Here is a 133,707-nt window from a genome sequence, read left to right as displayed (position 1 = left end):
TTCTGAATGAGTGCAACAGAGAACTGTTCCCAACAGATATTCAGGAATGCCATGTTTTTGCACCTTGACCTTCCAACAAGAAACTACTTGGGGACTCGGGAGGGGGTGGGGTACAGGGATAGATCAGTGGTAGAGCACTTACCTAGCATGCACAGGCCCTGGATTCCATTCCTGGCAACACACACACACACACACACACACACACACACACGCCACTTGGGTACAGAGACCACACAATTCTTCAGTTGCAGACCCCCAGCCTCTCTGAATATTTCATCCACACACCAAAGTACATTTTGCTTCTTTTCCATTATAAACCACCTTTCCATCAGAGCTTCTCCAACCTCTGACCCAAATAAAGATCAGCCTCCCTCCCTCTAACCCCCAGCCCCAAATATGGCCTTCACAAAGAAGACCCAGGGTCCAGCCAAAAAAAGCTGGCCTCCAAAGTCCTGATGTGCTGACTGAGGAGGGTGTCTGAGGCTAACCCAGAAGGGCACATCACTCGGGGGCATGTGACAACATTATCATGGCCACTCGGAGGGCCCAAGGGAATGGCAGGGGATCCAGGGGTGGGGCACAGGGATAGAGATCAGCTGGTAGAAGAGACCTCCCCAAGCCCCATGCACATCACAGCTTCTCTACCTCAGTGGCTGAGATGTTGCTCCACCTCCTTGGTTGCTTCCTTCCTTGAGTGCTTCCAGTAACTGCCCTGAGGACAATAGCAGCTGCCCAGCCTGCTTGGCACAGCCACGTGGAGGCCTGGGCAGCAGCCGGGAGCATGCAGCCACAACAGAGTACCCAGACAGACTCCAGTTTCACCTCTTCTGGGCAGGAGGCTTGGCCCAAGGTCCAGAGCTCCAGGGTGAGGCCGGAGGCACCTTGGGGTCAGGTGAGGACAGAGGAAGCCAAGGAAGGAAGGAAAGGCCGGCCTCCCCTAGGGAGACAGGCCCACAGAACAAAAGGAGCAACAGCTGCCCTCTGAATTCTGAAGGATTGGAAAAGGGACAGCTGCTAAAATGAACATTTCCTGAAGCCCTGAGTCCAGGAGCCCCTGGAAGCCTGATGTGGACATGAACTCCACAGCACCCAGTCAAAAGAAACCCTGTGACTAACCACCCAGAGAAACTAAGAACAGCTACTCACTACCTTCTTGCCAATTATTGCTTTCCCTGCAGGAGGAGAAAAACCTCAGGATTATGTATCTTATTCTAAATAAATTATTTTATAGTCTTCTGCTATAAAACTTTCCTTGTATTAGAAAATGCCCAAAGGCAGAAAGAAGAAAAATTCCCTGAAGTTTTACTACTGAAAGTGTGCCTCCCACATGCTAGGAAAATGCTCCATCACTGAGCCCCAATCCTAGCCCGTACTTCAGCATTTTTTTAGGGTAGGTCTACAGACAGTTCTCTTAGTTTTTAAAAGTTGACCACACTTGGGTTCCAGTCTTACCTGTGCATATTTATTTTGACTGGATTGTGATCATTTTGTGTTTGCACTTTCATATTTGTTTCTTCATATCAACGGCAGTGGTTTGCCACCTCAGTACCCATCAGGGCTTCCCTGGCTTTGGGGGCCCCATTCACATCGTGCTATGAATATAGCACCTGGGGAGCTCTCTGATTTTGTGCTCTCTGGGAGAAGAGATGACAGTGTTCACATCCACTACGTCCATGGTTTGTATATCCAGCTTTTACAAACATAACTGGTGGGTGTTTTTCAGTCAAATTTTATATCCCTCGAGGGTGGGACTATTTACTTTTACATAGCATGGAGCCCAACAGGGAGCTAGATATACAGCAGGCATATGAAAATTTATTGAAACAGTGATGTGATACTGCATTGCCATGTTGTTTAAAATAACCTGCATGCATGTTATAAATGTGCTGTACACCAGAATATAAACTCCCTAAGAACAGACTCCTGCCTTCTTCCCTGTTCTATTCTTGGAGCAAGAACAGGGCTCCATTCAGAATAGTTTCTCAGTAAATATTTGTTAAAGACATGCTGTTTTAAACATTTTCGGTAAGTTTTGTACTCCTGTGAGGAATTGTCTAAATGCACAGAGCATATCATACTTCCATTCCTCAAAGAACCTCAAATATCATTTTACTCACACTATGAAAGTATAAAACTACCTACTGGGACACGGCCAGTCCTTGAGGATCATTCACCAAGCAGTAGGTGCTTCCACCATGGATGACTTTTTGGTTTCCTGCTCCTCTGACAGGAAAACTTTACTAGCCAGACCAGTGACCAGCTAATCTGAGCACAGAGAACCTGAGCACCTTTACCAGTCACAGAGCTTTGACCCTTCCTCCTTGCTATTTTCCATTAGAAAGTTTTTGTGGGGGATATACTAACTGGAGCACTGGGAAGAGAAGAGAGTCTTTGGTTTAATCTAAAAGCAAGGTCTATTGCTCAGTAGTAGAGCACCCCAGAGTTCAATCTCCAGTACTGATAAAATTTTTTTTGGCTTCAATTATAAAATATGATTTAGAAAACTCAAGAGGAGAGGAAAGCCTAGTATTTGCCCATATTGTTGCTTATTATTTCTTTCATCCTTTCTGACATTCGAAGGTTTCTTTTTCATGATTTCCTGTTTAGAAAACTTTCTTCAGCATTCTTTTTTTTTTTTTTTTTTAGTTGTAGATGAACACAATACCTTTATTTTATTTATTTATTTTTATGTGGTGCTGAGGATTGAACCCACTGCCTACCACATGCTAGGAAAGTGCTCCATCACTGAGCCCCAACCCCAGCCCATACTTCAGTATTCTTTTAGGGTAGGTCGACAGACAGTTCTCTTAGTTTTTAAAAGTTTTTCTTTTCATTGAAGAGTCTTGATTTTTCCCTTCATTCCTAAAGGATCTATCACTGAATATACAATTCTGGGTTGACATTTCCATTTTTTGGGGGGGAGGGTGAAACTTGGGAAACGTTGCGCCACTTCCTCTGGTCTCCATGGTTTCTGATGAGAAATCTGCTGTCATTCTAATTGTTTTTCCCCTCCAGGTAATGTGTTGTTTCTCTCGTTGCTTTCAAGATTATTTTGCCTTTGGTTTCCAGAAGTTTGACTTAGAGGTGTCTTGATGTGGATTTATGTTTTTAGAATTTGCAGCTTCTAGAATCTCTAAGTTCATGTCTCTTGCCAAATTTATGAGCTTTTCAGTTGTTGTTTCTTCAATTACTTTTTTACCACTGCCTCTTACTCCTTTCAATATAGAAAGCTCAAAACAAAATTATTACCTATATGTTGTATGCAATTACTTTTTTAATCAGTGAAGAAAGGAAAAAAAATATGCAACCCTACTTTTACAATTATCTACCTATATCAACATTTTTATTTTTCATGTGGATTCAAATTTACTATCTGGTGTTATTTGCTTTCTAAGAACTTCCTTTAATATTTCTTATAAATTAGGACTACTAGCAATAAATTCTCTCAGATTTTCCTTATTTTGGAATGTCTTTATTGATATTCTGTATTGGATAAGACATGGTCATTAAGCCTTTCTTTAATTCCTTAAGCATGATTTCCTTTAGTTCCTTGAAGATATTTATAATGATTACCTTGAGGTATTTGTCTGCTAAGTTCAGCATCTGAGTTCCTTTGAAAGTGGTTTGTATTGACTGCTTTTTTTTATATGTCACACTTTTCTGTTTCTTTTGAATGTCTCACTTTTTTCACTGTTGTTAAAAACTGGACATCTTGAGATAACATAGTGTATCACTTCTGGAAATGAAGTCCTTCTATCCCTTGGGAGTTGATTTGCTTTTGTCATTTGCTTGGTCATTTGTTTGGTTATTGAGTTGACAAGCTAATATTGTGCAGTGCACTTCTGATATCCACACTCAGATTTTTGTCTCACTTTTATCTTTTAGCCTGACTACCTAGAAGTCACCCTAGGTCAACATAAGCCACTTATTCATCAAAGGTTGTGCTTAAGATCTTTGGATGGTTTGATTTTCTATTCATTACCATTAATGTATGGTTTGGATGTTGCTACCAGTTTGGGATGTATACTTTTTTTTTTTCCTTGTGCTTTATGTTCAATGAGAGAGTAGTAGCTTGGATTTCCCCCCTCTGATCACTCCTAAGGCTATCATTTTAGGCATTCACACAGTCTTCCAGATTCCCAGGGATGTATATGATTTTAAAGCCTGGCTTTCTAAGAGTAGCTTATTGTTCAACCAGTGTTTGGTCAGAGGGTGAACTTAAACCCCTTGTGCCAGTGAGGAATTCCTCCCTGTGCTGATGAGTCGCTGTGCAGCCTGGGAAATGTTTCCAAGTGTACCCTACATCTTGCTATGACTTCTCCAAAGTAGGTGAAGCCTAATGTTTGTACATAGACTTCCTGTGACGCCAGGAGGGCCCTTCCTAGGCTTTCTCCAGTTCACTCTATTACATTTCTGATTGTTCTGCCATTCTGCTTGTTGCTACTGATATTGTGGAACTATTAGCACCCTCTTGATTTATTGATAAAATATCCATTTTCAACAACACCCTTAGGCATGGAATTTTCCACCTTCTGTTCCAAATTTTAAAAGCCCCCTTAGGCACAAATGGGAGCTCTTCATCCTTATGGCCTGACTCTTCCCTGGGCAAAATCTATGTGCCATTGTAAAGGCCTTAAGTTGGGGTCAGTGACCAACTTATCCCAGAATGATGCTTCTGCTCTACAAGTGGGCACTGGGGTGTTGGTAGTTCCTGGTCCTCTTGGCTCACCCCTCTTGGTATGAAAGCTAGAGTGGAAGTGGTTAAGGATTGAGGTCCCATTTTTCTCAGCCTGCTTCTGCCCTACAGCTGGGACTGGGGGCAGAGCAGAGCTCTCCTTTTCTTGCATCAAGTAGAGCACTTGTAATAGTTTCGGTAAGATGGAGCTGGCAGTAGAGGGAGTGAATCGTGGCTCATATGCCATGTATTTCATACTGAGACTTAACAGATTTTCTTTGAATGAATATTTTTCTACTTGCTGTATGACCTTAAGACAATTTCCAGAGATGTGTTGTTTTTAATAATTTCCTCCAGCTAAATGGAGAATGTTTTATTAGGGAAAGAATCTACCATATCCCTGCCATTCTCCAAGTAGGCTACTGCTGGGCTATATGAGGCTTCACGGTCTCTTAGCTACTGTCTGCACCTCTCCAGCAAATGTTGCCTGATAACATACACTGTAAGAGGTTCTACCAGATTTATCATCTCTAATTCTGAAAACAAATTTTGTTTCTTATATTATTTAAATCATTCAATTTATTTTTTCAAAGTGAATTATTGGCTTTAAAGTGATAGTACAATTTAACTGGCACAATATTACTTCAGAGTGTTCTATTGTATTAGATACAATGAACTAAATTGTTAACATTGTAAAACAGAAGGGACTAGACAACTAAAGAGATGAGTTTATTCCGTCTATTGCAATAGACAGAAGGTTCACTAATGAAGGACATCTCAGAAAAGAAGTGACCAGAGGCTTTGCCAGCCCAAGTAAGTAAGGGTCTTGATAAAGGGTAGAGCTGGGTCCAGTCTGCAAGCACAGGGAGTTCACCAGCTCTAAGAACATAACCAACTTCCATAATTAAGATGGAGCCTGTCCCTGCCAAAACTCATGTGGAAATTTAATTGCCAATGTAACAAAATTGAGAATGTAATCAATTGTGGGCTGTTGAGAGGTGTTTGAGCCCAGGGCAGTGAAACACACCTTTAATTCCAGCTGCTTGGGAGGCTGCGGCAGGCAGCTCACAAGTTCAAGGCCAGCCTTGGCAAATTGACAAGACCCTGCCTCAAGAGAAAAAACGAAAAACATTTAAAGGGCTAGGGATGGAACAGTGCTTGCCAAGCACACATGAAGCCCTGGGTTCCATCCCCAGTACCACTAAAGAGAAAAAGAAAAAAGAGGTGTTTGGGTCATGAGGAGGTGGCCTTCCCTATGAAGATATTAATGTAGTTCGCCCAAGAGTGGGCTACTTATCATGAGATAGGGTTGTTATAAAGCAAAAGTTATAAAGCAAAAGTTCCTTTTGTCCCCAGCTTTCTTTATATACACCTGCTTGGCCTTCTACTTCTCACCTTGTAGAAGCTAAGCAGATGCTGACACCATGGTTTTGGACTTCACAGACTTCAAAACTGTGATCCAAAACAAACCTCTGTTCTTTACAAATTAATCTCTGGTATTCTGTTATAGTAATAGGAAACAAATGAAGACAAGTGATGAATTTTTCAACCATCACAGCTTTCTAAGAGTACAGGGCTCAAATAAAATTCAATGTGCTCATTCCCCCTCAACTATCAGTCCTCACTGACAACCCCCTGAGTGGGTAATGTGTGGACTAAAAAAGAAAACCTCAAGAAGGCTTGCTGACATTGTGCCTGTACAACCAGGTGAAGTGTTTTTTTGAAGGTCAGATATCTTAAGAGTGGTGCCCAAAATGAAAAAAGGGAAATGTTAATGGAAAAAGTTGCATCAGAGTAAAAAACCAGGAGTTGAACCCTGGAAGTGTCCTGTTCAACAGGTCCCAAGAGGTGAGGAAAGCTGGTATACAGCAGCTGCACACTCAGTTTCTGAAGTCACTAGCCAATGTCACTGTCCTTAGTGAGGTTCTCACCATCCTGGTTACCTTCCACATAAGGACACATATGACCCAAGCCTTCTTCCCCCTGTCCAGGTAGAAATGTAGCTGTCAAGAGTCTGTTGGGGTGGAGAATCCTTCAAGGTTAATTGTCAGACTTTCCTTCACAAGGCTTCTCCAGGTCTTGGGAGAAAGGTCCAGGCAATCAAGTGGTTGGGTGGTCAGGCTTTTTTTTGTTTGTTTCAAGTAAGGTAAGAGGGAGAAAAATTGGGAGTGTTCTTTTGGATGGTTATAACCAGCTATTGAGAGAAACTGGAAGAATTTAAAATTTGATAAGAACTGATACACATTCCAATTTGCAACTCCAATTGCAAATTCCAATGAACAAGTGCAAACTCAATTGCAATTCCAGTTAACAACCCATTCTTGTTATCAAATGCAAGTCCATTTACTCACCGCTTAAAAAGGGCCCAATTAATAGAGGACAAGTTGTTGGGGTGAGGAAAAAGATTTATTTAATGTGTTAATCAGCTTTCTTTGCTATGACCAAAATATCTGACAAGAACTTAGAGGAGAAAAGATTTATTTTGACTGGTGGTTTTAGAGGTTCACTCCATGGTCAGCTGGCTCCAAGGCAGAAACATCATGACGGAAGGGGATCATGGAGGAAAGCTGCTCAGTTCATGGCAACCAGGAAGCAGAGTGATAGGGGAGGACCAGGGAGAAGATAAGCCCTTCCAGGACATGCCTCTAGTGACCTACTTCCTCCAACTAGGTCCCACCTCCCAGTAGTCCATTCAGCTGTCAACAGATTAATTCATCAAACTGATTAACCCATGGATGAGGTCAGAATTCTCACAATCCAATCACTGTCTACAACCCCACCTCTGAACCTTGCTGTGTTGGGCAGCATGCTTTCAACACAAGAGTGTTTGAGGAGGACAGTCCAGATTCAAGTCATAACTAAGAAAATGGTGAACTACCATCCTGAAAATCATCTTAATTCCTTTTGTAAAAAGAAATGAATCACTTGCTCCTTTTATCTTTGGGAGAAAATGATTGAGGAAACCTGGTAGCTGATAATCTGTTGATCTGCATCAGTCTTGAAGGGCAATGACAGATTAGGGAAGATTTGGGTACATCAACCTTGTGCGTTTAAATGATTAACGAGGGCTGTGTGCTCAGGGTAGCAAAGGCTTTTCCTAGTAAAGGACAGCCATAAGTGTGACTACATTCTTCCATCTGGGAGTTGTCTTCATCAGACAAAAGAGCATATCCATCAGTTACCTGCAATTTACAAACGGATGCAAAAATAGCTCAAAGACAATGAAATCCAATAACCTAACATAATATGCTATGAATTATGTGCACAGTTTTCTATTAAAACGATATTTTCCCTTCAGTCTCCCCCATTTTGATAAAAAAAAAATCTTGAAGAAAGATAATTTTTTTTTTTTGGTACCAGAGGTGCTTAACCACTGAGTCACATCCCCAGTCCGTTTTTATGTTTAATTAGACACAGGTTTCATTGAGTTGTTTAGGGCCTTGCTAAGTTGCTGAAGCTGGCTTTGCACCTCGATCCTCCTGCCTCCCAAGTCACTGGGATTATAGGCGTGTGCCACCAGGCCCGGCAGAAAGTTTATTCTATTCCATAAAATAAAACTGTTCTGATTAGACTTGGTCTAGTTATTTTCACAGGCAGAGCAAGAATGGTCACTTACCAAATGGGCATCATGTGATTGGGCACTCTATAACCCCAGATACTTGGGAGTCTGAGGCAGGAGGATCACAAGCTCTAGGCCAGCCTGGGGTAACATGAGGACTTGGATTCTATCCCCCATCTCCTTTCTCCCCTCGCCCCTCCCTCCCCCCTCCCCCACTCTTTCTCTTTCTTATGGGCATACCTCTTCAAAGTTTGCTTGTTAGGAAGTTTATATAAAGGTGTCGAATTGGCAACTCAGGGGCAGGAGGATAGGAAGTTCAAGGCCTGCCTCAGCAATGTAGCAAGGTCCTAAGTAACTTAGTGAGACCCTGTCTCAAAATAAAGAAATAAGAAGGGCTGGGGATGTGGTTTTGTGGTTAAATGCCCTTTGTTTCAATCCTGGTTCAAAAAAAAAAAAAAAAAAAAAATAGTGGGATTGGACTTTCAATAACCACTTAAGGCCAGAAGTTAGGAACCTGCCACCAGATCTGGTGAGGTTCTCTTAGGTCAGGAAAAACTCTTCTCCTCTTTAGTTTCCCAAAATGTACTCAGGCCCCTGGCCTACCAAGAAGGCACCTTCATTACAATCCTGAAATTGTGGGAATGATGTAAGCCAGATACCAGCCTGGTTTTCCCAAAAGGGCTCTGTAAGCATTGGCTCCATAAAATCAACCTTAGCTCCTTAAAAGAGTCTGGTATATCTGATTAAATGAGCAGCATTATCAGACCGGGAGCGTATCTGACTGGCTTGCTGAAGCCCTAGGCTCCATCCCCAGCACTGAAAACAAAAACAAGTAAAATAAAAACCATCATTCTCAAATATGACCTTCCAGGTAAGGCCCTGTTGTATAACCAATGTTACAGATTATTCCCCATTAACAAGAAGGCGAATTTATGACAATAACTGGTATGCCCATAACAATATGAATACTCAATAAGTTTTGAAGTTTGGAATGGTCAGACAAAAGAAAATCATTTAAAAGTGATTCATTTCTGTTTACGGAAACAGTGTATAAAATTATTATAGGTATAAGCCAAAATATTCTAAATGCATTTTTTAATTTTAAAATTAAGATGTTAAACTCTAAAACAGCTAAGTTTTAGATAAAATTTTAAAATGAAGTTTTTGGGAATAAATTTAATAATATTGCCAAACAAGAAAACAAAGTGTACCTATTTCCTGTTTCCACTTAGGTCAAGGAAAATTCCAGGATTTCACATAACCATTAATTATACAATAATGAGGTCACAGAGATTGTAGCGGGTATGCCTGAAGAGATCTAGTAAGAGATCTAGTAAGAGCTCAGCCCCCTGAGTCGCTGGATTACATAGGAGACTACTGAGACAAATAAAGTTACACATACAATCTACTACCTTAGAAAATTCTAGAAACACACAAGCATGCCCCACCCCCCGGGGATCCTGGAGTGGGAAAGCAGGGGTTTGTACAGCACTGGCTCAGCGGTTCCTGTCTGCCAGGCCTGGGTCACAGGCTCTCTGTGACCCAAGCAGGGGCACTCCTCTTGCCCACAGGAAGCTTCCCCAAGCCCTGTGCCCGGGCCTGGCAGGTCAGACGACCACGCAGCCATGACCTCTTGGAGCGGTGTGCTCCAGGTCCCACCCGGCGTCTTGGGAGCTCAGAGAAACCCCAGGGCAGTGAGGGCACTCCAGCGTGGGACCGGGAATGAGCTTGGAAAGAAGCGCAATTAAATCATTACCTCCAAGCCCGCCTGCAGTGGCAGCCTCGCTTGGCTGCAGTCAGAGGAACCCGGAGCCGCAGCCCCGAGGTCCCCAAGGCAGCTTTTTAAAAACAGAAAGGAGCAGCTGGGTGCAAGAGGCCTGCCCGCGGTGCTCAGCTTGGCTTTGTATTTTCCTTTCAAACAGACCGACCCCGAGCGCAGGGTGCTTCCGAGGCGGAGATGGTGCTGGAGGTCTGCCCGAGGAACCCAGAAAACGGTTCAGGGATTCCTCATCAGGCAAGCCGCTAGAAAGCCTCTGCGAATAGTGAGAAAACCTGGGATAAGCTCTCGGTTAGGCACCCAAGGCACTTCTGTTTGAGGTGATTTGTTTACTCAGTTTCCAGGAAGTTTAAGGAGACCTCGCAGGGGAAGTGCCCGGATTAAAACCCTCCCCCAGAGCCCCAGAGCTGACTGACCCCGCTGCTCTCCAGCGCCCCTTGTGGGGAATCAGCGCTTGCTTAGCCCAAGTGTGCGAACTTCACCAGTTACCGCCACTGTGCCCAAGACTCTACTACTAAATGCCAAGAGCGTACCCTGGGCACAGCGACAGCCCAAAATGCCCTTTAAAGAAGCTAGAACATATCACCTCAATATATACCTCGCTCATATAAATATTTTGAGCTAAATACAATTAAGATGAGCTGGGGATGTAGCTTAGTGGTAGGGCCTGTATTTAGCATGCAGTTGTAGGTCCTGGGGTGGGCAAAAAGAGATCATAGAATAGCTCTCTCCTTCCCCTCTCCCAGCTCAATACAAGGAAGGCAGGGAAAGAATGGTCTTGGGGAGCAAATAAGCCAAAGATCTGCACAAGAGAAAACTACTGGGTAACTTACCTGTAACTGCACCTTACAGTTACAGGACCTCCATCCATCACATCTCAAATCCACAACAGCCATTTAAAACTTCTACAAATTAGGTTCGGTTTTTCAATCAATGGATTAAGGAAGTATTTTCAAAGCCTTTCAAGCATGTACTGCACTAAAATTGTCAGTTGTGTCTGTTCATTCCAGATTGTTATCGTATCCTTTGTAGCTCATTTGTCAGATCCTAGGGAAAAGACCAATGAAAGAGACCCTGTCCTCAAGGGTAAAGCTGTGAACAAATACTGTCACTTGGAACCAGCGAACACAGAAAGTGAGGGAAATGGAAAATAGGCCCCAGGGAACTTCCCTTATCTACAAATGTTCCCCTACCCAGCCTCCTGCCATGTGTGTGAGGAGATGTGGTAAATTGGAGCTTTTGTCATTGCAGTGGGATAAAGTAGAAGCCCAGGTCTGAGCCAGAGGGAAAGTAGGAAGGAAAAATGCCGAGAGCGCAGAAGGGACTCGCACCTGGTCCTCACCTATAGCTGAACCGGCTGTCCCCAGTAAATGAACAGGCCCCAGGGAACTTCCCTATCTACAACAGCTTCCCTGCCTCCCCCGCCCTAAATGAACCCACCACCAGGCATCCACAAAATTACTCCTACGACCTGGCCCTGCTAAACCCTATAAATCTTAGACCCCTGTTGTAGCCCTTCGCCATTTTCTCCTTGAAAATATGCTCCTCTGTTGCTTAATAAATCATCGCTGATCCGTTGAGGTGTGCCTCTCTTTCTCTTTTTGTATTCCCTTTTATTTGCTTTCATTAAGTACACCTAAATTTAAAAGTAGCAGAGGCTATCGGAAAGCAGCTGCCCTAGGAGGCCTGGAGGGGTGAGGCCTGTGTGAGAGGAACCCTCCAGAAAGCTATGAGAAAAGTTGCATAACAGAAGGAATGGACTAGAATGCAAGCCACCCAAGCAGTCAGGAGATACGGCTGAGGCACTGGAGAGGCAAACCAGATAAGGCGGGGGACAAGGGGCGCAGATTAGTCGAGGATATTGCCAAGCCTCTGGCCCAAACCAAGACCAGAAGAGAAGCAGATTGGTCAGGGTGGGTGTTAACCCTTCGTTTATCAACTTTGACCTGGTTCCCAGGGAAATCAACTAAGCTCTGTAGGTCTATACGTTTTAAAAACTTTATTTTGAGATAACTAGATTTGTGTGCTGTTGTAGGAAACAAGAGATCCCTCTACCTTGCAAAACCATGGCACAGTATCGCAGCCAATGACAGTCAAAACAATATTTCCAGAGGAGTCCTTTGTATGCCTTTTCATAGCCACACACACCCCAACTAACTTTCAATGCTGACGGGGCTCATCCAGCGGCTAAACTACAAAGAACCAGTTCAGGCGCTGGGAGAACGACTGGCAAGAGGTACGCGACGTGCCCGGAGACTTCGCCTCGAGACTGCTCAGGTCTGCACGGGTTCTGCCTCGCACTGCCGCGAGCGCCACGGGCCCCGCCCCTTCCGCCGAGACGACCAACCGCCGCCATCAGGCAGACCAACTTCTGCAGCAAACGAGGAAAGCAGGAAGCGCATGACAGCCCTCCCCTCCGTCCTGTCGGAGATGGCAGACCTCCATCGCCAGCTGCAGGACTACCTGTCGCAGGGAAAGGCGGGCAGGCAGGCGGACGCGGAGCCTCTGCTCGCTGCGGGGACTGCTAAAGAGCCCGCGGACGGGGTCGGACCGGCGGGAGCGTGGCTTGGCCGCGCCGGCCTGCGGTGGGCGTGGACGCGGAGTTCCTCAGAGCCGGCGGCTGCAAGCCAGGCGTGCTTGCCGAGCGTGACGCGCGGGCAGCAGCTGGCCGCGGGCGGAGCATGTCTGCTACTGGCCACCCTCTGCTTCGGCCTGGCGGCGCTCTACGCGCCAGTGCTGGTACTGCGCGCGCGCAAATTCGCACTGCTCTGGTCGTTGGGCTCGGCTTTGGCTCTAGCCGGCGGCGCGCTACTGCGGGGCGGAGCGGCGTGCGGGCGTCTGCTGCGCTGCGAGGAGACGCCTTCCAGACCCGCACTGTTCTACGCGACCGCGCTGGGAGCCACGCTGTACGCGGCGCTGGGTCTGCGCAGCACGCCGCTCACGGCCTTAGGCGCCTGCGCGCAGGTGGCCGCCCTGCTGGCCTTACTGGCTAGCCTGCTACCCTGGGGCGGTGGCACTGCGCTGCGCCTGGCGCTCGGCCGCTTGGGCCGCCGCGCAGGTCTCGCTAATGCGCTCCCGGTGTGAGCCCGCGACAGAGAACGACGTGGACCCTCCCCAGAACCCGGCGCCTGCGGAGCCAAAGACTGCACCCGTCGGTTCCTGGACTGTACCACCGCAATACGTCCTGAGGACACTGCCGCTAAGGGTGAAGGCGTAATCTAGACAGTGCTGGCGAGTGTAAACCTTGAGCAGCTGTTTCAAACTGAGACACCAGCAGTTTCGGATGGTCTTGATCTCATCTTTTCGTGCTATAGTGGGTAGCATGTGCTCTGAAAAGGAAGTTCTGCGGTTGAATTGGTGACAGTATGCTATGAAGCTGCCATTAGAAGTTGTTTTTGCACTGTGGTTTTAGATTAAGTTGAGTAAAAAGGGAATGGCTCTTTGCATTAGCTGTTTTTGTGGTTTTTCTCAGGCTTAACTTTTTCTTTTGTTACTTTTTTTTTTTAATCCAGTGGTAGATGGAGTTGAGCTACAATAGCTTTTTTTTTTTTTTTTGGCTGTACCTAAGACTTGTAAATTATTTTCCCTTAATGTTCAGTATAAATGAATCTCAGAAGAGTATCAGATTAAGTATTACATCTAATCACTGGATTTTAAAAAGCAATTAGTTAAGATGGTTTACCTCGGTTTTTTCCTTAAAGAGAAATTATAAATTTGGTGCCTTATGTAACATTAAAGGAAAATTGGTCCTGAATTAGATATGTAAGCAGTGGAACAAAATACTTTTTTTGTATATCAGAAATCAAATTGCCTGATATCCTGTAAGATGCCCATAAACCCTTGGAGGGGACTCGGTGCAGAACTGGGCTAGCAAATCCTGGGATCAGGAAGGTAATTATACATCCAGAATTCCCATATTTGATGGAAATGATGAATTTCTGCAGACTATCATTTCTAATTGTATTTCCTTTTTAAAACAGTGTACAATTTCTTTTCTTCTACTTTAGTTGTAGATGGACACAATACTTCTATTTATTTTTATGTGGTGCTGAGGATGGAACCAGTGCCTCACACGTGCTAGGCAAGTGCTCTAGCACTGAGCTACAACCCCAGCTCACAGTTTACAATTTCCATGGTGATCCTAACACAGTGTAAGATGCTTTTCAATTGTAATTGTTGTATTTCCTTCAATTTAGGCTCAGTGCTTACTTTTACTTACCTTAGTTTATTGCCAGAAAGTGAGGATCCAGAAAAACTACAGGTTTTGTCAATAGCTATAAACTAGTAAAATATACTCTGTGCCAGTGGTTCTCACACTTAACTGGCACATCAGAATTACTTGAAGAGCAACACTTCAGATAAATTCATTCAGAATCTCTGGAAGTGGGATCAGGCATTGACATTTTATTAAAGCTCCCCTGATGATTCCATGTTCAGCCAAGGTTGAGGAAAGACCAAAGGTGCATTGGCTTGCACAGTTTGAAATAATTGTTTTTTGGGACTGGATTCCAGTGTTGCCCAATATTGTGTCAATCAGCAAAAGAGCCCTGCTTCTTCCTCCAGCCTGGCTAAATGTACATTTTCTGCCCTAGTAATGCTCTGAGCCCTTCCCCAAGATGTGATACTGACTTAAGTGATCAACAGGTGGACTTGTGAGCTACCACCCTGCTTAGAACTTAGTAATACCACCTCTTCCCCTATTAGTACATAGGGTTACCTACCTCAAAGGGGTACTTTCGAGTTTTCAGGGGTAAGTTATATTTTTAGTGGGAAAGACCTATGCCATTGACTGTTCTTTCTAGTCCCCTAGTTAAATTTCTGTTCTAGTTCTCTACAATTTGCATGGATGAAGATTTTTGTGTTTAACACATTTTTATGTTGATGCTATTATAGTTCTTTAGCCAGGATGTTACAAATTCTTTTTCCATCCTGACATAGTAGTACATGCCTGTAATCTCAGCTATGCAGGAGGCTGAGGCAGGAGAATCTCAAATTCAGGGTCAGCCTGGGCAACTTAGCAAGACCCTGTCTCAAAATAAAAAGGAATGGGTAGTGAGGCCCTAAGCAACTCAGTGAGACCCTGTCTCTAAATAAAGTACAAAAAAGGACTGGGGACATAGCTCAGTGGTAGAAAGCTTGCCCAGCATGCCTGAGGCCCTGGGTGGATCCCTAGTACAGCCAAAAAAAAGTTTCCAGCATTTTCTCAATTCATTGAAAATCTAGTTTTTAAAAAATTCAAACCACCATATCTTGTATTTATTTGGACAGTGATGTTTTAAAATGCCATATATACTATATTTCTGAGTATTTTAATAAAGGTATACTGTCAAGATTTCTGCTTTCTCTAAATGAATTCATTCTCAAAATGTGATCTGGTTATCTGCTTTCCCAGGAACTATTTTTAAAGTTAAACTCTAAAATGTTAATAATTCCACATGAAGGAAAGGTACTTAATCTCTATAAGGATTTGGTCTCTGGATCCTTTTAGCTTCCTGAAATTTGATTATGATTTCTTTTTTTAATGCTATACTAGTGGAGAACAAATAAAATATATCCACAAACCTGAAGCAATCTTGATTCTCCTAATAGTGTGTTAATAGTAGGGTACAGATAATTGTTTTTAATTTTGAAGTAAAATGAGATTTACTTGGAATTTTTAGGTTGTAGTAACCCAAAAAACAGTGTAGGTACTCAACGTTTTCTCATGCCACAGAAATAACTTGACCTTTATCATTTTTCCCATTAATAGAACCAGTTACTATTTCTGTATGCCATCCAACTATGTCAGTATCCCTTTCCTAAGCAACCATTCAGACTTCCAGCACTACTAAGTCTGCCAAGTACACCTGTCTCCACTGCCAAACAAGCTAGCAATGTAATGAAATGTTAAGGCAGCTACAGGACTGCTTTTAGTAATAAAAAGCTTACTTATAAAATCACCAGCATAAAAAGGGATATCTAAAACTGAATTTTTGTCTTAATCTAAGTTAGATCTATTCTCTACCTTAAACATTAGTATTTCCACAAAGCTAGTATGGAAGAATTTACGTTTTGTAAAACAAATTTCAGTCCCTTTTCAACTTAGTGTGTGAAATGGTTTTAAAGTTACCAAAAGGGTATATGACTTATACCAAATTCTCATCAAATAAAGCAATTCAAATCTAAAGTGTGAATACCAGATGTGCCCCAGAGCCCCTACCAGAACAACCAGATGAATTTTTTTCTTAAAAATATAATAATTTTCCATCTGCCAAATCACTTAGGCTTCTGAACTACATTAGTTTTAAACTATTCCTCACTATACAATAAAAACAGTGTGAGAGAATATCTAGATGAGAATTTGTTAAAAAACACAAGTTCACAAATGAAATTAGATGACCTACCAGTTCCCATTAAGTCTGCTCATGAACATCAGTAATAACTATAAGCCTCAACAGATTAGATACAATGGATTACCAAAGATTCCATTAAGTCAAGCACTTCACGACTGGTTTTCTGTTAATTCTTGCGTAAATCACATTCTGTATTCATACAAAAACAACAATGCTTTTTCTCTGACAAACTGTACATATATAGAAACAAATTTCCAATTGGACATGAACTTAAAGTTGTGGAGGTGCTCCATGTCTCATGACACTTAAAAAAAAAAAAAAAAAAAAAGGTTTCCAGCTTTATCTTCACAAAACAACATGGGAGTTGGGGCAATGAGGGTGGACAGGACAAAACAAGTCTAGCTACTCTGGGTAGCTGGCAGCAGTCTCTTCATCTTGAAGACCTCATGAGGGGCTCCTGGGACTCAGCTACCCCAGAAGAGTTCAGGGCTACAATGATGCGGGCTTCCTTGTGTTTCACTTGGTAAGTCCACAAGTTCTTAAATACTGTCCAGAGAGGCCTAGTGGTACTCGGTCCCCACTTCTACCGACCCCTTCCACCACCCCTTGAAGCACCTCGCCTTGGAGGGCCAGAGTTCATGTTGCTCCCTCTACCCCAGTTACTCCCACTCCGGCCCCCTCGAGAGGGGGTGCCACTGCCCGGAGGACCCCCAAAAGGTTCGTCTCTATGGTATCCATCGTGATGGTCTCCATCCAAAGAGCTGGAACGCCCAGATTTTGGCACTCTCTGAGAAGGTCCCGGGCCACCTCGGCCTGAAATGAAACATTGATTTCACACATGACTTTTTGTATTAGAGATTGCTTATCAATAACTCTAGTATAAACTTTCACTGTATGATGATAGTTGACCACTTCAGGAAGATCTAATGGGTATGCTTCTGCCTCTTCATGATGACTACTTTATCCCATCCTGGCTAGAGGTCATGGTCCTCAAAGCTGTGTGGCAGATGACAGGAAGCCAAGAGATAATAAGCACAGAGTACCCCAGGGAAATCTATATCACACTGGGCCATGCCCCCCAAACTATGCAAGGTGTATTTTCGTTCTCCTGTGCACTGGGGTATTTGAGGAAAGGTTTCAAAAGCAGTGACTAAATCTGGAAGTAACTAAGATACAGAAACCATTGCTGCTTATAATAACAAGGGCTCCAGCTAGACTCAGTGTTGACTGATTGTTCCATAACATTTGGCACTTTGACTTCCTTTTACATAGTTTAATAAAATAGAATATTTCTTGAAAAATGAAAGCACAAGAAGAATAATACTACCTTTCAAAATTATTTCTCCTAGGGATGGCTTATTTCAGACTTGGACACAAATGTTAGATTCTATTAAAATTCTCTTTTAAAAACCTTTTCTCATGAAATGATCATTCCCAGCCCTTTTTTATATTTTAAAGACAGGGTCTCATTGAGTTGCTTAGGACCTTACTAAGTTGCTGAGGCTGGCTTTGAACTTGTCATCCTCCTGCTTTAGCCTCCTGAGCTGGGATTACAAGCATGCACCACTACGCCTGGCTACATAAGTTATTTCTGAGGGTTTTGCTCTGAGAAGAACCAAACAACTGTCAAGAACAAAAGGCAGAACTTTGTAATGGATGGACTGCAAACATAAAGCAAGTGAACCTGGGGCATAAAGCACATGTTAGAATACTAGGCAGCTGTTTTTCCAGCAAACCACACCACACATGCCACTGCTCAGCCCAAACTGAGGTCAGACTTGTGGTTAGCATTCAGTATACTCCTGACTTAAAGTTCGTGGCACTTCAATATGATAAAGATTCAATGTTTTGAAGTGTAAAAATAATCTATTGCCACCCTGGAAATACCTCCTGCAGGCCATGTTCCCCGAAGTCTTGTGACTTCGAGCACAAGTGACATCCCTTCTGTGCCCAAGCTGAAAAAAGCAACACTGAACTTGTTCCTCTCCCACTGAGGACACACGTGAAGGCTCCAAGCAGCTATAAGCGGAGGCCACAACTGTCAATCAGATCAGGAGTCACCAGAAAGCAAGTCTGGCAGAGGGAGAGTGCCAAGGCCCCTCAGCAAAGAGCTGAAGTGGAAACTGTGACAAACCACAGATTCCCAGAAACAACTGGAGACTGCGAGATTGAATTTGCAGTCACCAGATACTGCTACATCCATCTGTGTTATGAACCCAAGCAAACTGTATTTGTACCACATTTGGGAGCATATGCCTCCATAAAGCCTAGGCCCGGCGGTCAGAACAGAGAACAAACCTGAAGTACCCTAGTAGGGGCACGTGTGACAGGCATAGACTAGGTCTCCCACTGCCCCTGCAGCTCCTGAACTGGAATCACTAGCCTCTCTTTACCTTTGCCTCCTCGGTCCTCAGAAGGGCCCCCTGGGGCTTCCATCTCTCTGTGCTCAGAAGTGCCTGGCCCATCATGCCAGGGGCGCTTTCGGGGTGGCAGGGATGCCATGTCCATGCCTTGTAGAGAAGAAGAGCGTTCTCTGCTGGCTGGGGAATGACCGTCATGAGGGGGATGATCAGGGCGGGGAGCATCACGGAAATGTTCATGACCTGGTCCTGAAATAAGAACATAGATCTGATAATGACATTTCGGTAGACTGCGACCAAAACCAGATGGAAATGATACCACTGAGAACACGGAGGAACTTGAGAACGACCATTCATTTCATGTACAAAACATCTGCTTAATAGGCCAGGTGTAAGTCACACCATGACTATATAAGAAAGGGCAAGATTAGAAATCAATGCACCTGCAGGTATGGTCCAGGTAAGTGATTCTCAGATGTTTTAGCCTCAGGACATCCTTACAATCTTAAAACTGTTGAGGGCCCCAAACAGATTCCCTTGAAAAGACATATTTACTGTATTTAGTGTTATCAATTAAAACCAAAAATTTTTTAATTCATTTAACTTTATTCTCCAAAAACAATTAAGTGAAAAAGAGTGTTATTATTTTATATTTAGACAAGCCCCTTTCCTATTTGACTTAAGAGACAAAAAAATGGATTCTCCCAACTACTTCTACATTCTATCTACTAAGATAAGATGGGGGCTGGGGTTATAGCTCAGTGGTAAAGCACTTGCCTAGCATGTGTGAGACACTGGGTTCAGTTCTCAGCACCACATATAAATAAATAAAGATCCATTGACAACTTAAAAGAAAAAAAAAAGCCATGTTGGAAAGAAGGGAAGGCAATTCAGCCTCCATGGATATGCAAGTTGGAAAAGATAGGACCTGGAGGGCCCTGGGAGTGCCCTGGGCCCCACTTTGTGACATTCAACAAGCACTTCTTCCATACCTGGCTCTCGGTTTCCGTCCCAGGAGTCTGGCTTCCGTCCTCCTTCAAATCGAGGGAACTCATCAGGGGTGGGAAGTAAGCCTTTCCTTCCTCCTACACAACAGAGCAAACAACACTGTGCTTACAGACTGTTCAGCTGTGCTCACAACTGCCTGTCCCTCCAGACCACAAGTGTCCTCCACACTGCTCACCTCGTGGGGCACCCCGACCTCGGCCTCGGAGATCTCGTGCTCTGGCCGCCTCATCAGAAGCATCAAAATTCTCCTCTGGACCAAAGTCTTCAGGACCAGGAAAACCATCCCTTCCTCTGGGTGGGGCACGGCCCTCATGTCTCGGTGGTGCTCCTCTTCTGAAGCTGTAAAGAAAAACAGAACGTCCACCTCCTGGAATACCCTGAAACTCTGTGTTGGAGAAATGTGATAGGAGAAGCCATGATACAATGTTAACAGTGAGGGGAAAAAAAAATACAACCATATTTTTAAAAATATTCATTTTATAATCCTGATATTAGAGGTCAAAGCAGACAGGAAAAAAACATTCCAGAATGTGGGACTACTTCAAGATGGTTTTAGGAATAATAAGAGTGATCACTCTATGTTTGTGAAGCAATACCCAAAAATGTTTAATAAAATGTCTTCAGGAGTGATCAGCGTTTCTTAAGTGCTTATATCATACCAAGTGCTTTCTATATATTATTTGGTTTCAGTTCTTCCTTATAACCACCATCTGAAGCACTTTTCCTCTGGTTCTTTTCTTCTGATGAGTACACTGAGGTCCAGAGAACTGAAGTTATTTAGGGACATACAGGAAATAAAGGCTATGCTCTGAACTCAGACAGTCTTGATGCTCAGTCCACATTCTTTATCACTGCCTCCTAAGTACTTTTCATTATCCTCTACATTTTTGAGACAGGGTTTCACTATGTTGCCTAGGTTGGTCTCCAACTCCTGGGGTCAGCCTCCTTCCTCAGACTCCGAAGAAGCCAGGACAACAGGCACTCGCCACTGTGCCTAGTGATCATCTACATTTTTATGATTATATAAGTAACGTGTTATTATTTAACATATAGTAACATGTGTTACTTATATAATAAGAAATAAGGAGATACAGATTATGCTAGCCAACTGTCCTGGACATGTTTTGGAGTGCATCCTCTGTAACCTGCCCACAGCCTCCACCTGGGGCAGGCCTAACTGACATGAGCTGCCCCAGGGGCCTCAGTCTACTGTTGACTGGCATGCAGAGGGCACCAGGTCTGCAGGCAGCCCATGAACTGGCTGGATGACAATCTGGTGCCCTGGTGAGTGGACAACTTTCCCTTCACTCTCAGGAACCTTGCAACTGGAAGTCTAAATTGGCTGGGAATACTGCTGAAGCAGAGGTCACAAAGAAGCCTGTGGGGCAACAGAGAGAGTAACCTACAAGCAAAAAAAGGTGTGTAAGCACACCAAGAGAGGCCACAATCACTGCCAAAAGGGCTGGAAGGAGCTGGGCACAGGCCAGTCTGCATGTGCTGCCCTCCCTGTGTAGTCTCCTCTCAACTAGGCCTTCTGCTCTTTCTTGAGTTTCTTCAGTTATCTTTTGTTTTGAAAGTTTCCGTACTAATAGTAAAGTTGAAAAAATAGTACAATGAATGCCCTTCAGCCCTTAGACCCTTCACCTAGATTCATCAGTTAATATTTTGCTATGAGTGCTTTATCTTGTCTACTTACAAATGTGTTTTCTAAACCATTTGAAAATCAGAGGCCAACAACATGATGCTTCATACCTAAATACTGCAGTGTTTCTTATAAGAGCAGGAACTTTCTCCTATCTAACCATAATACCATTGTCATTCTCAGTAGTATGTGATATTATTTAACATATAGTCCAAATGTAACCCCCCCACAACTGTCCCTAAAACATTAATTAGAGCCAGTTGTTTCTCAACAGAATTCAGTCATGACTACATGTTGTTATTTTAGTGGTCATGTCTCTTTGGTCTCCTCTAATTGTCTCTGGTATTTTGTCTTTTATGACCTGGATCTTTGTGAGGGTCTGTCCAGGTGTTTTCTGAATCTATGTTTTCTCATGATTAGATCCAGGTTCAACATTTTTGACAAGGATTACTTAGACCTCAAGATATCAGTTTGTCTCCTTGTTGATAATGCAAAGGTGGTGTGGTAACCAGATTTTGCTGCTAGAAAGGTACATTTTCTCCTTTGCAATTGATAAGCAATCTGTCGGGTGATCTTGCGTCCCACAATCTTTTCCCCAAACATCCTGGGTAATGCCAATCCTTGTTTATATCACTTACAACACTGATTGCTCCTAACAGAGGTGATTTTCTAATTCCATCACTCCTTCTACATTGATCCCTGGCACTCTACTTAAAAGAGCTTTCTCTAGAGCCAGGCACAGTGGCACATGCCTGTAACCCCAGTGACTCCAGTGCCTAAGGCAGGAAGATCACAAGTTCAAGGCCAGCCTCAGTAACTTATGAGACCCCTGTCCCACATTTAAAAAAAGGGGGGGATGGAAAGGAGCTTTCTCTTGCCCTCCACCTTTCCCTCCAGCTTGGTTTTTAATAACTTTTTTGGCCTGAGGTGACTTTACCAAAACGTGCTTCCCAAAGTAAGGCAGGTGTGCCTAAGACACTGGTGGAGCTAACAAGCCAGGGTCAGGATGTGACTAGACAAGGTGAGGAGAGGTGGGTGGGCTAAAACAAGTCAAGTAAGGGGCACTGTTTCCCTGAAATACAGCAGGACTCTTCTTATGTCTAGGCATCTGCTGTACCACTGCTCTAGTTACAAAGAGATTCAGAGTCTAATTCCCCTTACTAGAACATACCTCCTGTTGTGGATTAAATATTTGTTCTCACAAAATTCATATGCTGAAGCTCTTAACCTCAGCATGATAGTATTTGGAAGTAATTATATTTGTATGAAATGATGGGTAAAGAGCTCTGGTAGTGGGAATAGAACCCTCAATAAGAAGAGAAAAGAGGGGGCTGGGGAGATAGCTCAGTCGGTAGAGTGCTTGCTTTGTAAGCACAAGGCCCTGGGTTTGATCCCCAGCACCCAAAAAAAAAAAAAAAAAAGAAGAAGAAGAGAAAAAAAGAGAGATTTCCTCCACTCACTAATGTGAAGATACATAAGATTCCAAGACAGGAAGAGGGCCCCAATCAGAAACCGACCCTACTGGACCACGATCTAGAACTTCTAGGCTCCAGAAATGTGAGAAAATAATTCCTGCCACTTAAGCCCCCAGCCAGTGGAATTTTGTTATGATAGTCCAAGCAGAGTAACACACGTTCTAATGGACTGACCCCTCTCAAATCACTCTTCTGATAAACAAAAAGGTGCATTAATTGAAGATGGTCACTGAGCACCTACATCATGCTGCTACTACTGCTTTAGGTACTAAGGACACAGTGGAATTTGATGTGCTTACAAGAGATATAGGCAATAAAGAAATAAATACAGTCCATCCTCTGTATCTACAACTGTAGATTCAACCAATCATATATTGCAAGTTTTTTAAAAAAAATTTTTTTTTTGGTCATTGTTCTCCAAACAAAAAATACAGCAACTATTTACATAGCACTTACATTGCATTAGGTATTATAAGTTATCTAGAAATGATTTAAAAGTGTTTGGAAGGATGTAAACAGTTGTATGCAAATACTAGCCCGTTTATATAAAGAACTTGAGCATCTGTGGATTTGGCATGCATGGAGGGAACCAATGCCCCTCAGATACTGGGGGACAAGTGAATATTACTTAAGGTCAAGCACTGCTGTGTGTTACAATGAAATATAAAGGGAAGAAAACTGAGCCACAAGTGTCTGGGGAGTGTGTTCCTGGCATAGGGAAGAGGGAGTACAAAGACCTGGGGGTAGGAGCATGTCTAGTGTGTTTGAAAATCAGCACAAATATGTGACAGCACAAGAGTCTAGGTTGTGGGTCTGTCACTGACAGATAAAATATGACATAAATTGAGACCAAAGGAAAAAAAAAAGGTGAAATTTTATACAAGATCAGAGTCAAGAAATCAGTGGAAGTTATGTAGATGCCAAGTTCTTATTTAAAAGAGAATGCCTAGACATTATTAAAAAAAGGGTCAGACGCAGTGGTGCAAGTGTGTAATCCCAGCAGCTTGGGAGGCTGAGGCAGGAAAATCATGAGTTCAAAGCCAGCCTCAACAATTTAGCAAGGCCCTAAGCAAGTCAGTGAGACCTTGTCTCACAATAAAATACAAAAAATGGCTAGGGATGTGGTTCAATGGTTACAAGCCCCTGAGTTCAAACCCTGGTACCAAAAAAAGATCTTATATCTTTTTTTTAATTCCTCCTAATAGCTGCTTCCCTTAGCCCTTGCCATTTTACCCTTCCTGACCACATTATCAGCCATTCTTGAACATATACCCAAAGTATGAGGATGGCCAATACTTCAGGGGTGCACACCTATAATCCCAGCAACTCAGGAGGCGGAGGCAAGAGGATAAAAAGTTTTGAGGCCAGCCTGGGCAACTTAGTGAGACCCCATCTCAAAATAAAAAAATGAAAAGGGCTGGGTGATAGAGCACCACTGGCTACTATGCACAAAAAGAAAACAAAAACAAAAAATCCCAGAGAAATGTAATGAGAAGACAAAGGACAATGCCTGAGGGACAGTGGAGACAGAAATGCTGTACACAGGGGCCTGAAGCCTGGCTCTCAACACTCACACCTATGAGATTCAGAAAGTCTAGCCCCACCTGATTCTGTCTGATCCTTTGTTTAGGATGCTCAAAATAACACCTAGCTCACAGATTTCATGTACCAATCAAATGAGGTGACAGTGCCTAAACAGAGCAAACATTCAATGTCATCACAGATTATTCTGACTCTTACTTGAGATTACCCCAATTCCTGTTTTTTTTTCTATTTATTTTATGCTCCAAAAGGTTAGAGTTCAAGCCTGATCTAAGTTTAACAGAAAGATTATTTTTCAGTTCCACTTGACTTTGCAATTACATAAGAATTGCATCTATATCAATCTCAATTTAGGTATCTGGCTCCCATTTCATCATCTAATCAAGATGAACCTGGAAATTTTTAATCAGATCCAAGACCCTCTCATAGTATACAGATCCTTTTATAGAAGAATTTTAAAAGCAGAAAGACAAAGATTTCTAAGAAGCAAAGATTAAAAAAAAAAAACATAAAGCATAATTTTTTTAAAGCCTAAATGCAAAACCTAGAGAAGACAGGGTTAATAATCAATGCAGTACTCTTGTCCAATAAACAAGGAAAGAGACCTTTGTGGAGAGAACAGATTAAAGGTCCCAGGGAAGAGGTGGTGGACCTGCACAGTATGTGTCCCACCTTTCTTCTCTGCGCCCTCGAAAACGTGGGTCCTCGGGTTCCCGAGGGAAGCGCTCCTCTCCAGGTCTGCGGCCTTCCCATGCCCCTGGAGGACCTCGGGCTGCACCCCGGCCATCTCCCTCGCTGAATTCCCTGTGATCAGGAGGAAACGGAGGCCCAGGGCCCCCTCGCCTCCACTTCTCTTCCTGTGGCAAAGGTCCTCCTCGCCCCTCAAATTCACGTAAGCGGTGGCCAAAGCGCTTGTCGGGGTGGAAGTCGTCAGGTCTGCTGAAGTCATCAGGGAAGTCAGGGTGAGGGCCACGCCTGTCAGGGGGACCCCTGCAGTCCTGGCCACCCCGAAAAGGCCCTCTCTCAGGCCCATGCTCAGGGCCACCACTCTGCTCATGCCGCCTCTCTGACATCGGGCCCAGGTGATGGTTTGGAGGGCCACGGGAGTCACCTGAAGGAAACAAAGCTGACCATTACCACGGCATCCAGAAAGCCTGCCAACACAGGTCTGACCTGCAGCATCTCCATGTTTCAGGATGTATTAGAACATTTTCGCTCTAGGTTCTCAGCATACTTAGAAGACAATATCCTTGAGGCACCATATAATGGAAGGACCATGGGCTTTGGGTGAAGAATTCAGCTTCACCTCTCACTAGCAAGTAGCCTGGCCTAGGGTAAACAACTAATATCAAATGAGACCAGCAATGTCTACCTCCTACTATATACTAGAAAACATCTGAGCGAGCCTCCTAGGCATGAGAATGAGCTTCCCCTCCTAGTACCTATTCTTTCATTTCATTAGGGCCACTGGCTCCACACCCAAGACGGAAACAGCAGGGAAAAGTAAATCTCCTCTGTACTTCCGAAAGCTACCAAGCCCATTACAAAGCTCCAGGTCTACACTGCTACCACCCAAGATGCCACTCCTTCAACTCCTGACTCATTTAACTTAATTCCTTCACTCATACTAGAAATCTCACATGCTACTCTGTGAGGTTCATGGAAACATGGGCCCCTCTAATAACTGCTTGGCGACCATATAGCCTTTGCTGTGCTTGTTTCTGGGTTTACAAGAACATCTTTTCTTCATCTTTTTAGGAAAGATGTCTCTCATTTACAATATTATCACCATTCTTTGAAGACAGGGTTTGGAATCCACTAAAGACAGTACTTGCCTAGCACATGGCAGCCTCTAGGTTTGACTTCCAGCAAGGCAAGGGGCTTAATAAAACTGGGAAAGTCCAATGACATAAATATGTGCTTGTTAAATTGGTCTACCTCCTAATTCTGAAGGAATTGTTTTCCTGTCTATTGAGCTTACTACAGTAGCCACTGCAAATGTATACCAATTTTCTGTCAACATACATTTTAAATCAAACATTCTTTAAAAGGGGTTAGCAAAGGGAATATTGCTTCTGAAACAAGAGTGTTTTTTCTTGCAGTACTGGGGATTAAACACAGGGCCTCATGTGTGCCAGGCAGCACTCTACTAAAACAACTTAAGTTTTTATGGGCTAGGGATGTAGCTTAGTAGTAGAGCACTTGCCTAGCATGTATAAGGTCCCAGCTTTAAGCACCTGTATAGAAAAAAAAATCCAAACCTTAAGTTTTAAAAATGAAATTCCCCAGGGCTGGGGTTGTGGCTCAGTGGTAGAGCATTTGCCTAACACATGTGAGGCACTTGGTTCAAGACTCAGCACCACATATAAATAAATAAAATAAAGGTCTATCAACAACTAAAAAAAAAAAAAAAATGAAATCCCTTGCTCAACTCATGCTTTTTACTGAAGTTCCCTGGCAAAAGATAACCCTCTCAGTGTAACACAGACATAGTTCTTCTTTGCAATCTCCCTCCCTCTCAATTTCTCTTGGCCATTTCAATTCCTCACCATTCAACATGAATAAAAGTTTAAACATTTCAGTAGAAAAATATGCCATTGGAAAGTCTCTCTTTAGCTCAGTTTGTCCCTTCTTTCTCCTTGCTGTCCTCTCCACGCTGAGGCAAGCCCCTTCTAAGATGCTCTCTGTTCCGTCAGTTTGCAAATATCCTGGATCCAATTCCCTCTGGTATATAGGCCACTCAATTCTCGGGGTGTCCCTACAGCTGAGGCATTCTCTGACTTGATGTTACCTCAACTTAGTATAACCTCAGACATGGCCATCCTTTGATTTGAAGAAAGCTGCAAATGTTCCATTTGGACTTACCTATGAGTATCAATCCCCCCATTACCTCTACCTGCTTAAAGTACCCTGCTCTTCCAAGAAGAGAAACCCACCACTACAAATAAGAAGGGATGTGGCCACTGGTGATGGGTGGAAATGAAGGTTAATCCAGTAGGGGATGGAAGGGCCACTTTCTCAGTTCTCCCTTCAACTTTTGGTCCCTGGGAAGAGAAAGAAGAAGAAAAAGGGGGATGGGGGAGGAAGAATAGAGATAAAGGGGAAGAGCAAGGAGAAGGAGACAAGTGGAGACAGACACAGGTAGGGAGAGGAAGAGAAGCAGCTCTCAGTTTATGGCTAACAGTACCTTGGGGGTCAGACTTTCTTAGGGTCCCCAAGTCTCAGAGATTGGCTCTCAATGCTTTCCTTCTCTCCCTATGAGTCACCTCCCTCCTGAATATCCTCTGCTACCACTTTCATATAATATGACAGAAATAAATGCTCTCCAATTCCTTGATCTCACCCTTTCCTACTTCTGATATCTCACATAAACCCAAGACTAAGCTTTAAATTTCCAAAGTTCCAGGGCCACAAATGCCAACAAGGACTTCTCGTAATCTGATAAAATGAAGACAACTGACATGTGCCACACAATGGGCCCAGCCGATTAAAAATGAGAATACAGTGCTGCAAAGTACGATCTCCACAAATATCCTGATTTTGATTTCTCTTTTCCATGAAAGGTGCTGAAAGTAACCATTTGTCTCCTAACTGCCCTTGATTCACACCCCTCAGAATCGTGCCCCCGCTAACCCTCTTAAGAGCACTGCTTCCATTCTGTTCTCCAACTCGGAGGTGGTAGAGGCGAGAGGGTGTAACATGCAACATGTCAGCCAAACCAGGGCCACTGGCATCCACATGGCTCTTTCAATTCTTGGGATTTAACTCTTAACTTCGAAGTAGCCCCACACCTAAATGCTGATTCCTTCACTTTATACAATATCAACAACTGAGGCACCACCATTAGCACATCGTTTTCTTCTTTTCAAATGGTAGAGGAGAACAAAAGCAGTTAAAGAATTCACCAGAGGACATAATTTGGGGGGATAAACACTGTTAAAATCCTGACTTCTTTACCCTGACCAAAAAATTTAAGTAGAAACAGTTGAGCTCTTGAAGATGATGAATGTGCATTTGCATCCCATGAGCTCAGAAGGCACTTCCACTCCACATGGGGACAGGCTGGCCTGCAGCACATGTGCTCCTGCTAAGACCTGTCCAGTGATGACACCACCAGCAACTGGTGGTGAGGAGCTCAGATCCTTTGGCCAGCACTGTTGCCTAACTAAACACATATACAAAAACAACATAAGATAAGGCCGTTACCTGAAACGACCACACCCATATTTTTCCCAGCAGTTCAAATGACCATTCTATTAATTACTTACCAATGAAAATATCTACTAACTTTAAAATATATACACTAGAGGCAGGATACAATCTCTTATTAAGCCAAGCAGATATTTACCTTTGTTAGGGCCAGGTCCTTGTCCAGGATTCAGAGGGGGGATGCGGCCTTGTGCTCCCTGTTGTCCTAAGCCTGGTATGAGGGGTGGGGGGCCTGTACTTTGTCCTTCCTGAAAAGATGTTTTCAAAGTGGTGGTGTGAAATCATAGGTGTCTGCTTCATGAGTAACAAATGCATTATAATGTGACAAGATAAAAACACTAGGTTACCCCAAAGCCTATAGCAATAAATATTCAGTGACATTAGAACAAAATTGTCCCTAAAATGGGGGAAGGAGATAATTTTCATGCCATAATAAAAGGAAGCACTAGTATTTAAAACCTGCTAACGGGTTTTATTTAAAGTCAGATCTTTTTTTTTTTTTTTTTTTTTTTAATGCCAAGGAAGAACTTTAATGGAAAGTCAGAAAACAATATACCATTCTGCAAAGGTCTTCCTAACTTCTGGCAAAAGTAAAGGGCTGCCAATCTGCCAGGATAATCAAACTCTGCTGTCACTTGCATGATTCCTACCCATGAAACAAAGCAAGGAATGTCTCCAAGTAACATTAGAACTGGGCTCTCCTACTATGAGAGTACACAGATAAGGAAGGCATTCCCTTTTGCTTCCCTCTTTTCTCTGCTCTCCAAGATCCCCATTGCTAAACACCCACTGCTTATGCGAGGTAAGTCACCCTTATCCATCGTGCTGGATTCATTTGTTTGCTGCAGCTTCTGTTTGATACAAACCTGCAGCTCTGATTTTCATCTCATTGCTCATGATCCAGAGCGCAATCACAATTTGTGCCTTGTCCTAATATTCTCTATTTTTAAAAAGCCATATCTGATTGCCCACATAGTCCAATGACCTTGGATCAAGTCTCTTGACAAACATATAAATAAATTAAAATATACCTAGTCATTCCTTCTTATAAAAAAAAAAAAAGCATGTTTATTGAATGGATCTACTATGAGAACACAGTTTCAAAAAAAATCAATAGCAGAATTGTTCTCAGGTCCCAAAATATCTATTAGCAGCCCTACTAGGAGGTATCATTGGCAGTTAAAAACGGCCATCAGTATACAAAGAACTCAAAAAACTTCACACACAAAAAAAAAAAAAAAAAAATCAATATATGTGCAAAGGAACTAAACAGGCATTTCACAGAAGAAAAAATATGGTCAAAAAATATATGAAAAAATGTTCCACAGCTCTAGCAATTAGAGAAATGCAAATCAAAACTACTCTAAGATTTCCTCTCACTCCAGTCAGAATGGAAATTATCAAGAATACAAGAAACAATAAATGTTGGTAAGGATGAGGGGGAAAAGGTTCACTCACACATTGTTGGTAGAACTGCAAATTGGTGCAGCCATTATGGAAAGCAGTATGGGGATTCCTTAGAAAACTTGAAATGGAACCATCATTTGACCCAGTTATCTCACTCCTCTGTTTATATGCAAAGGACTTAAAATCAGCATACTACAGTGATGCAACCACATCAATGCTTATAGCAGCTCAATTCATAATAGCTAAACTATGTAACCAACCTAGGTGCCCTTCAACAGATGAATGGATAAAGAAAATGTGGTATATATACACAATGGAATATTACTCAGCCATAAAGAAGGAGATTACGGCATTTGCAGGTAAATAGATGGAACTGGAGACTATCATGCTAAGTGAAATAAGCCAGTTCCAAAAAACCAAAGGCCAAATGTTCTCTCTGAAATGTGAATGCTAACCCACAAGGGACAGTGAGGAGGGGAAAACAGAAGTTCACTGGATTAGACAAAGGGGAATAAAGAGAAGGGAGAAGGGATGGGAATAGGAAAGATAGTAGAATGAGTCAGATGTAACTCTCCTTGGTGATCATATATGAATACACAACTAGTATATCTCCACATCATGTACAACCACAAAAATGGGATCCTAATTGGAATGGGTTGTACTCCATGTATGTATAATATGTCAAAATATACTCTACTGTCACGTACATCTAAAAACAACAAATAAAAAAAAAAAAAACATTAATTGCCAAAACACAATGGCAATGGTAACAGAATGCCAGTAAGTAATATACTGCTTCATTGTCTGATCACTTTTAGCCCAGGAAAGCTGTAATTAACATCTTTCATGCTGCTACTTAAAAGCCCTGAAAACAAGTCCACCACATCAAACCATGAAAACAACTGGTTTAAATAATTGGCCTGGCCAAAGGGAAGAAAAAATAGACTTCAGTATATGAGAAATATAAGCAAAGGTTTTTGATCAGGCAACTTCTGAGATTTGAAATACCTACACCAATGTCAGATCTTCTGATTCACTCTACCAGTTGTATAGGTCAACTAAAATTTTAAAATTGTTATGCTTTTCACACATAAAATCTTTTAATACATGGACAATGAAAACTCTTGTTGAACTGTCCCAGAAATTCAGGCCTATTCTCTTGAATCTAACATGTTTATAATTTCAGTCATAATATACTAGTTAAAGTTCATTTTTAAAATACTCCTAAACATAAACTACCAATTCACCATCAAAAAAAGTAGGAAAATAACCTAGGAAATAAATGTTTCATATACACACACAAATACTCAATGAATTTTAAAAACCTCAAGTTTTAGGGCAATCTAGAATGGCAATTCTAGATTTTATTTAACTCATACTAAATTCTGAAAAGTACCTAATAAAAATCTGAAAATAAACTCAAGTGCCACGAGATTCTTCCCTGCTGTGACATTTTTAAGTTCTGGAAGATTTGAAGAATAACATATAATTTATTTATTTACCTAGTTCATTAAATCTGATGGTTACCCCAGGACCGCAAAAAAAAAAAAAAAAAAAAAATCTGATGGTTATCTTAGATTATAGATTCTCAGTGATGTTTGAAGAAAAAAAAAAAAAAAAACAAACAACCATATTTCCTACAGGAAGTATCTGTAACAACTCCTCTCCCAGGTAATTCAGTGGCATCCAATGACAACTCAAGGAGTTAGCATTAGCTCGCTCACTCACTTTTTCCCCATAACTGACTTCAGGGACAAAATCCAGTTCTCTGTATCCAAATAATGCCTTCAAACTAAGAGCTTTAGAATCTACATAGCCAAACAGTGTTGAACCCATTCATGCCTAAGCAGTCTTTATAACTTGCCCCAAGCAACTCTCCTCACACCGTCCAGCAAATGAGTAATAAAAAGTGGTTGACAAAAACAGTCCTCCTGGCAGGGCACAGTGGCACATGCCTGTAATCCCAGCAACTCAGGAGGCTGAGACAGGAAGATCACAAGTTCAAGGTCAGCCTCATTAACTGAGTGAGGGCCTCACTAACTTAGTGACAACCGTGCTTCAAAATAAAAAATTAAAAAGGGCTGGGGATGTAACACAATGGTAAAGCATCCCTGGGTTCAATCTCCCATCCTGAGGGGGGGAAAAAAAAATCCACACAAGAGTCCTTAGAAATAGACCAAGGAAATGTTCACAGAAATATACCTCCCTGCAAATATTTTAATATGGGAGCTGAAAACCGCCAAGTGCAGTGATGCACACCAGTAGCCCCAGCGGTTCAGAAGGCTGAGGCAGGATTTTGAGTTCAAAGTCAGCCTCAGCAACTTAGCAAGGCCCTGTCTCTAAATAAAATATAAACAAGATATGAGGTTGTGGCTAAGCATAGGTACCAAAAAAAAAGGAGAGAGCTGAAAACAACTTGAAAAGAATTTTGTCCAAAGGGTCACTATTTTGGAATGCTCCATTCTGGAACTGGAGGTCTGTGAAAGTATTCACTGAGAGAAAATAGTGAGATATATGGTTTACGGTATATAAATATCACACAGTATCTTTAAAAGAAAAGCAGAAAGACAGGTCAGACATGGGTTGGTTGCTGGCAGTCCCATGGAACACTGGGCCACAAAGTAAAGAATGCAGAAAGGGGGACATGACAACCTGAGATATATACAGCATAACATATTCCCTCCTCAAAGCCATAGCTCTGGGTTCCTTGGCACAATTAAAAATCATATTTGATTCAAAGCTGATCTTTTCTGGAAAAACCTCTCTTAAAAAAAAATATGATGAAACGTAAAGATTAATATTTAATGATGGTATAACCAAACTCTTCAGTCATTTACTTCCTTCCTTAGCCAGGCTGCTATTATCTTAAGCCACCATCACTTGTGGAGAAATGGTTATACCTAGCTGCAACTGCTTTTCACTATTCTCAGTAGTACTACTTCAAGTGCAGAGTATATTTTCCCAACGTGTTAATGCCTGTAAGTTGGAAATAAATAATACCTGATTGAAGGGGGCCCGGGGCCCATCACCTAGCAGTGGTGTTTTCTGCTGCTGGAATGGTATTGGCCCTTGAGATGGATGTGGCCCTCTTGCCGGGTTCTGCTGTCCCTGAGGTCCAGGGGGCCCTTGCATGCCACCCTGGGGTGGAGGTCCCAAAGAGCCCTGGGGCGGCCCCTGCTGACCTTGTGAGCCTGGAGGACCTCGCAGTTCCTGGGGAGGGCCCAGCATTGATCCTTGGGGTGGAGGCCCCTGCATGCCTCTCATCTCCTGAGGACCTCTCATTTCCTGAGGGCCATGTCCCAGCAGTCCACTTGGAGGGTGAGGTCCTCTCATCTCTTGAGGTGGGTGGCCCATCATCATCCCTTGGGGAGCAGGACCCTGATTCTCTCGGGGACCTGGAGGCCCCTGCATTCCTCTTGGATTCAATCCCATTAGAGGTCCCTGAGACACAGGACCTTGGATTCCTTGAGACCCTGGTCCACCTTGTATTCCATGAGGATGTGGAGGTCCTTGCATTCCTCTGGGACCAGGTGGTCCCTGCATACCTTGAGTACCAGGAGGCCCCTGTGGGCCCAAGTGGCCCTGGGGACCAGGTGGGCCTTGAGGGCCTATGTGACCCTGTGGGCCAGGTGGACCCTGAGGACCCATATGACCTTGAGGACCAGAACTACCCTGTGGTCCAGGTGGCCCCTGAGGTCCCAAAGGGCCATGAGGTCCAGGGTGCCTCTGCATTCCTTGGGGTCCATGCATGTCCTGAGGCCTTGGGAGCCCCTGGGGTGGGCCCTGGGGCCCCTGTGGTCCCATGAATCCTTGTGGACCCCCACCTCCCTGATGCAGTGGAGGACCTTGTGGTCCCATTTGTCCCTGAGGTCCCGGGGGTCTAAACTGTCCCTGTGGACCTGGAGGCCCCATCTGAGCCATGTTCATTGGCATCTGCTGAGATGGATGGGGCTGCTGAAAACCTTGAGGAATCTGAGACATTGGACCTTGTCCTGGAAAGGGCTGGGGTCCAAGGAGAGGGGTGCCAGATGAGGGAGGGGGCTGAATTTGCTCAGCCTGTTTCTGCGCAAGTCTTTCAATTTTAAGTTGCTAGAAAGAAAGAAAAAAAAAAAAAAAAAAAAGAATGCCAAATAATTAAGCCAGAAACCTCAAAATTGACAATATTGCTATCAAGTACTTCATCAAGGAAGCCTTAAAATATACAAAATGCTCAACTTCTTAATGGCCCAGTGGTAACCAGAGTCCATTGAGACACTCAAAATGTCCAGAGGCCACTCAATATTCCCCAGCACTGAGGCTACCAGACTCCCTCAGACCATTTCCTCTTAGGATTACTTGTATCGATCTTGAGCAGGAAAAGCCCAATAATTTATTACTATTTTTTCATCCTTGGTAGCTGTCATAGGTGGGAAAATAAGAACAAGTCATTTGTTCTGCCAGCTGACAAAAAAAGAAAAATTCTTTTACTTACAAATAATAAATGAATCCAAATTAAAACTATGTTGGCCTTATATTTTCTGTTAAAATGTGTTTTTAACTTGGGTACTCACTGCTCCACTGATACAGTTTTAAAAGTCTAAGAAAAAGGACTCTTAGAAACTAGCTTCCTAACATAGCAGTAAGAAATCATGAAGTTTGTCAGACCCACCTGAGAATCTCTTCCCTTTCTTTAAGAGCACATCAGTAAAAAAATATGTTATCGCTGCTTTCTTTTATCACCTAGCACCCTGCTAAAGAGCTTCACGCACCTCCAAAAGCTGTGGATTGGTATATTGTAATGTGGCCATTTCTTGCTCAATTTCTGCTTGTGTTTTTTTCTTCTCTTCCAATTTAATGTCTTCTTTTCTGTCATTCAGCACCTCATTTGGAGCAGGGATGGGTACTTTATTTTGCATCCAGGCCTTGGAAAAGAAGTATTAACATATATCCCAAATCTGAACATTATAATAATAGGATGAGAAAATCATTCTATGGTGTAATCTGCTTAATCCAACCTGCTAAATTGTTCTTATTTCTAATGCAAATTCCTAGTGACTCAGGAATGAAGTGAGACTGGTGCATTACTAGGTGGAAATTACTAAGATGATAAAAGCTGAAAGATCCCACATGTTAGTAAGAATACAAACTTAGCTAAATTCTGTGGCCTGTACCTATAGTTCCACCACCCAGGAGGCTGAGGCAGGAGGACTTCTTGAGCCCAAGAGTTTAAGACTAGCCTAGCAACATAGTAAGACCTGTTCTTAAAAAAGAAAAGTTTGCCAGTCTCTTCAAAAGAGCACATTGCAAAGCAGAAGACAGATGAGAAGAGAGTCAATATACTTTCTGATCCACACCTCTTTCTTTTTCCTCTAACAACTTAGATAAAATAAGTAGGTGAGGAAAAAAGAATAAAAGAAGATACAGAGAAGATTCATGGCAAACACAGTAAAACTGCAAGGCATCAGATGGTAACTGTCTGAGAATACATGAATATGTGAGGAGGCTTCAGAAGAGTCTATAGTACAAAAATACCTTCAATAGAGGAGATGATCCAAGAGAAACTTTTTTTAAAAAAATTTTTTTGTTTTTTTAGTTGTGGGTGGGCACAATACCTTTATTTTTATGTGTTGCTGAGGATTGAACCCAGAGCCTCATGCACGCAAGGCAAGCGCACTGCTACTGAGCCACAACTCCAGCTCCCAAGAGAAACTTAATGCTCAATATCAATTAAACAAACTAACCACAATTTCTCAGTGAGAAAGTGGGTGAGGAGGGGGCCATTTTTAGTTACTTACCTGCTGGAACTGAGCAGGAATAGGTTTTGCATAAGGGACTTTCTTCTGAGGTACTTTTTTCTGATCCTTTTGCATCACCTCCTCCATTCCCCAATCTAAACCTGGAATTGTCATTTCAATTTCATTTGATTCATCCTTCCCTAAAACCATAAAGAGAAGTAATTAGCTCATTAAATGAAAGTAATTGGCCACTTGGTAAATGAACATATTTTTGGAAGATTTTAAATACTATGCAGTTTGTATCCCTTTCGCAGCATTTCTCAACATAAATCTTGTGACATTCAACACAAATAGTCATGAAGGTAAGAAAACAGGAACACGAAAATTTTATTAAAAAAAGAATGTAGAATCAAACAACATTACCCTATGTAAATTTATGATTACACAAATAGTATGCCTTTACGCCATGTACAAACAGAGAAACAACATGTAACCCATTTGTTTACAATTTAAAAAAAAAAAAGAACTCAAAAAGCTGAGCACCAAAAAAAAAAAAAAAAAAAAGAATGTAGGGCCACGGGTACAGCTCAGTTGGTAGAGTGCTTGCCTCATACTCATAAGGCCCTGGGTTCAATCCCCAGCACCACCACCAAAAAAAAAAAAAATGTAACTACTGTAACTATTCTTACCCATCTGCTCTTGTTCCATAGCTAATTTTAGTTGTTCTGGTATTCCCATCCCTGGAATCACTGCCAGGCTATTAGGTTCAAGGTCATCTACAAAGAATAATATATTCATTGTCAACACAGAGTGTATGAAAGCAGTAGACAATAAAAATTAATCCTTTATAAAAATAAATCATATCTGTGGTGATTTATAAACCAATAAACTAAAAAATTAAAGTCAGTTTTGCATAATCTTCCCAATATTAACACTTTTATAATAGAATATCAACATTTTAAAGAAAATAAATGTACAAATCTCACCATATTCTACTCCATCTTCAGACATTCCAGGTAACAGGTTTAGATTATATCGATCTCGCATTTTATCACCTGGTCGGTTTCGAGTCCAGAATTTGCTGTCAAAATAAAAGTCATGAGAGAAGAAAAGGAACATAGTTTCAGTGTTGTTATGGAAAATTAATAGTGTAGGTATATGCCAGTTCCTTGGTACACACAACAAATTTTTTACAATTCTTTCCTTCTCAAACTTTAAAATGTGGCAAATATTTTTTTAATAAGAAAGTCAAACAAAATTCAAACAACCAAAGTCCTGCACAATAACCAATCTCCTTATTGCAACAAAAATACTTATAAAATGCTATAAAAATGATTTTTAAAAACATTTTTTGTTATAGATGGAAACCATATCCTTATATTATTTATTTTTATGTAGTGTTGAGGACTGAACCCAGGGCCTCATACATGCTAGGCAAGTGATCTACATTGAGCCACAACCCTAGCCACTATAAAAATGTTTTAAAGAAAAGGTAAAATACAAATAAACATATCCATCAATAAATAAAAATAAATATATGTAATATTTATTTCTGATTGCTCTATAAGTACAATAATTCCTTGCTGTTTTCACTATAAAGCTTACCTAGTGTGGTCATTTGAGCCTGAGCAGAGAATATGTCCAAGAGGATGCCAGGCCAGACTCCAGATCATTCCTTCATGAGCCATCTCCATCCCACCCACCTCCTTTTCTACTCTGTAACAGCACAAAGAAAGAAGTTACCAAAGACAGACATTTTCTTTTAGCCTTAAAACAAAGCTATCAATCTAGTAAATTCTACATGTTTCAGGGGTATTGACTTGTCATCAAAAATACCTTCTTTTATTCAAAGATAAAAGCAGCAGAGGAGAAAATGCTCCAAGAATTACTTCACCAATAAGAGATTAAGAAAGCTATTTATTCTCCCTTAACAACTTCCACAGTCAAAAGTAGAAGTGCTACATATTTCATTCTAAGCTGCATTTACAGAATTTAAAACTGCAGGGAGACTAATACAAGACATACACTCAGAAAAGTATGAAGTTTTATCATGCTTACACACATTCAAATGCTCTCTTCATGAAATATACTATTTCCTGGACTTACTGATAATCAGTAGAATGTGGCAAAATTTACACTGTATGACTCAGAGACCAGAAGAGATCAACCACTTTCCACCTAAGTCTCTGGATACACTCTTTCTCCAAGAGCTCCCACTCAGGCCCATTCTTCAAGAAGCCTCTGCCACACAGAGAGGCCATATATTCCAGTACACAGTGCCCAAGTGAAGCCCGGCCTTCAGGTCATCCCAGCAGGGACTTCAAACACAAAGAAACAAAGGAACCATACCTGCTGTGCCCTGTCAAAAGTTCTGAACTACCAAATCCCTGACCTCCAGAATAAAATGCCACTTTTATGCCATGAAAAATATAATAATTTTGTGTGTGATACTTCTCTCCTTTTATTTTGTGGTTCTACATGAGGTCTACCTGTGTACTGAGCTACATCCCCAGCTTCTTTACATAATAAATGTTACACACCCAACATGCCAGAATAACAAAGAACCATCTGATCCTCCACTGGCAAAAAGTCCCTCATGAACAGGATGCCAGGCCACAGCTGTAAAACAGTAACAAGGGAAAAGACAAAATTGTTTGGGTATGAGAATTGTTTGGGTAATAATCATCAAAAACCCAAGCATAACAAAGTCACTGACCTGTGGCTTCTTTCTTATGACCTCGGAAGACTTGAAGCTCTTCTTTCAGGTTTCGAATGTCAAAAAGTTTACAGAGATGGTCACGTGATGCTGTGAGTAGCCAATTGCCATTGAGGTTTAATTTCACTTCCATTACAGTGTTTTTATGGGCATGACTAGAAACAAAGCACCAAGAAAATAATCATCGGAATTCAAAACAAGCATCAATCAACGAAATGACCATTTTGGTTGAAAGCACCATGGATCAAGATAGCAATTGGTGTGGCCTAGAAGTAATAAGTATATAAAATTATGGGGCCAGAGTTTAAAGTACACTTGAAAGAATTAGGTTAATAGAAATAATGTCCATTGCTAAAGTGCAGCTCTCACTACCCAGAAAAAACAGCAGCAGAGCTTCAATTGGACAAAATTATCTGTGAAGCAGGGGAAGCACTTGGAACACACAAACCAATATTCAGTAAAGGTCATTCAATTTTAAAAAGTCAATGACATTCTTCTTATTAAGACAAAGCATAAAAGTGGGCACTGGATAATGTAAGGGTTAATTTGAACTAAAGACAATGCCTCTGCAGCCTGTGCAATGTACAACTTCAAGGGGCACCAGTCACAAGGTGTAGCATTGGTCAGAGTCACTGGAATTACACAATAAGGCAGCCTTACTCCAACCAATCCACTTGTGGATGGTTTAATTCCCAATTGAAGGATCAGGATGCAGCAGCTCAGTCAAAAAAGTGAACATATTCATAGAACTGTGAATATTTACAAAGAATTCAAAGAGAAAAATGGTATTATGCAGGTACATTGTAAGTATGAGACAAAAAAAATGAAAATTGGCTCAAAAATGGAGGGAAACCCTATTCTTTTATTTTATTGGGGGGGGGGGCAGTAAGGAGGACCTCCTTTATAAATAGATTAGATGGAGAAGGCTGGGCTATGACTTCTAAGAGGCACATACAGCAACTCCATACAGTGCCAAAAGGTATTCTGATGGGAATAAACAGTGAAACCAAATGGTAATAAGCACTTCCTCTTCCTGCTCCCCCAATATGCTCACCAAATTAAATTTAGGCATATGTGGCAGAACAAATATCAAGTCTATCTCATTAGGGATTTATAGAGAAAAAACAATAAGAAGTCTACAGATCCAAGTCCATCTGGTGTCTAAACTTTTACAGGAATATGTAAGAGAAAGCTAAAAGTTAAAGAATACAGGCTGTGTTCTCCTTTGTTCCAGGACTAAGGGTGGGGTTCCTATCACTTACAGTGTTGCAAGACTCTGCCCAGTCTTGGGATCCCAGAACTTGATTGGCTGTTGACTATCTTTACTTCCTGAAACAACTAACCCTTTGGTTGGATGCCAGTCTACACATTTCACATCAGCACCATGCCCTGTCGGAAACAAGTTAGGATAAAAACCTAATCAGTCATGTGCATTTAAAGCAACTCTTCATTGTGATTTAACCAAAGTAGAGAAATCTACTAAATGTCTTGATCTCATTGCCCAGTCAAGTTAAACTTTTTAAGACTCTTTGGTCTGTGTCTGGAAGTCTTTTGATAGATACAGCAAGCCCTCCTCTTGTGCCAGGATGCACAAAAACCTCCTGGAACTAAGTATATCTCCAAGCCTACTTGCTGACACGTAGGCCAAGTCCTTTTGAAAGTTGCAGTTCTTAAGCCCACAAACAGCAAACTTTGGTTTTCCTACTTTATTATCATTTAAAACTCCTTGGTATATAAAATGAGGGGGGAAAAAGTATTTCAGCTTTCTACTAGTACATTTGTTGAAGTACAGGAGAAAAATAATCTGTGTCAGATTCCCATGTTAAGTTAACACATAATCACAATAAACTGAGTTACTAAAAAACACAAACGTGAAAATCAGGATTAACAAAATGAAGAAATGGGTATGGTTTTTAAAATACGTGGTATAGTACAGTCTCAAGAATATTTTATGCATCAGGAGGCTGAGGCAAGAGGATCAAAAGGTCAAGGCCAGCCAGGGCGACTTAGCAAAAGCCTACCTCAAAATAAAAAGGTGATGTAGCTCAGTAGGTGAGATTTGCCTAGCATGCACTAAGCCCTGAGTTCAATTTCTAGCAATACATACACACACACAGACACACACACACACACACACACACACACACACACACACACACACTTACAAGCCAGGAGTGGAGATTTATGAAGCAGATGCACTAAGAGGCAGGTGAAAAGTTAAGAGAACATATGAAACGGTTTCAGAAAATTTTAGGTGGGAAGGGAAGAATTTGGAATAAAAGAGACAAAGGCAAACAGGGAGAAGGAAAGATGGTCTCTAGGCATTGGAAGTATTCTGCAGCAGTTCATAAAGAGGAGAAACATATCTCACAGAGGGCTAGGCTTATCCCAACACAGTAGGCCATGCTGGCAAGCACAGGAGTGGGCTAATCATCTGGAGAACAAGTATTGTTCTAAAAGCACAAACAAGTGCATATCCCACAACCTAATAACTCCATGGTCCAGATTCTATCGTCAGGAAGTAATGGATGTCCAGAGGGATTTTTTTACAAGGAAATAATTGCAGCATGGTATATGTACTCAAAAGGAATATGATGCACCTATTATAAATGATCCTGTGGATAATTTAATGATGTGATTAAAACATCCATGATACTGTTTATCTTTCAAGAAATTAGTTGTCCCCTCACTGTAAAAGGCAAACAATTCAACATGAGTGACTCCATGTACATATCTGTGCAGAGAAAAATAGCAAGACTAGACACCCAGTTGTTAAAAATGCCATAAAGCTGGGTGAAGGTGGTATTATGGAGATTCCTTTTCCTTGTGTCTTTATATTTTCTTCAATGAACTTTTTTTGTTCAGGACCTCACAAATGCTAGGCAAGTGCTCTATTGAGGAACATATTTTGTAACTCCCATGCCATGAGCATGACTCTGAAGGTGGGAAAGGGGAAAGCAGATTTTGCTGTTGCTTGGTATTTTATTAAAACTAAAGATGGAAAAATTGAAATAGAAACAAAATTCAGTCCTCTGGCCCCTTCCTTCCTTAAAAATCTTTAATGTTATTACCAATCTGACACTGAAAATAATGTGATCAGGAATTTCAAACCTTTATGGCCCACCTAAAAATGAATATTTTGTATAGCTATGTATGAATTTTAACCAAACAAATAGGAATTTCTGGCAAATGCATGAGAATGCATTCTTAGGACCCATTTCAACCTTTACCTTTTCTGGAATACTTTTATTACATAAAAAAGTATACCTGTGTAGTGAAAAGATATATTTATTTTAAAGAAGTATATGCAAAAATAAAACACTATCAACCCATAAAAAACCTATAAAATATACTTTAGCTGCTTTGTTTTCTGAATTTCTCTATAATTTATTTGGGTAAAATTCAAACAAGGAAAGAATGCCATGAATTTACTCACATTCACTCACATCACAGATATAAGTCAAACTGATTGGTACCTATTCTCAAATATTATTTTTTTGGTCACTATTCTTAATTTTATTTTATTTATTTTAACTATTCTTAATTTTAAAAAATAATCATACTAGGGGTTGGGGAGATAGCTCAGTTGGTAAAGTGCTTGCCCTGCAAGCACAAGGCCCTGGGTTCAATCCCCAGCACCGCAAAAAAAAAAAAAAAAAAATCATACTAGAAAACATATATAAGGTACTACACTTAATGAAGAATGTACAGTAATGCTAACTCATCATTGTATAATGAATACTCTAAAAGACTGATGAAAGAACTGGCTCTTGATCACACAGCTGATACATGGCAGAGCAGAGATCTGCATGCAGGGAGCACTCAGGATATATGCATATCTCCAAATACATTCTGAATATATTACAAAATAAATTCAGGGTGTTGAATAATAGAGAAACAATTCCAGAGCCTCTACTCTTAAGGACTAATTATCTTTTTAGACATAAAAAGGTCTGTTTTAGAGTTGCAAAAGGGGAAAGGAACAACAACATGTACTTTCCTATTTGCTTCTATCTACCCAAAGACTCCTAAAGGATGTCTTATCAGATAGAAAATTGGGATAGATAATTATTCATTTTTCAGCCTTTACATTGTTTTATTTCTAAATCATGTGCCTGTATTATATATATTTTTAAAAATTAAGTACAAATAAAGTCACCTAAGAAAATATAAGCAACACGCTAACATTTGTGGCTTCAAAAGGGTCACAGATCCATACAAAGAAGCACAAACTAACACTTGCTCAAAAATGCATAAAATGTATCTTAAAGATTACACAAGAATCTCATACTAACTTCCTCCAATAGAGGGAACCAGGAAGGCTTAGAGACAAAGGTAAATTTGTATAAGCTGACCATCCCTAATCCCAAACTCCAAAATGCTTCAAAATCTCAAACTTCTTCAGTGCTGAAACAATGCCATAGGCACAAAACTTCATACTATGACACTTAGAGAAATTATTAAAAATATTAAACTAAGTCAGGAGTGGTGGTGCAAGCCTGTAATCCCAGTGGCTCAGGAGGCTGAGGTAGGAGGACTGCAAATGAGAGGCCCTAAGCAACTTAACAAGACCCTGTCCCAAAAAAAAAAGGGGGGGGGGCTGGGGACGTGGCTCAATGGTTGAGCACCCCTGGGTTCAATCCCTGATTAAAAAAAAAATTAAAATTAAAAATATTGTATAAAATTACCTTCAGGCTATGTGTATAAGGTGTATGTGAAATAAAAATAAATTCTGTGTTTAGCCTTAGGACCCACCCACAAGTATCTCATTACATATATGCAAATATTCCAAAATCTGATAAATTAAAAAAAAAAATGAAATCTGAAAAACTTTTGTTCATAAGTATTTCAGGTAAGTGATATTCTAATATATATATATTGTTTTGTCAGTTTTAAATTTTGAAACACATAGTCTACTGAGGGAAAATATCAATCAAAAAAAAATTTACTGAGCTGGGAGAAGTGGCACACGCCTGTAATCCCAACAAAAGTGAGGCACTAAGCAGCTCAGTGAGACCCTATCTCTAAATAAAATACAAAATAGGGCTGGGGATGTGGCTCAGTGGTTGAGTGCCCTTGAGTTAAATCCCTGGTACCCCCCCCCACAAAAAATATTCACTGAATTAACTAAGTAACAGGAAAATTACATCAGGAAAGTAGGTGTGAAATCTTTATACTTTATAAAAAACAAAAAAATAGATTAAGCTAGTCCGGAAAGAAAAACTGAACTGGATTTCCTCTGCAGTGACAAAAATTATTTCAAATGATAAAAAGTTACCCTGTCATGCCAATGCCAATACATACATTTAGGTCAAGAAAAGTAAAACTAGTAGGAAACTGTCCTAAGAAAATAATTTTTAAAAACCTATATACATGCAGGTGCAGTGGTGCACACCTGTACTTGCAGCTACTTGGAAGGCTGGGTCACATATGGCTTGATCCCAGCAGTTCGAGACCACCTGGGAAAACAGCAAGACCAGGGCTCTTTAAAAAAAAAAAAAAATGAGGCAGAAAAAGGCGGGAGTGGGGAGGGAAAACTTTCATGGTAGTATCGGAAGCCTTGTTCATAATAGTGAAAAGTAGGAAACAAAGTATCATAGAATGACAGATAAAACTTGCCATAACCCAATATTAAACAATCACACATCTATTAAAATGAAAATGCTGGAAACGAAAAAAAAAAAGGCTTATGAAATAATGTACACTAAAAGCAAACACATTAATATGTTGACAGGATGATTATAATAAAAATCTACATGGTTACAAAACTACAGATAAAGATAAGCAAAAGTGAAAATTATATTGGGCTAGTTGAAACATGAAAGTGTTTCTATTCACATTTCCTCTAGTGTGATATTGTGGTTTTAAGAATAAATAACACAGGTTAGTTTTTGTGTACAAAACTTTTGGTATGTTTTTTAATATGAGAAAAACCACCACTGAATGCAAATTACTTTGCTAGTTCATACTATCCCTACCAAATTAGCATAAATCATGTGGTATCCCTTAGTGTTAGATTAAGAGGTGTTCTCATTTGTAACTGGTTGGAAAGTAAACTGCTACATTTTTGGGAGGAGGCCATTTGGCCATAGCCACCAAAATCTTAAAGGCACATAGCCTATGATCCTATAAATCCGCTGGTAGAAATTCATCCTGTAACTGAAAAGCATACCAGAATTTACGTTCCAAGATATTTACTGCACTGTTTGAATTGTCAAGACTGGAAATAACCTAAATATGAATAAATGAGGGGTGACTAAGGGAAATTAAAGTAAACTCACATAACTGAATGCAATATGGTTATTAAAACTGATACAGGTACCTTTCAGGTGCTGGAAATTTTCTGTATCTTAGTAAATAAGCCTTGTAAAAAATATAGACAAAAAACCAAGGCATTAAGATCCCATGTGTATAATAGAACATGTAAAAGGTAATAACATACTAGAGAGAAGAAATAGTATGGGAATAAGGCAGCATTTTCTCCTACTTCTGTGCTGCTTGATGTTTCTTAACATGTCCTCTTATTGCTTTGTTTAATGACAACTGCCTTTGGTCTCCCTCTATTCAAAAATCAAAGGAATAACATATCAATTATTGACTTTGCTCTGCAATACAGAGCTAACCAGCACTTGTGGTCTCAGGAAGATGTGCTTCAGATCCTCAGCAGGGCCGTAGAATTTTCAATGAGACCTCAGGCTCAGTACAGCTGAATCAGGTTTCGAAGATATTGGTGAACTGGCAAGCCACATATAAAAACATGATCTTATGTAAGTTAGTATTTGATAGAAAAATGACTGAGTACCAAACACATGGTCTATCAATTTCAAACACCATCCCTAAAGAATGCCTCTACATTAAATTTGATCAGTGCTCACTGGGACCCCCAAAAATGGAAATCCCAAGAATGGGGTATATCCAATGCTGAATTCATTCAGTTGTAACTGTTTTTATAGCCTAATGATAGAGATGTTTCAGTACTAAAAAAATTTTGCTAATGGTTGGAGTTTAGGACTAAAAACTTCTTACAAATGAAGGACTATTTTTTTAAATGGTATTTAATTAAACTTATCAGAATCAAGCATGTAAAATATAAAATAAAAAAGGTCAGACTGAGCAACACAAAACTTGCTCTAGCACTACAAAGTCTACTACAGGGACAGTCTGGCTCTAGAGGGGACTGACAGTAATCTACAAGTAGGCCATAGTGTACACACATGATCCTCAAAAGGATGGCAGAACTTTAAAATCAATAATATAGGAACATGGTTACTAAGAATCCAGGATGACTGGGAAAAGTCACGGCACCTTATATACACTTGACTACAATTGGAAACAGAGGATATGCTTGAAGAAAGATTCCAGTGGTTAGACTAGAGGTGCAATTGCAAATTTTTTAAATTTAGAGATTCTAGTTGTCAATCGTTATATAAAGAACCAGACTAACATACATCTGTGTGTGGAATTCCCTTTGAACACAAGTATTTTAGGAACTTAACCTGCATGGTCCAATATGGTAGCTATGAGCCACATATAACTATTTTGAGTTAAAAGTTTAGTTCCTTACTCATACTAGTGGCATTTCAAGTACTCAAGTTACATGTGACTAGTGGCTAGCACACTGAATAGTTCAGATAACAGAATATTCCCATCCTTACAAAAAGGCCTCTTAAGACAATAATCAGCCTTCAAAAAAGTTTCCCTTTAAATTTCCATGTCATATTATTTTTATTCACTATCTCAGTTACACAAAGAAAACCAGCAACAAAAAGTTATCTTTAATTATATCAGAGCTAGGAAGGACCTACAAAATAATCCAGATGTATAATTTTTTTTTTAGTTGTAGATGGACACAATAACTTTATTTTTATGTGGTGCTGAGGATTGAACCCAGTGCCTCACACATGCTAGGCAAGTGCTCTACCACCGAGTTACAACCCCAGTCCCTACAATTTTTGATGAGAACACTGCAGCCTTGAAGGGTTAACCAGTGGTGGGAGATGGCACATGTTTTCTTCTTTCTGATTTAATCCTCTCTTCATCTCACTAAATGTAACATCCAAATGAAGTGGCAGAATAGTTCCAACTGATTGTTCAAATTCTAAATCAACTTCAACTTGCTCAACTATAACTGAGGAGACTGTGTATGACATCTGTTCTCATCTCTCAAAACTAGTTAGGGATAAAAATCTAAAAACAAATATACAAGGAAGAAAAAAAATATGTACAAGGAAGAATTATTTCTTTTAAATATCTGAGAATAACTGGATTGATTATGAAGGCCAGTGTCTATTACCTAACTCCATCAAAATAAACTAAAAATTAATCTAACCACACTGGGTTATGTTTAGGGGTCATGCCTTGAAGGTCATGAATCCTGTACCATTTCTTAGCTAGAAAGTCAGCTAGCTAAACATTTCCTCAGTGTCCTACCAACAACTGATTGATCAATTCAGCATCTTTGGAGACACGGACACAGGTTTGTGTATTAACTGTCTAACAGACCAGACAGTGTTCAACAAATTACTTGCAAAAGCAGCCATTAACTGTGCATTAAAATTTACAGTGAATAGGAAGTAAATGATTTTATTTATTCCACCTGATCATTCTTTCATGCATTCTTTTATGTACTCCTCCACCACTCTTTCCACTTGATCATTCTTTCACACATTCTTTTATGTACTCCTCCTCTCATTCATTAATTCAAAGTAAGTGTGCATGACACCAACATTTATTAGGTTCCTATAATGGGTGCCAGCCTCTGAAATGTGATCACCAAGTAAAACAAGGGCTGAACACTGGGGTAATAGCTGTGGGATTATGTAGCCCTGGAACATTAACTTTTCCAAGATCATTAATACTTAATAATTTAAAAATTTTCTGAATTAAAACTGAAACTTATTTTTAAATGTAATTTTTTGAGACTTCTCCATAAAATAAAATAGAAAAATCCCCCACTTTAAAATATATAATCGTGCCTGAAATAGCTTGGTGCAGAATGTAAACAAGATGATCTTCCTAATGAAAAATTCATTCATGTGCTTTAAAATATCTTAGGAAAACAAAGCAGACTCACCTTAATTATTAACCCTTTAATTGTAAGAACAACACAATAAATGCTCTAGGATTTAGACTCTTTGGTAAACAGAAGTGCTAGACTTACTTTTGTGGATAGTGGAAACTTCCTGCTCTTTATTTCCTATCCCAGAAGCACAAAGTGGAGTGTGGTGAAGGCAAGAAGCTGGTAAGGGGAGGAGCTGTTTTGTGAGATTTCCCTTAAAGAAGGTGGCTCCCTGGCTTTTGTGAAATTGTGTGTAAATTTTGTGTCCCTGTGCATTTTCCCAGAATTTCACCCCTTCTCCACAGCCTCATCAGATCCTAAAGGACCTGTCACCCAATATAACTCTGCCCTAAGACAATGCGTAGAACCCAAGGCTCGGTGAACAGTCTGAAAACCAATAAATAAGTTTTATTTGAAGGTCAGAAATAGTGTCCATTTTCCCATTTTATTTTTCCTGGATCAGGTCATTATATGAACAAATATTAAGAAAAATTTCTTTTATACATAACTTATAAAAAGCACCAAGATGTTCTAATACAGGAAGGAAAAAAAGCAAACAAAGAATTCAAGTGTCATCTTGTACAATATTAACAGTTTAAGAACTGTCACTCAAGAAAATGTGTTAAACATTAACAGCAAACTCAGGCTACTTCTGGCCACAAAAACATAAACAGATCAGTTTAAGGCAAAGGGGTAAGTAAAGCCAAGGTCCATAGCAAGACAGTTCAGAAGATCAGAGAACTCAAGAATTGGAAAAATTAAGAAGGGTAACTTGCACATCCATCAATAAATGTGTAATTTATGAGCATTTTACCTTCTTTTTTTGAAAGGTTCTCACCATAATTCCATCAACATTAAATGTGAGTGATTACTATTAGAACCTTTGTCATTCCAATCTAGAAAGCTCCATTAATGAAAAACTATAAAATTTAATGCTAGATCAATTCCAGAATGGGTACACCTCTAGCAGTATTCAAAGTGTTCCAAGCAACAACAGCACACAGAATCATGGGTGAAGGGTTCTGGTGATCAAGTAAGTTGGTCGATGCTGAACTTTTTAAACGGAAAAGTTTTTTCCCCCGCATCTGAGAGTCTCTGGTGCTTGCAATATATGTTATTAATCTTTAAGAGAATTTAATCATGAGTTTTTTTTCTCAAGATTATTTCTATGTTCATCAGGAGATTGATTTGGAAATGTGAAATCCTAGCTCTGTATGTTTGACAATGATGAACCTAAATTCAGGGAGTGGACACCTCTGAGGAAGGGAAAAGAAGGAGGGGGGAATACACAAAGGGGCCTTCAACCATATTTGTAATGTGTATTTCTTCAAAAACAAATTCAGAAATAAATATGGCAAAATGTAAGGTTTGATTAGGAATGAGTGGTAGCACAGAAGTGTTTTCCAAGTTGTAAAAATCTTGAGATGTCAGAAGAGCAACCAATACGCAAACTTAACACTGCAACTCAATGGAAAAAAAAGAGATGATGTATCATAAACTTGCCAAACTCCTACTTAAATCCCACATTTAATTTGCACAAGCAGGTAAAATGATTTGTTGATTATACCATGTAATTACATGGAAAATTGACAAAGGCTTGCCTAAACCAAACTGTCAAGTAGGTTAGAAATTGAAATTAAGCATACAATGCATAAGATTAATGCCATACAACTAATTAAGTACTTTTAGCATCCAAGTGAACAAATTCTTACGAATGTATGCTGAATATATGTGTGAGACAAGAAACACACAGGCATAAATTTTGCTGAAATGTATATGTAGGACTGCTTAGATCATACAATAACATGGGGGAAGGTATAAACAAGGAAAAAAACAATTTGAGTCGATTTTTAAAGACCGTTTTTCTAACCTTCGGGATATGAAAAGGAGAAAAACAATCAGATTGATACAATAAGAAAACCTTTTCAAAAATACTGCCTAATAGTATTTAAAATGTATCAATCCTCTATATCCTTAACTTACAATGACTGAGAAGAAGCAATTTTGCAGTGTTTTGGCCAAGGAGCAAATTTTCCTGTTAGCTATTCAAAAGTTCAAATCATTTTTAAGGCTATTTTGGAGAGCAGCTTCAAGGGAATGTAACAAATATTCTCAACTTCATTGCTGTTGTTCTCTTCTGATTCCTAGATGTTAACACCAATATCATAAGACACTTCAGCCATTTGTCTGAGGTGGCAGATATTTTTGACCCAAACACAGGCACACAGGAAGAAGCACAAAGTTCTTTAGAAGGAAGGATGAAAAGAGATGCACTGGTTGTGTGTGTATGTGCACATGTGTATAATTCAACAGTCAAATGTTCTCTAGTAAACATTTTAAACATGACTCATAATTCAGTAACAACATACAGTCAAAAAAGAAGCATATAATATAAATATCATTTGAAAAACTAAAAAATTATGAAACCCAAAAGCAAAAACATTTACAAGATTGACGCAAGTCTGGCAACAAGATTACCGAAGGAACTGTACCTATGCTACATTAGTAATAGTTATTAATGTCAGCAGATAAGCTGGACCAAGAATAAAGAGAAACCATGACTGAATCCTCTAATAAGGAAGAAAAAAAAAAACAGAAGCAAGAAGAAAAACAAGAGATTTTAAATGATATATGGAGCCTAGGAAGATTTCCTAGGGTAAACCTTCCTCCTGAAAGCAAATTAAAAAGGTGGACAGGTTCATTTTCAGTTGCTCAGATAATGGCTACATTTCTTTTAAACTGAAAGTTTACGTACATGAAAGCAACAAATAAGCCTAGTCAAAGAAGTATTTAATTAACACCTTGGCAATCATAGCCATTTACAGCATCCACTGTACTTTGAATCTGTTTTGCCAGAATCTTCTTGGGCATATTTGCACATTTTTGGTAAATGTGACTCCCTATAATCTTGTCCTCCTAATGCTGCTACCTACATCTTGAAAGAAAGGTAACAATGGCAGTGACAAAATGTACCTATCAGAATAAGGTTACATGAACCCTTAAAATTTTGCTGGGGGGCAGGGTGTCTATCACATGATTTCTAAGAGACTTTAATTTTACAGCTATCGCTGATTGTTTTTGTCTGTAAATGAGTAATCTGGGATGAGTTACCTCCAACTGGATCTTGACAAATACCCCCCATTTCTGTTTCAAAGATGAAATCAGATAAATGAGAAAAACCTCAACTGTGAGATAATTATATTAGTTAATTCATTAACAGCATATCCCAAAAAATAACTCCAGAATTAAGCCATACTGATTTAAATAATTGCATAAGTTAGACGTGGTGGTACATGCTTATAATCCCAGCAGCTTGGGAGGCTGAGGCAGGAGGATCGTTAAGTTCAAAGCCAGCCTCAGCAACATAGCAAGGCCCTAAGCAACATAATGAGACCCTGTCTCAAAATTAAAAAATGAAAAAAGCACTGGGGATGTGGCTTAGTGGCAAAATGCCCTTGGGTTCAATCCCTGGTACCAAAAAAAGAAGAAAAAAATGCATAAATAAATGGGGGTAAAGTCAAATCTCTCATGCATAAAAATTCCATGCAACTTTTGTCACTACTACACCCTGAGGGAGGTAGAGTACAATTCCCCACCTGCTAAGTGTGGGCTGTGCATGACTTCATTTCACAAAGTACAGTCCAGTCAGGCGCAGTGGCACAAGCCTGTAATCCCAGCAGCTTGAGAGGTTGAAACAGGAGGATCTCAAGTTCAAAGCCAGCTTCAGTACCTTAGCAAAGTCCTACGCAACTCACAGATACACTGTCTCTAAATAAAATACAAAAATAGGGCTGGGGATGTGGCTCAGTGGTCAAGTGCTCCCAAGTTCAATCCTAGGCGCCACCCGCCCCCAAAAGTACAGACCAGAGAAGGAAGGAAAGATAGCCTTAGGCTGGGAAAACCTGACAAAGATGACCTCAAGCAGGTGATCAAGGAGAATACCAAGTCATGCTGGAAGTACCCACCCTTGATAGGATGTGCTGGAAATGATATTTTACTTCTGGGATCTTCCTCCCCCAAAGACCCATAACCCCAAGCCTAACCATGAGAAAAGCATCTGAAAAATCCCAACAGGATCCACTAAACAGGATAAAACCTCTCAAAAACAAGGCAGACTTGATAATGCATGTGTGTGATCCCAGTGACTTGGGAAGTTAAGAAAGGTGAATGGCAAATTCAAGGTCAGCCTTGGCAACTTACTGAGACCCAGTTTTGAATAAAAAATAAAAAAGGGTGGGAAAGTAGCTCAGTGGTAGAGTAGGCCTGGGTTCACTCCCCAGTAATGGGGAAAAAAAGGAAGTGAATGAATCATGAGAACTGATCCTCATTTACAACATACTATGAGAAAGGAATAACCCAGATGACATTAGCTTTATCCAACAGGAGTGCAAGTACAGTATCAAATCAGTTCCACTGGAATCAAGAAAAGAACATGTTAAATATAATTTAAGTCCAACTGGTACAGGGTTCAGTGTTCAAGTAATAGTTATTAGTAACCAGGTATCACTTACTGGTTATGTTCTCATGTAATTTACCTAACCATTAACACTTCTATGTGTAAAATGCAGATTACTACTCAATTATTGGTTTATTACAGGAATTAAATGAAATACGTGAAGCATTTAGGATCATGCCTGGTATTTTTTTTTTCCTTTCTTTTGAGGTAGAGTCTTGCGATGTTGCCCAAGCTAGTCTCAAATTCCCGGGGTTCAAGTGATCCTCCTACCACTACCTACCAAGAATCTGGGACTATAATAGGGCCCCAGTCATTGCACATCGCTCCAGCATACATTCTCAATAATCAACAAACAAAACCTTCTACTTTGATCCAACCTCTGCCCTGAAAGAGCTCATCATGCAGACAGACTTAGTTACGCAGCAATAGCTGCTACTAACTTTGAATATAAGGCAGGCAGAAAATGGCTCAACTTGAGAGCACTTACACAAGGTAAGATTTTCTAAGACTTAAATTTCAGTTTTCAAAATGACCCCTGAACTTTTGTTCAGTGTTTTATCATTACCAATGTCCAACTCAAACATTAGACTTGATATAATGCCCATTATATCTCAACGCTGGAAGACCTAAAAATGGGAGGCCACTATTACCTTCATTATTTTGACTATTTTAAATAACTGAGAAAGGGGCACTGGCAATGTAGCTCAGTGAAAGAGGGTTTGCCTAGCATATGTAAGGCATTAGTTTCAATCCCCAGTGCCACAAAAACATACATAAATAAAATAACAGGCAATACTTTTCGTGTAACTATAGATTCTATGGAACTAAAATGTCATCTCCAACACTAAGAACATGATTCCAATACTTCTGATTTTTGGTATGAATATTTGACAATTTTCTCTATTTCTAAAAATTATGAATGCATTTCTAGGGGAGAAACACCTCCAGGAAAAATACTAGGTTTAACTAAATGTCTTTCAGTTAATCACATAACTCCAAATCCTCCACTGCCATGGATTACCTCAAACTTAAGTATATATGATTAAATTTTAATATTTAAGATTTCTTCAGAAATGGAAAAACAATGGAAGAACATCAGGAGGGAAGTATTTCAAGGTCACAAATATGAAAAGAAATCATGTTTTGGAATCAAGTCATGATCAGGCTCATCCTTGCTTTCAAAGGTTTGCAGAGGATGGTCTTATTTCCAAGACTCATGTACGTTGACCAAATTTTTTTTTAAATTTAAAAAACTGACAACTCAAATGTGAGCCATTTATGTAGAACAGTTGACCTCTGTTACAGCCAGACAACTGCTTTCTTAACAAAGCAAAAATAAGTCTGAGGGGAAAAAAAACCACTAAAGCAGTATGAAGCTTATAGAAATGCCACACTATGACCATGAAAGATGAAAAGGACAAAAGAAAGAAGTAGGAAAACAGAAAGGAGAGGGAAGGAGAGAAAGGGAAGGGTGAAAGAGAAAGCAGTTTGATTGGAACAAACTAGGGCACTTTGCCTCAGACTACAACCTACTTCCTTTGGCAATTTATTCCAAGGCTGCCCTTCCCTACCTCCCTTACTAAACACAGAATCCAGGAGACCTATCATGCAGGAGAGTAAATTTTTATATAAGCAAACTTAAGCAACTGTAAAAGAAATGCAAATACTAATCAAAACAAACTACTAGTCAAAGGATCATTGGAGATTTGAGAAAACAGCAGATAAGAGAAAGACCAGGAAAAAGAAATAGATTAAGTGGCCTTGATAAAAACAAATAGGAACAGGACATCAAACCAAACAATATACACACAAACACTTCAATTTAATATCTCCCTCTGTTCAGTGCTGGAGATCAAACACAGGACCTCATGTGTGCTAGGTAACAGCTCTTCCACGAGCTACATTCTCAAGTCACTACTCCAAGTATTAAGGGCTATAATCATTATAAAAAAAAATTAAAGCCAGGTGTTATGCATGACTGTAATCCCAGCTCCTCCAATGGCTAAAGGTAGATGATTACATGTTTGAGGCCAGTCTGGGTAACTTAGTAAGATCCTGTCTCAAAATAAAATTAAAAGGGCTGGGGATATAGCTCAATGGGAGAGTTCAATCCCCAGTATGGGTAGAGAAGAGGGCATAATAATAACAATAGAACAAGCCATTACAAAAAAACAAAAACAAAACAAAACAACAACAACAAAAACAAAGAATTGTTAGTTCTTGGGAATTAAAATGCAGTTGATAAAATTTAAAAAGGGCTAAATAACAGATTGGGCATGATTGAAGACTAAATTAGTATTCTGGTAGATAAATTAGAAATGTCCCAATACAGAAACACAAAATATGGAGGAAAATGTAACACAAGTAACACAGGGTAGACAGCACCAAGACACCCAACGATCTACTGAGAATTCCATGAGATACATAGAGAAATGGGAAACAAGAATGAACAAAAAAAGAAAGGAATAAACAAAGATATGCTGCAGATTAAATAATGCCAAAAAAGATATAGCTTAACTCTCTGCATCTAAACTCAGTCTTAAAAAAAAGTTCATGTAGAAAAAGAGATCATTTAAAGAATAGTCACACAGGAAAATTAGAATCACATGTGACTTCTTGGTCATCAAACTGCTGGAAGACAATGGAAGCCTTCAAAGTTCTGAGGAAAAAAAGACTTCAAGAATTCACACCCCGGAGAAAACAGAGTCCTATCTAAATTCGATGACACAACACTGAAGACATTTCCAGGCAAAGCAATTTTGAAATTGACTTCCCAAGCACCAGTTTTGAGAAAGCTTTTTGAAAACGTTTTTTAACTGAACTGAAAAAATGAGTGGATGTGGAAGAAGCCAAGAAACCCCAGTATGACTGAAGTCACAGTATAGGACACAATGCAAATCAAAGCAAGAAGTGAGAGAACTTGGTGATGAATGCCTTAAAAAAAAAAAAAAAATTAAATAAAATAAATTAAAATTTTTTAAAAATCCAGTTATTCAAATTGAAAAATTAAAAATCTAAAAATCTACCAGGACAAAGAATTTAGTGAAATTAAGGAAAAAAAAAAAAAAAAAAAAAAAAAAACTATAGCAAAATAAACTGCCATCATCTTCAATAGCGGATAGAGCAAGACTTAAGAAGACAGACTCTTAACTTGACCTTGACAGTCTTCAAGCACAACAACTTTGTTTCAACTGCCACAGGATTATCACTCCCTCTCTAGGGCCTGAGTAAACTACTTTGTTCTGTGATCAAAGTAGCCTTCACAGAAGAAAAATTGTTTTTTTGGTTTTTGTTTCTTAGAATGTTTAAATACAAGAACAGAAGATAATTATAGTTGAAGAGCACAATAAAAATATCTTAAAATCCTCAGCAATGTATATAACTAAAGGGAGTTACAAGGCAGAAAAGTGGTAAAATACTAAGTGGCATAGGTTTCCTTCTGAAAACTAACAGTAAGTAGAGAAATACTGCCTAAAATCGGTGACCCCTCAAACTGAAATAACTACAATTTATAAGAGCAAAAACCAGGAGGGAGAAGGCATAGTTGGTGGTATAAGACCATTAAACTCCTCACTCTGTATAGCAGGAAGCAAAGACATACTGTGCCAGGCAACAAAACAGTTCTGATGGTAACCACCAGAGTAAATACATTTAAAAATAAAATAAAATCACCTCTGGGGAGAGATAAAGGATTGACAGATTTTTACATTTCAAATTCCAACCCTCTATGAAGTCAGAGAAACGATTTTACCATGTGTATTATTTTTTTTTTTAATAAGATTACAGTTTTAAAAGGTGAAGATTCCCCCTAAAACAGTTGATTTCTTAAACTTCATCATTAATACTTTTGGAACAGTGAGGACAACTCATCTCCTAAAATTTTAAGTATCTGGATCCTTTGGTTCACTGAATTTATTGACAAAAGTCTATCCTAAAAGAAAATTTACATGTGTGGACACAAATACAATGCTACAAGGAAGCTCAGAGCACAACTTTGTCTTAGCAAAAACTTCTTGCAAATCCTAAATGCCTTTTAATGAGGAATGGTTAAATAAATTGTGCTATGAAGTGTTACTGAGAAGTCAAAAGGGCTGGGGAGTAGTTATATGAAAGGATGACCATAATATAGAGCATGTAGTGAGAAAAGGCAAATAGCAAAAGAACACGTGTAGTATAATCCTTTTTGTCGTTATTTTAAAAATATTTTTTGTATGTACATAGGAATTCTGGGAAGATCCAAAAAAACTTAACAGGATAATGCTTACCTCTGGATGTGAGATTGGGAAAGGGAAGGGGAAGATATTGACTTTTACTTCTAATTGTGTGAACTTTTAAATCAATGTTTATTACCTTCATAAAAGGCACAAATTCTCTAGGAAAAAAAAAACCTTGTACATTAGTCCCACCCAATTCTTTCCTTACCTTTCCACCCCTCCAATCTCCCAACACTGTTGCATCACAGATCTCAGCTTTCAGAAAACATAGTGTGAATTCACTTTTCAACTCTCCAAATGATGAAAAAAATGCATCTGAGTGTTTGATTTGGTCTTCACCTTGGTCAAAGAATGGTGCTGCTGTTTGAAGCCAGGTTGTAAGTAAGATCACCATATAGGTCAGTAATTGTTTTGCAGTCAGTCTACTTTTATATTCATCATCTGTCATCTTCCCCATCACAGGACAAGACAGGGAAAGACCAAAATAAATCTGAGGCAGTGGGAAAACTTTTGTAAAATATATACTGAGAGTGGGCTTCAATGGCACGGTTATTGCATTCTGAAGAACATATTTGTGTATATGTATGATCAGAGTACATATTTCTTTAACCAGGCCTGCTAAAGAAGAATCACATAATCACACAAACAATGCTTCCCAATGAGAAAATGCTGGCTAACCAGGTATGTGAAGCAGCAAGGACACTCTGCTCTGGGGGACAGTATGACGTTGACATATGTAGGCCACGAAGTTCCCAGTTTCTGGTCTGGACTTCTCATCTTCAGTCATCACAATGAACATAAACTCAAAGCAATATAGCAGATTGAAGGCTTCTCACCCTTCACTGTGCTTCAAGAATGATTTTTCTTTCACTAGACATTTTTAGAAACAGCAAGGATAAAAGGAGGAAACCAAAGACTAAAGAAAAATAGATTACATGAGGAGATATAATGTAACCAAGGTTTTATAAATATTCATAACAATGGAGTATTTAATTTTAATCCAACTTAAAATTATGATATCTATTAAAAGTGTCCAAATAAACAACTCACGCCACAAAGATAAATCAATTTTTGGCCTTTATGTTTTTTAAGACATTGTAAACCTAGTAAAATGAAGCAATGGCCATAATATTCTGCTATAAATCTATTGTGTGACTCAGATAAATCCACCAAGTGTAAGTTTACCTAACTAGAGCTCAAAAAAAGCAGCTAGTGGTTCCCAGAAAAAAATTAAATATATAAGTAAGTGAGCAAGCAAAACAGAACATTGGGGCTGGTCCATGGACAATGTTAGGAGTGAAAAATTTCCACTAAGCCTGTGGTTCTCAGATGACAGTGGAGTTTGTGTAAGGATTTACATAAAGAACATTTAAAAAAAATAAGTCATAGATCATTTCAATACAATGTTATTTATTTAAATGTGACTTACAATACAATTAATTTTATCAATGACATCTCTATTTTCCCCCCCTTTGGGCGGTGATGGGGGCAGAACCCAGGGCCTCGCACGTGCTAGGCAAGTGCTCTACCACTGAGCCAAACCACCAGCCCTGGATGATACTCCTAAACTTAAGAATCACTAATAAATAGGATAATCATGTCATCTAAACTCTTGGTTCAATAACATCCTCCTTTAAATAAAACCTTTAGCACTTTTCCTAATAATTCCAACTTCCTCTTAAATTAACTAAAATATATATTCTTTTTAAAATTCCTGTCCTTTTGTACCTCTCCTTGACATACATAACTTAAACACACACCTGCTTCACCCTACACTGTGGGAAGTGTCTTCTGTGAATGTCTGCAGCTTCGCAACAGCCCTGTAAGGTAGGTATCATTAGCCCACTTTATAAAGGAGGAGACAAACACTGAGAAAATTTGCCCAGTAGAAAAGCTAGGATTCAAAGCCAACTGTTGACTTTCAGATGAATACTGCTCAAGTATCCCAGAGGAAGAATGAAGATTGCCAAGTAGAAACTATGTACCTAGACTTTTGGAACCAGTAGAGCATAGGTTCAACAATATTAAGATTTTCTTCTTCCTTGCCATTTAACCACTGAAACAGTAATTACTTACATTATATTCTTCTATCATTAAATTTCAAAGGTAGCAACATGTCAGTTTGTCCCTCCCCTTTGTATAGAAAGAAAAGGACATAATGAATATACTTCATTCATCTTTGACTATGAAAAGATAATAGTAAACTGGTGACATAGAGGTTGGGAATTAGCTCAGTGGTAGGAGGCATGCTTGGCATGCACAAGGTTTGGGTTCAATATCTACCAACAAAAGAAAAGAAAAAACATAAATGTAAATGTATAGACTATATTACATAATAGGACCAGTGGGGTCATTAAAGTTGGTTTCTGCTCAAATAGATTTTGTTTCAAAATACAAAACCCATTATTATCAAAGCACTTTAACCAAGAAAATATGCATACATTTGTACCTGATTTTTTCCTTTCTTGTTTTGTTCTGTTTTTGCAATGCTGGGGATCAAACAAGATCTTGATCACTGAACTACATTCCCAACTGAGTGTCTGATTATACAAAGATGTACTCTGATGTATTCTGGCAACTACATATAATTTAGACATAGACATAAATGATTATGTAATAATTTCCCTACCAATCCTGAAATCTGTAGTAAGTCTGGAATATGCTAATGCATTTTACATGCAAAATTATGTACTGTCCGTAGTAAGTAAAACTCTGGGTAATAATTATACAATGTTTTAAGCCTAAAACAGTCTGGTGGTGCAGCTTACAGGTAGAGTGTTTATCTAGCATGTGTGAGGCCTTGGATTCAATCTCAACACTACAAAAGATAAAATAAAATTAAATACAACCTAAAATGAACACATTTTTCAGTGCGGAATAGTCATTAGGAGAAAAACCCTGCTCTGCAAAGTTTTCACTCTTACTTTCTTCCAAAACAACATTATTTTAAGGTTACACTGCTTGAATTAAAGAAAAATGTTTTCATAATCTAAAATCTTTTATAACCTAAATAAATTGTTAAAAACTTTCAAAGTACTTGTAAACATTTAAAGCTATCATTAAAAAAAGCTATGAAAGAAGGAGAGAGGGGAACTATGAAGCTGGGCATGGTGGTGCACACCTGTAAATCCAGCACCTCAGGAGGATGAGGCAGGAGGATCACAAGTTCAAAGACTGCCTGGGCAAGTAAGCTAGGACCTAAGCAACTTAAGGAGACCCTGTCTCAAAAGAAAAAATAAAAAGGGCTGGGAACGTGGTTCAGTAGCAAAACACCTCTGGGTTCAATCCCTAGTATAAGAAAGGAAAAGAGAGAGAGGGAGAGAGAGAGAAAAAGAGAGGTGGGGGGAGGGAGAGAGAGAGGGAGAGAGAAGGAGGGACAGGGAGAGAAACCATGAAGATTTCAATGACAAAAATTATTTCTTTGGAAAAATTATATAGATATCAATGACAAAACAGTGGTACAACTCAAAGAGGCCTAACTTCTCCTAACAAAACTACATATGCTGAATTCCCTAATCATGTGACACTACTCAAATGTGCTCTAGTCTTCAAATTAATACTCATGGTTAATGCTTAACTATAAACCTAACTCTTCTAGTTTTAAAATTTACCCAGTCTTTACTTATAGATAAAGGGATTCGGTGCTAAACAGAAGAAAGCCACATTCTATCATCCAAGGTGAAGATAAAATGAAGCCTAGCTTGGGAGTTTGCTAGAAAACAAATTTGTTCTAAAGACATCCATGTCTTCTTTTGTTTTGGTTTTTTGGTACCAGGGATTGAACTCAGGGGCACTTAACCACTTAGCCACATCCTCAGCCCTTTTTTATATTTTAGTTAAGAGACGGGGTCTCATTGAGTCGCTTTAGGACCTCACTAAGTTGCTAAGGCTGGCTTTGAACTTGCTATCATCCTGCCTCAGACTTTCCAGTCACTGGGATTACAGATGTGTACCACTATGCCTGTCTTAAGATCTCCATGTTTTAAAGATTTCACTGGACTTACATGAGCAAATGCTCAATATAAACGTGATTTTTAAACCTTTTTAAATTTATTTTATTTTAATTAATTTATATTTTGCAGTGTTGGGAACAGAGTCCATGGACTTGAGCATGTTAGGCAAGCACACTACCACTGAGCCACAACCTCTAGCCCAGTTATGACTTTTAAAGTCACAAAAACAGGGGTTGGTGATATAGCTCAGTTGGTAGAGTGCTTGCCTTACAAGCACAAGGCCCTGGGTTTGAATCCCCCAGCACCACCAAAAAAAAAAAAAAAAAAAAAAAAGTCACAAAAACAAAATTATCTCACTAATCATCGGGATAGTCTTTTCTATAGTATAACAGGCAGTGCTTATTTGCGCAGCTCACGAAGACAGGAATCGATAATACCCTCCACTCCCGCCAGCCCTAAGAGTGTCAACTCATGGGGCACAGGACATACAAATTATCTGAATATCCAAATAAACATAAAGATTCCTTCTGTGATCTTTGATGCACAAAACTAAACTTAAGAGTAAAATTGTAGGGGCAGAGGTTGTGGCTCAGCAACAGAGCACGTGCCTATCACATGTGAGGCACTGGGTTTGATCCTTAGCTCCACATAACAAATAAAATAAAGGCATTCTTTCCATCTACAACTTCAAAAAAAAAATAATTTTAAGAAGAGTGAAATTGTAAAAACAAGGACTTTTTTACGCTAGGAGTGTAGTTCAGTGGCAGAATGCTCTCCTCGCATGTGCACTTACAGAAGGCCCTGAATACAGTTCCTAGCACCAAGAAGGAGAAAAAGTTTTTTTCTTTACCTACAGTTAACAAAAAATTTTACAAGGCTGGGGTTGTAGCTCAGTGGCAGTGTGCTCACCTAGCATGCATGAGGCCCTGGGTTCAATCTCCAGCACCATATAAAAAAAATAAAGGTAATGTGTCCACCTACAACTTAAAAAAATAAAAAATAATAAAAAATTTAAAAAAAAGAATTTTATAATTCTTGTAAAATTATAATCGTTGTAAGGTATTTACCAGTTCATATCTTCATAGTCTTTAAATTTTTCTGATATTTAATAATATTTAATATTTTATTTTAGACCACATAAAAAATGAACCAGTGATTCCACCCAGCTATAAATAAACAACTCTTAAAGCACTAAAAACTGACAGTGAACTTTGCAGGGTAAACACTAGGATGAACAGAGGTTAATGCAGGAAAACTCATTCGTCTTATTTTTTAAGAAGAACATGTTTGTATTTTGACTACTAAACTTCTTACAGCTAGCTGAACTATGGCACTGAGTGGATAATATGCCACCCCACTGTTGTTTTGTAAGAACATTAACTGTCAGCATTGCTGCAGTTCATTCCAACCTATATATACCCAACAAGTTACTCCTACTCCATCTAGACCAGTCTACAAAGAGTGAGAGACCAATGAATGTGAGTTATTGTTGAGAAAGGAAAAACACAGCTCCCAACCTCTTAGAACCACCCTTATGTGCAAAGTCAAGTCTCATAATTATTATATACTGACTTGACATTTACAGTTTAATCACTTTCTCCTATTGGATAATGTCACTGAACATCTTAAACAAATGAAGTCATACTGAGACCATGATAAAGGAAGACTTTAAAGTAACCATACAACCACAAAATTTGAACTCTCCCATCACCAAATGATAGCACTTCCTTACCAATTTCAGCTTTATCCTAACTCTATAGTCTGCCCGCTACCCTGTAAGGTTTATTAATACCCAATCATAAAGCTGCCTCTGCTTTCTGAGAGCTCCCAATACCAAGTCTTGACTCCCTTAGGCCATCCTTAAATTATCCAATTACAGCCCAAATCCTATAATAGATTCTTTATAAACCTTAATATTGAAACACTCCATGGTTTCAATATGGTCTAAGTTCTTTGCTGCAATTAGTAATAAAACCAACGTTTTCAAACATATTTCTCATTGTCTTTTGCTAAAGGATATTGACACTAGTGAATACTAATGGTGGAATAAAATTAGACTACATACCTAGACTTAAAAAATGACTCTAAAACACGGTTTTAAAAAAATATATGGCTGGGCTGGGGAGATAGCTCAGTCCGTAGAGTGCTTTCCTTGCAAGCACAAGGCCCTGGGTTCGATCCCCAGCACCGCAAAAAAAAAAAAAAAAAAAAAAAAAAAAAAAAGGCTTATTATAATATGTCTCATAATTCACACAGAGGGTAATTCTGGATGATTTTGATATTATTATTTCTTCTATTTTGCTTTTAATGTCAAGACCATGCTAAACATGATGAATGATTCAGATGAGGCATAAAAGAGCTACTGACAATCACAATGTAGTTGTTAAGACAAGAAGAAAAGTGCTCACCTTTAATACTAGAATATTTGGATAATATGTTAACTTTGAGAAGAAAATGAACCATTTATATTCTTTCACTGAATGATTTTTGTTGTTGCTGAGAACTGAAATGCAAGGCCTTGCACATGCTAAGTAAGCACTTACTACTGAGGAACACCCCCAACCCCTGATTTTTTTTAATGAACAAAATCTCCCACGCTGCAGTTCAATGCTATTTTTCTTTTTCATTTTTGGTTTCAGGAGTTTAACCCAGGGGTATTTTAATCACTGAGCCACATCCCCAGTCCTTTTATTTTATTTAGAGACAGAGTCTCACTGAGTTGCTTAGGGCCTTGCTAAATTGCTTGAACTCAAAATCCTCCTGCCTCAGTCTTCCCAATCACCGGGATTACAGGTCTCTGTGACCACACCAGGCTCAATGTTGTTTCTGTAAGTACTGATAACATCCAGACGGAGGTACAAAAAACAAAAATGCCAACTTAGCCCAAATATCAAGTTTCTATAATAAAATTAGTCTATTATAGATACTTAACAAGCATTTGGCCAAAGATACACATTTTAGACCTAGGAGCAGAGCTATATGCCTGTAGTCAAAGCACTCAAGAGGCTGAGGCAGGAGTGCTTGAGCCCAGGAGTTCAAAACCAGTCTGGGAAACACAGTGAGACTCCATCTCATAAATAAACAAACAAACAGATGAAAATATATGGGCCCATATCAGTGAAGCCAAGTACAAAGGAAACTAATAAACTACACTTCCCATTGATTCACGCAAAAATGTTGTATCATTCATACACACATACATCTTAAAGATACTCTATTCATAACTATACGTTAAACACACACACACCAAAAAAAAAAAAAAAAAAAAAAAAAAAAATCCTAGAGGTCTAGGGTTAGGAACGTAGCTCAGTGGGATAGAGTACTTGCTTAGTATGAATGAGACCTTGGATTCAATCCCCAGCACCACAAAAAACAAAAACAAAAAAACCAACCCGGGAGGTCTTAAAGTTCAGGGAACTGATAATCCAAAAGATCTCTCTACTCCAAAGAGAAGGCTGAAAACATGTTTTATGAACGCTAAGATCAGCTTTTTTAAAACCCTAGAAATGAGGGCACAGGGAAAAATCACCATTTCCTACCTTCCAAAAAACGGGAAGGTTGGTTTTTATTTCTAGGGTCTTGAGGGCATTAGTTAAAAGGAATGTTACCCCAAATTCCTAATGCTTCCTCCTTCCTGAGCTTTAGTCTAAGATCCCAAATGCTGTCTTCAAAGACTGATCATTTCTCAGGAACTGGCACTATATGGGAGTTTTGGCTGAGACAAAAAACTGTCACCTTCAATGCCCTCCATCTGAGTTGCTATATTATGACCTGACGTCTCTTGTAAAAACTGCCATTACCACTAAATTTTTATGGATCATGATAACTTGGTAACGTAACCAGCAGAAGGAGAAATGATTTAAATTCATGTTCTGAAATTATCATGAAGTTCAAAACCCTGACTTTGATGTAATAAAAACCAGTTGAAAAAAAATGTTTACAAGTTTGTTCAAAAGATATTTATATAGTTGTGGGTCTCCCTAAACCCATGTGGTGAATTAGGGTATTAACAGATATTTTAAGGAACAAAAGGCTAAGTATTCATAAGCTCTATGTTAAAGATTATTTCTTTCTTTGTACTTGCATTAAGATACTACAAGTAACTTAACAGGAAAGCTGATTCTTTTATTAAATCTAATCTCCCCTGTAAATCTCTTCTTAATTTTTATATTTTAGAAATGTAGAATTATTCCACACATATTTAATTTAGCACATATTTAATTCAAATGTGATACTAAAATAATGATGGAGACACTACAATGTTATGTTGTGTACACTCTCCCTAAAGATGAGATCTCAAGAACTGATAAACTTTGCCATTTACAATAGTGTTCTCAGTCTGCCTGCATATCAAAGTAACTCTCCTCCTTCACACTGTCTCAAATTTCTCCCATTTCACTGGCTTTAATTTTTAATACATGCTTCCTAAATAAAAAATGTATCATATTACTTCTCACTGGTCAAAACTCTAAAACATAAAAGTAAAAAACAACATTTAGGGGTGCAGTTGTGGCTCAGTGGTAGAGTGGTTTGCCCAGCACATGCAATGAGTTCAATCCTCAGCACCACATAAAAAAATTCAATCAATAAAATAAAACACCCTACATTTAAAACAATTCTAGCAAGGTGCAGTGGTTCACACCTGTAATCCCAGCCGCTTAGAAGGCTGAGACAGGAGAACTGAAAGGTCAAGGTCAGCCTTGGCAACTTAGTGAAACCCTCCCTCAAAAAATAAAAAGGGATGGAGCCTGGGTTTGTGACCCAGTGGTATAGGGCTTGCCTGCCACGAGTGAGGCACTGGGTACAATCCTCAGCACCACATAAAAATATAAATAAAATAAAATAAAATAAAAAAGGGATGGGAATGTGGTTTAGTGATAAAGCACTCTGGGTCAATTCCCAATACCAAAACAACATAAAACCACACAAACCAATTTTAAAAGGTTATTTTTTGGTTTTGTTTTTCTGCAGCACTAGGGATGGAACCCAGGGACACATGTATGCTAGGTAAGTGATCTATCACTGAGCTACACCCTCAGTCTTTTTTTTTTTTTAATTTTGAAACAGTCTTGCTAAGATTGTCCTGGCTGGTCTCAAACTTGCAATTCTTCTGCCTCAGCCTCCCAAGTATTTGAGATTAGCGTGTGCTACTGTGTCCAGCTACGTTAAGGTCTTTTATAAGAACTGACTTAGTGATTTCTCTGCTAGAACTGAATAAACCAAATAAAATGCCTAAAAAATATTCTTGAATTTGTTTATATAAATATTTCATCTTGACCCAGAAGATCCTTGGTAATTACATTTGCATGAAACATTAAAGTACTCAAACTGTGAAACTAAAATGTTCTCAAAAGTCAGATTGATAATACACTTTAAAAAACAAAAAGGTGTACATGCTGGGCATGCTGGTGCATGCCTATAATCCCAGCAGCTCAGGAGGCTGAGGCAGGAGGATCATGAGTTCAAAGTCAGCCTCAGCAACTCAGTGACCCTATCTCTAAATAAGATATAACAAAGGACTGAGGATGTGGCTCAGTGGTTAAGTAACCCTGGTACCCCTCCAAAAAAGGATATGGAATAGTCTGTATAAATTTCTGAGAACAAAATGATCTGATCAGACCATTAGAAAAAAATTATAAAATATTAGTAACATCAAACTTTTTAAATACTTACTTAACATTCAGGGCCTACAGAAAGACAATTATAACTGGATACTATGCTCTGTGACCTCAAGAAGGAACCAGGATTTAAGTTCAAAAATCACTAAACTTAAAATTTTCTTTTTTTCTTTAAATTTTTTTGTAGATGAAGAGAATACTTTTTTTTTTTTTAATTTTTTTTTAGTTTTCAATGGACCTTTACTTTCTATTTATTTATATGTGGTGCTGAGAATTGAACCCAGTGCCTCACACATGGCAGGCAAGTGCTCTACCACTGAGCCACAACCCCAGCCCCGAGAATACTTTTTTAAATTTATTTTTATGCAGTTCTAAGGATTGAACCCAGTGCCACACGTGTGAGATAAGCACTCTGCCACTGAGCTACAGCCCCAGCCCCACTCTCCTTTAATATCAATCATCCTAGTTTGTTGGCTTCCCTTGCTGAGACCACACAAAATCACTTGAAGAACAGAGAAATGAAAGATAATTTAATGAAAAAAATCTTTCAAAGTCTAGGAAACTACCTAATAAAATGCTATAGTGGGAAAGAAGAATGACGGAATCTTTGAATTACTTAAGATATTCTGCATATTTAAATGTATATAAATATATTATGCTATAAATTTAAGATTTGTGGAGTTAACTGTATTTGTGTGTAAATAAAATCTAAATACTTTAAAAAATTTTAAAGACTAGGATTTTGAGGCTCACATCCACTATATTTCAAATAATAAGGGTTAATAACATTATATTTCAACGGAGAAGTTGGCAACATCTCCTTATGAAATCAATCTTATCCATTTAATCTGTTGTAATAAAAGTATCCACATGCTTGACCTTCATATGTTAGGCGGTTTCTAAAACAAAACTATCATTACAGACAATCTAATTTGGGTTAAATATTATTGAATCCAATCATTCATCCAAAAAGGTAATGACGTCAATAAATTAAATGTGGCACAATTTCAACAAAGAGAAGCCCAATAGCTCACACAACAGTTCATTTTCTAATCTTTCTATTGGAAAATATTTCTACAATTATTTACAAGTATGATGTCATATATTTTCTGCATCTGTGTTCCAGACCTATATAAATTCTTTAAATCTGCAAAAAAATAACTTTAAGTCTCTTTTGATGAAATTGAACACTAAACTTCCCTTTATTATTCCTCATGGTTTCCAGATCCTTCCCCATTCTAATCAATTCACCTCATTATGAATCTTACTATTCTGAACATCTATATCTATTTAATGGGGAAGAGAGCCCACAACAATTATCTAAAACTCAGGATCTTTTTTATATGATCTCTAATAAAATAAATTGTTGTTAGAAACTAGAATACAGGGCGACTTCCCCATTTATACCAAATTTTACATTTTAATTTTTTATCCATTAAATTTAACATTAAATCTTCTCAAATCCTTAAAACTAGTAAATTTTTGCTTGTCATAAATCTGCAAAGCGAGTTATTTAGATTAATAAATGTCACAGGATAGCCAAATAAAGAATCTTACTGTACTCTCTGTATACTTGCCTCACAGGAAACAAACATCCAGTGGAGACTTACTTTGGAAATGATCCCTCAATTACGCAGCTATAAAACTACATTCCTCTATCATGATCTATTCAATAGTTCAAGACTGTCTATGGTCTAGCTACTGTGTGTTTTTGTCACCTCCAGTTATCCTACAAAAACAGGGCTGCTTTAGCAGGACTTATTCCAAACTACTGGATCTCAATGGAAGCACTAATATGCTTTATGGAGTATTATGGAAAGATTATTTTTCCTCAGAGTCTATTTATTGTGTGCATGTATCTTTGTGTGTTGGTGCCTTTTTAAAAAGCTGTATATGTGGCAATCATTCTAAAGTTCATTTCATATGAGCAGAGATTACAAATTAATAGATTAGTCATCAGGTCTGATAAAATTAAGAACTCTAGCCTTTAAAGACTCATAGCAAAACAAATAACTCTTGTCTAATACCATAAAAAACTTCTGTTGGGAGATACAATATTGAGCTCCTTGGTTCTGCATTCATATTGGTTTCCCTCAGGAGTTTCTAATTATTTCAATGTGGTAGAATACTGATAATTTCTACTTTTAAAAAATCAAACCTGGAAACCGAGAGGACTCCTGCCATCTCTTACAGGCAAAGTGAGAAGGACATGCTAAGAGTGCTACTACACTCAATTTGAACTCTGTTCTTTCAAAGAGATTCACATTAAATACTAAAATACATTCAAGGAAGAAGAAAACAAAGGTCTTACAGATTGGCTTTGAGAGATTTAACAGTGCATTTGGAGAAATTAAGACTATTTTACTGAAAATCGGTGACCTAGAAACATTTCTTGCTTTAAAGAGAAATATTTTTTTTTCAAGTCAACTTATTATTTACAATTACTTTCTTAAGTGATATTTCTCAAATGTATTCACGAAATTTAGTCATTTTAATTAATTCTTTGCAATGGGATTTTAATGTGAACAAAACTGTTTTGGAAAACTATCCTGTGATTCCACCCTATATTATATCTGTTTTTTTTTTTTTTTATTTAGCTTTTAATTTTTTACACACTGCATTTTGATTCATTGTACACAAATGGGATACATCATTTCCTTTCTATGGCTGTACACAATGTAGATTCATACCATTCATATAATCATAATCTTTACCCTAGTCTCTTCAAAACTAAAAGGACCACAGTACTGTAGCTACTTCTTAGACATTGCTGAAATTTTTGTTTGTTTTTGGTACAATATTAAAAACTGCATAGGCTGGAAGCAATAGAATGCCAGCTTAGTGTGTGCAAGGTCCTGTGTGCCATTTCTGGCACCAAAAAATAAATGAATTTTTAAAAGTGGGTAAAGGGGAAAATGTGACTGAAAAAACAAATAGTATGAATTTTGTTACTTCACTTTCTCTATTATTTTTTACCCTAATATATTCTAATCATATACTTTATGAAAGGCCCTATCCACTAAAAATAAAAAAGCCAACACAGTAAATATTATCTAATATATTTTATCAGTCTTTCCAAAGTTCAAAGAAACTCTGTAACAGGGCAACTAGTCAAAATAAAGCAGATAACCACGGGATATTTAATAGATGCAAACATGTAAAGTCTCTTTCTGAAAACTGCTTTAATAATTATTCACAATTTTGCTTCTATCAAAAAAATGAAATCCTGGGCTGGGGACATAGCTCAGTTGGCAGAGTGCTTGCCTAGCAAACACAAGGTCCTGGGTTCAATCCCCAGCACCAAAAAAAAAAGAAAAGAAAGAAATCCTTGTACCAAAATTATGCCAAAACAGTGTCTGGTACTGACTCCTGACTTAATTTACATAAGAGAACCTATCAAAAGTATGATCCAAACTTTTCAGGAGAGCAGAGAGAAAAGAGCCTCACATAAACTCTTCCTCAAAATAAGGAACTACAGATAAAGAAAACAGGTGTATGTAAAATGGATCCTATAACTGAAATGCTTTTAATATTAATACATAATATGTCTGTGGATGGTATTATTCCTCTATGGCCCAAACTTAAAGGAAGCAGAGTATTTTGGGGGAGAAAAAGGATTCCGTGAAATGTTTTATAAGACCTTAAAGAAATTAAGTACTTTAATGAATAAAATTATTTCCAGTGAAAAGCACCACAGTTTTTCAGTATACTGAGGCTTTGTGAATGTGTCTTTGCACAGTTCAAAAACACACTGCTGAACCAAAAGATCTCTGTAGCAGAATTCATCTCATTTAGTAAAAATTACAGTCAAGTATAATCAGGAAGGGGCACAGAGAAACTTTTCAAAAGTGCTAATAGTATTCTTTTCAAGCTGTGTGGTGAGTACTCAGGCTTCATTTCTTCTCTGTGCTACATTTGAAATCAGAAAACAAACCTTACCTCCTGAATAAATCTCAGTATTAAAATCCTTCAGTACAATTATATAAACTAGTAAATAAATACCTTACAGCCCATCTGCAGTATTAACAGTTCACTGTGGTTTAATGTTTTGCAATTAAGTATGTCATATGTTCAAAACCTATATGGATAGTTTTAAAAGATGAATGTTAACTGGATTGCCTAATCAGTTTCCACTGCCCCATACCCTTCTCCATCCAATCAAAATTTTTACTTCATAATCCGGTCAATACAACGTAGGAAGATACTAAATCCATGCTGACATTCCTTTTAAAACATAAAAGGGCTGGAATGTAGGTCAGTGATAGAACATCTGCCTAGCACTCTAAGAGCAAGGCTCTGGTTTCAATCCCCAGGACCACAAATACCCAACCCCAATCCCAAAACACACACACACATACACAAAGTTTAACATAGTGGTTAAAAGCATAAACTCTTAAATATATAATGCCTCTCATTAAATTTTATTTCATTCTGTGGCAGTTTTAAAATTGAGTTGCTATGATAAATTACAGGACATTGTCACTACTTGAATATGAAATATGTAAGAGGAAAAGGAAATAAAACAATGCCTTAAATAAAACAGCATTTAAAATTGGCAAAAAAAAATTTTTTTTCTTTCAGTATTCTTACTGATTCCGTATTTTCAACCTTCTAGTAGGTAGTGATCTGCTTCCCCCTCTAAGTTGGCAAAAGTGTATCTCTAATATGACTCTTCTCCCATGTTTATCTAACATCTTCAAAGTTGGTGAAAATTTCTTACTGTACCTATAAAACTTTAAGAAGTATGAGGTAGGGGGTCATACCTTATAAAAAATCATTTTACCTAGGTAGTTTGCATATAGTACATGATCATAATTTTTAAATATATATTTTAATTATGTTATTTCAAATGCAATCAAATGCACAGATATCAGTAACCTAGTCATTAAGTCTCATATTCTCCTGGTGTTTAAATGTTTTCTGAATCCCAGTCCACAAACTGACTGCTTTAATATACACTGGGGAAAAAAAAGGACAAATATGGGCAAATTCTGGTGACTTATACATGCTTTTACAGTAGCTGGACATACACATGTGCTCTCATGCTACAGTGTATTCAATTTCATAAATGTCTTGTTTTTTCAACTTACGAGTCAACCAACAAATCCTTTTGCATAGTAAATCTCCCAACAATACAACTATGTCCATTTTTAAACTTAGAAAATACTACTTTTGTACAACTTCTTCCTTTTCCAAAAAGTGTTAAGAACAATCTCAGAAATGACACTAAAAAGCAATGGTAAACTGTACTCAAACGTAAGGAACCCTGTCTCCTGCAAAAGAACACTGTAGGCTTAAAGCTGAAAGATGGCACAGAAGACAAGATTGCTATCTTTGCATACTTAATATGCTGCCCCTTATAAAAGAGACTGTGATCCTTTTTTTTTTTTTTCCTGGTGTTCCAAAGGCAAGACAAGTTGTGAGAAGCCCATTTCTGATATAAGAGAACATTCTGAAAATGAGAGCAATATAAAACCAAAAGAGGTGAGTCATATAAGGTAGTGAATACAATATCGCTAAAACATTTTGAGTACAAGACTGGTTTTTAGGGATGCAGAAAAGATAAGCATGTAATAAAGGGCTGAACTCTGTTCTTCAATTTTTTATATACTTAAACCCAAAAGTGAGGGCCTAATGTACAACATGAACAATACAAAGGATATGATTCCCTGCCAGATGCTGAAGTCTATGTGGGCAACAAGCATCACCCTTCGTATAGGGCAACTGACACTTCAGAGGCTAGAACTCCCAGTCACTATTTGACTTTGTGATCCAATCTTCTTCACTTAAGTACAGCCAAGTTTAAGTAGAGTTCCCCTCTAACTATATTTGAAGAGTTTCATGCCATCCTTGAGACAACTATAGATCTATCTTCCTTCTGATTTCCAACGCACAAAGTGGAGGACAGCAAATCTCTTAAGATTCATAAAATTACAAATGGGAAGAAAGAAAGAAAATGGATAACTAGACTCTAACAACTCTTCTACTACAGCAAACTTGCTATCAGAACTACTGGATAAAACAATTAACTTAGTTCAACATATTCATATTTGTCTGACATACTCCTTAAGGGTACTAAGAAACAATTAACAACTATACAGCAAGTATAATATTTTATACAAGGAAGCAAGAAATAAATAAGCTAGAATATAAATCCTAAAAGTACATGGAGATTCATTATTATTTTTGTGAACATAAACACAGTATGTTTTGAAATTTCCATAGTAAAAACCTAAAATAAAGATCCCTTGCCAGGCATGATAGCACATGCCAATCATCTCTATGATTCAAAAGGCTCAAGGACTCAAATTCAAGGTCTTAGCAAGATGCTATCTAAAAAAAGGCATGTAGAGGGAAAGGGGTGCTGGCTGGGAAAACAGCTCCATGGTAGGGCACTTGCCTAGCCCTGTATAAGACCCTAGGTTCAATCCCAGTAATACCAAATAAGAAAAGAAAGGAAGAAAAGATGGAAGGGAGGAAGGGCCCTTATATACAAAACTCAGTACTCATTTAACTAATACAGACATGACTTGAGTATATTTAGTTACATTCAATATTTTTGAATAGGTAATGATTCAACATCGTCTTATATTCTATCTAAATTTATCTGAAATCAAATCTGAAAATATTTGATTGATAGCTAATATGTCCCATATATTCTAAATTTCAGGGTGAAATTCTTAAGTACTCTTTTAAAACAGCTGCATTTCCAAAATTGAATAATTTTTCACTGGCATAAAGGACTGAAAAATGTTATCATATAATAGATTTTCTGCTTTTGTAAATCTAACCTGCAGAGGGGTTCAGATCAAACTTGTTAGTATAGTGCATTGTAAAATTAACTGTTCTGATCTCTTAGAATTACTTTAAATAAAATAATTATTACCTCTGTATTTCTAAAGACATTCAAAACCTAGGAAATGCTATTTGTCTTATTTCTGAGTAACAGCTAAGACTTACTATTAAATAAATAGTAAGAAAACATACATTAGTGTGGTATTAAGATGGCAGTAAAGATATAAAAGATTCTAGTACTGGCTCTGAACCTATTTTACTATCAACATGTCATTTTAAACCTTCTAGGTCATGGAGCTTATCCATAATATAACTCAGAAGGGATGATTTTTAAAGACTCCATCTTGTTCTCAAGTTGTACAATATAATGATGCTCATGCTGAGTACACAATAGGCACACACCTATCATACACATGAGCATATGACAGACTCCACATCCTATAGTGACACAATACTGCGGATGAACCATACAAACATGCAAAGCCAGGAGTGTTAAGGTAAATGTGATCAAAGGCACTGGATCAGAATATGGGTTAAAATATCACTAATGTTCTTTTCTTTCTAGAAATCATCATTATATGTTGCAAATAATGCTCTGAAAAGTTGTAAAAAACTTATAAATCCATCAAGACAACTAACTCTGCTGACTCTAACCAAAGAGGAAATCTCTGAACAGGAATTTCTTGACACCCACTATCTATTACACCTATTCTCCTACCCTGCAATAACATGTCAAAGGAAGATGTTACTTCTGTGGCATATACAACTGATAATTCCCTAACTCTGACACTAAATGATGTTGGTGAACAGCTAATATTTTGGCACTGGCAAACTGTTAATATTTTAAGTCCCACTTTATAAAGTCCAATAAACGAGTACTATAATGTAAAATGCTCCAGGTGAAAATATGCTCCATGGGGAAGAGCAATTCATATAGGTTTATTTATAATTATAGAATCAATAAATGTAAAGAAGCAATCCTTCCCAATATGGGTAATGTAGTACAAATATGTGTTCCACTAAAAGAATCAACACTGAAAAGTGTAGTTGTTGATATCTCTCTTTTGTGAGCTAATTTATTTTGCAAAAAGATTGTCAGGAGATGAATTACAGTGGTGCATGCCCGTATTTCCAGCTACTTAAAAAATAACAAGGGTTGTGGGTATAGCTCAGTCCATATGAGTGCCCCTAGGTTCACTTCTTATTACTGGGGAAAAAGGAAAAAGAAAGAGCAAGACTGCAGTGTCAATGTGTTGAGAAAAGGTATCTTGGGTACAAGACAAGACAAGAAAAGCAATACAGCCCCTAAAAGAGGCATAAAGTCAAGTAAGCAGGGCTGGGGATATAGCTCAATGGTAAAGTATTTTCCTAGCATGTATAAGACCTTGGGTTCACTTTCCAGTACTGGGGAGAAAGACAAATACAAAACCAAGCAAGTAATGATAGAAACAATAGATAGGGGACTCTTGTATTTAATTTAAAGCTGAAAGAATTCTAAGATATTAGTAGTAAAAACCTATAAAATATTTATGAACTAGAGAGAATGCATTTGGGTTTCTTTAAAGAGCCTGACTGAGATGGTGTACATGTGAAAAAATTGAATGGAGATGTAAGCCAGTATTGTGGTATTGTGATGATTTAACCACAAATGCCTTTCCTATTTAAATATTCCAATCAGTACTGTTAGTACACATACCTCGGAGAATTCTTTCCTCATGGCAACGAAGAAAGTCCCAGATTCTAACAGTGCCGTCATCAGAGCATGTAGCAAATTTATTATCCGTGGGTGAGAAACTGTTACGTGAAGACACACAGCAGGGGAAAGAAGTCAGCATTTAACAGATTATCTGTGCTTCTCAGACAGGGAAAAATAAAAACACTGTGCTGCATTATAAATAGGAGAGGAAGTATCCAGTGAAGAGGCCCTTAAAGAGAATGTTGACAACTAACACACGCATCTCATCAAAAGAAGACTTCAACAGAGTAGTTGTTTCAGTTTTCAATCATCAATATTCACACAATTTTAGGAGTGTATTGTTCTAATGCTACCCATGCTCCTCTTAGCATATGTCCTATCATATCAGGGAAACACAGGGAGCTGTTACAGTGTTGAAACTCAACCTATTTGTACAATATTCCTGCATACAGTCATTTAAATCACACAGGAATGCTGCGCAAAAAAATCAGCATCAGTTCTGTCTCAGACACTTTGTGGAATGATAGATAAACTGAAAAACTTAGGGCAAGCTACTGAAGGCCAAATACTAAGCATTCCTACAATGTTGCTCATTTATTTAAAAGGTCTGTGGAAAAACGTTCACACCTTCCTGCCAAGCTAGCAAATGAATGTCATATCCTTGAAGGAAAACTTTAAAATAGGGACGTTCAAATTTGTGTTTAAAGCCAAAGACTTTGTTGCAAAAGAGGGAGCCAGTTTTACTTCTTGGTAGTGAAAGACCACAAGTTTCTCAACTCTAAGAACTCCCTTGAGCTTTTGAATCTCATAGAAAGGATCGATTGTGAAAACTCGAGGTATGACACCAAGGTCAAGACTATAAAGCAGAAGCACATATATCCAACAATTTCTGTGATTCTGAAAATAGAAATAAGTGACTGCAGTGGATGGTGTTTCTACAGAGTCAACCGCCTCTCACACATGGGTGGCACGACCTTAAAGAATGCTGCTTAGCTTTATTCTGAGGCTGCAGCAATTCTTCAGGCTTGTTTTTGTAACTTTTCCCCCCAGTTTTACTATACATATCTCACTGATATGTAAAAACATACAACTCACTGAAATATTAAACTCCACTTATTATACATTTGCACAGCTGATGTTAACAGAGAATCAGAAGAAAAGGTCCTAGAGTCTTCTTGACAAAGGTCTGCTTACAGCTGCAAAGCTTGAAGAACCCATTCATTAACCCATTAATGTTTGCCACGTCCAGAGAGTTATCTGTGAGGGTTTATAGTCCTATACTTTCCTTTTGAAGTCGTGGCATAGCCAAGCCAACCAGGTCTTCACTTAAGCCTTTTTTTCTTGTATTTTGTGTGAATTCTGAAGGTGTTTTCTGTAGGCTTTAGATTTTATTCAGTTGTATGATTAAAGACTGAATTCTTTATTTGGAATGAAATAGTCTTGTCTTACACAGTAGATAATAAAAAGGAATAACGTATACACATTATTAACCATAAATGAAAAGAGAAAACCAGTGCAAAATGCGGCAGACAATACATCTCTAACATATTGCAAAGGCTGATACCAGGACAACACTACTTCAGAAAGGTGCCAGCAAAATGGTGAATGTGTGAAAACAAGGGAAAATATTGTGTTTATAGGGTGCAGAAAGTTTCCCAGAATCTGACAGAGCCCATGCATCTCTGCACCCAGAATACACTTAGAGAATAATTTAACCATGACAATAGGGACTACAGAAAATGGTATATTGTGTATAAACCTGGCCTCTCTAATCGCCTCCTTATGTGCCTGGAACATCTTGACGTTGTTCATGTTCGACTGCCAATATTTCACATATCCTCCGTGGTCTGCTGTCAACATCCACATGTCATTATGTGACCAAGTCATGGCCCTCACTGGGCTATCGTGAGCCTGTGAAAACAGAAAATATTTGTAAGGTACTGTCTGAAAGAACATATGATTTTCAAAGGCTTACAGGAGCATTATTAATGCACAGCAATAAATCATCCAACTATAAAGTTTCACAGGGCCAATAAAGTGACTACATTTCAGATTCCTTACAGTACCATTCCTTACACTACCATCTGATAATCAGTATTACCTGTAAAATTGTTTCAAAATTGAAAGTGAGTCCATTCCACAAGGTGAACTCTCCACTAGAAGCTCCGGTAACCAACCGTCTTCCTTCTGGAGTCCACTGTGGAGGAGGAAAAACAATGACAGGTTACACAAGGGCAACTTCACTCATTTTTAAAACATTTAAAAAGACTTGTTTGTTTGTTTTAACATATCCAGTAATCAATATTAAGTAGACAATACTGACTTTCACTTAAGTGTAGCTCAGCTTTATAAGCAAGTACTTTTGTCAGAAAAGAACATGTATTAACACCACGCAGGGAAAGTACATTATGAGGAAACATATATATATACACTAAATTACAAACACCTATGCACTCTAGAAAGCATTTCAAAACAAAATAGGCAATACTTCATTTTCCTAGGCTACATAGTAGATTAGCATAAATAAGGTGATTGGTCACCAGAAAAATTCAACAACTACATTCATTAAAGATTTGGTGTCTTACAACTGCTATTCAACTAATGTAGGCAGAAAGTTATCAGTGTTTTATAAAAACAAACAAACACAAAAAGATAATAGGGCTAAGGAAATAGCTCGGTTGGTAGAGTGCTTGCCTTGCAAGCACAAGACCCCGAGTTCAAATCCCCAGCACCACAAAAAAAAAAAAAAAAAAAAAAAAAAAAAAAAAAAGATAATAATACCAACATAAGGCTATCAAATGTCTCCTGCAAATAAATGTACTTAAAATGTGGGGTTAAACTCTCTGCCATTCACATAACCAAGTCTTATGCTGATCTACTCTCAAAAAACATTAGAACCAAAACTAATATTACCTAAATATGTTTAATTCATAATATGCATACTTAATCAAATCTGTGATATGCTAGACAACTCAAAACATTCACAATGTACTTTTTTTCCTACTATTTGTTTTTAGTTTCTACAATAGATTATACACTAATTTTCCTTACAATTCTATTTTCCAAAATAAAAAGTATGTCAAAGAACTGAAAAATACAAATAAACCTATAGGAATAGCAGGATAAAATACATAAATTGAACACTATTTGGTAAATTACACAAATATGTGACAATCTAACTTTTCATTGCTTATCTATAGGTCAAGGTTTATGATCATTATGAATGAAACCTGCCTACTTTCCTATTATCTGATATGGATCCCAACCAGTCAACAATGCATACCACCAAACTTTAGACAGAAACTGCAGTGTTCATATCTGAATACCTTTAGGCTATTTGGATTTTATTCATTTCAAAATGGTTTTTTTTTTTTTTTTTTTTTTTTTTTTTTTTGGCGTTGCGGGCAATCAAACCCTGGACCTTGTGCATGCTAGGCAAGCACTCTACCAACTGAGCTAAATAGCCCCCCCCCTTTTTTTTTTAACAGGAGGATATTAAAATTAGCTGTACAGCATACCCCACTGACCAAATCTCTTGAAAAGAAAATTATGCTACATACTGATTGGTTCTATTTACACAAAAGTGTTTCTTTACTGATACTTCTATTGCCTTAGGCTTCTAAAGCAAATAGGAGCCTAAAACCAACTGCAACAATTTCTAGTAGCTCAAGCTGGCATCTTTCAGCCCTGCCCAATTCTCCCTCCTATCTGCATACCTCGCAAATATCACATCTTATTGTGTTCAGTTGCCATTAATGTCTGCCATGACTGTCTTTTTTTCTTCCCTGCCCTTTATTTTTGAATTTTTATTTGCTCAATCTTGACTATTAATTATCCTACACCTCTGAACACTGCTAACCAACAAGTACATTTTTAGGAAATAAAATAATCAAAACACAAAGAATATTATTGTGCTGTTATCTACAGGAATATTAATTGAATGCCTGGGAAACAGGGATGAGAAAATGTTTTCCTGCAAATCCCTCCAAATTTTAAATTTTTAAGCCATTTGAATGCATGACTGGCTGTAAAACTATTTTAAAAATTTCAGTATTGAGCATCCTTCACAGAGCTGACAAGTATGTACCACATAATTCTTTAGCTAAATTCTTCATTTGCAGACTAATGTAGGACTAATTTTTCAAAAAAATAAATAAATATCCAACAGAATACTTACCCTGACAACAAATACTGGACACTTTACTTTATTTGTTGATGTCCGAACAAACTTTGTTGTTACTGCATTCATAGGATTATTCAACATTCCTATAGGTGGAACCAGCTGCAAAACAAGAAAACTGTGTTTTTAGAGCTCCGGATTACGCTAAGGGTAGAAACAAGGGCGATGGCAAGGTAATTATTTCAACATCTGAAAACAAATTCAGGGTAGGCTTAGTGGCGCACACCTGTAATTCCAACTACTTGGAAGGCTGAAGGAAAAGAAGCACAAAATTTGAGGGCAACCTTGGCAACTTAGTGGGATCCTGTCTCAAAATTTAAAAAATAAAAAAGGTTTTGGGTTGCAGCTCAGTGGTAAAACACCACTGGGAAGAGACAGGTGAGGTGAGGAAGGGAGAGGAAGAAAGAGGTGAGGAAGAATTTAGGACTACAAAAGTCTTTTTAAAAACTATTATAACTAGCTTATATTAATTAAAATAGGCTAAACACCAATTATTATTAAACAAATCAAGTCCCAGATTATCAGATTTTAAGTACTTCTCAAAGTCAATGCCACTGAACATGTTCAACAGTTTAAATTTTAAATTTAAATTAAAAATTAAAGTTTAAAATTTAAAGTTTAAAGTTTTATACGTTTTAAACTAACTTTCCTATTACAAGACTTTTAGTTCAATGTTTTGTTGAAACCGCTTTACACCCCAAATCAAAAGTTCAGCCATCATGAGTTTTAATAAAAAGAATATTAAATTGAGATAAAATACAATCCATGGGTCACACAAATGTGTTATATAATCCTTTCAGGAACCTTTTATTTTAATTACAAAAAATGTAAAAATGTAGAAAGAAAAGAATATTTGGAACTTGAATTCACCCATTTTTAGGCTTAATATCACATATCATATTCAGTTTATATGACCCGTGTTATACTTACATCATTATAATAACCTGCATCAGGCTGAATTGCCCTCATATCTCTCTGGTCTCTTTGCCATATTCTATTCTGTTAAAATAAATAAACAGATCAATTAATAAGTATACAGTCTGGTTATCAATGTGGAATTAAAGTAATTATAACAAAATGTAAGGTATGTTAAATGGGGAGAAAACATGACTCAAAAATATTATTTTCTAAAACACAGATAATAGTGATATCTTAAAGAGATTTCCCCTTTTCTACTGACACTGAGAATTTCCCTGCTCCCTTGACTCACATTAGCTCCTACCTGACTCATATAAGATGCTTTTGACTGCAACAATTTCTCACTAACCACACCTTAACAAAAAGAATCAGGATAGCAGGTAGACAGACATCCCGGATTCTTCCAAAATCATCAGCACAAAATGATTCCTCCTATCTTACCCGTGGACTTTCTGAATTTCTCTCAAATTCTATCGCCTAAGGTTAGAGGCTGTCAGCACAAAAGCCTTCACCTGACAAGCACAAGGCTCTGGGTTCGATCCCCAAAAACTGCCCCCCAAAAAAGTTGGGTGCAGTGGCACACACCGATAATCCCAGTGATTTGGGAGGCTGAGACAGGAGAATCACTAGCTCAAAAACAGCCTCAGCAACTTAGAGACCGTAAGCAACCTAGTGAAACCCTTCTCAAAATAATAAAAAGGGCTAGGAATGTAGCTCAGGGATAGAGTGTCCCACCCTCGGGTTCAATCCCCAGTATCAAAAAATAATAATAATTCTATCATCTACTCTAGTTTCCCAACCAAAATTTGTAGAAAAGTCTGAATCTATCTTTATCTCTGCCTGCCTTCCTCACGTGTGTACAGCATACTATTTAGACCTACATGCAAACAGGTCTCAATTTGCAGATCTAAGGTAAAAAGCTGGTAAGATTTTCACAGGAAGCTAGAGCAGACCAAAACTCAAAGAATATAGAAGTAATATTAGAAAGTTAAGTTAAAAAAAAAAAAAAAAGGGAGAAAAGTAGGGCTGAGAGAAGTTTAGGCAGACCCCTACCTTGCCTTACTTACCATCTCAGAGTTGCTTCCACCCTACAGGACTGTAGTAGGATCTCAGTCTTAATTAGAGTCCTTTTTACAACTAGAAGAGCTAAGCGCTTGGAAGAGGGAGAATTCACGTTCCCAGTGCCAGTGTCTCTTGACACCCAAAGTTGTAGTTCTAAATGTGCACTCTCATACAAATATTGTATATTAGTGTCTCATTATTTCACATACACTGGGGGTTTAACAAATACTTTAAGATAGGCCTGCACATTAAAGTACCTTATTTTGATCTATTATGAACTTTGAGAATAAAGTCAATTTCTAAAGTGAAGTTCTATCTTAAATAATTTTTCAAACGATGACTCATGCACCAATTTTTTAAAAAGTGAACCAAGGTAATAAGCCAAGGCCCTTTTTACATGGTCTCATCTGAAATTCCAGTTCACCCAACTAATCTAAGCAATACAAGTATATTTACTTCTCTACATTTAGAAAATCAAAATTTGGTCATCTTACCTCTAAATACTTAATTACAGATGGATTATAGTCTATGGTTTTTCGGTTTACAGCTTTTCTCATTCGTTTTCCATCAAAGGTAAGCTGCTGCATTGCTTGCTGCTGTGCGAAGTCAGGTCGTTTATAAAATAGTTGTCGAGGTGCCTGGTGTTGGAACCGTGGCATATGGAAAAAACGAGGAGGAGAACCAATTTCTGTGGCCATGGTGATGTTGTCCTTCTAGTACACTAGATACAGAAAAAGTACTTTTACTGCAACATCAGCACTCTCTTTCCAACCAGTACTAAGGATCAAACCCAGGGCCTTGCACTTACTAGGCAAGCGCTACCACTGAGCAACATCCTCAGTCCATGAAAACATTTTAAAATGTACATTTTTATGCTTTTTTAAATAACATATTACTTTTTACTTTCCAAACAATCTACTTAAAATAAATATGAAATTAATGGCAGAGACCAATTACACATTTGAAAAGGGTGCTAGATATAAAACACTAACAAAGACCCAATTCAAACATCTTCTGTACAAATATGAGGAAAATGATTGAAGTAAAATGTAAACAATTTGTTGAGTAAAGACTGTACTGAGGCAGGCATGGTGATATACGCCTGTAATCCCAGGGCTCTGTAATCGTAGTGGCTAGAGGGGCTGAGACAGGAGGATCGTGAGTTCAAAGCCAGCCTCAGCAACAGCAAGGTACTAAGCAACCCTGTGAGCCTCGTTTCTAAATAAAATACAACATAAGGCTGGGGATGTTGCTCAGTGGTTGAGTGTCCATGAGTTCAATCCCTGGTACACAAACAAACAAAAAACTTGTACTGAAAAAAGGTTTTTAACTTTTACTTGAGGGCTGGGGTTGTGATTCAGTGGTACAGCGCTTGCCTACCACATGTGAGGCACTGGGTTTGATCCTCAGCACCACATAAAAACAAACAAACAAACAAATAAACTTTTCCTTGAATACCCAAGTACTATCTGTATTCCAGAAATAAAGATTCAGCATGAAAAAAATAAAAATAAAATACAATTGCATTTCAAATGAAGATTCAGCCTTAAATAAAAACAAACCACCTCACCATACAGTGATCAGGCTTCACAAATGTTTTATATGCTTCAGCTCCACATTGTGCAAATCATTAAGTTACATGGCCAATCTGTAAAATGGGACTAATGTAGATAACCTTAAGGATTCTTAAACTACATACAATGACTAACAAAACCTCAACTTTTTTGGGATAACGAATAGAATGAATAGGAAGATATTCTTAAGAGAAAGAATTCAAACTGGAAAAAACACAAGATGATGGAAAGACCTCCCATGTTCATGGAGAGGCAGAATTAATGTTGTTAAAATGGCCATACTACCAAAAGCAATATACAGATTCAAGGCAATTCCCATCAAAATACCAATGACATTCTCACAAAACAACTGGAGGAAAAAAAAAAAAAAAAAAAAAAATCTCCTAAAATTCATTTGAAGAATAAAAGACCCAGAGAAGCCAAAGTAATGCTGGAGGCATCACAATACCTTATCTGACTTCAAAATATACTACAGAGTTACAGTAACAAAAACTACATGATACTGGCATAAAAACAGACACAGTGACAAAGTTGTACCTCTATAGTCATGTGATCCCTGGCAAAGGTGCCAAAAACATATACTGGAGAAAAGAGCCTTTTTAACAAATGGTGCTGGGAAAACTGGTTATCCACATGTAGTAGAATGAAACTAGACCCTTATTTCTCACCCTGTACAAAAATCAACTCAAAATGGCTCAAAGACCTAGGAATTAGACCAGAAACCGTGTAAGCCCTAGAAGAAAACATAGGGTCAAATATTCCAGCATATAAGCACAGGCAACCACTTTCTCAATAGGACTCCTAAAACTCAGGAAATAGTGTCAAGATTTCATAAATGAGATGCCATTAAATTAAAAAGCATTTTCAAAACAAAGGAAACAATTAGGAATGAGAGAAAACCTTTGCTAGCTACTCTTCTGACATAATTAATATCTAGAATACATAAAGTACTCAAAACTTTACACCAAGGGCTGGGGATATAGCTCAGTCGGTAGAGTGCTTGTCCCGCAAGCCCATGGTCCTGGGTTCAAATCCCCAGCACTGCAAAAACAAAAACAAAAAAACTTTACACCAAATATCCCAATTAATAAATGGGTAAGTGAATTAAACACTCTTATCAAAAGAAGAAATACAAATGACCAACAAATATATGAAAAAACTCCACATCATTAGCAATTAGGGAAATGTAAATCAAAAATACACTATTTCATCTCACACCAGTCAAAATGGTAGTCATCAAGAATACAAATAATAAATCCTGGAGAGGATGTGGAAAACAAGGAACACGCTCACACTGTTAGTAGGATTAAAATTAGTATGAAAATCAGTATGGTGGTTCCTCAATGGAACCACCATGACACAGCTATATGACTCCTTGTATTTATTCTAAAGAATTAAAGTCATCATACTACAGTGATACATGCATACACATGTTTACAGCAGCACAGTTCACAAATTATGGGCCCAGCCTAGGTGCCTAGCAATAGTTGAATGAATAAAGAAAATATGGTGTATATATATACAATGGAGTTTTATTCAGCCATAAACAAAAATGAAATCATGTCATTTAAAGAAAAATGGATGGAATTAAAGACCATTGCGTTAAGTGAAATAAGTCCAACTCAGAAGGTTGAGGGTTTTAAGTTCTTTCTACTATGAGAAAGCTAGAGAGGAAAAAGGAAAGAAAGGAGGGATGGGTTTATGAAAATCAAAGGGAGTAGAAGAGAGGGACCACAGGGCGGGGGTGATGGTGCTGGGGAGTGATATTGGTCAAATTATATTGTTATATTGTATGCATGTGCAAATATGTAACAACAAATCCCATCATTATTTACAGCTATAATGCACCAATTAAAAAATGTGGCAGGGGGAACTACTCAGCACTAACTACTTGCCAGGTACTGAATACACCCACCCAGCCACCCCAAGAGCAAGCGAGCGAGAGAGACAAGACACAGAAACAAACACACAAAGACAGAGACAGACTCTGTGTTCCCAAAAATCTAAGTTACCAGTGGAGAAGAGCTCAAAGAGAGCAAAATGAGAATCTACTATTACTTTCACTAGTACGACACATGCATGTCAGCCATTATTACAGGCAAGAGGGGTATGTGTGGAAATCTGCTAAAACACACCATCCTTAAGGCGAGGGGAAAAGAAGCTCAAGGTGAGGGGAAAACGAAATAAGTAAAACTATTTCTCATTTACCCACCATACCACACACAGTCAATATAATCTTTTCCCCAACCAAACATAATCCAAAATAATCTATTCCTCAACTAAAGTTTCAAACTGGTAACTAGCAAAATTTTACCATAGTACATCTCCAACTAAAAACAGGAATAAACTATATTTCTTATAGTAAAATGACCTAGCTAAAAATCAACTAATTCCACAAATTTGATCCAAAATCAATTTACTAACTGCTTCATACAATTTAGTACAATGAGCTTTCAACTAAAATTGAGAAGGTTAGAGTGAGGCTCTGGCTTCAAAAACAAAACAAAGCCAAAAATCCCTGAAGGATCATAAACAGGCCTAAAGTACAAAGCAGCAATTTTTCTTTAAACCAAAAATTTGTATTCTATTGGTGGTTCTCCCCACCTTTGATACCAGGGATTGAACTCAGTGGCACTTAACCACTGAGCCACATCACCAGCTCTTTTTATATTTTATTTAGAGACAGGGTCTCACTAAGTTGCCAAATTGCTAAGGCTGGTCTCGAACTTGAGATCCTCCTGCCTCAAACTCCTGAGCTGCTGGGATTACAGGCATATGCCACCATAACTGGCTAAACTATTGGTGGTTCTTGAAATCAAAAGGGTTGACAAGCAACATTAAAGATTAAAAAAAAATTAACAGAATATATGAACATTGCACATTTAATAGAAAAGAACTGCTTTTGTGAAACTATAAAAGAAACATTTTCTTCAAGAGAATCTGTCAAGGGAAAGCCAAGAACTTAATGTAAACAATTAATTTATATTAAAGGTGTTTCCTTCCCTCTGCATCTTCTGCTTATGATTACTTAATTTCTGCTGCCACTGTACATCAATAAGCCAAAGAAAATCACATATAGCCTCTGCCCAGTATTGGTAGTGTGCCTGACCCTCAGTAGCTATGACATCAGAATTTGGTTCAATTATCAAATCCAAAATTTCAACTACTCAGAGCATCTGGTCAGCACAAGCAAGTTTGTTTTCTAAAACTGAGATAACAGATTTCTAACCAAAAGCAGATTAGTTAATATATTAACTAGCTAGGACAGCAAATACAATTACTGAAGTGCTCTTAAAAATAATGGAAGTTTTGAGATTCACACTAACATTAAACTCCTGGACCCCAGAGTTAGAACCTTAGCCTGGGAACTTCTGATTTAGATTATCTCCAGTACATTAGGTTCTGTGCTAGACAATCTAACATAAAAGAGATTTTTAAAAAATTTCTTCCTAGGGCTGGGGAGATAGCTCAGTCGGTAGAGTGCTTGCCTTGCAAGCACAAGGCCCTGGGTTCGATCTCCAGCACCGCAAAAAAAAAAAAGAAAAAAAAATTTCTTCCTAAAAAGATCTAATACCTAATATGTCACTGAACTTTGGGACTTGGTCAATACAAAATGATCAATATTTTTTTCTCTTCAAAGTCCAAAAATTAATAAATATAAAGGCTGAACAAATTAATAGACCATTTAGTCTTTTAAACGTCAACAAGGAAGCTGTTTACATTTTTAAAAGTTCTCATAATGAAACAGTATTACCCTATATACATGTATGGTTACATGAATGGTATGAATCTACATTGTGTACAAGCATAGAAATGATAAGTTGTACCTCATTTGTGTACAATGAATCAAAATGCAGTCTGTAAAAAGAAAAAAATGTAATAAAAAATCGCATAGTAAACGTTCAATAAATATTAGCTATCATAATTTTTTTTTTAAAGTTCTCGAGGGGCTGGGGCTGTAGCACAGTGGTAGAGCTCTTGCCTAGCACGTATGAGGCACCGAGTTCGAACCTCAACACCACATAAAAATAAATAAAATAAAGGTATTGTGTCCATCTATAAAAAAAAATTTTTTTTTAAAGTTCTCATGATTATGAATCTTGATTACAGTAGTAGATATATGAATCTATGCAAAAGTTACATATTGTATGCTTCCATTTATATGACGTTTATGAAATGAAGAAATGACAGAAATGGGGAAAAGACTAGTGGTTGCCACCAGTTAGAGATGGAGGAGGTAGGCTGGTGTGGTTATAAAAGAGGATCCCTTGTAGTGATGAACTGTTACTGCTAGACTATGGTAACAAATACACAAAGAGTAATAACATACCAGAACATATAATCCATATGATAAAACTACAGAACTATATGCACACACACAAATGAGTACAAGTAAAACTGAGGGAAATCTATATAATCTGTATATCAAATGACTGTCCATACTCTGCTTATAACCTAACAATTTTGTAAGTTATTATGACTAGGAGAAACTGCGTAGGATACATAGAACTCCTCTGTATTATGGATTCCTTTATTATTTCTTACAAACCCATGTGAATCTATAATTATTTCAATAAACATTTCACTTGAAAAGTTAACAGGCTGGGCATACAGTTGAGTGGTAGACCACATGCCTTAGTAATGATCCCCAGCACAAAAACAAAACAAACAAAACAAAACCCTGCAAAATACACATACAAAGACAAGTACCCTTAAAGACTGCCATCATAAATCAATAACTAAACTAGTTTAGATGAAAGATCACTTTTCATTAACCTTAAATGCAGTAGTTTTCCAGCTTTTTTAACCTGCAGCTGCAGCTACAGCTTTAGCTGCATATATAGAGAAAGTAGCTTCCAAATGTGTACTTAGCCACGGAGTTAATAAAACATTAATGGATACCGCAATAGACATCTGATGTATATTACTTTATAATGAGCTTGGGTTTTAACAATGACTTTAATGTGCCATTTCAAAAGCACAACTAGTAACAAATCAGAATGTCTTCTTTTTTTTAAATGTTTTTAGTTGTCAATGGACTTTATATGCAGTGCCGAGAATCAAACTTAGTGCCTCACACATGCTAGGCACTCTACCACTGAGCCACAACTCCAGCCCTGTCTTCTTAAATATAAATAACTCAGTACTTCAAGTTCAATTTTGTGACAGAGAAATCTGTACCATCAACAGTTCTCAGTGGAGATTAAAGTCTAGATTACTGGGTATGGTTTTATTCCCTTTCATCAGCATGGAAAGCAAGGTTTTCCTATTTAACATCATTTTTCTTAACTGGATTATATTTTATCAACTATTTTAGCCAATGAAAATTGGGCAAAGTTGGGCTGGGGATAGCTCAATTGGTAGAGTGCTTGCCTGGCAAGCACAAGGCCCTGGGTTCAATCCCCAGCACCGTCCCCCCACCCCCCAAAAAAAATTGGGAAAAGTGGGCTAAAGATGAAACTTGGGGGTAAAATTTTCCTAACATGCATGAAACCTGATTTAAAAATGAAGCACCACCAAAAAAAACCCCAAACAAAAACCCTGACAAATTAATTGTCAAGGGATTTATGAATTCATCTCAGGAAAAAATAGATAAAAACGATGTAATATTTTCTAAATAAGGTAATAAAACCATAAAGTCACCTCCAAAATCAGGAATAAGAATGCAAACATTTGAGTTTGAGTCAGGCTAGCAGTCCCCAAATTTTGCTACAAACTGCAATCAAATCACAATTCAATAAATAAGTAAATAAAACAAGACATTTTCATTCTGATTTAATGTCATGGGGTATGACTTGGGCAGCAAAGACTTTTTTTAAAGCTCCCCAGGTGATTTTAAAGTGCAACAAATTTGGGAACCACTGGATTAATATAATTTAGATTACTTCTGAAAGAGTTTCCCTATTAGAGCAAGTCATCAAACTTTTAGTCATCTTAGGGACCCTTTTTATTCTTTTTTTTTTCACCAGTTGAGAGCAGAGGTGGAGAAGGTCTGGAAGCCAGGGACTCCAGCAAGATGGGAAAGTACTCTACCACTGAGATACAATCTCAGTCCAGGATTACCTCACCCTTAAAAAACTGAAGATCCCTGTCAAATTTTTGTTTGCTATGGTATTTATAAGTATTTGCCATATTAGAAATTAAAACTATAAGCAGGGTATGGTAGCATACACCTGTAACCCCAGAGACTCAGGAAGCTGAGGCAGGAGAATCAAGTTCAAGGTCAGTCTCAGCAATTCAGCTATAGCCTGTCTCAAAAACAAAAACAAACCCTGGGGATGTAGTTCAGTGGTAAAATGCCCCTGAATTGAAAGAAAAAGACTGTAAAAAAGTTTTGTATTGGGCTGAGAAGATAGCTCAGCTGGTAGAGTGCTTGCATGTAAGCACAAGGTCTGGGGTTCATCCCCCAGTACCGCAAAAAAATAAAATAAAACATAAAAGTTTTTTTATTAATTTATTTTAAAATAAGTCAATTTTAAAGTCTTGAAGAACAGCACTGTTTTTCACATTTTTGTGAAACAATTTAAGGTCCAGTTTAATTAAAAACAGCTATCTTCTCATGACTGGCTTCACCACTGGCAATATTATTTGTATCACATACAAAAATACATGGAGCAGGTGTGGTGGCACACACCTGTAATCCCAGCGGCTCAGATCACTAGTTCAAAGTCAGCCTGAGAAACTTAGCAAGGCCCTAAGTAACTCAGTGAGAATCTGTCTCTAAATAAAATACAAAAAAGGGTAGGGAATGTGCTTCAGTAGTTAGGTGGCTAAGATATTATGGATACTCTTTGCTACTCCAAAAAAAACTTGACAAGTGATAGTTATCAAACATTAACTACAAAATATCTGAAATTTTACTAATAAACTTTTTGCAGTTACATTAAAATCTGCTACTTTTTCTTGTAATTTGAATAGAACTTCTACCCACTCATGATTTTGTTACATCATGCATTGATTATTTGAAAAAGGCTAATTTCAGAGAATTATGCTTACCATTCCAATTATAGTCACATTTCTTCTAAAACACAATCATTTTCATTAAAGTCACCACTAGTCTCATCAAAAAATGTATTAATTATCGGGAACACCAACTTCACAATGACAGAAACAAGCTTTCCAAAAGTCTAATATTGAAAATTCATTTTTTGGGCTGGGGAGATAGCTCAGTTGGTAGAGTGCCTGCCTCGCATGCACAAGGCCCTGGGTTCAATCCCCAGCACCGCAAAAAAAAAAAAAAAAAAAAAAATCATTTTTTTATTGCTGGCAGTTGATACTTAAGTTGTTTCCCTTGAAGAAATGGGACCCCTTCATTCATTTTCAAGAAAAATGTCTGTCATGTACACAGGTCTGAATACCAAAGTTTGTCATTCTTTTCTTTTAAATGCTTTTTATTTTTAATATAAGACTACGTTTTAGAACAGGTTTAGGTTCACAGCAAAACTTAGCAGAAAGTAGTGCTGTGTTACCATACTATCTCCCCAACAAACATACATCCCCCCCCCTTGCATAACAGCACATGTTATAATCAATGTGCCAACACTGATATATTGTCATCACCCAGTGTCCATGGTGTGTATTACAGGTCACTCTTGATGTACATTCTATGAGTTTTAACAAGTATATAATGACATGTATTCACCGTACCATACAAGGTATCATACAGCATAGATTTGCTACTGTAAAAAATCCTTTGTGTAAAAGATCTGGGGGTGTAGATCAGGGGTAGAAGTTTTGCATAACGTGAGCGAGGCCCTGGATTCCATCTCCAACACAAGAGGAGGAGGAGGAGCAGGAAGAGAAGGAAGAAGAGAAAGAAAAGGAAGAAGAGGAAAAGATGATTATAAATTATTATGTAAGACAATGACGATGAAGATGAAGGCAACTACCATCAAGAATTCCTGTATGTGCTGGAGGAGGGGAGACCAAATCCTGTGCACCTACCTATTTATTCCTCCCTCCCTCCACCAAAACCCTGGCTACTTTTCATTTTTCTGTTTTGCCCTTTCCAAAATGTCAGAGGGTTACACTATTTAGCATGCAGCCTCTTCAGATTGCATTCTTTCACTTAGCCATATGCTTTTAAGGTTCCTCCATGACTTTTTTTTTTTTTTTTTTGTGGTGCTGGGGATCGAACCCAGGGCCTTGTGCTTGCAAGGCAAGCACTCTACCAACTGAGCTATCTCCCCAGCCCCCCTCCATGACTCTTTACAGCCTTGCTTGTTTGGCTTTTTCAATGTTACAGATATGCCAGAGTTTGTTCATCCATACACTTACTGAAGGACTCCCGCCCGCCTTTTCTATACTACAGATTAAACATAAGAATTTGTGCATGCTACGCAAGCACTCTACCACTAAGCAACAACCCCAGCCCATTTGCTTTGAGTCAATAAGCTGCCAATGCTGACCTCAAACCTGCCATCCTTCCACCTGGTATTACAGGTGTGCAGCACCTCACAGACTTGAAAGATATTTTGGTTATTTCTAAGTTTTGGCAGTTATGAATCAAGCTGCCATAAACATTCATTTGCTGGTTTCTGTATAATGGTTATTTTCAACTTCTTTGGATAAATACCAAAAACACAGTTACACCATATGATTAGTATGCTTAGTTATGTTAAAAAAAAAAAAAAAAAAAACCCAAACTGCCAAATTGTATTCCAAAGTGGCTGTACCATTTCACATTTTCACCAGCAATAAGTGGAAGTTCTTGTTGCTCCTTATCATTGACAGCATTTAGTGTGGCCAGTGCTTTGGATTTTAGTACATCTTACAGGTTTGTAGATGTGTGTTGTTTCATTCTACAATTCCCTAATGACATATGATGTTAGGTATCTTTCCATATACTCAGGTGACTTTGTGTATCTTCTTTGATAAAGTGTTTGCTCAATCTTTTTCCATCTTATAATCAACTTACTTGTTTCCTTTTTGTTTTAGTTTTTTTTTTTTTTTTGGACTGAGAACCGAACCCAGGAATGCTTAGCTATTGAGCCACATACCTACCCCCTTTTTTTGTTTGTTTTTTTGTGGGTTTTTTTGAGGCAGGGTTCTGCTAAGGTGCTTAGGGTCTCACTAAGTTGCTAAGGTTGGCTTTGAACTTGTGATCCTCCTGAGTTGCTGGAAATACAGGTGTACACCACCACACCCAGGCTTATAAGTTTTCTTATTATTTAAAGAGTTTTTTTGAGAATCATAGCCTTTTGGACAGGAGTCCCCTGTGTTTCTCCTTTGCTGTGTTTTCTTTCTTTGCTTGTTTCCTGTGTTTTGAACCTAGGGGCACTCTACCACTAGTCTATATCCCTACCCCTTTTTATTTTCAGTCAGTCTCAGTAAATTGTCAAACTGTCCTTGAACTTGTGAACTCCTAACTCAGTCTTTCTGAGAAGCTGGAATTATAGATATGTGCCATAGCATCTGACTTTTTAAGCATTCCTTGCATAAACAGCTTGCCCGTTCATAGTACTGATTAATCTTTAAAGTTATATGTAATAAAATTCACTTTTAGGTGCATGTTAAAGTGCATGTACACTTTGATAACTGTACAGAATCATGGAAAAATTACAATACAGATACAGAAGCCAAGTATGGTAGCACATATCTGTAATCTCAACTACTTAGGAAACCAAGGCAGGAGGATCACAGTTTGATGCCAGTCTCAGCAATTTGGCAAGACACGGTTTCAACAAATAAAAAGGGCTGGGGTATAACTCAGCACAATAGCATCCCTCAGTACAATCCCCAAGTACGTGACAATAAACAAGAAGATACACAAAGATACTGTTCCCATTATCTATCTCCTACCACTTACTCCTAAACCCTACCACTTACTCCTAAACCCTAGCAACCACTAACCTGTTCCATAGCATCATAGTTTGTTTTTCTCAAATATCATACAAATAAAACTACACATACTGTAGCCTTTTGAGACTAGCGTTTTTCATTTAGCATAATGCTGTTGTAACAATAATTCCTTTCTTGCCAGGTGCACTGGCACATGCCTGTAATCCCAGACATTCAGTAGGCTGAGGCAAGAGCTTGACAAATTCTAGGTCAGCCTCAGCAACTTAGAGGCCCTAAACAACTTAGTGAGACTCTGTTTAAAAAAAAAAAACACTTGGGGTTGTAGCTCGGTAGTAAAGCACATCTGGATTCAATCTCTGGTAGCCCTGTCCCCCAAATCCCTTCTTTTATTGCTGACTTCTGTGGAGCTATCACAGTTTATCTATTTACCAGGGACATTTAAAATATTTGCACTGTCTCACAATTTCAACAAAATTACTATAAACATTAGTGTATAAATTTTGGTGTGTACCACCCACAGTGATGAACACCCATAATCCCAGCAACTCAGGATGCTGAGGCAGGATTGCAAGTACAAGGCTAGCCTCAGCAATTTAGTGAGATCCTGTCTCAAAATTTAAAAAAGAACTAGGAGTATAGCTCAGTCACAAAGCACCCTGGGTTCAATTTCCAGTACCAAAAATAAATAAATTAAAACACACACACAGAGATTGGGATTTTGGTGTAAATGTGTTTTCATTTCTCCTAGGTAAACATCAAGGTTTCAAAGTTATAAGTCATATAAGTTCCATATTTAATCTTATGGAAATCTGCCAAGTTGGAATTGGAAGTTCCAGTTACTCTGAATCCTAATAATTAATACTGTCAGTTTTGGGGAGAAGAGCATTGTTTGTTTCTTAGTCATTCAAATAAGTAAGTAATGATATCTCATTGAGGTTTCACTTTGTATTTCCATAATGACTAAAGAAGGTTATACATTCTTTGGTAACTTTTCTTGTGTTTATTTGCCTTCTGGATATCTTTTTTGGCAAAAATCTTCTGCCCATTTCTTACCAACTTGCTTCTTTTTTTTCTTTTTTTTTTCTTCTTTTTTTGTACTGGGGATTGAACCCAGGGACACTCAACCACCGAGTCATGCCCCCACTCAGTCTTTCTTTTGTATTTTGTTTAAAGACAGGGTCTCGCTGAGTTGCTTAGGGCCTCACTAAGTTGCTGAGGTTGGTTTTGAATTTGTGATCCTCCTGCCTCTGCCTCCCAAGCTGCTAAGATTACAGGAGTGAGCCACCAAACCTGGTTTACATTGTTTTCTTATTGTTGAGTTTTTAGTTTTCTATCTGTAATCTACCTTTTGTCAGGTATATGACTTCCAAATATTTTCTCTCAGTCTGGCACTTCTTCCATTCTCTTCTTGGTATTTTTTTTTTTCCCCACTTTTGTATCAGGGATTGAACCCAAGGATGCTAAACCACTGAGTCACACCCTCAACTTCTTTTTTTATTTTTCACTTTGAGACAAAGTCTCACTAAGCTGCTGAGACTGGTCTGGAACTTGCCATCTTCCTGCCTCAGTCTCCCAAGTGACTGGTATTACAGCATGCACTACCATGCCCAATTTCTTTCTGGTATCTTTTAAAGAGCAGAAGTTTTTTTATTTGGTTTGATTTTTTGCATGCTAGGGATGCAAGACAATGCTTTATGCATGCTAAGCAAGTATTCCATCCCAATCCTGAAGAGCAGAAATTTTTAATCTTGATGATACTCCAATGTATCAATTTATTTTGTGCTTTTAATTATCTCTTTAAAAAAAAAAAAAAAAAAAAACTTCAGTCAGGCCCCATACGGCCCACGTCTGTAATCCCAGGGGCTCAGGAGGCTGAGGCAGGAGAATCACAAGTTCAAAAACAGACTCAGCAACTTAGCAAGGCCCTAAGCAACTCAGCAAGACCCTGTCTCTAAATAAAATATAAAAAGGGTTGGGGATGAAGCTCAGTGGTTAAGTGGCCCTGGGTTCAATCCACGGGGGGGCGGGGGGAACTTCATTTAAGTCAAAGCTACCAAGACATTTTCCAAGTTCAAAGTCAGCCTCAGGGGCTGGGGAGATAGCTCAATCGGTAGAGTGCTTGTGGACCTCATGCAGCCTGGCAAGCACTCTATCACTGAGCTATATCTGCAGTCTTGTTTTTATTCTTATTTCTGTATCTACTGTTCATTGCCAGTACACAGAAATGCAATTAATTCTTTATTTTAATAATAGCATGTTACATCTGAGATGATGTTAATACCTAAGGAATTAGCCATAAATACCACTTGTTAGACAGAAATGTTTTATTTCAAGAATGTTACTTTAAGATTCTTTTTCTGGGGCTGGGGAGATAGCTCAGTCGGTAGAGTGCTTGCCTTGTAAGCATAAGGCCCTGGGTTCTATCCCCAGCACCAAAAAAAAAAAAAAAAGATTCTTTTTCTGGTTTTTGCTTTGGTACTGAGGATTGAATCCAGGGGTGCTTACCCACTGAGTCACATCCCCGGCCCTTTTTATTTCTTAAGACAGAGTCTCACTAAGTTGCTCAGGCTGTCCTCAACTTTATAATCCTCCTGCCTCAGTCTCCCAAATCACTGGGGTTTTACAGGCATGCAACACCACACCCAGCTGCAATTAATTTTTATATGCTGTCCATATATACTACAACCTTGATAAACTCACATATGAGTTATAGAGGCTTTCTTACAATTTTTCTAAAAAGACAACTATATCATGTGTAAACAAGGGCAATTTTATTTCTTTTTCTTGCCTTTTTACACTGTTCCAAATCTCAAAGAAGAAAGCATCAGTCTTTCACTATTTAGTATGGTATTCGCTATCAAATTTTTTAAGTGACCTTTATCAGGCCAAAAAAAAATCTCTTTTATTTCTAGTTCCTAAGAATTTTATCATGGGCCAAGCATGGTGGCATATGCCTATTATCCCAGCTACTCAGGAGGCTGCTGGTATTGCCAGTAGTTCCAATACAAGCCACTTGTGCTATAACTGGGTGGCTGCCAAATCAAATGAGAGTCACCTTTCTGCAATTAACTGTCAGAATAGCTTGAGCACAGGAGTTAGAGACCAGCCTGGACAACACAGAAAGACACCATTTCAAGGGGGGCGGGGACTATTGGAGTTTTTCTTTTCTTTCTTATTAAAATAACACCAATAATTGTAAAGCAAATAACAGATTACCATTCTAAGAAAAGGTTTTATAACCATTAAAATTATTGTGGGAGGCTGGGCCCAGTAGCTCACACCTGTAATCCCAGAAGCTTGGGAAGCTTGAGGCAAGAGGATCACGAGTTCAAAGCTAGCCTCAGCAACATAGTGAAGTCCTAAGCAACTGAGTGAGGCCCTGTCTCTAAATAAAATATAAAAGGGGCTGAGGGGGTGTGTGTGGCTCAGTGGTTAAGCGCCCCTGGGTTACAAAAAAAAAAAAAAAAAAGTAATTTTAATCATGTGTAATTGATCAAAAGATCTAACTTGCAAAAACTATTGCTGTTTTATTTAACAATGCCTTGTTGCTTTGTATGCATTAAGGTTTGGATGTAAAGACTGAGGAGCTATTCAACAGGGAGCCACAGTATTTAAACTACCGAATTAAATGTTACAATTACTTTGAGGTGGCCAAATATAAACTAAATGCTTTGAGTTCAGTAAATTTGGATTGCCCTGCAAGGGCTTGCACTACAATTTCTTGAATGTGTTTTGTGTAAGGTTTTAGTGCTGGCAAACAAATATGGGTTTATCAACTTAAGAGACAAAATTATCTGGAAAAGTAAAGAGGAGAAGAAATATAATGTGCCACTACAAGCTAATTGTATCTACAATGGTGAATTATATATTTTTAACGCTTAAGGTAATTTCCATGTTGTACGAATCTTTGTAATGTTAACAACTTCCTTGATATTCCACAAATTAGGTTTAACATATTTAACTTTCTTTTGTTAACTCTCTGAATTGTTTTCAACCTTATCCTTCTAAAATATCAAATAAAACTGACTATGTTTTGTACATAAAACTTTTTCTGAAAAACCATGTGTTCCCATCATAAATAAGAGGAATTGCTGGAGTCAGAGAAACAACAAAAAAATCATTTCTTCTTTTCTGTTTTAGTTTTCTTGATTTAGTAATACCGAATGTTTATTGTTTTCCATTTTTTTAAACCATTTTACTCCTACCCCTATGTATACTGTCTTCTCATATTTGCGTGTGCGTGTGTGTTGGGGGGGGTGCAGCAGCTAGCATGAGAGCCCCCCATATGGGGGTGGGAGGAGGATGTGCAACCACACAGAGAATGTACCCAGGGCCTCACACATGCTAAGCATGAGCTCTACCACTTTAGTATACCCCTGCCCTCCTTTGTACACTGATTTGGTGGACCAATCTAAAATAAGGTCTTTGTCATTTGTCTCTTATCTGATTAGGTCTGAGGTAGGTTTGGATTTCGAATAAAAAAGCACACTTCTTATACTCTTGGAGTTAAGCAAAACTGATGTTATTACATATAGATACACATTCCCTCTGTGAATGTAACATGATTTATTTTATTTTATTATGTATGAAGGACTTTGGAATGATTCTTGTTCGAGATTGGAAATAATACTGCTAAAAATTCTTATGTTTTATTACTGCTATTACTAGTCTATTATTAAATTTTAGCTACTCTGCTATAGAGAATAATTAAAGATACAACTTGTACATCTTTGATTCCAAAGGAGGTTGAGCCCCTTTTCATGTTTATTGGTCCATCTGTATGTTATATTTCATGAAGCATCTGTCCAATTCTCTTAAAAAAAAAAATTATTAACAGGAAAATTACTTATTGTTTCTCTATGCTCAAGTGACAGATGATCCTGATTCTAAATTTGCAAATAAAATTTTCACAAAAAAATGAATTGTGAGAAGACTGTCAGAACAGTGCAAAGGTAAAAGGGGAGACTTAAGCCCGGTTGGAGCAGTGGATGTGCGGGAGACCGGCCAGAGGTTTCAGAGTCAGATCACACACCCCAGCCCCTGAAGATGGTGAACTGCCTCAAATCCCCCACCTTGGATGACTGGGCTAGCTTTGGTGAGGGGACGGAGCCAGATCAGGAGCCACTGCCACCATATCAGGAACAAGTTCCAGTTCCAATTTATCATCCAACATCTAGCCAGACTCTGCTAGCAACTCAGCTGACTGAAGAGGATAGCTCAAAGAATAGGCCTTATATAGCATCTGCCTAAAGGAGTTTGTGACCATGGAAGAGATGGATCAGGAAAAAAGATCCAGGAATGTGTGATCTGTATGATGGACTTTGTTTATGGGGACCGAATTCGATTTCTGCCGTGCATGCACATCTATCACCTGGTTGATGAGCTCCTTCACGTGCCCCTCCTGCATGGAGCCAGTTGATGCAGCACTGCTTTCATCCTTTGAGACTAATTGAGCCAGGGTCTCTCGTCTGACTTCAAGTGAACCATCATTTTTCGTGGTTTTGATCTTTCGTCACTGAGCCCGAAGAACCAGGGATTAGGAATTAAGATCATGCACAAAAGTTTCCTAAAAATTCCTGGATGGCTGCAGATGTTGAGGAAAATATGTGATATTTTAGAAACTTAGGGGGGAAAAGGTAGGATGGTATTTTTATGTAAAGCCTTGACCCAGTGTTTAAAAATATAATTGTATTTAGATCTTGTTTTTGCTCCAGTACACAGGAATTGTGTAAAGTGTTAAAGCAGCTGTATATGTTTAAATTGTGTGTGTTGAAGATTAGGAAGAAGATAGCGGTTATTTTTCCTAAATGAAATAACTTTCTTCTCTCCACCAAATTCTTTTCTGAAGTTACTGGCATTTGGGTCAAGGTTTTATTAAAAGCTACATTTTATAACACTGGCACAAAAAAAGTAGTTTTAAGCTTGTTTGCACAGTTCTTTTTTTCCATTGGAAATAGAATTCATTGCCTTAGGTCTTTTAAAATAGTGTATTATCATTGGGGCTGGCTCTATGCTTGAAAACCAGTTTATTTATAACCTGTTGTAAGTGCTATATTCTGTTTGCAATTAGGAAATGCAGAATTTTAAGTGATCTCCTAGCTTGTAAGCAAACTGAGATGCACTATCCCTTTTCTACAAAAATTGAGTTACTGTGTCAATAAATCAACTCAGCAGAGTAGGTTTAATATTACCCTTTCCTATGGGTTTTATCTAATTCTTCTGGTTGTTAATGTGATAAATGAAAGTCAAGGTAAATTTTAAATATTAAAATTTCTGATTTACTGAGCTTGAATTATGCCACCATGCTTATGTAAAACTGAAGGTGGCACCCCAGTGAAACTTTATGAGAAGTAGTTTCTCAGTTGTAATAATTTTGATTTCTCTTTCTTGTGATCTCCTTCCCTATTGTCTTGAACCACAGCAAAAGGATACTGCATCTTTCATTACTGCAGTGATGAGATAACTGAAGTTATATAAATACATCTCAGTCTCTATTTCTTGGAAAGGTATCTGTTAAGTCCTGCTAGGTGACTGACAAGACTAAGTAGGGAGAATAAAGGTAAATGTGCTTCATGTTTTGCACACAAATGCAGAATCTGTATAACCACATGACTTCATAGTTGTGATTTCAAAAAAGGAATTTCTCCTTTAATTTTTCTTGCAGTTAATGTAAGAATACTCTAAATCTCTAAGCTTCTGAAGTGTTAGAGGTAGGGATGGTCTAGTAAAGATGTAGTAGTAATGTTTATCTATTTAGCATGTGTTTATTTTTCCTTATGTACTCAAGGTGATTGATCTGTTCAGCTCAGTGATATTACAGCTAAAAAACATTCATTACCAAAAGGAGAAGCAGTCTCCACCTAACAAAGGAACCAGAAATGTTTGTTTTTATTGAGTTGAATGTTTGACTCTTAACACTTTTCTACATACAAAACATAAGTTCCTTGAAGATTCTTCATAATTGTATTGCAGAAGAATTTAGTATGTCATAAGTACTTTATTTGACATTCAACTGTAGAAGCCGTATGTTGTTTAATTTCCTTATGAGCACCATGATGGAAACACTCAAATGAATTTGAGAAAAATTGAAAGAAATCAGATTATTGGGGTTTGTTAAAATGTTAATGTATCTTGCTTAAATTTCTGTTTGTTAATTTATATCCATCCAATTATATAAAGCAAATTTGGAGGGGAAAAAAAAACTGAATTGTAACTCTAAAATCAATACACACAGTGTTTTGGCAGTCACACAAAGTACCTGCATATATTCACGAATGACTACCAAAGCAGTGAAAACATTTGAGCTGCTCAGAGTCTAAGTTGTCAATGGAGGTCATGCAGGACAACACTTCGGCTTCTTGTTTCAGGTCTTATGCTATAAACAAGCATTCTTTTTGCAGTCTAATGTGTATCTTTTTTTTCCTGGTGATTTTCCTACTTCAAATGCCTCTCCTAGCTAGTGCTAAAGTGCTATCTAGTGTTACCAAGAGCAACAAGGCTGTGATGTGCTTTATGGAGAAAATACATGTGTTAGATTAGTTTGGTTCAGGCATGAGTTAAAGTGCCACTGGGCCTGAGTTCAATATTAATGGATCAACAACATACAGCAAATAAGGTATCTTTAAACAGAAGAACACATAAAACAAGGTTATATATTCTTGTCACCAGAGGATTGCAGCAACCCAACCCTCTATTTTCCCTAGGAGCAGTGGCTCAACGTTTGCTAATTGAGTGTCCACAGTAAGAAAGCATGGTGGCATTGGAGAGGCTTGGGCAGTACTCCAAGTTCAAGGACACCCTAAGCAGCATGGTGAAACCCTGTCTCAAAAACACAAAACCAAAAGAAAAAAAAAAAAAACAAAAAACAAAGCTGTGCGTGGCGACCTTATAGAATTTAATTACTATGAATAACAAGAATTAACTGGATTTGGCAGTACTTATTATCACAAGTAAAAATAATAGAATTGGATGGACACTTTAAGAATTTTCTGTCTTTTAAAATTCCTTCAGCAGAACATCTTCAAGTCATATCAGAATTAAGTTCAAGATAGAGAACATGGAAGAGAAAGAGAGAGAGAGAGAGAGAGAGAACATGGTTAGACTACTCTTTTTACTTCCTTTTTGACTCTCCCACAGAACTAGCATGAGAAAGGAACAGAACCTAATGTCACTGGAGTACAAAGAAATGCAAACTAGGGAATCTAAAGTTTTACTTAAAGCTCTGGTACTTTGTCAGCTTGAAGAAAATTTTTGACAACTCTGATTCTTTGTTTCCTCAATCTCTAAAATGAGGGAACAGGATTGGGGTTTTTAATACCACTTAATATTTTAAATTTGTAAAGCACAAGCACAGAATGGTTATAACTTAAAATATTTTATTTGACACTCAAGAAATCTTTTCTAAATAGCAAAAATTTATAAACCGTGTTACACTGGTTGTGATTTCCAGGAGTATCTTCACCTATGAATAAATTTCCAAAAGTCATCCAAAGACAGTAGAGATTTACATAGACAACTAAAATTTCTGTTTTGCAAAAAGGTCTCTGGGTTCTGTTCATGAACATAATCAACTATACTTCAGTATTTCTGTACCATAAATCACTATGCATTTTGATTTTACATAAGCATTAAAAATGCTTGTAAATTTTTAAACAATGGTAAATGAAAAAAATCAGAGTGTAAAATAACTATTTAAAAACTAGAGGGGCTGGGGAGATAGCCCAGTCGGTAGTGCTTGCCTTGTAAGCACAAGGCCCTGGATTCAATCCCCAGCACCAAAAAAAAAAAAAAAAAACTAGAAGCTCTTTCTCTCTCTCTGTTTCTTCGTACCGTGACCTGAGCCCTGAGCTACTTTCCTTCAACACACTCTTCTGCTGTGATGTCCTGCCTTACTCAGCTCCTGAGGAAAGGAGTTGGCCATCTATGGACTAAGACCTCTGAAACTGGGGAGGGCAGTACCAGAGATGGAACCCTGGGCCTTCAGCATGCTAGGTAGTGCTCTACCACTGAACTACATTCCCAGTCCTCTTTAAAACAGGGAACAGCCTGGAAGGGTGCTCCTTCTGTCTCAGCCTCCAGAGTATCAGGTGTTAAAGGATGTATGGATACTTCTTCATTTTTTATCTAAGAAACTTGGAAACAGAATATGCAAGCATGTATTTCATTCTACATCTTCAGGAATATTTATCAGTTGTACACTAATGAGGAATCCCATTTTCATTTTCATATACCAAATAAATTATTTTTTTCTTTTTTTTTTTTTTGGTACAAGGGATTGAACCCAGGGATGCTTTACCATTGAGCCACACCCCCATCCCTTTTGTATGTTTATTTAGAAACCAGGTCTCACTGAGTTGCTTAGGGCCTCACTAAATCACTGAAGCTGGCTTTGAACTCATGATCTCCTGCCACAGCCTCCCAAGCCACTGGGATTACATGCATGCGCCACCACACCTGGCATATTACTCTATCTTATCTTCAAAAACACATAAATAAAAAGAATGTGTACTTGTATGTATAAGTCAAAAAATGAGAAAGAACACAGTGAAAAATTAAGAGTGTAGGAATATGGCAAAATCTTTGTTATCTTTTTTCCCCACGTTGTCCACAATAAATATGGGTTGTTTTTATAATGAGGTAGGAGATGGTATTTTTCTGGGTTGTTTCACTTTGGTTTTCTTGTGTGATACCAGGGATTGATCCCAGGGACTCAGGCATCCTAGGCAAGTGTTCTGCCACTGAGCTACATTTCCCAACCCTTTTTCATTTAATTTAATTTTATCTTATATTATCTTGAGACAAGGCCTCACTAAACTGCACAGGCTAGACTCAAACTTGCAATCCTCCTGCCTCAGCCTCCCAAGAAGTTGGTATTACAGCTGTATACCATGGCACCTAATTGTTCATCTGTTTTTGAAAAATGTTCTTGCAGCTGGGTTCGGTGGTACACATCTATAATCCCAGTGGCTCAGGAGGCAGGAGGATCATAAATTCAAGGCCAGCCTCAGCAACTTAGTGAGGCCCTAAGCAACTTAGCAAGACCTTGTGTCAAAATAAAAAATAAAAAGGGCTGGGATGTGACTCGGTGATTAAGTACCCCTGGGTTCAATCCCCAAATAAATAAATAAATAAATAAATAAATAAATAAATACTTTTTCGGACTGGTGGTGTAATCTCAGTTATAAAGCACATGCATGAGGTCCTTGGTTGGATACCTAGTATTGCAGAATAAAAACAAAAAAGATTCTGAAACTAACCTTGTCACATGTCCCCACTACCCTTTGTTGGTGCAGTCTTGTAACAATATTCTGAATTACTTTTGTAAATTAAGGCTCATTTATAAGCAGTTTTTATGAAGTTTCACGTCATAAAACATGTATAACATGTAAAATCTTACATGTTATTTACATGTATAACATGCAAAATCTTAAGCAAAGCATTATCATACTGGTAAAAACTATGTCTTTTGTCTAAATTTATGTTTTTGTTCCTAAAAGCAGGAGCTGAATGTTTTAAATCTATATTCCCCCATGCCTCACACATGAAAATGCCTAGCCACACATGAAAATTTTAACAAATGTGTTTTAAAATATATGCTAACAGGGGCTGGGGATATAGCTCAGTTGGTAGAGTGCTTGCCTCACAAGCACAAGGCCCTGGGTTCAATCCTCAGCACCACACACACACACACACACACACAAAAATATATATATATATATATGCACTAACAGAAATCAACCTTGGAATACCCAATAATTGCTATAAGCAAGCTCATCTAATTAATGTTAAAATTATTGGCAGCTAGGCGCAGTGGTACATGCCTGTAATCTCAGCAGCTCAGGAGGCTGAGACAGGAGGATCAAGAGTTCAAAGTCAGCCTCAGCAACTTAGCGAGGCCCAAAGCAACTCAGTGAGACCTTGCCTCTAAACAAAATACAAAAAAGAGCTGGGGATGTGGCTCAGTAGCTAAGCGCCCCTGGGTTCAATCCCCTATACCAATATATAAATAAAAAATTTTAGAAAATTAGTGGGCAAAAGTTTAAGAACAATTTATTTGCACAGTTTCCAAGTACCTCCCCCCACAATACTTATTAATTACAAAGGAAGAACAGTAATTATACAGTGGAGAAGTCCAACAGACACAACATTTGCTGACAGAATAGCAGTAATGTTTTTGTTTCTAGATGACAAGGAATGAGCTAAGGTTTTCACCAAGTCACTAAGAGTATTTTGGGATAATCTAATTAAAATACTGAATATGTGTGAACACCTACCAAAAAAATGATAACTCAGGACAGGATTATCACATGATTCAAAGATATTACCCCTCAATTTGCTAATTTCAAAAAGAAACAGTGGTGAGAGCTATTACCACCTTACCTAACTGATCAAACTTGAGTGTCACCAATACTGGTAAAACTTGACATCATATGCCTCCTGATGTGAAACACTACAAAGTAACTTCACATCACTTATCATATATTCCTTATTTATTTAATTATTTTTTGGTGCCAGGGACTAAACCAAGGACTTCACACATGCTAAGCTACACCCCTAGCCCCTAGCCCTCAGGTATGATATATTCTTGTCAAAAATGTTTGATCTGATTCAAACTTGTGTAGTCCCAACTTCAATTTACAGGAAAAACAGATGATAAAAGTACAATTTAGGGTTAGGGATGTGGCTCAGTGGTAGAACACTTGCCTAGCATGTGTGAGGCACTGGGGTCTACTCTCAGCTATATATATATATATATAAAAGGTCCATGGACAACTAAAAGAATATTTTTAAAAAGAACAATTTAAACAATCAAGCATACCTAGAATACAGAAGAATTATCTGCAAGACAAATTGCTGAAACTCTTCAAAATATATATATATATAAAAAAACTAAAAGCAAAACACTGTTCTAGTTACATAAGACCAAAAAGACATAATTAAATGAACACATGAACCTTGATTAGATCATGGTTTGAATAAACCAACTACCAAAGATCCTCTGAATGTGAACCAGATATTAAATAATATTTAGGAACTACTGTTAACTTTTTTTTAGATGAGATACTGCATTCTGAAGTATTCAGGTTATATATCATTATATTTGCATTGACTTTCAAATGGTTAAGGGCTATGTGTGTTTGAGTAGTGGGAGTACGTAAAGACAGACTATAATGGTTGTTAAGGTTTGAATTATACCATATCAAAATTCACATGCCGAAGTCCAAACTCCCAGGACCTCAAATATAGAGTCCCTGAAAATACAGTTAAAGAAGATGAGATTATATAGGGGTAAGATGGCTCCTAATCCAAAATGATCAGTGTCGTCGATAAGGGGAAAGTTGGATACACGTAAAGAATAAAATTAAGCTAACACAAGTCAAAGGATTACCAAAAACTAGGAGACAAGTCTAGAACTAATCCTTCCTTTCTCCCTTCAGAGAAAACACAGCCCTGTGATCCTCAAAATCGAGGCCTCTAGCACCATGAGACAAATGGTACTAGATGTCCCTTATAAATGTTCCTTATTTAAACTACTCAGCAGGATTTTGTCATAGCAGCCCTAACAAACTAATACAGAGAAAGAGCAAATACAGCAAAATTATAACTAATGTTGAATCTAGGTGGTAATTACATGGTATTAACTGTACTATTCTTTCAACTTTTATTTTATTTTTTTTTTTAGTTATAGATGGACATAGCATCTTTATTTCATTTATTTATTTTTTATGTGGAGATGAGGATCAAACCCAGTGCCTAACACATGCTAGGTGAGCACTCTACCAATGAGCCACAACTTTTCTTTGTCTAAAAATTGTTAATACACTTGGGTACTATCTAAGAATCCTGTGAGTACCTGGTAACTATTTACTTAGTAGGCACTGACCATACTGACTTAAGTAAAGGAACTGTGTTTATCAACATCTACAAACCAATTTACAAGGATGCTGTTTGGGATAACATTCAAACTACAGATCAAATTTGGAAGCACTACCATTTTGACACTGAATCTTCCTATCCATGTATAATGAAAATTACTCCATTTATCCAGATTTTCTTTGTGTAGTTTTCTTGTACATATTTTGTTAGTTAGATTTACATCTTAAATATTTTCTTTTTCAATGCCAATGTGGATGGCACTGTGTTTTAAATTTCAAACTACAACTGCTGCTGACATATAAGAAAGAAATTGACTTAAATATTTACCTTGTATTCCAAAACCGTATTATAATCACTTAGTTCTAGAAGTAGTTTCATTTTGGGGGGAGGGGGCAGGGTCTCACAAAGTCGCCAAGCTGGCTGGAACACCAATCCTCCTGCCTCAGTCTCCCAAACTTCTGCAATTACAGACAAATGCTACCATGCTACCAAACCCAGCATGATTCAATTTCTTTACCTCTGAAGCTTCCCAACCACTATGCCTTTGCTTAAAATCTTCAGACATGCAAATATTTACAATTTTAAAAAGGGGCTTGGGATGTGGTTCAGTAGTTAAGCAACCCTGGGTTCAAATATTTTGCTATAGCAGAAGACTACAAAGTATGTACAAAATGCTACAGAATTCTCAGTATATACTGGAAGAACTGAAAATAGGGATACAAAGTTATTTGTACATTCGTGTTCATAGCATTATTCAAAATAACTAAAAGGTGGAAATAACCCAAATATACACCAACAGATGAATGGTCAAAGAAAAAGTCATACAAGTCAGGCACCACAGTGCACATGCCTATAATCCCAGAGACTCCAGAGGCTGAGCAGAAGAATGTCAAGTTCAAGGCCAGCCCCAGTAACTTATTGAGGCCTAAGCAACTTGGTGAGATGCTAATTCAAAATAAAATGGGATGGAGATGTAGCTCAGTGTGTAAAGCACCTCTGGGTTCAACTGCCAATGCAAAAAAAAAAAAAAGCGATATATACGTACAATGGTGTGTTATTCAGCTTTAAAAAGGAAATTATGACTGCTGGGCAAGGTGGCACACTCCTGTAATCCCAGTCAGGAGGCTGAGTTCAAAGCCAGCCTCAGCAACTTAGTGAGGTCCTAAGCAACTCAACAAGACCCTGTCCCTAAATAAAATTTTTAAAAAAGGGGCTAGGGATGTGGCTCAGTAGTTAAGCAACCCTGGGTTCAATCCCTGGTACCAAACAAACAGGCAATTATGACTCATGCTACAATATGATGAACTTTGAAGATATTAAACCAAATAAAATAAGCCAGTCACAAGAGGATAAATAGTGTATCATTTCTCTTCAGGTTCCTAGAATAGTCAAATTCATAAGAGACAAAAAAAAATAAATGATAACTGTCAAAGGCTAGGGGTTCCTTGTTTAACAAAGAAGAGTTTCAGTTTTGCAAGATGAAAAGTTCTAGAGACTGCTTAACAAAGTGAACGTGATTAGCACTACTGATTAAAAATGGTTAGAATACGAAATTTTAGGTTACACATACTTACCACAATCTTTAAAAATAAAGCAGGCATGGAAACCAGAAGGCACTCAAGGAAGTACCTGATGAACTAGTAGCTTTAATAAATGAAGGCCTAGGTTCCATCCACAGCACCATGATAGATTCAATAGATAGATAGCTAGATAAGTAATTTATAAAGATTAAGATAAACAATTTATAAGGTATTCTAAAAAGATTCTATAAAGATTTTAATGCTAGGCATAGTGGCATACACTTGTAGTTCCAGGAGGCTCAGAAGGCTAAGACAGGAAGATCTCAAATTCAAGGCCATTCTGGGTAACTTACCAAAAACCTATCTCAAAATATAGGTCATATTTTGTTGTGGCTCAGTGGTGGAGTACTTGCCTAGCATGTGTGAGGCACCAAGTTCCATTCTCAGCACCATATATAAATAAAGGAATAAAATAAAGGTTCACCAACTAAAAAAATTTTTTTAATAAAATAAAATTTAAAAAGGACTGAAAGTAGCTCAGAGTACTTGCCAAGCATGTGCAAGACCTTGTGTTCAATTCCCCAGTAAGAAGAAAAAAAAAATCTGTCAATAGTAAAGTGAGATGACAAGCTTAAGCTTTTGAGAAAAACTTGATTTTTGAATAGCAGTTCTAAGTTTCTAGTCTAGTATCCATATTGACCTAAAAAAAAAAATTCTTCAGTATAATTTTTTTTTGCTGGTGTTCAGGATCAAACTCAAGACCTTAAGTTTGACTCTACACAAAACCACACCCTCAACCCCACTGTGCCTTTTAACTGTCTTACAATATATACTATTCATAATAGTTTGATAAGTCCTTCCTAAAAACTCAGTCTTAGTAAGGAACAGTGGAATACCTATAATCCCAGGTACTGAGGAGGCTAAAGCTAGAGGATCACAAATTCAAGACCAGCCTCTGCAACTTAGTGATACCCTGTCTCAAAATAAAAGTAAAAAGGACTGGGCATGTAGCTCAGTGGTACAGCATCCCTGGGTTCAATCCTGCTATCAAAAGAATAACACCAAAGCCAGGCATGGTGGCAGATGCCTGTAATCCCAGCTGTTCAGGAGGCTGAGATTGAAGGATTCTGAGTTTGAAGCCAACCTCAGCAAAAACAAGGCACTAAGCAATTCAGTGAGACCCTATCTCTATAAATAAATAAAATATAAAACAGGGTTGGGGATGTGGCTCAGTGGTCAAGTGCCCCTGAGTTCAATCCCCGTTACCAAAAAAAAAAAAAAAAAGTACACCACTTACTTATGCAATGTCAATCAAATATTTTTAAATAACGAGAAACAAAACTTCACCATTAAACCACGTCTTTCATTACTTTTTACTTTATCTTTCCTTTCCATAATAGTTAGGGTTCAATACAGTTATTGAATATTCCTTTCATTAGAGGCAAAACTAAAGCCTATAGCTTTCTAATCACAAAATCAAACTCACTATAGCTTTCTAGTCAAAAAGTCAAATTCACATTTATATTTGAGGGCTGATAGTGTAGGTACATGGGAGTGCTTGCCTAACATGGGTAAGGCCCATGCTAGGTTAGATTCCCAATGCCAGAAAAAAGAATAAACAAAAACCAAAACTCATATTTACACCTATAAACAACAATCCACATTCCCAACTGCAAAAATCAATTGTGTAATCAATTATTAACTGTATTAAATATAGCAAATACACTCAACCTTGGGTTAAGTAAATCTGCCTTCAATATGACACCAAAGGTGCAATCAACAATTCTTAGATAATACAAACATTACAAAAAGCATACTTTTGTACTTCAATGACACAATTTTTAAAAAAGTCAAAAAAGGGCTGGAAGTATAGCTCAGAGTTGGAGCTTAAACTCTAGCATGCTCAAGGCCTGGGGTTCATTACACAATACAGCAGAAAAAAAAAAAAAAAGAAGGAAGCAAATTCCACAAATGTCAGAACATATCCCCAATCAAGTATTTGATAGAGACTTGAAAATATGTAACAAACTTTACAACTCAATAATTAAAAGACAATTCAATTTTTTAAATGGGCAAAGGCCTGAAGTTATTTGTCCAAAAAGATATACAAATGGTGATAAACACAAGAAAAGATGTTCCTCACCATTAGTTGTTAAGAAAACACAAATCAAAACCACGAGTGTTGAGGTATAGCTCAGTGGTAGAGCACTCGCCTAGCATGCAGGAAGCCTCAAATTCAATCTCCAAAACTATATATAAATAAATAAACAAACCATAATGAGGTGCACTGGAACACAGGTATGTAGTCCCAGGTACTCAGGAGGACAAAGCAGGAGAATCCCTTCAACTCAGGATTTTATAGACAAATTGGAACCCTCAAACACTACAGGCAGGAATGCAAAATGGTGCAACTTCTTGGGAAAACAGTCTGAAGTTTCTTCAAATGTTAAAGAACTGCCATGTGACCCAACAATTTTATTCCTAGAAATATTCTCAGGAGAACAGAAAGCATTATATCCACATAAGAGCGTGTACACTTGTGTTCACAGCAGCATTAATTCATAAAAACAAAAAAGCTGGGGATATAACTCAGTGGTAGAGCACACCTGGGTTCAATACCCAGTAATGCATATAAGAGAAAAAAAGAAAAAGAAAATTCAGATGCCTCAGTGCAACTACCTGAACTTAGTTCAAGAACTCAAAGCTTATTTTTTTAAAACTATACTTGGCCTGATGCAAAATTAGTTTGAGTCTACTGTTGTACATGAAACTGAAATTTTGTTAAAGCTCGTTTTAGGCATCCTACTTAACAAAAATTTAACAGAAATTTCCTTCCTTCTACTGAAAAATATTTGTGATTGTGTACAGAGAATTTCCACAATAAACCGGTTAAAGGTCTTCAGTAAAACCTTCAAAACCTTCAATATCTAACTTGGTTGTTTTGGGTTTTTTGTTTTCTTGGGTGGGGGTAATGGGGATTGAACCCAGGGGTGCTCTACCACTGAGCTACATCCCCAGGTCTGTTTTTTTATTATTTTTTTTATTTGTTCTAATTAGTTGTACATGACCGTAGGCCTATTTATTTTGAGATAGGGTCTCACTAAGTTGCCCAGGCTGGCCTCAAACTTGCTATCCTCCTGCCTCATCTTCCCAAGTAGATGGGATCACAGGTATGTGCCAGGGCACCCAGACAATATCTAACTTTTGATTAACACCTGTACTGATAAAATATTACTATTACTATGTAAAATTTTTTAAATGAGCAGAGGAAGTTTCTTTTTATTATAACTTGTTTTGGGGGAGTACCAGGAATTAAACCCAGGGGCACTTAACCACTGAGTCACATCACCAGCCCTTTTTACTTTTTGAGATAGGGTCTCATGGAGTTGTTTAGGGCCATGCTAAGTTGCTGTGGCTGGCTTTGAACTTGAAATCCTCCAGTGTCAGCCTACTGCTGGGATTACAGGTATGAGCCACCACGTCCGGCTTAAAAGAGGTTTTTTATAACACAAAAACAGCTGCAGTTATCAAAATATAGTTCGAAACCCACCTGGAAAAAGAAATCTATAAAAGGAACGTAAGTCATGAAAAGAAACCAGCAAATCATATCTGCTTAAATGACTGAACCCAGAGGCACTTAAACCACTGAGCCACATCCCCAGCCCTTTCTATTTTTTACTTTGAGACAGAATCTTACTAAGTTGCTTAAAGCCTTGCTAAATTGCTGAGTCTGCCTTCGAATTTGGGATCCTCCTGCCTCAGCCTCCCAAGCAACTGAGATTACAGGAGTGTGCCACCACGCCTGGCTTCACTTTGCATTCTTAAGATGGGGAGCTGTATGTTGAAAAGAACAATGATCAGAAGTTGTCCCACATGTGTGTTTTACCATAACTTTTTTTCCCCCAGTGCTGGGGATTGAACCCAGGGCTTCCTGCATGAACATATGCTCTTCAGATAGAAAAAATAAAAAACAGGTAGAAAGGAGTCACAAAGAAAAGACACGGAAATACAATTTTAATTTAAAGTTCAGCATACTTTTCCCACACCAGTCTCTCACTCACACATTTCTGAGAAATCTGCAAATCTTAAAGTTACCATAAATTCACCCACTTACGATGATAACCTTTTGCACTGTTAATTAGCCCACCAATAAGTAGATTAAGCAAAGAGAGATACAATATTTTGATATACTTATAATTTAGAGGGCTTTCCAATGTTATCTATTAACCAGATAATGGATTCTGAAAAATGTTAAGTCATTAAGTCATCCTAAGATCACCGCACTGGTATCATCCCTACATACCTTCTCATACCCAGCCCTCACCAAGTATCCTTTAAAAGAAGAGCCAGGAACCCCAAAATATGTCTCTCACTCTCAAGGTGGCCTGCATTCTCTCCTGAATGCATATTCCTTGCTTTTTTAAATATATGGCCTTATATGTGCTTGTCAAATACTTTACCACTAAGCTACATCCACAACCTCTATGAAGTTTTTAATGCTAAAAAACCTGAGCTAAATATAACGAACCTTTCTGTATCATAATCTCAGCTACTCAGGAGGCTGAGGCAGGAGGATCATAAATTCCAGGCCTGCCTGGGAAAATTCAAGAGACCCTCTCTCAAAAAAAAAAAAAAAAAATTTTAAGGGTGGGGCTATAGATCAATAGTGAAGCACTTGCCTAATCCAAAATGAAAAAAACAAACAACAACAACAAAAAAAAAACTTGATGTCTGATTTCCAGTTTATAAGAAAACAGAGAAAAAAGGTTAGATGATACTTTAAGCACACAATTGGAAATCCCAAAACATGGAACTTTTTTTTTTTTTTTTTAAGAAACAGGGCACACCATGCTGTCCACAAATTCCTAGGTTCAGGCATCTCCTGCCTCAGCCTTCTGAGTAGCTGGGATTACAAGCGCACTCCACCTTGCCCCACTAATGTGGAACATTTTTTATTTTTATTTTGGTACTGGGGATTGAACCCTGGGACACTTAACTACTGATCCACATCCCCAGCCCTTTTTATTTTTTTATTTTGAGACAGGACCTCACTAAATTGCCTTGAATTTGTGATTCTTCTGCCTCAGGCTCCTGGATTCCCTGGGATTACAGGCATGCATCATCAATGGTACCTAGCTGGAACATTTTTTTTTTTTTTTTTAAAGATGTTGCTATATTGGGGGCTAGGATTGTGACTCAGTAGTAGAGTGCTTGCCTAGCACATGTGAGGGACTGGGTTTGATTCTCAATACCACATAAAAATATAAATAAATAAAGTTGTGTCCATCTACAACTAAAAAAAATTTTTTTTTTTTTTTGTGGTGCTGGGGATTGAACCCAGGGCCTTGTGCTTGCAAGGCAAACACTCTACCAACTGAGCTATCTCCCCAGCCCCAAAATATTTTTTAAAAAAGATGTGTAGCTCAATGCTACACCAACTGATTAGCATGCTGGAGACGCTGGGTTCAATCCCCAGCAACCCTAACATCTCACATACAAAAAAAAAAGAAAGAAAGAAAATTGCTTCTTAGAAGTTTCTTAATAGGGCTGAGCATGGTGGTGTATGCCTGAAATCCCAGCTACTCTGGAGGCTTTCAGAAGGATTCAAGGACAACCCGGGCAATTTAGTGAGAACCTGTCTCAAAAAAATAAAGTATCCTACTAAGTGGGACAGCAAAGAGAGAAGAGATCAGGTGCCTTTAATAACAATTTGGCCTGAGGAGTTTTGCATTTAACCCGTTCAAGGACCTGCTAGAAATGGTAAGTACTATGCGACACAAATCTATAGAAGGCATTTACACAGACCTTAGACTGACTAAAGAGACAAGTTAAAAATAAAGGAAAAGTCAATGCAATGAGACTTAGCTGGATTTTGAACAATGAATAGGATATAAATAAGTTGAAAGGAGAAAATTAGCAAGGATTAGTCTAAGCAAAAGTCAAAGTACAGCAACAAATCAGAAATAAACTAGGTCACTGTGAAATATGGATCCCTGCAGAATCACAGGGGAATTTTTATAGAAAATGCATTCATCCTTCAGATTTTGTAAGGTTTTAAAAATATAAAAATAAGTCACTACGGTATCTTTCTTCAAAGAGTTCATGAAGGCCAGGCACAGAGGGGAATGTCTGTAATCCCAGTGACTCCAGAGACTGAGGCAAGAGAATTCCAAGCTCAAGGCCAGCCTCAGCAACTTAGCAAGGACCTGTCTCAAAATTAAAAAAACAGAAGAGCCTGGGGACATAGGTCAGTGGAAAGTACCGCTGGGTTAAATCCCCAGCAACCAAAAAATAAAAATAAAAAAAAGGTTCACAAAGTCAAGAATAGAGACAAAGCACATTAATTAGAAATATACTCAAAAGGCTTTCATAACACAGAGAAAAGAATATTTTACCTAAAGAGATTCTCAATAAGTTTTCACGAAAGATATTTGTGTTTATGTTTAAAAACTGAAAATGATTTCACCAAGTAAATTTCAGTCACAAAAAGAGGAAAATATGAGAGCTGGGGTTGTGGCTCAGTGGTACAGCGACTGTCTAGCATGTGTGAGGCATTGGGCTCGAACCTCAGCACCACACATAAAAAAATAAAGGTCCATCAACAACAACAACAACAACAACAAAACAACAAATATATATATATATATATATATATATATATATATATATTTAAAAAGAAAATGTGAAAATTTACTGAATGCCGACTATATATTTTAGGCATTTTCACCTCCGAGGGATTATAATTAACTTTTTTATATATAAGGAAACTGAAGCTCAGAGTTTACATACCCAATACAAAAAAGCTAGTTTAGGGCTGGCTGACAGGTATGGCTCAATGGTAGAGCACACACCTAGCATGGGTGAAGCCCTGGGTTCAATCCACAGCAATAACAGAAAAAAGTCTAGTGGTGAGTCTGTAATTCAAACCTGGGTGTTCTACTGAAACCCATAATGCTTTTTTTCAATGCTACCCAGCTCTAGAGATTTATAAGCAACCAAATTATGAAAATAAGGTATAACAAAACCTTATGAAATCAATTAACTCTACTACAAAGTTATTAAACTGCTTAAGGGCCAGAAAGGATCATGTTCTAAGGGTCATGTGCTAAAGAGCTTCTGTGTCTAGGATTAGTATAAATGGTTTATAATGGGGAGAGAAAAGTCACTGAAAACTCATGTTCAAGAGTAAAGTTTTAAATCTAAACCACTGCTAATAACAAAAGACAATATTTTTTGTCTTTTGGTACCGGGGCACTCAACCACTGAGCCACATCCTCTTTTTATTTTTTGAGACAGGGTCTCACTTAAGTTGCTGAGGGCCTTGCAACATTACTGAGCCTGGCTTTGAACTTGCAATCCTCCTGCTTCCCCAGTCTCTGGCATTACAGATAAGCACCGCCACACCTGGCCAAAGACAATACTTCTAAGTATTAAAACTATGGTCAGGTAACTTGTCACACAACATATTTCAGCAACAAAGAAACTTCAACTGTTTCAACAAAAGAGAACATTTCTTATCAGCAAGTTTCAACACATGAAATTCTTAAAGTTTTGTAGAAAACTGTTTTGAATCCATGCTTGTTTAAATAACTTTTATGATATTTAAATATTTTGAAAATGAAGATTTCTAACATGGGGACTACTTACATTACTAAGTAATCCTATCTGTCCTAAAAATATTTGTAAAATTCCAAATACTTTGCTAAGTAACCTCAAAAAGATTATATAAATGCATTCATAAGTGAAAAACTTTTAAGTATCTGTTGTAGTTACAAAGTTTTATACAACCTTCCTTTCTTATTTTGAAATATAAAACAGTTTGAACTTGGTAATAATCAAGTAACATTTTGCTTCCAAAGTAACATGAAAAGTACATGAATTTCTTATTACTTATCAAAGAGAGCTTTGAATAAGCACCTTAAGTCATTAATAAAAATGTGGTTAAAGGTTTAGGTCAAGATAAATCTGTAATGGCAAAATTGGGAATCTGATATTTTTCACGAACTAAAGGAAAGAATTTAGATTAGGCCTTCAGTTTCACAGATAGCGATTAACTTTTCCCTAACAAACTGTGATGTAAGCCAACTTTCCACCAAAATTCTTTCCAGGAGTACAGAAAATAAAAATTTCCCCTAAATTACTAGAAAATAGGCTAAATATGGAACTTTAAGTCTTAGTACAAACTCAATATTTTTCTCCTATTGGGCAAGGAGATCAATTTAAAACGCAAAAGTATCTTTTAAAACATGAGTGTCCAGTCAGGCAAAGTGGCCCGCGCCTATAATCCCAGCGACTGGGGAGGCTGAGGCAGGAAGATCGCAAGTTAGCGAGGCCCTAAGCAACTTAGCTATACCCTGTGGCAAAATAAAATATAAAAAGGGCTGGGGAAGTAGCAGCCCAGTGGTTAAGTGCCCCTAGGTTCAATCCCCTGGGCGAAAAGGAAAAAGAAAAGAAGGGAAAGATGAGTGTCAAATGTAATTAAGATTAGAAAAAGAAAAATGCCACCAGGGGAAAACGGTCACTAATAGTTTTGCTTGAATTAAACAGATCTACCACTACACCACGTTGACAAGCATAAAATACTGGGTGCAATAGATCTCCAATGTGTACTTAAAAGCTATGCTTCTAAGAAGCATGCCTTTCAGCACAAACTTTTGTGTTCCTAAGCCGTCTTCCCAAGTTCCTGAACAGTTAGCTTAATGACGTCTGTAAAGAAACTACTTTAAAACATGCTGATAGGCTTTCTACAAGTAACCAGTACTTCTATGATTTGATTTAAAGAGAGCCAACTACTGAATTCCCTATCGACACATCTCCTTCTCCGTATTCCGGAAGTCACTAACCACAAGGGTCACAACCAAGTAACAACATTTATTTTCGTTTCCATTTTGTTTCTTTCTTTCTTTAAAACAGGAATGCTATCCGGGTACAGTGGAGCCTTATAATCCCAGCTACTCGGGATGCTGAGAATCGCAAGTTTTGAGACAAGCCTGGGCTTCACAGGGAAAACCCCGTCTCAAAACCAAAACAATGCAAAAACAGGAATGCTTTCTAAGAGCTTAAACTTGGATAAATAAGTTGCCAGAAAGCAACTCAAAATTGGAGAAAGGAAGTAAGTTATCAAAAGGACATATGTAGGGAGCGTAATCTAAAGCAAAACAAATACGAAGACGAACATTCTGAAGGAGTAGGGCTTTGCTTGTCAAGATGGGGTCTTTATCCTAGTAACAAACATCGAATTCAAGCCACAATAACATCAAGGCTAAACCTTCCGCTGTTTTATAGGCTTAACACTAACTTCTCGTGAATCCTCCTTAACCAATCACTCAAACCACATACTCCATTCGACTCTAGGCCCACCTCCTTCGACTCCCGTTCAAAATGTTTAAACATGCTTCCCTCCTCTAAACTTCACGTCTTAACCATGCCTGCCTTACCTACGTCTTCTCCATCGCCACCGGTCCCCAAGCAGGGCCTTGGTTCCACCATGCCCTCTTTTCCTGGCCGGCCTTAAGCCTCCAGTCCCCGCCCCAAAGGTTCAAACTTGCCCCAATCAGCCCTCCCGATATTGGTTCTCCCGATGCCTCCGACCTGTCCCTGGGAGCCCCTCCAGTCCCCCAAAGCACGCAACGGCCGAGCCTGAAAATGGCGGAGTGCTGCCGCCTACTGCAGGCGAGCGGTCCCGCGCCGCCGCTGCACTCACCGTCAGGCGTTGAGCAGAGCTCCTAACGGCGAGCGAAGCGTTCGTCTTCACAGTTGGGAACGTCTCTATTCTCCAGACTCCTTCCTCCTCCCCTCTCAATCCCTCTCCTCCAAAACTGCAGCCGCCATCTTCCCCAATGAGCCACCGAGCGCACGTCCTTGCGTCATCACGCAGCAGCGTACGGCACTACGTCACGCGTGCCTAAGCCGCGGACTCGGTAATCCTCGATCTGCGCATGTGCGTAGGTGAGGGGCAGGGCCTGGCAGAGTCCCCACGCGGCTTAGCCAGAGCTTCCTTTGTTTCGCTGAGAGCGTGTGAACTGGCTTCCGGAGCGCGAATGATGGGTGGCTTTTCACAGTGCTCATACATTTCAGGTCACACGTCAGCCTGGATGCTTTCAAAAACACTCCGTTTTTCATAATTTGAATACGATACTTGTTCAGAGATGGATAAGGTGGCAGTTTGGTAAAGCCCACCAAGAGTCAAATTATGGGCAAGGCACTTAAACTTGCTAATTTTGTGTTCTTCCTTGTGTTTCATGAAAACGTAACAGAATCAGGCACATGATTTAGTGTTCACGCATTACCTGTTACCAGCTGTGCCTCTAGATTATTTTCTTTTCCCTGGAAGCCAGGTGAGAAAAACAGCCTTATGGTTGTTCCAACCACTGTGGAACACTTATTTCATGGTTCTAATTAAAGCTAAATATGCTCACCCTGCGACCCAGAAATTCCACTCCAAAAGGTAAGAGTGCATACATCCACCAAAGAATGTTTAAGAATGTTTATAGCACCTTTATTCCTAATAAACAAAAACTGCTAACCCAAAGTTCATGCATAGTTGAATGGGTAAATTGTGGTATAGTCGTACAGCAAGCTTATAGATAGCAATAGGAAAGAACTGATGAACTCAGCAACCTAGATGAATATGAGATACTGTTAATTCAGGCACTCTGTATAATTTCATATTTATAGTTAAGAATACAATTTCAGGGGCTGGGATTGTGGCTCAGTGGTAGAGTGCTTGCCTAGCATGTGTGAGACATTGGGTTCAATCCTAAGCACCACATAAAATAAATAAATAAAAGGTATGTGTCCGTCTACAACTAAAAAATAAATATAAAAAAAAATTACAATTTCAGCCGGGAGAGGTGACTCACACCTGTAATCCCAGCATTCTGGAGGCTAAGGCAGGAGGATCAGAAATTCAAGGCCAGTCTCAACAATTTAGAGATGATCTCAGCAACACAGTGAGACCCTGTGATAATAAGATGGGGCTGGGGAGATAGCTCAGTCGGTAGAATGCTTGCCTTGCAAGCACAAGGCCCTGGGTTCGATCCCCAGCACCAAAAAAATAATAATAATAAGATGGCCCCAGCACCGCAAAAAAATAAAAATAAAAAATAAGATGGGGTAGGGATTTGGTGGGCAGTAAAACACCCCTAGGTTCAATCCCTGGTATCCAAAAAAAAAAAAAAAAATACAACTTCAAAACAAGGAAGTTGTTGCCCAACATTTGGAAGGTAATTTGTATTAATCAAAAACCTTGAAAATATTTATTACTATTGATGCCATAATACTAATTTAAATACCCATCCTAAGGATAGTCTCAAAATTATAAAGAACTGTTGTGTACAGACCTTTCATTAAGGTATCATTGAGGGCTGGTATGTAGCTCAGTAGTTGCCTGGTATGCATGAGGCCCAGGGTTCCATCCCTAGCACCAAAAAAATAAATAAAAAGTTACTGATAATAGCAAAAAATAGCAGAAACACAAATCCAACAGCAGAGAACAGTTAAATAATGGCACATTTACACAACAGACTATTATGCAGACATAGAATATCTCTACCAAGTTTTATAACATTGGAAATGCTTCTAATCTAATTTTGTATATTTGCCTAGAAATATCTAAGGCAGTATATTAAAATGATAGGATGAAGAACAGCTGTTTTCTTCAAGTACTATACATGTTTTGCTTTTGTAATCACAGAGGAAAGGAGATGTGTTTTAAAAGCAGTAAGACCAGATTACTGACATTGTAAATTAAATTGTTATTAAATATACTTCTCTTTATGACCAATTACAACACACTATGTCCTGTTCATTAAGATCTCACACTTCAGAGTCTTTTTCTTTCAATTTTTCCATTTGTTTGGACTCAGAAGCCATTGGGCATTATTAATAAATCAGAATCCCCCACCTCCCCAGGTGTCAAGAATTTAACTGTTACTCCCTCAATTCCAGGAAAGCTGGGATTATCATAAACTTACAAGCAAAAAAGCAAAGTTTTGGGAAAGTATTTCACTCCAGGTTGGATATGCAAGTATGACTATCCCTTAAGAGTATGATGAGGCTGGGAGTGAGAGGAAGAGGGATGGATGCTATGGAATAACCCATAACTCAATCAACAAAAAGCCTATTCATGCAACAAGAAGCTACTGCCCTGCATTTCTCCTAACTCTGGAACGAAATAAAGCAGACCTCAAAGAGTTCCTCACAGTAGAAAAGACAGAAAATTCATTTCTCATCATAAGTGTAGAACATGATGACAAAAAACCTGAAAGCAAGACCAGGAAGCCTAGATAGAAGATGGGATTCTCATGGAATGAAGGTAGAGAAAGCCAAGGAAGATGATCCTAAGGAGACCACCTACCTACAAATTAGGTTTAGGTGAGGTAGGGCTGAAGATACAGCTCAATGGTAGAGCCTAGCATGTACTTAGGCCCTGGGTTAAATACCCAAGCATCATACACACACAAAAAAGTAAGGTAGAAAAGTGCCAACCACCTGGGCACAGTGGACATGGAGAAGTTGAAGCAGGAGAACTATAGTTTAAGGCCACCTCAGCAACTTAGTGAGACTCTGTCTCAACATAAAAAGGACTGAAGATATAGCTCAGTAGTAAAGTGCCCTCAGGTTCAATCCCCAATACCAAGAAGAAAAGCTGAGTGGCAAGTAAGCTGACTGGCACACACCTAGAATCCCAGTAGCTCTGGAGGCTGAGGCAGGAGAATGGTGAATTCAAAGCCAGCCTCAGCAATTTAGTGATGCTCTAAGCAATTCAGAAAGACCATATCTCTAATTTAAATATAAAAAGGACTGGGGATGTGGCTCAGTATTTAAGTGCCCCGAGTTCACTCTCCTGTACCAAAAAAAATTAAGAAGGACTGGAGATGTAGTTCAGTGGTAAAACCACTGAGTTCAATAGGAGGGAGGGGGGGAGGGAGGTAGGAAGGGGAGAGAGAGAGAAAAGGAAGCAAGGAATTGTCATAGTTTTACTGTTATAGAGACTGAAGTCAAAATTCTCCAAAGAAGTCACAGCTATATTAAGGATTCTGAATCCTGGACTGGGGTGTACCTCAATGGTAGAGTGCTTCTGTAGCATGCAGGTCCTGGGTTCAACTCCCAACACCCCATCCCCTCAAAAAAAGATCCTGCAGACTGTTTTGACCTAGGCTGATAGAATATTGTGATTGTGCATGTCTATGTCTAGAGCTAAAATTATCTTGAGACAACCGGGTCCTTTGGAAAAAGTCTTTTTTTTTTTTTTCTTTTCCCTTTCATTGTTGGAGATCAAACCCAAGGCCTTAACCTCCTGGAATGTATTGGTAAGCTTGATCATTAGCCTCCACCAAAACTGAAGCTAAGAATTCTATAATATCTAAAACCGATAGGAAAGATTTCCCCCAATTTGCTGTAGCCTGGCTACCTAACGTCTCACCCATGTATTTGTTTAATGCACTGATTTATGATTTTTTTTGTTCTTTGTCACCCCACACACACCCATACTGGGCACTGAACCCAGGAATACTCTACCACTGAGCTACATCCCCAGCCTTACTGATTTGAGAGTCCCCAAAATTGCCCAGACTGACCTTGAATTTAACAGTCTTGCCTCAGTCTCCCAAGTAACTGGGATGACAGGTTTCTTTGCTCTTTGGCTATAAACATTCATTCATGTAACTTTTTCTACTTCAGAGGATGCATGTCATTCAGGGTGACTTCAGTTCATGTTCCTCACCCTTGGTTCTCATATTTGACTCAAATTAACTATTGGTTTATTTAAAACAGTTGTCAATTGGCAAGAACAAAACCTGTATACACTGGGTTAGGGAATGTAGCTCAGATGAGGCTTTAAATATGTCATGAAGTATGTCAGAGTTACATAAGATCTCTGGCATCTGCTTTAAATGATTCCAGCCAATGACATCAGCAGGAATGGTTGAGAAAATACATCTGAAAGTCTTCTAATCCGTGAAAATAACAATGGCAAAATTTTGTCAAAATCAACTTTTGCAGTTTCTCAGAACTCTGTAAATTAAACCAGTCTTCTAAAGACTTTAGGAATACTTTTTTAAATATATTTTTTAGTTGTAGATGGACACAATACCTTTATCTTACTCATTTAATTTTATATAGTGCTGAGGATAGAACTCAGTGCGTCACTCATGCTAGGCAAGTGCTCTACTACTGAGCTGCAACCCCAGCCCCTTGAGGAATGTTTATTAAAGAAGGAAATAAGCTGGGTGTGGTGGCACATGTCTGTAATCTGTGATTTAGGAGGCTGAAGCAGGAGGATCACAAGTTCAAGGCCAGCCTCAGCAATCAAAGGAGGCCCTAAGCAACTTAACAGACTCTGTCTCAGAATTAAAAATAAAAGTGCCCCTGGGTTCAATCCCTAGTACAGAGAAAGAGGGAGAGAGAGAGGGAGGGAGGAAGGGGGGGGGGGGAGAGAGAGAGAGAGAGAGAGAGAGAGAGAGAGAGAAGAAATGAATTGGTAATGGTGGTGCATGTCTGTAATTCCAACTACTCAGGAGGCTGAGGCAAGATCAAAAGTCCAAGGCCAGCCTCTGCAACTTACTAAGACCCTGCCTTAGTATAAAGTAAAAAGGGCTGGGGTACAGTCAGTGGTAGAACCCTGGCAAGGAAGGAGCTAAACCTCCCTAAGGGCTGAAGGTAGAGAAAGAGGAGATGGGGGGTGATAAATACAAGACTGGTTAGATGAAGGTAACGAAGATCTTACCATATTTTATTTTGGTGTATATTTGAAATTTTCTCTAATAAAGTCCCTTTAGTTTGGAATAAATAGATAATACTGGCATCTGGCACAAAATTCAAGTTATTAAAGGAAATACAGTGAAAAGATAATCATCTCTCACCCATGACCTCTCTGAAAGCCACCATCTTTTAAAATTATATTTTTAAAAAAATTATTTTGGCCCTGGTTCTAGCCCAGGGTCAAGGGGTCACATCTGGTAATGGCATTCGTGGGCTGGGGGAGGGGGGAGGTGGTGAGAGGAGGTGGATACTGATATGGAACCCAGGGCCTTGAACATGCTAAATAAGTCCTCTACCATTTAACTATAACCCCAGCGCAGCACATAAAGCTCCACATAGCACATTCCACTGGGCTATTTCCAATCGGCTCAAGATAATGCAGCTTTCTCCACCCTTTGAAAGTAAGCCTTCTAGGAAATGAGTTTATCTTACTTTTATAGGGCTTGCCTAGCACCTGCAAGGTCTTGGGGTTCAATCCCCAGCACAATAAAGCAATTAAAGTGCCTGAATTAAGACCCAAAGGTGGCTGAGGGACAGGACAACTCAGTGTTAGTGTGGGCTCAGCATATGCAGAACTCCAGGTTCAATTCCTAGCAGCATTAAAAAAAAAAAAAAAAAAAAAAGTATATATATGGGGGGGAGAGACACACACACACACACACACACGGACATATATATTCAGAATCTGCTGGGAATTAGAATCCAAGGCCTTGTGCACTCAAGGTAAGCATTCTACCAACTAAACTACATCCCCAGCCCATTTTCAGAATCTTTAAGAAAACAACAAAAGTATATGTCACTGTACTACATTCACTACTACAAATCCAGGTTTGTGGAGGAAGAAAAGGAACACTGGATCCCAAGTCAGATGGCCTGAGTCAGGGTACAAATTCTGCTATAGGTAGATCTATATTGGTCTACATTGCCTTCATTAGCCCGTTAGGGAAATTTTAGGAACGTTTGGCAGATTGTCTCCAACTCAGATTTTGCTCTTGGCTTTAGGAATACTGGAACATCACTTTTTTTTTTTCCCCTCCTTTTGGTTTGGGAAACATAAGGGTGCTTCCCCACTCCTTTTTATTTTTGAGACAGGGTCTAAGTTGCTTACTTGCTAGGGTGGCCTTGAATGGTGATCCTTCTGCTTCATCCTCCGCAGTCACTAGGATCATAGACAGGCATGTGCCACCATGCCCGGCTGGAATCCACTTAAAGCTTCATCCTTGTGTCCTAAATGTTTTTCTATCTCCAGGAATCCCATTGACTAATATCCTGCTGGATTCAAAACATTTCTGGAACTTATACTTCTGTAATTTGCTTACTGAATAATACTGATTTTGGGGTTTCAGCTTCTTCGTTGGAAAAACACGTCTTCAAAGTAAATTGCAAATCTAACCAGTAACCATCTCCATTACTGTCATTCTTGCCCAGATATCGACAGACCATGCCTGCAGTCTAGTTTAAAATTACTTTTACATTTTTAAAGTTTGCTTTAAAAAAAAGACACACACACACACGTCTTGTTTAGCTGGTATTGGTTATTTGAACCAGGGGCACTGTACCACTAAGCCACATCCCCAGCCCTTTTTGTTTTATTGTGAGACAGGATCTTGCTAAATTGCTGAGGCTGGACTTGAATTTGGGATGCTCCTGCCTCAGCCTCTTAAGTCACTGGGAACACAGACATGCACCACTACTGCACCTGGGCAGTCCAAACCATTTTTGCTTAATTGTTAATGCAATTGCTTCCCAACTGTCCTTCCTGCTTGCCTTTTCTGTACTTCCCCTCCCACCAATCCCTGTCCACTTTCTATACTGCAATCAGAACAACATGGTTAAAGCAAAAATAAGATCTAATTAGTCTCCTTAAAGCCTCCCAATAGCTCCCTGGTATGCCAGGCATAAAACCCAAACCCCTGGTACTATGACCAGGTCTGCTTTACCCAGTTTTTGTAGTGCTAGGGATTGAACCCCAGAAATACTTTTTTTGTGACAGGGTCTAAGTTGCTGAGGCTGGTCTCAAACTTGTGATCCTCCAGCCTCAGCCTCTAGAGTCATTAGGATTAAATATGTACCACTGTAGCTGGCCTCTTCTTTTACATCCCCAACTATATGGTGGATACTCAATAAATTTTAATTAGTAAAATAGCAAATAATGAGGTAAAGGAGCCTAAGAGCAGGGAGAGAGTAAGGGAAGTGATTCAAACAGAACCCAAGGGCTATATTGGTAATTAAGACTGAAATAACCTCCATAAGTTATCTCTGGCCACCCCATTTCCCTAGGACCTCACCATAAACTAGCAATTAGTTAATGCCTAAAAACAAGCACTAAGGCCAGTGGCCCCTAGGTTATTAAATATTTTTGAAACCGCCTGTTTATTGAAAATTTTACTGACAGAATCTAGTTTTCTAAAGTTTGTTTGGACTAGACCCTAAAGTATCCCAGTTTTGCCAGAAGTTGCTCTGTGCTATATTATGTAGGGTCATATGGTATTATCATTGTTTAAAGAGTCCATTTTTTACTCCACCACGACTGGGACACTTTGATAACACTTTCTTTTTTTTTACTTCAGTGGCATATACATATGCCAGTTTCTTTGATCCTGAAATGCAAATAGAGGCAAGGAAGACCCCAGCTGCGGATTTGTAGTAAATGGGAAGTGTGTGGCTAGGAAGGACAGCAAGCAATGGCTTGGCACTATATAAGGTGTCCAAACTATGCTGGAGCTTCTTTAGGAGTCCTGGGTACAGTGAGGCCTGCTGCTCCTGTCTATCAAGTCAGCCCAGGCCTAGCAGGGGTCCACAGATATATCAGGGTTGGTATGTCCATAAATAGAAAAGGATATGGGCATTTGGCACTTAAATGGGTCTGAACAGGAATGCATAGTTAGTTCTCAAAAGTTCCCTTAGGATAGACAAATGCTCCTCTCTTCTGTGTGTTTACTTAAGTATCTGACTTTTAGTTGAAGTCAAATCAAAATATTGTGGTTGTGAACCATTTCTCTCTTGGAAAAAGCTTACCAGTTTAACAGGTAAAAGTCCATAACCTACTATGCCATCATCTGTTGTTGGAAAGAATGAGAATCAGCTCTGGATGAAGACCTTTTTCTTCTTCTCTCTTATCAATTCACTTAAGAGAAAATTATGAAAAGTATTTTAAAGAATCATTTGGAGGGAATGCAAGATTGGTTCAACATCTGTAAATCAATAAATGTAATCCATCACATCAATAGACTTAAGGATAAAAATCATACGGTTATTTCAATTGACGCAGAAAAAGCGTTCAACAAAATACAACACCTCTTCATGCTCAAAACACTACAAAAAAAAGAGATAGTAGGAACATACCTGAACGTTGTAAAGGCTATCTATGTTAAGCCCATGGCCAACATCATTCTTAATGGGAGAAAAACTGAAAGTATTCCCTTTACAAACGGGACCAAGACAGGGATGCCCTCTTTCACCACTTCTATTCAACATCATACTTGAAATACTAGCCAGAGCAATTGGACAGACTAAAGAAATTAAAGGGATACGAATAGGATCAAGCTGTCACTATTTGCTGATGACAAGATTCTCTATTGAGAGGATCCAAAAAACTCCCAGAAAACTTCTAGACCTCATCAATGAATTCAGCAAAATAGCAGGTTATAAAATCAACACGTATAAATCTAAAACATTTTTATACATAGCAATGAAACATCTGAAAGGGAAATGAGGAAAACAACTCCATTCGCAATAGCCTCAAAAAATAAAATACTTGGGAATCAATCTCACCAAAGAGGTGAAAGATCTCTAATGAAAACTACAAAACATTGAAGAGAGAAATTGAGGAAGACCTTAGAAGATGGAAAGATCTTCCATGTTCTTAGATAGGCAGAATTAATATTACCAAAATGGCCATACTTCCAAAGACGCTATACAGATTTAATGCAATTCCAATTAAAATCCCTATGACATTTCTCATAGAAATAGAAAAAGCAATCATGAAATTCATCTGGAAGAACAAAAGACCCAGAATAGCCAAAGCAATCCTGGGCAGGAAGAGTGATGCAGGAGGTATCACTATACCAGACCTTAAACTCTACTATAGAGCAATAGTAACAAAAACGGCATGGTACTGGCACCAAAATAGATAAGTAGATCAATGGTACAGGATAGAAGACACGGAGACATACCCACATAAGTACAGTAACCTCATACTAGACAAAGATACCAAAAACTTATAATGAAGAAAAGATAGTCTGTTCAACAAATGGTGCTGACAAAACTAGAAATCCATATGCAGTAAAATTGAACCCCTATCTCTCACCCTGTATAAAACTCAATTCGAAATGGATCAAGGATCTAGGAATTAGACCTGAGACCCTTCACCAAATGGAAGAAAAAGTAGGCCCGAATCTCTATCACTTGGTTTAGGACCAGACTTCCTTAACAAGACCTCCATAGCTCAAAAAATAAAAGCAAGGGCTGGGGTCGTGGCTCAGTGGTAGAGCGCTTGCCTAGCATGTGTGAGGCACTGGGTTCAATTCTCAGCACCACATATAAATAAATGAATAAAATAAAGGCATGCTGCCCATCTACAAAAAAAAAAAAAAAAAGAAAGAAAGAAAAAGAAATAAAAGCAAGAATCAATAAATGGGATAGAGTCAAACTAAAAAGTTTTTTCTTGGCACAGGAAACAATCAATGTTGTCAAAAGAGAGCCTACAGAGTGGGAGAAAATCTTTTCCACGCACACTTCAGACAGAGCACTCATCTTCAAAGTTTACAAAGAACTTATAGAACTTTACACCCAAAATACAAAGAACCCAATCAATAAATGGGCTAAAGAAATGGGCAGACACTTCACAGAAGATATACGGGTGATCGACAAATATATGAAAAAGCGCTCATCATCCCTAGAATTAGAGAAATGCAAATTAAAACCACCTTAAGATTTCATCTAACTCTAATTAGAATGGCTATCATCAAGAACACAAGCAATAATAAATGTTGATGTGGATATGGGGGGAAAGGCACACTTGTACATTGCTGGTGGAGTTGCAAATCGGTGCAGCCACTCTGGAAAGCAGTATGGAGATTCCTCAGAAAACTCGGACCCACTCCTCGGTTTATACCCAAAGGACTTAAAATCAGCATACTACAGTGATGCAGCCACATCAATGTTCATAGCAGCTCAATTCACAATAGCTAGGTTGTGGAACCAACCTAGATGCCCTTCAATTGACGAACGGATAAAGAAACTGTGGTATATATACACAATGGAATATTACTCAGCCATAAAGAATAAAATTATGGCATTTGCTAGTAAATGGATGAAGCTGGAAAATATCATGCTAAGTGAAATAGGCCAAGCTCATAAAACCAAAGGCTGAATGTTTTCTCTGATAAGTGCATGACAAGATAGAACGAGGGCGGGCAATAGGGGGAAGAGAAAAATGAAGGAACTTTGGATGGTGTAGAGGAAAAAGGGGTGAGAGGGTTGGGAATGGAAAAACAGTAGAATGAAACAGACAGTATTACCCTATATATATGTATAATTACATGAATGGTGTGAATCTACATTGTGTATAACCATAGAAATGAAAAATTGTACCCCATTTGTACAATGAAATGTGTCTGTAAAAATAAAAAAATATTTTAATAAAAAAAATCATTTGGAAAGAACTTTTTTCCTAACTTTTCTCCTTTCAGACTAATAAATTTCTTGTTCAATTTTAAAACAACCCAAGATGCTTTACCTTTTAAAGCTCCCAGTTTTGTAATCTTTTGTTATTCTAACAAATGTGGGTCAATTAGAGAAATACTTTCAAATTTACTGACTGATGTTCTTGTAAATTCAAGACCAGCCTGTCTCCTCAGCCATATAAACACAAGTCTGTGGCCACCCATGTCATTAATTGCATTGTCTTGTTAATGCAAGCTTTAACATCTTATTCAGAGGTAACTGTAAGCAATGGTATTTGAAAATCAATGTTTGTTTTTGTTTTTTTGCTACCAGGGATTGAACCCAGAGGCACTTAACCACTGAGCCACATCCCCAACCCGTTATATTTTATTTAGAGACAAGGACAGGGACAGGATCTTGCCAATTTGCTGAGCCTGGCTTTGAACTTATGATTCTCCTACCTCAGCCTCCCAAGCTGCTGGGATTACAGGCATGTACCACCACACCCAGCTGAAAAACAATGCTTTTTAGAACTGCAGTGATAGATGAAGTAGATGAAAAAACTCTATTATGTAAAAATTTAAAACCTTAAAAATCATGGAATTTTTAAAAGCTGATCAACAAAGTGGCAAGATTTAAAGCAAGGTTGAAAGAGAGCTTTTTAAAATAAATTTAGGGGACAAAGTATATAGACTAGTGGTAGAATGGTCATCTGAGTTCCATCCCCAGCACCAGAGAACTAGAATGTCCTTCCCCAACTTCTCCACCTGATGGATTTCTAGACTTTGCCCTCAATGAAAAGTCTCAACTCCTGAGTAATTGTTAGGCTTTCCACCTGTCTCTATAATGTACCATGTCTGTAATTAGTTGGGTAAATATATATTGAACACTTATTTTTCAGATTTACTGCTCATAACAAGAAGCTGAAAAAAATCTACTCACATATCCCCATAGGCTTCAGTAGGGTTTTTTGTTGGTAGTGTTTTTGCAGAATTGGGGAATATCCCACATGCTGGGCACTCTACCACTGAGTTAACCACTTTTTTTTTTTTTTTTTTTTTTTTTTTAATTTTGAGACAGGGTCTCACCTAGTTGCTGAGGCTGGACTTGATTTTGCAATCCTCCTGACCAAGCTTCCTGAGTCACTGAGATTACAGGCATGTACCACCTCACCTGACAAAACTATTTTGACTTTTAAAACCAACTTTGTTCTTTCCCCAATTTCCTCTTAGGATCACGAGTTCATATACAAAGTGCATATACAAAGTGTCAGAAAGAAAAAAATTCTAACTGTGAAGAAAACACAAATATTTCCCTTCAGAAAAATCATAGCTACAATGTTTGGCTATTAGCATACACTACTTGCCTCAGGTTGAGTGACTTCACTGCAGTGGCTCAGGAAGGGTCTTATTGCCTCCATCCAAATCAACCCCATCACAGAACACCTGTTGCTAAGTAGCAAGTGAGAGGTTTGGAATGGATGCCCCATAAGAGAAAAAGACTTCAAAGAGTTCAGACCTTCAAGTCTTATCTATGAAAGAAAACATTATTTTTTTCTCTGCTGGGATGGCATCCAGGGCCTTTCACATGCATGGTGAGTGTTCTACCACTGAGCTACATCTCTACCCCTCCAATTTCTCTCGAGACAAGGTTTTGCTACATTGCCTAAGTTGGTCTTGAACTCCTGCATTTAAGTGGTCCTCCTGCCTTTGCCTCCCAAGTGGTTGGAAATACAGGTGTGTGTCAGTGCCCAACTGAAGAAAAAAATCTTAACTCGGTGACAAATGAGTTCTGTGGGCTGCTACTTATCCATATTCTGCAATACCGCCCAAGGAAAAAGAGACAAAATATCTGTCTATTTCCAGGCTAAAGAGCACACCTCATGGCACAATTATACCCAGGTGTAACTGCTTCCCATGAAATGCCTCCTCCCTGTTTCCTGGGTTAAGCACAAGGATGGCAAGGATCTCACAGTTATTAACACTCACACCCTTCCTTTAATAATTTGAAACAATGATATTGGTCTGGCTTAATTCTTCCTTTTGCATCTAGGTAATACTGTTCTTTCCCTACAGAAGTCTTCTATGTTCTACTTTAGTTTCAAAAACTACAAACACAAAATTTCAAAATATGAAATGTTATGAATAAAAATGTGGGGTCCAAAATCACAGTATGAGATAGTCAACAGTGTGGCTTATATAACACCCCACCCTCACCCTTCCCAGCAGCAAGCTTAGGCAGTCACTACAAGGCTGCTTTAAGATTACATGGTCATTATGTCTAACAGTCAAATTTGAAACAGCAACCTAAACCCACACCAAGATAGGCTGTCCTCTTCACAAAATCCAAATGTCTTCTCCAATAGTTCTATGCAAGGCAGACCCAGCCCCTGGGAGGGTGGTGTTGTGCTGGAACATGGTTCTCCCAAGAAGCTGAGTGAAGTTTGGAGATTAATATTGAAAACTGCGCTTTGTCTGGATATCATCAAGAATCTGCTGCAGTTCCTCATCTTCAAACCGCCCCTCTAGGCTGCAAGAGAACCAAAAAACATGACTGCCTTAGCAATTGACAATTTCCCCACTCTTATCATGCTCATCTCCCAGCATTTATCTATATATCCTATACCTTTACCTTTCAACTATATTTCTTTTCTACTTTTCCTTGTGAGAACATTATAACATATTTTGAATACATAAAAGATACTTATAAAGGCCTTAACAATTAACGCTATTTGACTTATCTTTCCTAACTATAACAGAACAATTGAGGGTCCAACCCTATGCTTCTCCCCTTCCTTCCCCAGAAATAATCACTGTCCTAAATTTGGCATTTATCATTCCCACATATTTTTACTGTACATATACTATATGTATCCATAAGTGATATAGAACATAAGTTTTCAAAGTTTATGTTTTTAAACTTTATTACTTAAAAATTTTTTTTTTTTTTCCTGGTCCTGGTAATTAAGCTCCCACTCTATCAATGAACTACACAGTCCTGTTTTTAAACTTTGTAAGAAATAGTACTGGGTCAGGCATGGTGGTACATGTCTATAATCTCAGCAAGTTGGGAGGCTGAGATAAAAGGACTACAATTCAAGGCCATTCTCAGCAGCTTAGTGAGACCCTAGACAATTTAGCAAGAACCTGTCTCAAAGCATAAAAAAAAAAAAAAAAAAAAAATGGATGGGATGTATTTTGTTGCATTGTGCATTGAACTAACAAGCCAGGGCATCAACATATATTAGGTATGTGTACTATTCTAAAAACCACAAACTTAAGGATAATAAATTATCAATATGCTTTAGCATTTGCTAATTTTACTATATTCTTGTTTTGTATTTTTAGAGAAGTTATAAGATTATAAATTCAATTTGAATAATGTTTAAAACCACATGTTATTTGGGGCTGGGAATATAGCTCAGTTGGTAGAGTGCTTGCCTTGCATGCACAAGGCCATGAGTTCAATCCCCAGCATTGCAAAAACAAAAACAAAAACATATTCTATGACAAAGGGTCTTAAACTTAAGATGGCCAAAGCACTGGTATATTTGCTATAAATAGATTTTTAAGAGCTTTGTTTTTCTGATATTAAAAGTTAATAAAGACCTGTTTTCATTAACTTGATGAAAAACAAGGGGGGGGGGACCAAAAAAAGAAATGGCATCATACTACACATATTCTTCTGCAATTTTTTCTGTCCAAATTCATTCTGTCATGTGTTGATGTTATTTCATGATGTTTTAGTTCTTTTTTTCACTGATGTACAATAAACATTGCATGACCATAAAAAGATTCATTTATCTACTCTCTTGTTGACTGATACGTTGTTGTCCAATTTGTGCTATCACCAGCAATAAACACCGGAATACATGTCTCCTAAACTTGAGTGATATATCTTTAGGACATGTACCCAGGAATGGCTTTTTGCATTAGGGGATACATTCATCTTTAACTTTACTAGACATAGTCAAATTGCTTTCCACAGTAATCGTACTAATCTGCAATATTAGCATCAATATATATGAGTTTCAGCTGTTCCATATTCTTACTTGCACTCTGTGGTATAGAACCATCATTTTCTCATACACTATTAAAAAGGTATTCTCGAGTACTAGCACAAGCCAGTAATCCCAGCAGCTCAGGAGACTGAAGCAGGAGGATCACAAGTTCAAAGAAAGCACTCTCAATCAATGTTGGTGGTTATCTATCCAAATGTTAAATGCATACACCTTTTAGACACAGTGATTCTTTTTGTAGGAATTTATCCAATACACACATAATTTATCTCAACTGGTACTAACCTTGGAATCAGAGCCTTGGACTCCTCAGCAGTCTCTGGGCAAAGATTGGCCAAACAGGCCAACTCAAATTTATGCAGTTTTTTCTGGAGCAGCAAGCTAATCACAGGAAAGGAAAACAAAACCAACAAAAAAGAATGATCAACAGAAAAAAGGAAGATCACACATGGCTTTATGTGTGCAAAGCCTATGCTCAACTACTGCCCTATATCTCCAAACCTCATTTTTCTGTTTTTGAATATAAACTTGTTCTAGTAAGGCAAATATTGGTGGGCTCCATGGGAAACTGGTTGCCAAAGGAGCCAATCATGTGATTAGGGGGTTGGAATTTCAGTCCCTCCTACCCTCACTGTCTGAGGGAGAGGAGCTAAAAGTTGAGTTAATCACCAATGCATAATATTGTGACCAATCATGCCTACATAATGAAGCCTCCACAAAAACTAGAAAGAACAGTGTTCAGAGTTTCCATGCTGGTAAATAAGAACATAGCCATGTGCCAAGAGGATAGCACTTCTCAACTCCAAGGAGACAGAAGATCCTGTGCTTGGGACCTTTCAGAACCTTGTCCTATGTATTTCTTTATCTGACTGTTTAAAAACAGCCTTTGTAATAAATGGATAAACAAAAGTAAACTGACTGCCCGAGTTCTATGGCAGTTTTTAACAAATAAATCTAACTTAAGGAAGGGGTCATGGGAACCACCAAGGAAAACGACATGGATCAGACATTTAAGTCACAACCTGGGACTTGCAACTGACTTCTGAAGGCGGGTGGGCAGTTTTGAGGCATTAAGTCCTTAACCTGTGAGGTCTGACATTCTCCAAGAAGAATGTCAGAACAGAACTGAATAACAGCTGGTATTGAACTGCTTGGTGTGTGCGGAAAAACTCCTCACATATCTGGTGTCAAATGTGTTGAGTGACTATGTCAATAGGAAAAAGGATTTGTTTTTTCTTCAGAAACATCCTCAAATGCATACTTCTTTGAGCATCTGATTGAATTCTGTGTGGGTATCCTTTTGTCCTTTGTTCTTTTTATTTATTTTATTTTTGGTACTGGGGATTGACCCCAAGGTCACTTGATCACTGACCTACATCTCTAGTTGAGGTATGCCTGGAACTTGCAATCCTCCTGCCTTAGTTTCCCAAACTGCTGGGATATAAGCATATGCCACCATGACCAATAAAATATTACTACTACTCCTTGGTGGTTTCTTTCAGTAATGGAAATTGAACCCTCACCTATACTAGGCAAGCACTCTACCACTAAGCTACACCCCAGCCCTCAGATTATGTCTTAGTTTTCTCACCATTTTCTGTATATCAAACATATGAACATCTGCTAGTTTCAATTTTTACTACATTTTTAATTATAATATGCTTCCAAATGGAATTGCCACAATATATTTAATTACTACTAAATCTTTGGGGTTGTCTTTGGTCATTAAAAATAGTAGTAAGGGGTCTGGGGTTCTGGCTCAGTGGTAGGGCACTTGCCTAGCATGTGTAAGACATAAGGTTCGATCCTCAGCACCACTTAAAATTTTTAAAAAAACTAAATAAAGTTAAATAAATAGTTCTAAGGGGTGGACAGTGTAGCTCAGTGGTATTCCTCAATGTTATACCATGTGTTTAACATGTTAGAGGCCCTAGGTTCAATCCCCAGCATCCAAAACAAAAGTGGCCAAAGGGGCCAGGCATGGTGGCACATGTCTGTATTCCCATGACAGAGGTTGAGGCAGAAGAATTCCAAGTTCCAAGCCAGCATCAACAACTTAGGGAGGCCCTAATCAACTTAGTGAAACTGTCTCAAAACAAAACAAAAAAGGGCTGCGGATATGGCTCAGTGGTTAAAGGTCCCTGGGTCCAATCCCTAGTACAAAAATAAATTTTGAAAAAATGGCCAAAGGGAATTTTGGTCTTATAAGCAATTAAAAAAAATTGGGGGGGTGGGGGCGGGGCCATGACTGAGGCTATAGCTCAGTGGCAGAGAGCTTGCCTAGCATGTGTGAGCACTGAGTTCGATCCTTAGCACCACATAAAAAAATGAAAACAAATAAAGGCATGCTGTTCATCTACAACTATAAAAAACTAAAAACTAATTTTTTTTTTGGCTAGGCACAATGGATTAGGAACCTGAGGCAGGAGGATTGCCAAGTTCAAAAGCAGCCTCAGCAATTTAGTGAGACCTTATCTCAAAATAAAAAACAAAAAGGGCTGGGGAAGTGGTTTAATGGCTCAGAGGTAAAGCACCTCTGGGTTCAATCCCTACTATCAAAAAAAAAAAGAAAGAAATTGGGGGGAATGCTGTGGGTCAAACCTAGGGCCTCCCACATGCTAGTTAAGTGCTCTGTCATTGAGCTAGATTCCCGGCTTAATTTATACATTTTTATCAGACATTATTTTATTTACATTAAACTCACAGGTGCCTGGGAAAGGGAGAAGGGGCCTACGAGGTGATGCACATCTGTAATCCCAGCAACCCAGGAGGCTTAGACAGGAAGATCAAATTGGAGGCCAGCCTCTCAATTTAGCAAGTCCTTAGCAACTTAGCAAGATCCCGTTTAAAAATAAATAAATAAAAAATAAAAAGGAATGCAGATAGAGGAGACAGAGCTCAGTGGTGAAGCATTCATAGGTTCAATCCCCAGTACAAATTTAAAAAGAAGGCAGGAAGGATAGCATTCTTTAGGTTCAATCCCCAGTACAAATTTAAAAAGAAGGCAGGAAGGATACATTCTACCTGCAGATGTCCAGTGGTCTGGATTAATATAAACTTTCTTTTGGCACTCACCTACGGACACTTGCGATGGTCTCTCGATTTTTGAAATGACTGAAACG

At 38.3% G+C, this 133,707-nt stretch overlaps 3 protein-coding genes and 1 non-coding gene across 6 annotated transcripts in view; 2 read left to right on the top strand and 2 right to left on the bottom strand.

Annotated features, from left to right (window-relative positions):
- The first annotated feature begins 12,049 nt into the window (after nucleotides 1-12,049).
- On the top strand, nucleotides 12,050-15,343 carry Sft2d3 (SFT2 domain containing 3). The gene has a single exon (XM_047545102.1). It carries the CDS (start codon nucleotides 12,175-12,177, stop codon nucleotides 13,093-13,095), a length of 921 nt encoding a protein of 306 aa, XP_047401058.1. The 5' UTR covers nucleotides 12,050-12,174; the 3' UTR covers nucleotides 13,096-15,343.
- On the bottom strand, nucleotides 15,079-116,013 carry Wdr33 (WD repeat domain 33). Of its 3 annotated transcripts, XM_047545099.1 has the most exons (22): nucleotides 115,841-116,013; nucleotides 80,861-81,087; nucleotides 79,317-79,385; nucleotides 78,384-78,488; nucleotides 76,308-76,403; nucleotides 75,966-76,117; nucleotides 74,207-74,304; nucleotides 39,679-39,805; nucleotides 38,417-38,571; nucleotides 38,241-38,319; nucleotides 37,306-37,416; nucleotides 36,687-36,781; nucleotides 36,390-36,476; nucleotides 35,761-35,900; nucleotides 34,735-34,887; nucleotides 32,987-34,075; nucleotides 28,719-28,827; nucleotides 25,043-25,481; nucleotides 19,887-20,050; nucleotides 19,696-19,788; nucleotides 18,737-18,952; nucleotides 15,079-17,156 (listed from the first exon to the last, which is right to left on the bottom strand). In XM_047545099.1, the coding sequence occupies exons 2-22, from the start codon at nucleotides 81,062-81,064 to the stop codon at nucleotides 16,927-16,929; spliced, it is 4,011 nt and encodes a 1,336-aa protein (XP_047401055.1). In that variant the 5' UTR covers nucleotides 81,065-81,087; nucleotides 115,841-116,013; the 3' UTR covers nucleotides 15,079-16,926. The 3 variants fall into 3 exon arrangements, with proteins under 3 accessions (XP_047401055.1, XP_047401057.1, XP_047401056.1); XM_047545101.1 differs by lacking the exons at nucleotides 15,079-17,156; nucleotides 18,737-18,952; nucleotides 19,696-19,788; ... (10 more) ...; nucleotides 38,417-38,571; nucleotides 39,679-39,805 and adding an exon at nucleotides 56,962-57,014 and having other exon boundaries at nucleotides 115,841-116,008; XM_047545100.1 differs by lacking the exons at nucleotides 15,079-17,156; nucleotides 18,737-18,952; nucleotides 19,696-19,788; ... (10 more) ...; nucleotides 38,417-38,571; nucleotides 39,679-39,805 and adding an exon at nucleotides 68,236-71,167 and having other exon boundaries at nucleotides 115,841-116,009.
- Nucleotides 60,333-60,407, top strand: Trnav-uac (transfer RNA valine (anticodon UAC)). Its single transcript has one exon. It is a non-coding gene; the product is annotated as a tRNA-Val (tRNA).
- Nucleotides 116,014-127,652: 11,639 nt separating the features above from the next.
- Nucleotides 127,653-133,707, bottom strand: part of Polr2d (RNA polymerase II subunit D) — a 14,182-nt gene continuing 8,127 nt past the window's right edge. Inside the window, exons 2-4 of the mRNA XM_047545551.1 lie at nucleotides 133,661-133,707; nucleotides 130,871-130,966; nucleotides 127,653-129,096 (exon numbers count right to left, since the gene is read on the bottom strand). The exon at nucleotides 133,661-133,707 is cut by the window's right edge and continues 134 nt beyond it. Of these exons, the coding sequence (XP_047401507.1) occupies nucleotides 129,018-129,096; nucleotides 130,871-130,966; nucleotides 133,661-133,707 (222 nt within the window). The 3' untranslated portion in view covers nucleotides 127,653-129,017. The remainder of the gene's footprint in view (nucleotides 129,097-130,870; nucleotides 130,967-133,660) is intronic.

Source organism: Sciurus carolinensis, chromosome 3, assembly GCF_902686445.1.
Source record: "Sciurus carolinensis chromosome 3, mSciCar1.2, whole genome shotgun sequence".
Lineage (NCBI taxonomy): Eukaryota > Metazoa > Chordata > Mammalia > Rodentia > Sciuridae > Sciurus > Sciurus carolinensis.
This window is presented reverse-complemented; position numbering and strand designations above follow the sequence as displayed.

What these genes read in the sequence shown, in the direction of transcription:
- Sft2d3 (XM_047545102.1), top strand. Translation starts at nt 12,175, where the DNA reads ATGCTGACGGGGCTCATCCAGCGGCTAAACTACAAAGAACCAGTTCAG.
- Wdr33 (XM_047545099.1), bottom strand. Translation starts at nt 81,064, where the DNA reads ATGGCCACAGAAATTGGTTCTCCTCCTCGTTTTTTCCATATGCCACGG. An exon ending in GGGCAGAGTCTTGCAACACT is followed by an intron (nt 38,572 to 39,678) that starts GTAAGTGATAGG and finishes CTTTGTTTCTAG; the next exon opens with TCATGCCCATAAAAACACTG. An exon ending in TATGGAACAAGAGCAGATGG is followed by an intron (nt 35,901 to 36,389) that starts GTAAGAATAGTT and finishes TTATGGTTTTAG; the next exon opens with GGAAGGATGAATCAAATGAA.